The 140,722-nt window shown below is 47.6% G+C and overlaps 7 protein-coding genes across 10 annotated transcripts; 4 read left to right on the forward strand and 3 right to left on the reverse strand.

Annotated features, from left to right (window-relative positions):
- Nucleotides 1–5,596: 5,596 nt before the first annotated feature.
- On the forward strand, nucleotides 5,597–12,949 carry PANX3 (pannexin 3; the record flags this gene model as incomplete). The annotated part of the gene is made up of 4 exons (XM_079762341.1): nucleotides 5,597–5,777; nucleotides 8,072–8,214; nucleotides 10,054–10,268; nucleotides 12,310–12,949. The coding sequence occupies 4 exons, from the start codon at nucleotides 5,597–5,599 to the stop codon at nucleotides 12,947–12,949; spliced, it is 1,179 nt and encodes a 392-aa protein (XP_079618467.1).
- Nucleotides 12,950–14,958: 2,009 nt separating this feature from the next.
- TBRG1 (transforming growth factor beta regulator 1) lies at nucleotides 14,959–22,824 on the forward strand. Its single transcript, XM_079762369.1, has 9 exons — nucleotides 14,959–15,621; nucleotides 17,987–18,057; nucleotides 18,640–18,872; nucleotides 19,669–19,805; nucleotides 20,089–20,235; nucleotides 20,781–20,878; nucleotides 21,132–21,242; nucleotides 21,652–21,794; nucleotides 22,478–22,824. The coding sequence occupies exons 1-9, from the start codon at nucleotides 15,475–15,477 to the stop codon at nucleotides 22,618–22,620; spliced, it is 1,230 nt and encodes a 409-aa protein (XP_079618495.1). The 5' UTR covers nucleotides 14,959–15,474; the 3' UTR covers nucleotides 22,621–22,824.
- Nucleotides 22,825–26,599: 3,775 nt separating this feature from the next.
- On the reverse strand, nucleotides 26,600–69,176 carry SIAE (sialic acid acetylesterase). 2 transcript variants are annotated; one of them, XM_079762368.1, is made up of 10 exons: nucleotides 68,977–69,176; nucleotides 63,770–63,931; nucleotides 56,966–57,141; nucleotides 45,533–45,671; nucleotides 41,695–41,872; nucleotides 39,200–39,309; nucleotides 38,505–38,638; nucleotides 31,547–31,704; nucleotides 29,530–29,725; nucleotides 26,600–27,704 (listed from the first exon to the last, which is right to left on the reverse strand). In XM_079762368.1, the coding sequence occupies exons 2-10, from the start codon at nucleotides 63,891–63,893 to the stop codon at nucleotides 27,486–27,488; spliced, it is 1,434 nt and encodes a 477-aa protein (XP_079618494.1). In that variant the 5' UTR covers nucleotides 63,894–63,931; nucleotides 68,977–69,176; the 3' UTR covers nucleotides 26,600–27,485. The 2 variants fall into 2 exon arrangements, with proteins under 2 accessions (XP_079618494.1, XP_079618493.1); XM_079762367.1 differs by lacking the exon at nucleotides 68,977–69,176 and adding an exon at nucleotides 68,245–68,369.
- SPA17 (sperm autoantigenic protein 17) lies at nucleotides 68,480–81,065 on the forward strand. The gene is made up of 5 exons (XM_079762370.1): nucleotides 68,480–68,617; nucleotides 69,658–69,838; nucleotides 75,209–75,279; nucleotides 77,060–77,143; nucleotides 80,760–81,065. The coding sequence occupies exons 2-5, from the start codon at nucleotides 69,685–69,687 to the stop codon at nucleotides 80,898–80,900; spliced, it is 450 nt and encodes a 149-aa protein (XP_079618496.1). The 5' UTR covers nucleotides 68,480–68,617; nucleotides 69,658–69,684; the 3' UTR covers nucleotides 80,901–81,065.
- Nucleotides 81,066–117,362: 36,297 nt separating this feature from the next.
- NRGN (neurogranin) lies at nucleotides 117,363–122,916 on the forward strand. The gene is made up of 4 exons (XM_079763092.1): nucleotides 117,363–117,512; nucleotides 121,244–121,470; nucleotides 121,693–121,710; nucleotides 122,124–122,916. Exons 1-2 carry the CDS (start codon nucleotides 117,498–117,500, stop codon nucleotides 121,463–121,465), a joined length of 237 nt encoding a protein of 78 aa, XP_079619218.1. The 5' UTR covers nucleotides 117,363–117,497; the 3' UTR covers nucleotides 121,466–121,470; nucleotides 121,693–121,710; nucleotides 122,124–122,916.
- Nucleotides 122,917–122,990: 74 nt separating this feature from the next.
- VSIG2 (V-set and immunoglobulin domain containing 2) lies at nucleotides 122,991–128,439 on the reverse strand. 2 transcript variants are annotated; one of them, XM_079763087.1, is made up of 7 exons: nucleotides 128,327–128,439; nucleotides 127,760–127,923; nucleotides 126,999–127,206; nucleotides 125,902–126,060; nucleotides 124,395–124,514; nucleotides 124,138–124,282; nucleotides 122,991–123,398 (listed from the first exon to the last, which is right to left on the reverse strand). In XM_079763087.1, the coding sequence occupies exons 1-7, from the start codon at nucleotides 128,385–128,387 to the stop codon at nucleotides 123,266–123,268; spliced, it is 990 nt and encodes a 329-aa protein (XP_079619213.1). In that variant the 5' UTR covers nucleotides 128,388–128,439; the 3' UTR covers nucleotides 122,991–123,265. The 2 variants fall into 2 exon arrangements, with proteins under 2 accessions (XP_079619213.1, XP_079619214.1); XM_079763088.1 differs by lacking the exon at nucleotides 124,138–124,282.
- A 1,169-nt stretch (nucleotides 128,440–129,608) lies between these two features.
- Nucleotides 129,609–139,392, reverse strand: ESAM (endothelial cell adhesion molecule). 2 transcript variants are annotated; one of them, XM_079762471.1, is made up of 7 exons: nucleotides 139,267–139,392; nucleotides 134,959–135,146; nucleotides 133,586–133,787; nucleotides 133,220–133,375; nucleotides 131,040–131,162; nucleotides 130,631–130,757; nucleotides 129,609–130,413 (listed from the first exon to the last, which is right to left on the reverse strand). In XM_079762471.1, the coding sequence occupies exons 2-7, from the start codon at nucleotides 134,995–134,997 to the stop codon at nucleotides 130,173–130,175; spliced, it is 888 nt and encodes a 295-aa protein (XP_079618597.1). In that variant the 5' UTR covers nucleotides 134,998–135,146; nucleotides 139,267–139,392; the 3' UTR covers nucleotides 129,609–130,172. The 2 variants fall into 2 exon arrangements, with proteins under 2 accessions (XP_079618597.1, XP_079618596.1); XM_079762470.1 differs by lacking the exon at nucleotides 139,267–139,392 and adding an exon at nucleotides 138,250–139,232.
- Nucleotides 139,393–140,722: the final 1,330 nt, after the last annotated feature.

Consider the following 140,722-nt stretch of genomic DNA (forward strand, 5'->3'; position numbering starts at 1 on the left):
ATCGATCGGAACAAGTGGTAATCTGAAGAAGCAAGGTCTGGTGAATATGGCGGGTGGGTTAATAGTTCCCAGGCAAGATCTTTTAACGTGTCTTTAACTGGTTTTGAAGTGTGTGATGGTGTGTTATCATGAAGCAAAATTACTTTGCCGTGTCTTCTGGCCCATTCTGGTCGTTTTATGATCAAAGCGTGGTTCAAATTGACCTGGATGTTCTTTGTCTTTCACATCAAAATCATCACTTTTAAACGTTTAAACCAGTGTTCACACACATGTATCTTGAGATGGAGCATGTTCACCATAAGCTTCCTGAAGAATACGATAACTTTCAGCAGCACTTTTCTTCAAAATAAAGTAATGAATTAAAACTTCGCGCAAATGCTCTTTTTTTTTTTGGCACGAAATTCAACATGTTTAAGCATAAAAATATCTAAGATGTTAACACCTTCAGAAAATTTGACATATGAAGTTTTGAAGCTTGTTGTCAATACAACAAAATAGCATACATATCAAATCGCATAAACAACCCAATCAAAAAATGGGCAACGGACCTAAATAGATACTTGTCAAAAGAAGACATAAGGAAGGCCAAGTAACATATGAAAACATGCTCAAAGTCATTAATCATCTGAGAGATGCAAATCAAAACGACAATGTGGTACCATTTCACAGCTGTCAGAACGGCTATCATCAACAAATCAACAAACGACAAGTGCTGGTGAGGATGCGGAGAAAAAGGAACCCTCATGCACTGCTGGTAGGAATGCAGACTGGTGCAGCCACTGTGGAGAACAGTATGGAGTTCCCTCAAAAAAACTAAAAACGGAACTCCCATTTGACCCCGTGATCCCACTCCTAGGAATATGTCCCAAGAAACTAGAAACACCAATAAGAAAGGATATATGCACCCCTATGTTCATGGCAGCACAATTTACCATAGCTAAGATTTAGAAACAGCCTAAGTGACCATCAGCAGATTAGTGGATTAAAAAACTGTGGTACATCTACACAATGGAATTCGGTAAAAAAGAAGGAATTCTTACCATTTGCAACAGCATGGATGGAACTGGAGAGCATTATGCTAAGCGAAATAAGCCAGTCAGAGAAAGATATCATTCGTTTGTGGAATATAATGAACAACATAAACTGATGAACAGAAATAGATCCAGAGACAGAGAAGCATCGATCAGACTGTCAAACCTCAGAGGGAAGGTAGGGGAGGGTGGGGGTAAGGTGGAGAGGTCAACCAAAGGATTTGTATGCATGCATATAAGCCTAACCAATGGACACAGACAACAGGGTGTTGAGGGCATGAGTGGGGAGGTGGGGGGGGGGGGCAATGGGGCGATAAGGACACATATGTACATATGTAATACCTTAATCAATAAGGAAAAAAATTTTAAAAATTGCATATATATCAACATATGTGTAACTCCATCTATTGAAAAAATCCGCATTATTAACCAGTACACCTAGGAGAAATGCAAAATGTCAATAATAGCAGAACAATCTTGAGGAGCAATAAAACTGGGACATTTACACTATAGGGGAAAAGACCTTAATAGCATTTAAGATATATTGTTACAAAAATAGACAAATTGTCACTTGATTTATGAAAACATCAAACTGTATTGCAATGAGAAATGGATGCCCTTTTTAATAAATTGTATTGAGTTGACTGAATAGCCACATGAAAAATCATGTATCTTGACCCCTTATGACAGGTGTGTGTTACGTGCCATGGAGTCAGTTCCAATTTCTGGCAACCATGTGAATGAGTGGTGTCCACAATGCCCTGTCCTCAACAGTCCTGCTCAGCTCCTGTGGACTCAAGCCTATGGCTTCCTTTAAGGAGTCAGTCCATCTCATATTTGGTCTTCCTCTTTCCCCAGTGCCTTCTATTTTTTTCCAGCATTATTGTCTTTTCCAAAGAACCCTGCTTTCCTATGTTGTGCTTGAAGTAGGACAGTTTTAGTTTTATCATTTTTGCCTCCAATGATGTTCCAGGCTTAATTTGCTCTAGGATCCACTTGTTCATCTTTCCGGCAGTCCAGGGTATCCATACAGTTCTCCTCCAACATCATATTTCAAATGAATCAATGTTTTTCCTACCAGCCTTCTCCACTGTCCTATGCTCACATCCATACATAGTAATTGGGAATATGAGGGTGTGGATGATCTTAATCTGTCTCTAATCTGTCTAATCCCATCTAACCGCTATTTCTAGTCTCCTATATGTATCTCACACTATATGTTAAAAAACTAATTCCAAATGACTGAAGAACATGATAAAGATAAACAAAAAATAATTTAGAGAACAGCTAAAAATGTTTAGAGAACAGAAAAAAATTTTAGGACATTGGAATAAGCAAAAGTTTCTTAAATAGGGTACACAAAGCACTATCCTTAAGAGAAGATACTAGATACATTGACTACCTGAAAATTATGAATTTCTGGCCATTAAAAGACTCCATTAAGAGAATGAAAAGTCAAACAATGGAGTGAGAAAATATAAATTAAACATATCTGATAGCGGTCTCATATGCAAAATATAAAAAGAATTCCTGCAAATCAATAAAAAGAGATAGACAACTTAGCAGAAAAGCAGGGAAAAGACATGAACATACACTTCACAAAAGAAGATACTGAAATGGTCAAGGTGGCCAACTGCACTCATCATTAGAGAAATGCAAGTTAAAACCTCAACCCAATGCTACTACCCACCTTGCAAAATGGCTAAATTGATTTTTAATTGCAAAAACATAATAGTAAAGATGTGGAGCAAATAAGACTCTCACAGCTGTTGATGAAATGTAAATTAATACAACCTCTTTGAAAACTAATAAAGATGAACATATGCAAAGTAATCCTAATATACCAATTCTCCCTGGTATATAACCAAAAGAAATGCATATATATATTCTCCATAAGATACAAATTAGAATGTTCACAGTAGCCAGAAACTAGAAACCCAATTGTCCATCAATTGATGAAGATAAACAAATTGTTGTATTTCTACATAATAAAAGGAATCAAAATTTGATATGCACAACAACATGGATGAATCTCAAAAATATGTTGAGCAGCCTAGCTGACATGGCTCAGTGGTTGAATGTCCACCTATGAACCAGGAGGTCATGGTTTGATTCCCGGTCAGAGTATATGCCCGGGTTATGGGTTGGATCCCCAGGGTTGGGCATGCAGGAGGCAACTGATCAATTATTCTGTCTCATCATTTCTGTTTCTATCTCTCTCCCTCTCCCTTCCTCTCTGAAATCAATAAGAATATATTTTTAAAAAATATGTTGAGCAGACACAAAAAAAATGCATACATGTAATCCCATTTATATTAAGTACAAAACAGGCACAAATGGATGGTTCTCATAAATAGGATGTAGAGCAAAAGAAGCCCAAAGCAAAAGAGCACATACATATGATTCCATTTTTGTAAAGTATAAGGCAAAACTAAGCTATGCTATTAGAAGTTATGATAATGATTACCCTTTGGGAAATGGTGGTTATTACCAAAGAGCACAAAGGTGGCTTCTGGGGGGCTAGTAGCATTCAGTTTCCTGATCAGATGAAAGCTGACTGAACTGTACACTTAGAATATGTGCTTATGAATGTATGTTTTTTTATGTTTCAGTAAAGATGTAAAAACTATTTTTTTCGCCCTGGCTGGTATTCAGTTGGTTGGGCATAGTTCTATGCACCTGAGGGTTGCCAGTTCAATTCCTGGTCAGGGTACGTACCTGGGTTGTGGGCTCGATCCCTGGTGGGGAAATGTGCAGGAGGAAGTAATCAGTGTTCCACTCTCACACTGATGTTTCTCTCTTTCTCCCTCCCTCTAAAAATCAATAAAATATTTTTTAAAAGTAAACTATTTTTAAAAATCAAAAGAAAATACATGGATACAAACCAACAACACACATTTGGCAAAAACACGCATAATGAAAAGATTCAGAAATGAGAGTGTGGAGAGGCTAAAGGGACATGAAGTAAAGGATCTCTTTTCTTGCTCCCATGCCCGGGTCACTCCAGTTAGCACACGCTGGGCAGCTCTGAATCAGAGCTGGCCTCTAGCCTGGGGATGGGGAGAGAGACAGGTCCAACCCAAACATTTGTGGGCCCAGGAAAAACAGTTCAAATAGAGGCCCGCATCTCATATATCTAAAAAATTAAATGTTATAAATAAAGCTAGCAAACTGTTAAATAAAATACATTCTATCTGCCTGCCTTGACATATTTAGACACACACACACCCCTTCATAATGACCTGAATGTCAGATTCAAATTTAGAATCCTCCCAGGTCCCTTCTTCCCAACACGGCTAAGAAGCCCCACATTGCAAGAAGCCTCATAATTGCATGTGTGAGCATCCCGGGTTTCTAAATTCCATCCAGCTCCCTCAAGGAGCCTTTCCTTCATCCTAGGGGTGCACGCCAGCAGCAAGATGTGTCCACGAGAGGGTACACCCCAGGAAAAGGCCTGCACGGGCCCTGGGAACAGGCTGGGGCCAGCTGGGCACGGAATTACAGCGTCCCAGGTGCCAGAGAGTGGTCTGGAGTAGACTCTGAATGGGTGCATCCCCTTGGCCCCATGGACTCTTTGCCTTGTGAGAAGGCCACAGCCAAAGGGGACCAGTGTGAAGGCCAAAGTCGGGGCCTCTCAGGGCAGATGCCCTTTGCCCCACTGACCCAACCCCACCAGATGGAAATAGGAGTTGATATCTACCCTAAACTTTACAAAATACCTTCACCTGTAATACTCTCAGTCAATCCTCTCTATCTTGTAAGATTACAACATCATGCCATTTGATGGATGAGAGTCCTGGCCAAAGTCACACAATAAAAATGAGTACTGCTAGGTCTCCTGTGGAAACCTTCCCTGCCAAATTTCAAAGGTCACTTCTTTCCACTATTCAACACTGCCACCCACCCCTCAGTTTTCTAAAGAACTGATGAAGGCTAAAAAAATAAAAAATAAATAAATAAATAAAATTGTAAATATATGGAAGCAAATTTAACACCAAATGCAGAGTCCTTTCCGAGAAAGAGCCTGAGATCAAAGCAAATCTCATCACTGGGACAAAGAACACTAGGTAGTAGTAGTAGTAATCCCAGCTGAGTCTTGGGGTCCCTATCTCCACCCCAAACCACAAAATGAGCACCTTCAACACAATTAAGCAATCTCCACCCAAATTCCACACCAATTACATGGGAGGCCTGGCCTCACAGCCCGCCTTCTCGCCACCACCCCACTAAAAATACTTTATTAATAAGAGGGCAGCATAAAGCCACGGACCTCCATCGGCTCCAGGACAAGCCAGAGAGCAGCCTGACACCAGCCCCCGCTGACACCCGACCCTCCTCTAGTGAGGACCCACTACGCTAGGCCTCCCTCTAATTACCAGGTGTCTGGCTCGGGGGCCGGCCGGTTATTTAGAGAACCAGCGCCTGCTCCTGGCACAGATGTCCGAGGAGAGGCTGGGATTTCGGGCTCTATCTGCTCAAAGCCAGCCGCCTGCAGCTGCCATCTCCTCACTCTACTATCCTGGGACCCCTCCTGGCGTCTCTGCACCCCAAAGGTCAGCAGCATCATGTCGCTTGCACACACAGCTGCAGAGTACATGCTATCAGATGCCCTGCTGCCCGACCGCAGGGGCCCCCGCCTCCAAGGACTGCGCTTGGAACTCCCCCTGGATCGCATAGTCAAGTTCGTAGCCGTGGGCTTCCCCTTGTTGCTGATGTCCCTGGCCTTTGCCCAGGAGTTCTCCTCTGGTAAGTGGCTTCCCAGACCCAGTATATAGGAGACTCCACTTTCTCTCCTCCCTCCCTCTCTCTTTCTCTCTCTCAATATGTGTACCTACTATTGATTTCAGAGAGGGAGAGGGAGAGATTCAAACATCAACGAGAGAATCATTGATTGGCTGCCTCCTGCACGCCCCCTACTGGGGATCGAGCCGGAAACCTGGGCTTGTGCCCTGACCAGGAATCAAACCGTGACCTCCTGGTTCATAGGTCGATGCTCAACCACTGAGCAACACCGGCTGGGTATTTCACTCCTTACATGGGTTCTGATGCAAGGCAGCTCCCACATTGTCTGGGTGGTATGACTGGCCTGGGCATTACCCAGCAGGCTGGGTAGCATGCATTTGGAGCACCAGCAAAGCAGGGGCACCAACATTTTCTGAAAGTCATTTCCAAAATTTTGCAATAAAAAAGATTTTGTTTAGCCCTAGCTGGTTTGGCTCAGTGGATAGAGCGACTGAAGGGTCTCGGTTCAATTCCTAGTCAGGGCACATGCCCCGTTTGTGGGCTCAATCTCCAGTAGGGGATCTCTGAAATCAATAAAAGAATATTTTAAAAAAGATTTTTAAATTCCAGTATTCATGTATCTTATGGAATTGCAATAATTAAACTTTTATTTGGATTTTATATGGATGAGGGGGATTGGGGGCCTCATAATCTCTTCAGGGCCTAGGACTTCATATATATTTCTGAGAGGAAGGGAGAGGGAGAGAGATAGAAACATCAATGATGAGGGAGAATCATTGATCGGCTGCCTCCAGCATGACCCCGTGCTGGGGATCGAGCCCACATACTGGGCATGTGCCCTGATCAGGAATCAAACCGTGACCTGGCTCATAGGTCAATGCTCAATCACTGAGCCACACCCGCTGGGCCGGACCTAGGACTTCTAAAGGTCTTTGCCATCCATGCTTTCGATAAGTCTCTTACCTCCTTGGAGCCTTCTTCTTACTCCCTACCTCCAGGGTTACTGACTTAAGAACTTATGTTAGGTGCCTGACAGAGCTTGGGACATCATAGGTGAATAAATCCACTCATTCCTCTCCACACACACATTAACAAACACATGTATGCAGTGTCCTAGATGACGGATGAACTCAGCAAGTCTGCCACCTCTACTGAAGAGAGGGTGGACTTCCCATGAACTGGGGTTTCTGGCTTTCTTTTCTGGCTTTGTGATTACCTTACTACATTTCCCAAGGAACTGTGTCGACTCCCACTGCCTCTTCATTTACCCGCAGATGGGAAGAAGTACTGGGTCCCATTTCTGCCTCTGTCTAGAGCAGTGGTTCTTAACCTTTCTAATGCCGCGACCCTTTAATACAGTTCCTCATGTTGCGGTGACCCCCCAATCATAAAATTATTTTCGTTGCTACTTCATAACTGTAATTTTGCTACTGTTATGAATCGTAATGTAAATATCTGTGTTTTCCGATGGTCTTAGGTTCTACAGTCGCGACCCACCAGGTTGAGAACCGCTAGCAGGTTCTCAACCTGTGGGTCATGACTGTAGAACCTAAGACCATCGGAAAACACAGATATTTACATTACGATTCATAACAGTAGCAAAATTAGAGTTATGAAGTAGCAACGAAAATAATTTTATGGTTGGGGGGTCACCGCAACATGAGGAACTGTATTAAAGGGTAGCGGCATTAGGAAGGTTGAGAACCACTGGTCTAGAGAATGATGGGAAAACCAAAAACGAGACACTCTCCCTCCAAGTCCACTTTCCTTCCACCACCTCTCCTCCACCTTTTCTCTTGATTTGGGCTCAGAAGTCCCAGCAACTCATCCTCTAAATGTTAGAACCCCGGTGTCAGCTCTCTGAGAAAGGAGATGTCATCATGAAACTGCAACCTTCTGGTGCCAAGCTGCGAGAGTGCAGGGACCGCCCCCCCCCCCCCCACACACACACACACACACACTCACCGCACCTCCCACCCCTGACCCCCTGCTGCCTGCCTGCCTGCCCGGGAGTCCAGGGAGAGCCCAGAGAGCAAAAGACTGGCAGGCTTCAAAGGCAAGTCAGTCACGGGCAGGCCTGAGTCAAAGAGTAGAGTGCTGTCCGGCCTTGCCCGTCCGACAGTGGCACGGGCTTGGCAAACGCAGAAACTGGGGCACGGGAAGAAGGAAGTGCCTGCCGGGTACACAAATTGGCCGAGCTGTGGAGGTGACTCCCAGAAGGTTTTAGGTGCGTGTCCCCTGGGTTCCCGTTCCTCACTCCAACTCGGGGCGTCCTCAAAGCCGTGTTCCTATTCCAGGGTCTCCCATCAGCTGCTTCTCGCCCAGTAACTTCAGCGCTCGGCAGGCCGCCTATGTGGACAGTTCCTGTTGGGACTCGCTGGTTCACCACCAACTGGATGAGACTGGTCGGTACCAGCTGAAATCCCTCTGGCCTCACAAGGTAATGTGGGCCCGGCTCCATCAGGCCGGCCTCGCCACTGAGTGGGGTGGGGCTGGGGGGCATCACTATATTCTCTCTAGTCTCTTCGCCACCCCTCCACTTCCATATGCTGGTCACGGACTCGTGTTTCAGGCATTCATCAAATGACTGGCGATCTTGGGTTTCCCACTTTGATCTGATTGGGAGTTTTGTGCTGATGGATGACGCCTGTTGGCCAGCAGCCCTGAGTTTAAGGAGATCCCTTGGGCCATTTCATTGAGAAAACCTCAAATGTCAGCGTCTGTAATCCTTTCTCTTGGGCTGGTCAGTTTTCCCAAGAAGAATGATTCAGTCCCAATTTGTGTGGAGGGGGCAGGGTGGAGCTGATATCAAGCTCCGCTGCCAACCCTCTGGGAACCAGATGTGGGTCGCAGCATTCAGTATTCACTTAGCTTCCCCCGTTCTGTGTGGTCCCCTGCAGAATGGACCACAAGCGCAGAATCTCTCCGTTTCTGGGAAGTGAACCACAGCCTTCCGCAGGGGGAGGGACCGGGTCCTCACTGAGTGCATCATGTTGCAGAAAGGATCTGCGGGCTGGCTTCTCAATATCCCTGTCCCCAGCCCCACTGGCAGCCCCTTTCAGATGTACCCGGTATCCCTAACTCCAGGGCCTTTCTGGCTCTGTAGTGAAGATAGCTTGCTTGCTCGCTCCTGCCTCAGCTCCCATCAACCCACAGGCTTGTATCTCTCGTCACACAACTGCTTTTCAGTTCAACATTTTGTTGTTCTTGTCTCCTCTCCTTTTTTCTTTTTTTTTTTTTAAAAAGTATTTTTATTGATTTCAGAGAGGAAAGGAGAGGCAAGAGAGATAGAAACATCAATGATGAGAATCACTGATCAGCTGCCTCCGGCAGGCTCCCTACTGGGGATCGAGCCTGCATCCCCGGCACATGCTCTTGGCCAGAATCGAACCTGGGACCCTTTAGTCTGTAGGCTGACGCTCTATCCACTGAGCCACACCGGCTAGGGCTCCTCTCCTGTTCTCTTTGTTCTTACAGGATTATGTCTTTTTGATCCCTTCACTGCTGTTCCAGAGTGGTTTTATGAGGGAGCAGAAGTCACATAAATGTCCAATTCACAACGTTTAATCAGAAGTCACTCGTGACATTTTGTAGTTATGACAATCTACAAGGCCTTAAAATACCCTAGTTCCAGGCCCCAGACAAAACCAGACTTAATGCAGAGATTCACGAGGTCTCTGTCCCTGGAAATGTCAAAGCCGGATGTGGACGGCAACAAGTTCAGGAGAGTCCAGAGGGAATTCTATGTCAGAAAAGAGTAAAATCCCTAGGAGTGAAGACTGTTTTCAAGGAATGTTATTTTTTAAAACGGGTGTGAAAAGGTTCTAGTTTCCTCTCGTCGTCTAATATACCTTTCAGAAACTCACACGTTCTCTTTCTCTTTCACACACACTCCCCTGGGATGCCAGGTCCACTGTTGGCCACGATTTCTGGTTAGCTCATAACGTTATGTAGTTATGACACTTTACAAGGCTAACGTGCATGGGGAATGGGGAGTCCTCTCTACCCACCCCATCCCTGACCCCTCTCTTACCCCTTCCTTCCTCTCTCCCTCTTTCTGCTTCTTGCCGCTCTCCTTCCTGAGACCCTACACAGACTCCAGAGCAGAAAAGGGGAGCTGGGGAGCCTGGATACCCACTGTCCCTTCTTTCCCGGGCCTCACTGTATTCGGCCTTAGGTCCTGGGCCTGTGGTAGCTCCTTCCCCTTTGAGGCAGGGGCCCTTCACTCAGAACTCTCTCCACCCTGGGCCTCCCTGCTCAGCTCACTCTCGCCCCGCAGGCCCTCCCCTACTCCCTGCTGGCCCTGGCGGTGGCCATGTACCTGCCAGTTCTGCTGTGGCAGTACGCAGCCGCGCCGGCCCTCAGCTCAGACCTGCTGTTCATCATCAGCGAACTGGACAAATCCTATAACCGCTCCATCCGCCTGGTGCAGCACATGGTGAAGATCCGGCACAAGAGTTCGGACCCCCACGTGTTCTGGGATGAGCTGGAAAAGTGAGTTGTCTCTTCCACTCCTTTCGGAAGGGCTCCTCCCGGCATTTAAGTGATATCTGTGAGGTCATGTTTAAACTAGCCTCTAGAGCAGGGGTGGGGAACCTTTTTCCTGCCAAGGGCCATTTGGATATTTATAACATCATTCGCGGGCCATACAAAATTATCAGCTTAAAAATTAACCTGCCGTATTTGGTCAAACATTTAATTAACTCACCCCTAATGCCTTGGCAGGGCCAGATCAAATGATTTCCTGGGCCTTATATGGCCCAAGGATCAGACGTTCCCCACCCCTGCTCTATACCATCCTTCTCCAGAGTGGACAGTGGTGAACACCTCCTCTCATTAACTTCCTACCACCTGTGTACAGGGAGAGGAGAACGGACTTTGCCTCCAGTTTGCAGATGAACACAGTCAGAAAGGGATTAATCACTCTAAAAACCACTTCACATACCACTCCCTGCTCAGAAACCTCCAATAGCTCCCCTCATGCATATAGAAAAATATCCACATTCCCCCAAATATTCTTTCAAGGCCCTCTACATACACTGTCACCAACTACTTTTTCTTTCTTTTTTAAAATACATATTTATTGATTTCAGAGAGGAAGGGAGAGGGAGAGAGAGATAGAAACATCAATGATGAGAGAGAATCATGGATTGGCTGCCTCCTGCACGCCCCTACTGGGGATCGAGCCCGAAACCTGGGCATGTGCCCTGACCAGGAATCAAACCGTGACCTCCTGATTCATAGGTCAATGCTCAACCACTGAGCCATGCCGGCCGGGCTGTTATGGGCGCTTTAGATGTGTGTCCATGTGTGTGCTGGGGGGGCAGAGGTAGGGAGGAGACAAAGCTACACCTCCCCATGTGGGCTTATATTCTATCGAGGGAAGACAGACAGCGAATAATCATAACACATAATTATATGGTAGAAAATAAGTGGTGTGAAGAAAAACAGTAGAGCAGGGTAAGGGTGGGGGTGGTCAGGAAAGCTGGGAGGCTGTGGAGTGGTATGGTTTTAAATAGAATGGCCAGGGTGGGCCCCACAAGAGGATGGTTGAGCTAAGATTTGAAACCATATTCTGTCTCAGGATTATGTACACACTCTTTTCTGAAACCTACCTACCTCTTGAAGGCCAAGTCTAAGACAATATTCTCCATAAAATTTTCTGAACACTCCAGCCCCTACGGTTATCCTCTCTCCTAATTTACAACTAGCATGGTTTGTAGTCATCATTTTAACAACAAACCAAATGCTATTTTTATTTCATGTATGCGTAGCTTATCTGCCTCTTCCCCACAAGCCAGACTGTAAGCTCCTTCAGAACAGACTGGCTTACATATACCTGAATATCACAGCTCTCAACAAGTACTTGCTAGCACATTATTTTTAAGGAATTTAAAAATATATATTTTATCGATTTCAGAGAGGAAGGGAAAGGGAGAGATAGAAACACCAATGATGAGAGAGAATCATTGATTGGCTGCCTCCTGCACGCCCCCTACTGAGGATCGAGCCCGCAACCTCGGCATGTGCCCTTGACGGGAATCGAACCCGGGACCCTTCAGTCTGCAGGACGATGCTCTATCCACTGAGCCAAACTGGCGAGGGCGCACATTTATTTTAATAAACTAAATGAATTGGTATAAAATTCATAGAGTATTCAGACCAAGAACCAGAATAGGCTTATTTAGACTCCCAGCCCAGTGCTAATTTAATAAGCCTTCCTGCTTCCTAAGGATCCCACTTCTTCTGCTCAGAAGTTTATTCTGCCTTGCTGGGCAGAAATCCATTGTGGCAATTTATTACTCATTGATCGTTCACTGGGTTTACTGCATTGCACTCATTGCTTGGAGAATGAAGATGGGCTTACTTATTACCTCCTTTTGGGAGGAGGGTGGTTACACTCTGAGAAGGCAGGTTTTCATGGTTGAGAATGCCATGTTGGATACACAGAGTCTGTTACTTTCCCACATGGCTCCCTCAGGATACAGTTCTCAACGGGCCCTCCTAATCTTGCCTCCTCTCTTCCCCTGCCCAGGGCCCGCAGAGAACGATACTTTGAGTTCCCCTTGCTGGAGCGGTACCTGGCATGCAAGCAGCGCTCACACTCACTAGTGGCTACCTACCTCCTGAGGAACTCCCTCTTGCTCCTCTTCACCTCAGCCACCTACCTGTACCTGGGCCACTTCCACCTGGATGTCTTCTTCCAAAAGGAATTCAGTTGTTCTGTCAAGATAGAGCTGCTAAGCGATGAGACTTACATCCCCGATCTCATCACCTGCAGACTGACCTCCCTGTCTGTTTTCCAGATTGTTAGTCTCTCCACTCTAGCAATATACACCCTCCTGGTGCCACTGATCATCTACAACCTCACCCGGCTATGTCGGTGGGACAAACGGCTCCTGTCCATCTATGAGATGCTCCCAGCATTTGACCTCCTCAGCAGGAAGATGCTGGGGTGCCCCATCAATGACCTCAACGTGATCCTCCTTTTCCTCCGAGCCAACATCTCTGAGCTCATCTCTTTTAGCTGGTTGAGTGTCTTATGTGTGTTGAAGGACACGACCATCCAGAAGCACAACATTGACACTGTGGTCGATTTCATGACTTTATTAGCTGGCTTAGAACCCTCAAAACCGAAACACCTCACTCGCCAGGTCAGTGATGAAAATCCGTAGTTAAGAAACCATAAAACGCCCTAACTGGTTTGGCTCAGTGGATGGAGCATTGGCCTGCAGACTCAAGGGTCCCAGGTTTGATTCCGGTCAAGGGCATGTACCTTGGTTGCGGGCACATCCCCGGTAGGGAGTGTACAGGAGGCAGCTGATCGATGTTTCTCTCTCATCGATGTTTCTAGCTCTCTATCCCTCTTCCTTCCTCTCTGTAAAAAAAATCAATAAAATATATTTTAAAGAAAAAGAAACCATAGAGCAAGAAATTTTACAGGTAAAAGTCTTTCTCCTTCCTCACAAGCCTCACACACTATCATAAAAAATACATATATCTACTTTAGAATTGCTAAGCTTGGATTCAGCTGAATTATATATCCTGTAGTGTGTTATCCTAAAGGTGAGAAGCTATAATCAACACATGGTAACAAATCTGAAAATTAGAGCTGAAGAGTCAAAGAACTAAAAAATTAGATCTAGAGCATAATATAAGGGGAAAAAGCCAGAACTAAAATTAAAGTATAGACATCTATGCAGGCAGGTTCTTCTCTCTATATGTACTCCATGGCCCTTCAGGGATATGTACTCAGCAGTGGGGTAAGCTGGTAAGAGAATAAAGATATGAAATCCAAAGAAGAAAACAAAAAAAAACAAACAAAAAATATATGAAATCCATGGGAACACTTCGTTGCGGCCTGAAACCCTAGGAGTATGCCCAGCTTGCTTTGTGAAAGTTATCAAAGTTGGCCAGGCCCCCTGCGGCCTGCAAAGTGGGCAGGAGAAAATGATGGCAGGAACTTGCAACATGCTCTTGGTGCTGAAGGACAGTGTAGAACAAGGTCTGGGCCATGCACCAGCCATGGCTGGAGCCATGAGGTGTGCAGATACACCTTTCCATCAGTTAAATCGGGGACTCACTTAACCAAGGGCTGGAATGTTAGGCTGTGGACTCCTTCACAACTCTTAATGGGTACAGGTGTGCTTGTCATAGCCCAGGGAGACTATACATCCACTTGGAGCCAACCGCTGAAGAGCAACCACTTAAGTAAAATGCTGGTGATCCCCTTCTCTCTCTCCTCTGACACATCACCCCATCTTATCTGATCACTCCCATCCTGTGCCTGTATTTAATGGAACCTTATCTGACTCCAAAAGCCATACTCAGCCCACAATACCAACTATCTCTCATTTGATATTTATTTTTAAAGGTGCACATTATTATACCCTTTTTCATATGGGTATGTAGAAAAAATATGTTGTTCCTGACAAATTTGGGTAAGTTTACCTAAAACAAGCAAAGGGGCTGACACATAAACACTCATTAATGGCTTCCTATTGTCATTGGTAAAAGTCTAACTCTTCAGATTGGCACACAAGACCCTGTGCGATCCAAATACTGCCTACCCCTTCAGTCCTCGCACCCCTCTCCAAGTACATCTTTCATTCTAATCAACTACTTGCATTTTCTATGCTTCTCACGATGCTAAGCCTTAGAATATGCTGCCCCCAGGGCCCAAGATGCCCTCCTGTTCCTCTCTTCAGTCTGGGCACATTCAAGAAGCCTTCCCACTCAACTGGGGTGGCTCAGTGGTTGGACATTGACTTATGAACCAGGAGTTCACGGTTCAATTCCCAGTCAGGGCTTAAGCCGGGATCGTGGGCTGGATTCCCAGTGTGGGGTGTGCAGGAGGCAGCCGCTCGGTGATTCTCTCTCATCACTGATGTTTCTTTCTCTCTCTCTCTCTCCTTTCCTCTCTAAAATCAATAAAAATACTTTTTTTTTTTTTTAAAGAAGCCTTCCCTAACTGGGTGCTGCCATATCATCCACTACCTGCCTGAGATAAAACTGACTCCACTGTATTAATATTGTCCCTTTACCTGTTTGGCTCTCCCTCTTAAATACGTTTCCTAAACATTCTGTCCTAATAACTACATATTCTTCTGAATACATAAGTGACCGAATGAGTTGCTTGATAACATTACAATGTTTGGAGCACAGAGACCCAGCCTCTAAATCCTGTATGGAAAAAGCTTTGTGCACGAAGATGCTTTCTGCAGCAACTGATGACCAAAAAGTCAAACAACTGGAAATAAATATGTAAAACTACTACGCCATAACTGAAAGATTGCGGGTACCAAGTGCAAAAGCCGGTGTTGACAGCCGTGGGCTGTGGGAGCCTGAGGTTCGCGCTGGGAGGGTTCCCGCCGCTTCCCGCTTCAGCCCAAATTCCGTCCTCCGCTACGCACGCTGTCGCGAGTGCCTGAGGGTTACGTCAGCCGGCGCCGTGCTTTACGTTAGTCGGTGCCGTGACGTCACTTCCGGGCAGGGTTACTTCCGAGGCGGCTGCGGAGACGGGAGGCGCCTCCTCGAGTAGTGGGTTCTGGCCTAGCGCGCCCCCAGGAGCGTTCTGGAGAAATCGGTTCCTCTGGACCCGCTTCCACCTGCGCAGACCCGCCGAGGCGGGCGCCACGCCGCCCCTCGGCCGGACGCCGATGCCCGCCGAGCCCGGGAGGCCCCGCAGCGGGGCCGGGCCATGAGCCTGCTGGGCGGCCTCGCCCCCTCGCCGCGGGCCGCGCCGCCGTTCAAGGCCAGGATGAAAAAGCTCCCGAAGCGGAGCCAGAACGAGAAGTACCGGCTCAAGTACCTGCGGCTGCGTAAAGCCGCCAAAGCCACGGTGTTTGTGAGTCTCACGCCGCTCGGCCCTTTTGACACCCGAGTTCGCGAAATCTTGGCCCAAACCGTCCCCTTCCTAGAGAGGCAGTGTTAGCTTTTGCAGTATACGTGGCTTCTCGGTAGCCCTGTGTCCTTGGACAGATCGCGTTATTTCTGTAATCCTGTTTCTTGTCTGAGAGATTGAATAACTACCCTGTGAAGATTAAATGAGGAAGGGAAAGAGTTTGGTATCTCGATGTGCCTGTAAGTTTTAGCCAGTATCGTTATAACCGCAAAACTCCTGGAAATGCGTTTGGTTTGCAAGAGAATCCTGAGAATGTGGCACTTTTTAAAAAATAACATCGAAGCCCAGAGAGATGATGTGCTTACGGGCGCTGTGGGTACCCCTTCCCGAAACAGATAAATACATGAAGCTTTCAATAGCTTAACCCCTTGTAACCTCTTTTGAGCCTCCCAAGTGTTTCGGCCCTCCTTTTATTGTAGAGGCACCGGGTGTACTGAAGGAAGGAATGAACTGGTTTGCCAGCTACACGTGGTGTTACAGTGTTCTGGCTCGCTCAAGCTTGCCTCAGTGTTTGGAAATAGGAGTGGAGTCCTCAAAGGTCCTCCCACTTCTGAATCACCACCTTACCTCTTCTACCAAAAACTTGGAAAATCTCTCAGCTTTTTTTTGGAAGCATAAGGAAAGGTTTAGAAATTAGCACATTCATTCCCAAAACATTTATTTAGCACTTGCTGTGGTGCACTGGAGAGAAATAAAAGTCAGATTAAGAGGATCTGATACCTTTTTTTTTTTTTATCTCCCTTACTTGTCAAAGGCACATAAAACTTGGAGCTTATCTTATTAGAAGGACTTTGGTTCCATTAAGTATTACATAAAAGTTTTGTGAAGAAAAGGGCTATTGTTTTGAACATTCAGAATTCGAGGTCCCACCTTGTGGAATGTCCAGCTTGGAGCATTCCCTTCAGGATTGAACTAACGAATGAATGAATGATGCTTGGGAAACAGATTGAGTCATCAGTACAGACAGACAGTACTTGGATAAGGAAGTTTAAGCATTTTACATACTGGAGTTGATTTTGTTCCATCCCGTTTTTCCCTTTAGGATTCATATTGCGTGGGATGCTTTGGGTTAGGTTGGTTTTCAAAGCCCCTCAAAGTGAAAGTGGGAATGGATATTCATATTTTTATGGATTGAATTTAAGCATCTGTGGATTTAAGCAGTATTCCCTTTTCTCTGCTAAAGGCTACCCTACTTAGGATGACTGTACATCTTGTTTTGCCTAGAACACCCATCCTATCTAATAATAGAGTAACATGTAAATTACCATCACTCCGCTATGCCCACGATTGGGCGGCGGGAGGCTGGGGGGCGGGTCTCGGGGAGGCCTATCCAGCCATTGAGAGGCGCGGATCCGCTGCCACTGAGGGGGGTACCCTGCTGTTGAGAGGCGCAGGGGGCGGGATTCCTGCCCCCTGTGCCTCTCAACGGCCAGATCCGCGGCCGCTGAGGGGGCCTGCCGCGGACACCCAGCTGCGCCTCTCAACGGCAGGGTAGCCAGGTGTCCGCGGCAGCCCCCCTCAGTGGCCATTGAGAGGTGCAGGGTAGCCCCCCTCAGCGGCCGCGGACCATCAAAAGTGGGGGAGCTGGGTGCCTGTCTGCTCCGGCACCAGCAGACAGGCACCCAGCTCCACCGCGAAAAGCGAAAGAGTGTAGGGGACCCTACACGTGCATGATTCAATCATGCACTGGGCCTCTAGTTTATATAATAAAAGACTAATATGCAAATTGACAGAACAGCAGAATAACCAGCAGAAGACTGGTAGCTATGATGCGCACTGACAACCAGGGGGCAGACGCTCAACACAGGTGCTGCCCCCAGCCTGCAGGCCCTAGACAAGCCAAGGCAGGTGCCAGTGGGCGCCCCCGTATCACCCCACCAGTCGCCCCACAGAAGGAGGTGACTAGTGGCGGCGGTGGGGGGTGGGGCCGGTGAGCCGGCAGCACCCGGCCGGTCAAGGTGGGTGTCAGCAGGGGCCCCAAAGATCAGCCCTGATTGCCAGCCAGGCCTAGGGACCCTACCCATGCATGAATTTTGTGCACTGGGCCTCTAGTAGTTTCCCATACTGTTCTAGTATAATCATTAATAGTGCCCCCTTTTTACTCAAAGATACCCCAGTTTTGATAAATTCTATAATTACTCTGACTCTACCATTACATAGATTCTTTTATAGTTTGCAAGTAGAATAGTTCTTCCTTCTTATCTAGCAACAAAGACTACTTTGGTTTGAAATAGAACTCTTCTTCCCAGCATAATACTTTGATCTTTTATTCATTTTATGTGATTATATATATGTTTCTTTTTTTAAGGAAAATGCTGCTATTTGTGATGAAATCGCTCGTCTTGAGGAAAAATTTCTTAAAGCAAAAGAAGAAAGACGGTGAGCTGACTTCATTTTGTGTTCAGAGCCTCAGTTTTGGTGATTGATACGGTGTTATTACTCTGGGGATTTTTCTCCAGTGGGAGTTTTGTGCATTGCACAGCTCATTGGCCACTGATCAAGTATAGAGAAACCTACGACCTGTGGTATTGGTTCCTGTTTACTCAGGTCGTGTTAGATCAATAGTGATGAGACAGCTGCTCTATTTATCTCTCTGATAAAGCCCTCTTGCTCCAACTAATAAGTAATCTAATTATAACTCCACAATTATAAAAGAAACTCTTATTCTGTAAATATTTACTCTGTGCAAAGCACAATGAGTATATATACATATGCAATTCATGGTATATGCCCTTCAGAAGCCTAATACCTTCCAGATGCAAAGAGATACACTGCAATTCTTTATCCTTGGCTCCTTGAGTATTCCCCTCTGGAACTTTATTATTTTCAGGGTCCAATAAGAATGTTATCTTTATGAGTATATTAATCTTTATATATAGTTCTTGCTTCCCCAGAACTTAAAATACTGACCTGAAATGAAAGGGAAGTTCATACATCTGTTTCCTCTCCTTCCCACCTCAGGTACCTGCTGAAGAAGCTCCTGCAGCTGCAGGCTCTGACTGAAGGGGAGGTGCCGCCTGCCGCTCCTGCTCACAGCTCCAGTTTGCCCCTGGCTTATGGGGTGGCCAGCTCTGTGGGAACTCTGCAGGGAGCTGGGGCCAGTTCCGGGCCTAGCACTGGGGCTGAGGAACCATTTGGGAAGAAATCCAAGAAGGAGAAAAAAGAAAAAGGCAAAGAGAACAACAAATTGGAAGGTACCTCGGAGGACATACCAGTTGCTCCAGTGGCTCAGCAATTATTGACAACGACCTGATACTAACTGGTAGACACACACAGCCACAGATATCCTTAAACGGTCCTTAAGCAGCCCTAATAGCCTGTGAAAAACAAGTGGATCAGAGCCACTTTGAGTGGAAGAGTTCCAATTAGACCTGGTCAAATGCGAAGGGAGCAGCTAAGGCTTCCACCTTCTTCCCTATCCCCAGCTCTCTGATTGCCTTCAGTTGTCTTTCCTAGACGCAGGGAAATGACCGACGTGGCCTTTAGAGCACACTGCTGGCTTGGGAAATTTCTGATCTTTAAAAGTGAAGAGGCCTTAAAATGTACAAGGCTTGCCTGGCTGGTGTGGCTCAGAGGTTGAGTGTTGACCTATGAACCAGGAGGTCAATTTAGATTCCCAGTCAGGGCACATGCCGGGGTTGCAGGCTTGTTCCCCAGTAGGGGAACGTGCAGGAGGCAGCCGATCAACGATTCTTTCTCCTCATTGATGTTTCTATCTCTCTCTCCCTTCCTCTCTGAAATCAATAACAATATATGTATTTTTTAAAGTACAAGGTTTTTAGGTCCTAAGCAGTAATATTAAAAGTGGTTACTGCTAGGTGGGTGGGTTAGAAAGATACTCGGAGCTTTGGAGAAAAGTCCCATGTGCCCATTCAGTGAGTGTGTAGAACCAGGATTGGCTTATTGCTCTTAGCACTTACATGTAAAGTTTTCCCTTCCCCTTAGCATTGGGAGGGGCCTAAAGTGGGTGACCCCAGATTTGCGTTTCAGTTCTGAAGAAAACATCCAAGAAAAAGAAAATGGAGGGAGGTGCTCGCAAGCTGGTTCAGCCCATTGCCCTGGATCCCTCAGGACGGCCTGTGTTCCCCATCGGACTGGGGGGTCTAACAGTATATAGCCTGGGGGAGGTGAGTGAGACCAGCGATATCTAGAGAGGCAAATCAGAAATATGGGAATGGGGTTGAGCCTTCCCTCCCTCTTCCCACTAGTAGCAGCCCCTTGCTGTTCCAGATCAACCCCAGAAAATCTCCAGTCCCTAGGACCAGGTCGGTTTTGTCTGCAACATAGCCTACACTCTTTCAGTGTGACTTGTGTCACTCTTTACAGCCCCAAAGTGGTTCCAAAGGCTACCTGTGGACCTCTGAATTCTCCAGTGACCTCAACTGCAGGTTGGGGGCATCTTTTTTCTAGATCATCACCGACCGACCTGGCTTCCATGACGAGAGTGCCATCTACCCTGTGGGCTACTGCAGTACTCGAATATATGCCAGCATGAAGTGCCCAGGCCAAAAGTGTCTGTATACCTGTCAGATCAAGGATGGTGGTACGCAGCCTCAGGTATTTCTCTTCGCAAAAATTTATCGAACTTTGTAGAAAACTGGTCGAGGAATTAAGTTGGATAGCCCTTATCACAAAAATACTTTCTTGGCAAAAATTCATATTAGTATAATTTTGATTTAACAGTTTTTTAATAAATAGTCAAGGTATTTTGCAATTTAAAAAATACGAGAAATTGAAATGGGGGTTTGCAGTCAAAATGGTCTATACTCCTCTTAGATGTTGTAAGAGGATATGGAGAATGATTTCACTTGTTTTTAAGATACCAGTTGCATTTGTACTTACAGGTGTAAGTAGATAGAAAGGGGTCTGGAAAGGCATGTAACCAATTAAGTGTTGACCTCTGGAGAGCAGTCAGGCCAGGAGTATAGAATTGAGACAGTTGAAGGACTTTCTGTTTTGATTTGTGTGAATTTTAAATGGCACTGTAAGAAATTGTACCCACCTCTTGGTATGGTATACATCAGCTTCAAGTCCTAGAGTAAAGAACACTTACAGGAGTAGCGTGACTTCCTCTCTACTACTTTTTCCTTTATCTTTCTCAGTTTGAAATCGTTCCTGAAGATGACCCTCAGAATGCCATTGTCAGCTCTTCTGCAAACGCCTGTCATGCAGAACTGCTCAAGGCCATAAGTGCTACTACGTAAGTTGACCAGCAGCTTGAAGACAAAAAAAGATCACTTTGGGAGGGGGAGACTTTTTCTCTTGCTTCTAATGAGCAGAGATCCCTATTTTATCAAATGCTTCCTTTCATCCTTCAGATGCCTTAGCAGCTAGTCTCCAGAGTGTCCAAGTCAACAAAGCTTACTCTGGGTGTTCATGCCCATATTCCATCCCTAAACCCATTCTCATCTCCCTCTCAGCGCTCGGATTAAAGTTCTCCCTCTCCTATTTAGGGGGAAATTCATGTCTAACCTGCTTCCATCTGGAGCTGACTTTTTTGGGTTTTCTCATCCAACTATCCACAACCTGATCCAGAGTTGTCCAGGAGCTCGAAAATGTGTCAAGTAAGTGTGGTCAAATCCATTCCCTTGAGAGACGCTCCATGATCAGTGGCCCAGGGACCTAAACTGTTTGGTTCATTTGTACGTTTACTGAGCTGCTTCTGTGCACAGCATGCTTGTCCTTGACTGCCGTGCCTCAGTATTGTCTTAGCCTCTGGACAGGGAAGCAGAAGCCAGTACCCCATGTACTGTAATTGTCATTTTTTGTGTGTATCATGACAGCAAAGGAAATCTGCAGAATAATGTGTTACTAAAGAAGCCTTCCTATCTTTTGAAAGTTTCTTTTTTTTTTAGTTAATATGTTATTAGAAACATATTGGAGAGAGCTACAGAAAAAAATACCTGATCCCATTGGAGGAAAGAGTGGTCTGTGGCTAACAGCTCTTGCTAATGATCCCCTTTGATCCTGCAGTTACCAGTGGGTGAAATATGATGTGTGCAAACCTGGAGATGGGCAGCTGCCCCAAGGACCGCTGGAGAACGATGCAGCTATAAGCTTTGAAGCCTTTCAGAGAGAGACCTTTGATGAAGATCATAGTGATCCCATTCTACAAGGTATCTTTTAATATTACCTTTCTGGTTTGAAGGTTTTCCATATTTAGGCCCTCTTCATTCATAGCTGAGTTCCCCAAATGTCTGGGCAGTAAGTGACTCAGGCTTGCACTGGTCCAGTCCTGGAGAGTGCTGAGCCAGGAGGACCTGCTGCCTGTCCCCCCAGCAGTCCCCACAGAAGTCACAGGGCACAGCTGTGATCACAGTAAGGCAGGGCCCACCGAGAAACTAGGGTTTCTCATTTTCTACTGAGGTTAAGACCTGAGCAGAACGCTAGGGGAAAGTTTATGATGCAGGACTAAGATTCCAAGTGGGATAAAGGGGATCAGGTCAAGGCCTTGGTCCTGCCTCTGTTCCATGGATTCCCTACCATAAATGGGAGGAGTAATTGGAATTGGCACTGGGATCATAGGGAGAGTTCTGAACTGGAAATAAAAAAACAGAATCAAAATTCTCACTCTGCCTAATATACTACATAACCTTAGGCAAGTCACTTAAACCTACTTCAGCCACAGTAAAAGTAAATATCTTCATTGTAAAAGTAAATCTCTGTCCTATCTTACCCAACAAGGAAGAAATTGGGCTGACAGATGCAAGGATGTTAAGGATTTGAAGGAACATATATGTATCTGATCAGCCTCCTGAGATTTCTAGGCAACACTGAACTTAAGCAATTTTCCCCCCAGGATCCTTGGACCTCCCGGAGCTTCAGCCTACAGCCTTTGTGTCTTACCAGCCCATGTTCCTGACAGATGAGCCCTTGGTAGATGACCACCTACAGCACTTGAAGTCTCCATCGCAGTGCAGCCCAACGCAGTCTTCAGATTGAACGAGAAGGGATCAGACACCACATCATTTTCATCATGATGATTTTAACTTCAACTAAAACTTAAAATTTATGGAAAGAGGCAGCAACTTAAAAGTGAAGATTAAATTAACACATGTTGTCGTGGAGGTTCCCATGGTGACAGTTTTCCCTGAGAAAAACTTCACCTGCTTTATTTTTAGTAATAAATTTCTCTTGACAATTCTGCTTATTTTCATCTTGTCATCAGGATATGATCTGTTTTGCTTAGCTCTGCCTCAGGTAGAGTAAACTTGAGTCCTTTATTAACCAGAGTGAGAGATGGCTGCTGACTCATAAAGGAGTGAGACCCCGACAACCTTCTACCCTTGATTCTGATCCTAGTTCAAGGAATGTTAAGTCCCAGCCCCTGCACTGGAAATGGCTGTTCTATTTTTGTGTCGGTGTCATCAAAATCAAATCCTGCTCATCCCCAAGCTGGAGAGTCCAGCCTGAGGCACACTCCATCCATCTTTCACATGTACATACCCTTGAAGGGGATCAAAGGTTATCTGTAACACTTTCTACATCCTCTTTGTGACTTCTTGTTGGAGAATGTGCTTTTAACTAAGTACATTGAAACTGCATGACAACACAAATTTAGAAAGGATTGGGGATTGGCTCCCAGCCTCCGTAACAGACTCACCCTGTCATTTCATTAATCATGTAATAACTCTGCACTCAGTGCGACTGAATAGTCTGGACCTTGCTTATGGCATTAAGGTGGAGGCTTACCACATCACCTCATCCTGACCACAGCCGCTGGTTGGATGGGCAGCGAGGGCATCCCAGTGAGGATCCATCTTAGTACCAGGGCTGGCTGGAATGGGAGGAACAAAAGGACCCCAGAAGTAGAAGATTGGAGTGATGAGAACTGGATGGTTACTGCGCTATAATTCATTACTGCTAACCGGGGACAACGCAAATGGGATTCAAATTTTATAGGAATGAATCTGGCCAGCAGAGGGAGGGGCCCAGCAGCGTTGAGAGCACACCACACGTCACTATAAAGTATCAGAAGCAAGAAACATTAATTTTACAATTCTTAGTTATAGTCTTTTCATATTTTGTATAGCTTTTACAGTCCAAAAATTAAGTATTAGAATTTGGATTATGGAAAATCAAGGGTAGAGTTTTACTCAAAGCTGTTAATGTCTTAATATTTTTCTTTTGTCTGTAAGTTGCCTGGATGTATCTGTCTTACACAGAAATGACAGATATAATTTTTATCATATAGAAATTATCTTTCCATTACAGCTTGAGCAAAAATATTAAAAGAGAGGCTTATTTTAAGAAAGACATTTTTTTAATAGTGTACAGTTTATGCTTATTAAAGAGTTCACTTTGTAGCTTTCCAAGAACAGAAAGAACCCATTTGCTCTTAAACTTAGGGAGTCAAAATACACATCTTTTAAAACAAAATAATTAGAGTATATTTGAATGCACTGCATGTCAAAAGATTGAAACTTTGGTATTGATTATGATGTGTATATATGTATATAAATATCACACATGCATTCACATGTATGGGGATACATGGAATGTCAAATGTTTTTCCTATGGATCATTTTTAAAAACTTGAAAAACACTGCCTTGTTATACTTAAAATACCTTTTCATCTACTGAATTGTTCAAGAATTTTTGGATTTGACAACATGCAATATCAATGAGAATGAGATAAAAAATGGGACTGTACCTTGTTGGGAATGTAAACTTGATCCCTTGGGAGGATAAAGCTGTTGGTATCAAAATTTTAAATATTTTTATCCTAAACCTGTTATTCCACATTAAGGGCCCTAAGAAAATTAAGTGTGGTGTGATGTTTGCAAGTAACAATTATCACAGTATTAGAGATACTGTAAAAAATTGGAAAAAAACTAGATGTCCACTAATGGGAAATTAGTTAAAGAATGGGGTTCTCATCCCTGGCCACTTTGGCTCAGTTGGTTGAGAGTCATCCTATGCACCGAAAGTTCGCAGGTTCGATTCCCGGTCAGGGCACATAACCAGGTTGCGGGTTCGGTCCCCATTGGTGTGTGTGTGTGCAGGAGGCAACCGATAGATGTTTCTTTCTCTCTCAAAAAATCAATAAAAAAAAACATTTTTTTAAAATGGGGTTCCACCCTAGCCGGCTTGGCTCAGTGGATAAGAGCGTTGGCCTGAAGGCTGAGGGGTCCCGGGTTCGATTCCGGTCAAGGGCACATGCCCGGGTTGTAGACTCGATCCCCAGTGGGGGGCGTGCAGGAGGCAGCCAATCAATGATTCTCATCATTGATGTTTCGATTTCTATCTCTACCTCTCCCTTCCTCTATGAAATCAATAAAAATATTTTTTTAAAAAATAAAATGGGGCTTCCACAAAATGTCACATTAAATCTATATTCAATTTACATAGGAAAATTATTGTTAGAATAAGTGAAAAACAGATAAAAATAATACCCAATGTAGTATGTAAAATATGACCCAAACAAATCAAGTGACCACCAAAATATTAGTGTTTCTCTCCAAATGATGAATTTTGGGGTGATTTTTATTTGCTTACACTTTTTATTAGCATCCAAATCATCTACAGTGATTATAAATTTCATTTTTCAAACAGTAAAATGTTATTTCATTTGAGAAATAAGCAGAGTTCCCACGGAATGTTTTCAATTTTGAACCATTAAAAATTAACTTTATATGACTTCATTAATATATCCAGTCCCTAATCCTCATTTTTCACTGTGTGCTCTAGGTTTGGGGGGGATGAAAGGAACCTGAGCTGCTTAATTATCGAGTTTATAAAGTAAAAAAGTTACAGTAAGCGAAGGTTAGTTTATTATTGGAGAATGTTTTATGTTCATTTAGAGTAGCCTACGTGTGCAGTGTTTATACAGTTACAGTAGTGCACATAGTGTCCTGCCTTCACCTTCACGCACCACTTACTTCACTGACACCCGGAGCAACTCCAGTCCTGCAAGCTCCATCCATGGTAAACGCCCTGTACAGATGTGCCATTTTTTATCCTTTATACCATTTTGTTACCGTACCTCTCGTATGTTTAGATGCACAAATACCACTGTGTTAAAACTGCCTACGGCAGTACAGTAACATGCTGTATGGGCTTGTAGCCCAGGAGTGGTGGGTTATACCATCTAGGTTTGTATAAGTACACTCACGTTCACATGACAAAATTGCCTAATGAGGCATTTCTCACTCTATCCCTTCAAACGATGTGTGATTTACACTTTTATTTCTAACTTATAATAGACAACACATAAAAAGAGCCGTGAGCTGTTTTCAATCAACCAATAAACAGCGTTGATTCTTAACAGTACACACAAGAGCCCTCTCACGTTTGTCCCATAGATGATTTTCCTAAATACTTATCAAGTAGCTTCACTTTCAGCCTCACTTTTTTCTTCCATCTGGATTATCAGTTTTATAGTTAAAACTCTTTACCTTTAAAGAGCCTGACACTTTTTTTTTTTTTTTTTTTTTTTGTTAATCCTCACTGGAGGAGCTCTAACCGGTTTGGCTCAGTGGATAGAGCGTCGGCCTGCGGACTCAAGGGTCCCAGGTTTGATTCCAGTCAAGGCCATGTACCTTGGTTGTGGGCACATCCCCAGTAGGGGGTGTGCAGGAGGCAGCTGATCGATGTTTCTCTCTCATCAATGTTTCTAACTATCCCTCTCCCTTCCTCTCTGTAAAAAATCAATAAAATATTATATTTTTAAAAATCCTCACTGGAGGATATTTTATCCATTGATTTTAGAGCAAGTGGAAGGGAGGTGAGAGGGAGAGAGAGGAGAGAAACATCCATGTGCGAGAGCCACATCAATTGGCTGTGTCCTACAGAAGTCCCAATCGGGGTGGGGAACCTGTAACCCAGGTATGTGCCCTTGACCAGACTCGAACCCATGACCCTTGGGTTCATGGGCGGACGCTCTGATCATTGAGCAATGCTGGCCAGGGCCTGAGATTTATAATTACCATATTTTCCGGCGTATAAGACGACTGAGCGTATAAGATTTTCCTGGGTTAAAAATTCGTCTTATATGCTGGAAAATACGGTATCTCTAACGACCTGCCTGCTCTTCAGTGACCTCCAATGTGACACCTTCTAAGCTGGTGATCCCCAGGACCTGTTACTGGCAGCCTGAGCATCTTCTTTATTACACTTCACCTTTCTCTTCATTCCCAAGGCTGGCCTCGGCACCTCCCCAAATGCCTACACATGGTTCTGTTCTGTTATTTCACCATCCACATTATTATTGGAACTGAAAGAGCAGAACTGTATTTGGCTTAGAGGGAAACATCTAACACTTTGTCCTCTTACACCCAGAGCTGAGGAAACTAGGGTTGGAAGAAACTTCAAGGCCATGTGGGCCAGCTAGATGTTTCACTCCGTTACGAGGAAGTGAATGGCATTGAGGTCCAATTTGCTTGTAGTTTGGCATGAGTCCAATACAGGCACCAGCCCAACTGGAGGACAAAAGGCAGGCATTTCATTGTTTACCAGCCCTGGCTCCTCTCAGAATACAGAAACAGCCCCAGGCTAGCTGGGAACTCTCCAATGAAGTTTTTCTGTTAATTTCCTTTAAAAGTAACAGTTGTCATCATTTAAAACTCCTAAATGCCCAAATCTAATTTTTAAAACATGCAATACCTGACTGTTTAGTCATGGCAGTGACCTCTTTTCCCTTAGATTGCCAAATTTAAAAAAACACACCCAACAGCCAACACAATAATAGCTGTTGGTGTGAATGAATCAAAATTATATCTTGTTTTTGTTGTTGTCATTTACTTATGTCTAAAATCTGCTCCTACTGCACTAACTCACTTAGCAGCCTTGCTCTGATGTCCAGGCATCTAGTTTGCAATGAAAGCAATGAAGGGAGGGGCCGGCAGGGTACTGTTGGGGTGGTAGAGGGGACACCGTTTATATTCGCAAGGCCACGAGGCCCAGGCATAGCGGAGAGCAGCCACGGCGCCGGGACAAGAACTGATATTCAGGGCCAGGGTCTGGGTGGAGAAAGTGTTCATGGGAGCTGGAAGCCACTTGCACTGATGGTCACCACAACAGGAGATCTAATGAGAGAGTCATAAACAGGAAGGGTCAGGTCAGGCAGAAGGAGCGCCTAGAGGCTGGGAACTGCTCTCGGAGGCAGACTGTAGGGATAGAAAGCCGCTTTGGGCCAAAAACCCACTTTCTACAGTAACCAAAGCAAATCTGAGTCCGTCTGGTCACTGCAGCCACAGGTTGGCAATAAATGTTCACGTGCCGAAACCGGTTTGGCTCAGTGGATAGAGCATCGGCCTGTGGACTCAAGGGTCCTGGGTTCGATTCCGGTCAAGGGCATGTACCTTGGTTGCGGGCACATCCCAGTAGGGAGCGTGCAAGAGGCAGCTGATTGATGTTTCTAACTCTCTATCCCTCTCTCTTCCTCTCTGTAAAAAATCAATAAAATATATTTTTAAAAAATTAAATAAAAAAATGTTCACGTGACGAAATAAATAACTCCATCAACAAAGCATAAACTACCGGTTACTGAGGGAGACAGGGGAGCACAATCTCATCCAGCATTTGGGGACGGTTCCCCGAACATCCTTGCTGTCACCCTCCTGACAAATGGTAAAGCTGCTGCTCCCTGTGGGCCTGCCACGGAGCTGAGGGATGAAGAAAGGCCACAAAGAAACTTTGGGTAATGAGGCCTTAAGTCAGACCGCAATCCAGGGAAGGGAACATAAATGATCCAGTGCCCAAGCTTAAATTCTGACCTGACCGCAACTGTGATTCCGGGTCCAGATGATGGACGGACTTCCGCCAGATTCCGACTAAAGTGGAGAACGGGAGGCAGAAGCTCCCTGGGAGCTAGAACTCCCCTAAAACCCAGGGCCCAGAAGCTAAGTGGCATGAGCACTGAACAAGCTCCTGGGGCGAGTAGATAAGGTAGATTCTGTAGTCAGGGTTCCAGAGGAGGAGCTGCCCTAGGTAAACTCCTGTGTGATTTAAGTTGTTTTAAATACTCTTTCATCTCCTCCAGTGCCCTCTTTCCGGATGCCCCAACCCCAGCAATGGCCCCTTGGTTCCCAGGCACTCATGTCAATGTTCCATCTAGGAACACCTCCGCCTCCACCCCAGAAACAGAAGATCCTCTTCAGTCAACAGCCCCGGCGCCACAGTGGAATGATCCTTAGAAGGAAGTACTTTCATTATACAAATTCACACTAAGCTACAAAGCACCAAGTTTAAGCCTCTTAAAGGAGACACTCAACTCAAAAGGATATCAGCATTTAGGATGAAAGAGACATCTAAGGATGAAGGAAATATTCTGGAGCAAGGATCCTTTCAATAGGCAACCTGCAAATAAAGTTTCAGGCCCTGCCCCAGAACCAAGATGGCTGCTTTGGAGGGAAAATACAAAAGGAGTATCCTTTAAATATGGACTCATTTTCCCTTCCTTGATTGTCCTGTTTATCAAAACTGCCTCTAAGCCAGCGACTGTCTACCGGTGAGCCGCATGAATTTTTAAAGCATGCAATACCTGACTATTGAGTCAGGGGCACAGACCTCTTTTCGCTTAGACTGTCAAATGGAAAAACGACAACAGCCAACACAATAGCCATCGGGTGTGAATGAATCAAAATCATACCTTTTTTTTTTTTGTCAGATTGGGGAAAAAATAAGAATTTTAGTAATTAGTTGAGGTGTGCCATGAGATGAAAAGGGTTGAAAGTCGCCGCTCCAGGCAAATAATTAAGAGCTGTTCATTTGCCCCTTTAAGACAAACTCAGCCCCCCACCAACCAAGCCCTGCCTCTCGGTTACGTTAAATTGAAGAGGCGGGCCTCACTGTGGAGGAAATCCTGATCTCCCCATTCAGGAGGAACCCCATTGTTTCTGCTATTCTCACCTCAAATATCTTGTCATCCTGCCTCTGCACCTCAATTTGCTGGGAATACGTGAGGCTGAGCAGCCTCCTGTCGGCCAAGAGCTCGATCTTCTCAGGCAGTGGTCCCTGGAAGGTCAGCGTCTTCTCCCCATAAGCCACAGCTCGGGCGCCCAAGTGCAGCCGGTAGGCCACAGTCTGCTTATCTCGAGGGTGGATGCTGCAGGACAAACAAGTACAGAACTTTGGGTTTGAGCTCAATAATAACCAGATTTTTTTAAAAATGTATTTTTATTAATTTCAGAGAGAAAGGGAGAGGGAGAGAGAGATAGAAACATCAATGATGAGAGAGAATCATCAATTGCCTGCCTCCTGCACACCCCCTTACTGGGGATTGAGCCCACAACCCAGGCATGTGCCCTTGACCGGGATTGAACCCAGGACCATTCAGTCCGCAGGCCAATGCTCCATCCACTGAGCCAAACCAGCTAAGGCAATAACCAGATTTTTTAAAAAGGAAATAATATACAAAGCACCCCCAGAAGGTGAGAATAAAGTTGACTGAGTCTAATAGCCAGTGGCTGGTCAGCTTAAGAGAAATGGTGAGTGGTAGTCACAGCTGGGGCTCTGGGCCTTCTATGGGCTGGAAACCTTGAATAACAGATGACTTGGAAGGAAGAAATAACGAGAGAGACGGGTGGGAGGGAGGGAACGATGGAGGGAAGGAGGGATGGATGGATAGATGGAGGGGAGGCGGGAGAGTACTAGAACTAGCCAAGGAGAGCTAACTCATAAGAATATTCCAAACAACAGAGCCTGTGTTTCATCTGAACCAGCTATTCATTACTTGGTCCCCTCCAGGGTTTATTTGTTCATTCAATAAATATTCATTCATTCAAAAATACATAAATACTAGGTCAAGCTCTTACTAGAATCCAGACACTGTGCGTTGGGCTGTATTGAAACCCCCTTGTACCCTGCGGCTAGCATGTGGTGGTCACCGGAGCCACGCACAAACACTCCACTGCTCCCCCTGAGGCCATGGCAGAATCACGTTTCCATCTCCCTGAAGCTGGGCATGGCCGCGTGACTGCGGGTGGACAATGCAATGTGGGCAGAAGTGTCTAGTGTTGCTTCCAGGGAGAGCCCTTAATGGCCAGGGTGGGACGTTAAGGTGACTGTGGAAGCACAGATCGACTCGGGGCCTCTATTTCTCTGGATCTGCGAACGACCATGATAGCAAAGCCTCTCTGTTGACCTTTGGGCATGTAGCGTGAACAAGAAATAAATTTTTTATATATATATTTTATTGATTTTTTACAGAGAGGAAGAGAGAGGGATAGAGAGTTAGAAACATCGATGAGAGAGAAACATCGATCAGCTGCCTCTTGCACACCCCCTACTGGGGATGTGCCCGCAACCAAGGTACATGCCCTTGACCGGAATCGAACCTGGGACCCTTGAGTCCGCAGGCCGACGCTCTATCCACTGAGCCAAACCGGTTTCGGCAGAAATAAATTTTTGTTGCATCAAAGCACTGAGATGTTGAGGGTCCTTTTTTTATTTTATTTTATTACTACAGCACATCCCAGTGTAAATGACTTAGATAATGCTTCTAGGGTCCAATCCTTAGGCCATCTACTCCCTCCCCTCTCACAAGTGAACATCACAGTGAAGGTCACAGATAAGGAACATACACTGAGTGGCCAGATTATTATGATCTCTGAACGCATAATAATCTGGCCACTCAGTGTATATCCTATATAATAAAAGGCTAATATGCAAATTGTCCCCTCGACTAGGAGTTTGACCAGCAGACAGGCCGGCCAACCGCCCATGTCCCCTCCCCCTGGCCAGGCTGGCCGGACCCACCCATGCACGAATTCATGCCTCTAATATATATATATATATATATATATACATACATACACACACACACACATATACACACTGAGTGGCCACATTATTATGCGTTCAGAGATCATAATAATCTGGCCACTCAGTGTATATTATTCAAACAAAGCCCAAGAAGCACCCATACCTGCCGAAAGGCGAGTTCCTGTCACCGAGGTCCATAGCTACAGCCATGAAAGTGTTGGGCATCCTTAGGTTGGGGACATAGCCAAGGTCTGCTGTTTGATGCCAACGGATCTGGGAAAATCGATCATCTGAGTCTTCATCAGACAAAACTGCAGACAACTAGGAAATAGATTGCTGCGTCAGAGTTTTATTTGCATCAGAATCCTACACTGGAGTCTTTTAACAAGCAAACCGTGGTTCTGCTTCATTCATTTGTTCAAAAGTTCATTCAACAAGTATCTCCTGAGCTGCTCACTGTTGTGGCAGAATCCCTCTCATCGCACCTGCCTCAGTGTAACTCTGCCACCGCTCTCACCACGAGGCGGAGTCGATGGCTCCTCCCATGGAATGTAGGCTACGTGTGTGATGTTCTCTGACCAACGGAATGCTCAGAAATGATGTTGGGCAGCTTTCAAGTTTTTTTTAATATATGTTACTGATTTTTTTACAGAGAGGAAGGGAGAAGGATAGAGAGTTAGAAACATTGATGAGAGAGAAACATCGATCAACTGCCTCCTGCACACCCCTTACTGGGGATGTGCCCGCAACCAAGGTCCATGCCCTTGACGGGAATTGAACCTGGGACCCTTGAGTCCGCAGGCCGACGCTCTATCCACTGAGTCAAACCAGTTAGGGCAGCTTTCAAGTTTTTGCCTCAGGAGCCCGTGCCTTCTGATTTCATTCTCCTAGGACCCTGAGATGGCCGGTAAAAAAAAAGTCTAGCTACCCTGCTGGAGGAGTGATGTAGAGAGAGGGGCCTTGGGAACTGGAAGATCATGAAGGAGATGGGCATTTTGCCCCAGCAATCCCAGCAGAGGGGCCAGTGATGTGGATTATGTTCAAACTGCAGCCGCAGAGCAAGCCCACTGATGTCACATAGAGCAGAGGTGTGCCATCCCCCTTGAGACCGCCTGGCCAACCCATGGAATCATGAGCGAAACCAATGGCTGATGTTTTAAGACACTGTCTTGGGGTAGTTTGTTGCAAAGCAATAGGTGATGGACACATCTGTGTACAACATAGGGCTAGGCAGTGTATGTAGGAAAGCAAAGAGGAATCTGTCTTGGAGCATGTGGACAAATTGCATCAAAGGTCCCAATTCTTTTTTTTAAAAAATTTATTTTATTTTTTAGAGGGAGTGAAAGGGAGGAGGAGAGACAAAGAGAGAGAAACATCAATGTGAGAGAGATACATTGATTGGTTGCACAACCCTGGTCCTTGTTGGGATGTGCCTGCAACACAGGGACGTGCCCTTGACAGGAATCGAACCGCGGACCCTTCGATCTGCGGGCTGATACTCTATCCACTGAGCCAAACCAGCTAGGGCTAAGGTCCCAATTCTTTACACCTTCCTATATCCACACCCTCTTGTCATATGGCTTTATGGCTTCTCCTATTAAAAGGAAAAGTGTATTTCCCCACCACCTGACTCTGAGCTCAGCCACGTAGTTTGCTTTGGCCAACCGATGAAACAGAAGTTACGGTAAGTCAATTCCTAGCCTCGCCTCAGGAGCCCTGGCATGGTTGCACTTACTCTTTTGCATCTCTGCCATCGCCACGAGAATGGCATACCTGGGCTAGCCCACTACTCCCGAAAGGAGGCTGACAGCTGTGGGACAGAGCTGCCTCATCTCAGCCAATTCCACCAAGCCTGGCCTGCAGCAGAGCCCCCAGGGAACCAAAGAGACATGAAAGTGCCCAGTGGGACTCAGCCAAGGTCAAATCTCAGCCCAGCTACCCAAATACGTGAGCCATAATAATAAACGTTATTTTAAGTCATGGATTCTGCATGCATGCTGAGTGCACAGGATTTGCTTTCATCTAGATGAAAAGTGGGTAGATTCCCATTCCTGCAAAGGACAGACGCTCCAGAAAAGTTCTTTAATATTACTACAATGCACGTGGTCCCGCTATTTCCTCCTTCCTTCTCGGATGTTTGTATCACCCTGTCCTCTGCTTTAGATAGCGCCTTATTCTTAGCCTTAGTTCCAGCCAATGAGAGGCATCAACCTCTTATCTCTCTGTATAAGCCATGATCTAACAGTAGGCCACACTGGACATTGGGAAACAGCCCGGGTGAGCAACCACATGGCCATTGTAGAACGTCTGTCCCCATCAGAGGAGCTACATTAGGAACAGACTGTTTCTCCCAGGCTCGTTACTCACGTGGCCCAGGAAACACCTGAGATCCTCCCTACCAATGTGGCCACACTTTGAACAGAGGACATTTCCTGCTCCTTGAGTTGTTCCAGAAAGATTAGAAAGTCATCAGGAAAACACTGGAGAGGCTGCAATAGTAGCAGAAAGGATATGGAATGAAGGGCATGTGGACAAAAAAGGGGCCCCATACTAACCCGGACAAGCTCAGGGAGGCCTGCTTGGCGGCCCTACAAACTCAGAGGCTTAGGGTAACCACACAGATGGTCTGAACATAAAACTTCCTAACTAAAAGCGAGTCATGGCGGGTAGTCCAGTCCCAGGCCTGTAGCTCCCTTGACAAAGGTCAGTCTTTACCTGAAGTGAGCCTGTCCATTGTCTTTTTGCATCTAAGATAACATACCTTTGAAAGGTCAGCGTTATCTCCTTGTCCAGGCCTCTTACGGCACACCTACCGCTCCAGGCAGGACGCCACGGAACCCCTGTCGTCTTGTTCTCTGCATGCCATCTCTATGTACATGTTAGTTCACCATCCTGCACCCACCGATGTGAAAGAAGTATCTTTCCATTTTACTTTTTATCCAGTCCTAGAGCTTTCCCCGCTTTGCTTTCTCCCACCGCCTTATCCTGCCGCTGATGCATTTCATGTAACTCCCATACATCTCCTTTGATTCCAACATATAAAACAAGCTGCACAACTGCCATTCTCTGGAGCAAATCTCCATCCGTTGAGATGTTGCTTCCTAGCAATTGTCTTCAGTTTGGCTCAAATAAACTCATAAAGCCCTGGCCAGTGTGCTCAGTGGTTAGAGCATTGGCCCACACACCAAAGGGTCTCAGGTTTGATGACTGGTCAAGGGCACGCACCTGGGTTGCAGGTTTGATGTCCGTTCATGGCATGTGCGTGGCAGGCAACCAACTGATGTGTCTCTCACATCGATGTTTCTCTCTCTTTCTTTCCCCCTCCTTCCCTGTCTCCCTTCCACTCTCTCTAAAAGTCAATGGGAAAAATATCCTCTGGTGAGGATTAAAAAAAAACAAAAATAACAAAATAAACTCAAAATTCCCTACGGGTTTGGACATTTTCTTTTTGTTTTTCTTAATCCTCACCCTAGGGTATGTTTATTGATTTTACAGAGAGGAAGGGAGAGGGATAGAGAGTTAGAAACATCGATGAGGGAGAAACATCGATCAGCTGCCTCCTGCACACCCCCTACTGGGGATGTGCCCGCAACCAAGGTACATGCCCTTGACCGGAATCGAACCTGGGACCTTTCAGTCCACAGGCCGACGCTCTATCCACTGAGCCAAACCGGTTTTGGCATGTTTATTGATTTTATAGAGAGAGGAAGGGGGAGAGAGAAAATACACACCTAACACATCAGTGTGAGAGAGAAACATTGATTGGTTGCCTCCGGTAGGTACCCTGGCCAGGGATTGAACCTCCAACCTTTTGGCATCGGGGACGATGCTCCAATCAACCGAGCCACCCGGCCATGGCTGGACATTTCTTATATCGACAGTATGATGTGGGATGTAGATGATATTTCCAATTCTCTTACTAAGATCTCTTATGCGAATTGGCTTTAATCTATGAAATGATAAAAGGTGGTGAATCTTCATAATGGAATGTCATAAAAGTAGAAAATTGGATAAAAAGATCTGAGTCATCCCACTTCTCACAAGACTCCCAGAAGACTGAAGGTGGAACCATATTCATCCGTCAGTGCCGTGACGGGGATCATGGTCACAAAGCTAGCAGAAAGGTCTAGGGTAAGTACCAGCCTGACGCACAACAGGGAGCAAGCTAACAACAGTCACTCATGCCAAGAAGTTTCTCAAAATGGCAGTTTTGCTGAGAATTCCTGGAGCAATTCTCCACTCCCATTTCATTGATTGCACTAATACATACTGGCCACATGGGGGCACCAGCACACTCCACAACCAAACTTTTTCCTAAGAATACAGCGGGGTGCTGTTCAGTCTCCCATGGCGATTAGTAGAAATGCTGCTGCTTATGAGGCATATAATAGCCAAAGAATTGAAAGGTGGCCACATCCAGAGGGCTTTACAAATAACATACTGTAGTTTGCAGTCTGTTCCACTGGTCCTCCAAACCCCTTTTAAGAAAGCGTCGTAGGGACTCCTGCCCCCACCAAGCTTCAGGTCACCTCTCCATGAATCATCTCTGACCCATGCGTCTGGCCCTGGTCTATCTACTGAGCTTGAGTCCTGCATCACTAACTGTGCTCCAGTTCCTGCAACCATCACTTCAAACCCAACGTTCCTCTTTCCTTACAGACTACTGACCCTCCAGATTATCTGGCCTCTCTCATTAATAAAAACAAACACTGTCACCGAAACTGGTTTGGCTCAGTGGATAGAGCATCGGCCTGCGGACTGAAAGGTCCCAGGTTTGATTCCGGTCAAGGGCATGTACCTTGGTTACGGGCACATCCCCAGTAGGGGGTGTGCAAGAGGCAGCTGATCGATGTTTCTCTCTCATCGATGTTTCTAACTCTCTATCCCTCTCTCTTCCTCTCTGTAAAAAATCAATAAAATATATTTTTAAAAAAACAAAAAACACTGTCCAGCTGGCGTGGCTCAGTGGTTGAGGCGTTGACCTATGAACCAGGAGGTCACGGTTTGATTCCTGGTCAAGGTATATGCCCCGGTTGTGGTCTCAATCCTCAGTGTGGGGCGTGCAGGATGCAGCCAATTAATGATTCTCTCTCATCACTGATGTTTCTCTCTCTCTCCCTCTCCCTTCCTCTCTAAAATCAATAAAAATAATAAATAAAAATAAACAAAAACAAACACTAACGTTATCTGGCATATGCCAAGCTTTCCATCGATTAACTCACTAACTCTTAAAATAACAAAGGAGTTTGCTATCTTGTTCAGAATCACATAGCTGAAGAAGTGCTATGGGATAGGAATCCAGGCAGGCCGGCTTCAATCTGAAGGCAGCTTTGATCCGGCATCTCCTTTTGAAGGTGGATGTTTATAGCCTCGGTTGGAAAACATGTTTTTGTTGATGACATCAAGTTAAGCCCGGAGCCTAAGGGGATTCTACTAATCTGGAAGGCCTCGGTGCCAGGACTAGGTCTCTTTCCGGCTCCTCACACAGTTCAGGGCACATCACAAGCATTCAGCACATTCTTCTGGGTTGAGCTGGCCGAAGTCACGTTTAAATCAGCAAGTACACAGGTTAGGAGACAAAAAAGCACCTCAAAAATCCAAATGTAGTTCCACCAACAGTAACTCAGAACTGTGACAGGAGTTGCTATTTTGATAATAATGAGCAGAATAATCTTGTTTCAAAGTCAAAATAAATTTAAGAAAGAGAATGATTGTAAAGTAGTTATAAGTGCAAAGAGTGTCTATAAAAATCTTTATCCAAAAAAAAGTATGGTGAAGTAGGACGAGGTAGAGGGGATGGTTGGCTGGTGGGAAGGGAAATCGTGGACACCCAGAGGCAGCTGTCTGGGAGGATTATGTCCAACTCAGAGGTTAAAGCCCATTCCATCACTACGTCATGAGTTGGGTCTTGCTTTTATAACATTTTACTTGTTTACTTTCCCATGTTCCAGCAAAGTCAGAACTACCACCCTACTCAAACTTTGGTAAGTCACACAAGGCTTCCTAAGTGATCCAGGCTGAGACCTACAGGAGAAGTAAAAGTTAGCTGGGGAAGTGTGGGAGAGAAAGATTATTTCAGGCAAAGAGCATGTGCAATGGGCTGGGAGTGAGAGAACGAGGTCCCTTCTGAGGAGTGGCAGGGATAACACCACGTTAGGGAGGGTGTGGGGAAGTGAACATTCTCACACGTTGTTGCTAAGGGTACACATTTATACCCACTCATAAATTCCTACAGAGAAATTTGGGAACATGTTTAGAGCCTTAAAAAGTATTCAATTTAACCTAGCGATTTCGCTCCTGGGAATTTATCCTAAGGGAAAAGTTAAGCATGCATGTAATGATTTAGCTACAAGGTAAAGAAACATGCCACTGCTTATAAAAACAAAATGTTTAAAGCAACCTCGGGGCCCATTTACCAAGGCCTAGTTAAATAAATTATAATATAACCATATTTCAGAGTACTCCGTAATCATTATAAATTGTGCCCAAGATTAATATTTATTGGCTCAGTACTGAGCATCGACCTATGAACCAAGAGGTCATGGTTCGATTCCCAGTCGGGACATATGCCCGGGTTGCGGGCTTGATCCCCCGGGTGGGGCATGCAGGAGGCAGCCGATCGATGATTCTCTCTCATCGATGTTTCTCTCTCTCTCTCTCTCTCTCCCCCCCTCTTCCTTCCTCTCTGAAATCAATTAAAAAATATTTTTAAAATAAATAAGTGTAATAAATAAAATATATTTATTAGCATGAAAAATGTTCACAATATAAACGCAAGATGTGGCACGATATTGCAGTATGGATCCTATTTCACAAATAATGAGTAGAAAAGTCTGCTTATTTCTGGATTGTGGAATTATAAATGTTTTTAGCTTATCTTTTTAATATTTCTTTAACAAACATGCAGTACTTTTTTAAAATAGGAAGACATATTAGTTACGTATTAACTTTTTAAAAGACTCACTTGTCCCAGCAGTGAACAGAGATGAATTAAGTCCTACATTCAGTTCCTGACCAGTGAGCGGCTATGAGGGTGAAAAAAGAATACGGATTCCAGGAAGGAGATCTCAGCAGCACATCCCCACGGCAAGGTCCATAAGCCCTCCTCCCCCCACACACACCTGGACAAATCCAAATGGGAGGAAGCGCTCCGTCTGCCCCTGAGAGCCGAGGTGGAAGGTCTGGCGCCAGTCCTCAATGAGCGCGGGGAACGTGCAATTGTACAGGTCCCTGTTAAGATCGATATTGGCCTCCCCTGGAAACAGTCCAAGTGGTGAGAGGAGTTTGGGGTAGAAGCAAAAATGGCCACACAATCCTCCCCAACCTCTAGCCCAACCTCTGGGCCTTCCCGCCGTCTCTCTGGACTGGCCTTGCTCGGGCCGACAGGGACATCAGCAAACATGAGACAAGCAGACTTGAAAAGTGCTTCAGTTTGGGGGTCTGCTCTCTCTCGATTCACCTGGAGCCCTGAATCTGCTACGTAAACAATAAATACGTCTGAGCTCGCTCGCTGAAGGATGGGAGGCCACATGAGAGCCACGGGGCCCCAGCAGGTAGACAGCTCCCAGCCAACACACGTGGAAGAGAGGCCAAGCTAAGGCACCCGGCCACCAGACAACCTGCCAGGCGGCCAAAGACACGTGAAGATCCCAGCGGAGATTAGCCCAAGCAGCCCACACGGAGAAACGACCCTGCCAGACCACAGGATAGGGAGCTAAAGAAAACTGTTTTTGTTGTAAGTCACTACATTCTAGGATGGTTTGTTACGCAGCAAAGCTAACTGACACAATGGAGAAACAGCAAACGGGACACTCACCCTGGTACCATATCACGCCTTTCAGAGTCATATTAAGTAGTGGATGGATCATGGCATTCCAGAGAACCGAGTGCTCACTGGGACCACTTATAGACACCGGCAAAGTGAACCTGAAATCGATAAGGCGCACAAGTGTCAGGAGAGAGCTAGGGATCGATCACATTATGATCCCTCACCTGGGCATCTATCCAGCTTTTAGGTGGGGCAAATTTCTGATGAAAGCAACACAGAATTACACTGAACGACTCTGTCTCACATGGACACGTGTGCACAGTCTCTGAGTTTCACCTCCAGGTTCTTCCCAGGATAAGGGTGTATCAGTCAGTTTTCTGCGAGTTCAGCGTGGGCCACCCCCGTTTCCAGATAAGGTCATTAAAGCCATGAAGAGGAGAAGTGTTTTATTACGCGTCTCACACACAAGGCAATAGATTGGTTTGACTAGACACCTCAGTGAATAGACACTTAGATTGTTTCAAGCTTTTTCCTTGTGTAAGCAATGCCACGATTCTCATTCCTATAGCTTAATCATTGCATACAGACTTAAGTATTTCCTTAAGATAAATTCCCAGATTGGAAACGGCTGGGTCAAAGGACACATTTATTTATTTGTTTATTTATTTATTTACTTATTTATTTATTTTTAATATATTTTATTGATTTTTTACAGAGAGGAAGGGAAAGGGATAGAGAGTGAGAAACATCAATGAGAGAGAAACATTGATCAGCTGCCTCCTGCACACCCCCTACTGGGGATGTGCCCACAACCAAGGTACATGCCCTTGACCGGAATAGAACCTGGGACCCTTCAGTCCGCAGGCCAACGCTCTATTCACCGAGCCAAACCGGTTAGGGCAGGACACATTTTTTAAAAAGGCTTTCAACGTGCCCTAGATGGTTTGGCTCAGTGGATAGAGTGTCGGCCTGCGGACTGAAAGGTCCCAGGTTCGATTACAGTCAAGGGCACATGCCCAGGTTGCGGGCTCAATCCCCAGTGAGGGGCGTGCAGGAGGCAGCCAATCAATGATTCTCTCATCATTGATGTTTCTATCTCTCTCTCTCCCTCTCCTTTCCTCTCTGAAATCAATAAAAGAATATATTTTTTAAAAATAAAACAAAATAAAAGGCTTTCAACGTGTTCCTAACTTTCTCTGTAGACTCTGTAGAATGCTTGTCGGAATTTACACCCACTTCCCCACGCCCTTGGAATTGTCCCTTCCATGCCCTCAGAGATCCGGGAGGCCTGGCTTCAGAGGCCTCCTGCTCTACCACAGGCAATTCTTTCTGCTCCAAAACGGAATGTCTTCACACAGGCACACCTTGACCCAAGCGAAACCAAGAGCTCAAGTCCACCCTCTCCCCAGAGGCCTTCCCACAACTGACGAGACAATGTCTGTGAAGGCAGTCCACATATTGTTCATCTCTACGTTAGTATGACCATCAAGATTTCATTAAGTCGCCCGTCCTCCAACCCAAACCCCGCACCACGTATTCTTCCTGATCTAGCTTTCCCTAAGTGTGCTTTCATCATCACTACATATATATTTCTTTGATTCCATGGCTATTTGTTCTTCCTGTTACATTGTTTATTCTGCTAAGCCAGTGGTCTGCAAACTGCGGCTCACGAGCCACATGAGGCTCTTTGTCCCCTTGAGTGTGGCTCTTCCACAAAATACCACGTGCGGGTGCGTACGTACAGTGCGATTGAAACTTCGTGGCCCATGCGCAGAAGTCGGTTTTCGGCTCTCAAAAGAAATTTCAATCGTTGTACTGTTGATATTTGGCTCTGTTGTTGACTAATGAGTTTGCCAACCTCTGTGCTAAGCAATTTAGCACAGTGGTTAAGAGCACAGACATTGAGGCCAGACTTTGCCACTTACTCGTGTGTCCATGAGCAAGTTACTAAAGTTCTCTCCGACTTAGTATCTTTTAAAAATATATATATATATTTTTTTATTGATTTCAGAGAGGAAAGGAGAGGGAGAGGAGACAGAAACATCAATGATGAAAATCATTGATCGGCTGCCTCCTGCACACCCCACACTGGGGACGGAGCCTGCAACCCAGGCATGTGCCCTGACCGGGAATCAGATGGTGACCTCCTGGTTCATAGCTCGACGCTCAACCACGGAGCCACGCCGGTTGGGCTCAGACGTGGTACCTTTATCCACGATATGTTAACAGTATCTACAATTTCAAGACATTGTTGTATTAAATGAGTTACTATATATAAACTACTTACAACATTTTTCAGCATAAAGCTTTCAGTAAGCATTAGCTATAATTATTATTAAGAAAAAGACTCATAATTGCTTCTTGTACTGTTCTCAGGCTGGGGTGGTGGTGACAGTGAAAATAATACCTTGCCTGTGCACGGAGTAAGTTAATACATATTTGGACATGCAGCACGTACTTAACTCCCCAAAGGAGACCGCAATGCTCCTCTTTTATCTAATTTCCTGGCAGGCTTTCTCCGGGGCCGCAGGGTGCGTTCTTACCCTTCCTTAGAGACCCCACAGGCTTTCAGCGACCTTCCAGATGACCAGGCTTCAATGGGGGTCCCACCCCATGAAGAGGAGACCAGCCCGACGGGATACTGCAGAGTGTCGTACAGGTGGCGCCCGAAGAGCCAGCACACTGCCGACATGTACTCGAAACTCCCGTGGCCTAAGTTTTCTGTTCAGAAAAAGAGAGTCAGGTAAAGGGTAGAGGGATACAGACGGGCCTAGGTGAGAAGAAGGGGTGTGGGCCATCCCATGTGTTCCTTGCTAAGGATTTCCCGAAGCAGGATAAGATGGAGAGGCAATTATCTCATGTGCAGAGCACCAAAGCCCCCTGGCCAGGCGAGTGGACCTCCCCCCACAGGCTCCCCTCTCACCGACAGGTTCCTGAGAACCTAGGAATGCGATGAGTCCTCCTCAACAGGTGAGGGCAGAAAGGCCATCGGGCCCCTCTACCACCCTCACCTCACCTCTACCTGTACCTCGCCATTCGTCCCCACTTAGCTCCGTGGAAAGAGATGAGCAAGCAGGGGGGCATGTCGAGAAGAAATGTGTCTTTTTTTCTACCCAATTGTATAGCTATGCTCATGAAAACATGGGCAGCAGGTAAGGGATGCAAAGTTTGGCTAAAAGAGAAAGCAACAAAAACCAAAACTGGTTTTAAATTTTCGGCATAGAAAGCTCATATGTCCATACAGCCCAGTAACTAACACACACCGGGGTGGGCAATTCCACATGGGAAGAAAGCTGATGGAGAGGGGAACAGGCACACACACACACACTCAACTGACGGGGCCACTCAACCCAATATTTATTAAGGAACTGCTCCGTCTAAGGCACGGGCTTGGCACTACTCAAGATCCAAATTCAATACCGTGCTGGAGCTCATAAAGTTGATAGTGTCATAGTGGAGATTCAAGTCCATTAAAATTGAGTCCCTACTAGGTGCCAGGCACGTCTAGGTGGTGGGAGTACAGTAAATAACAAGAAAAGGAGAACCATGGAATCTCTCCTCCTAGGTTTTATATTCTACAAAATAAGACATCTACTCAGCTGAGTAAAATATAGGGTTAAAATATGGTTAAGTACCTTCAAAGGTACTAACATGTATTAAGGGGTTTTAACAGCGAAGGAACGAGTATAAAATGAAAGGCAGATCATAAAAATCCCAAGAAAGACTGACCTCCTCCAGTGCTTCCACAATACTCGGTGCATAGTGTCCCCCTGACCCCACTGAGCTATTCGCTTCGCTCACCCTATTCGGTGGCTGGACCTAACAGAGAGTCAGTAGATGTTTGTTGGCTGGTGTTGGGTGGCTGTGGGTGGCTGGTATAAAGCTGGTTTCATGGATGAGCAGGTAGAGAGAAAAGGTAATGAGGAGGAGCAGGGAGAGCCCTGGCCAGGGTGGTTCAGTCGGTTGAGTGGTATCCCATGTGCCAAAAGGTCACTGGTTTGATTCCCAGTCAGGGCACATGCCCGGATTGCAGGCTTCATCTCTGATGAGGGTGTGTATGGAGGCAATCAATCGATGTTTCTATCTCACATAGATTATTCTCTCTCGCCCTCTCCCTTCCTCTCTGTCTAAAATCAATAAAAACGTATTTTTTAAAATAAAGAGGCAGAGAGGTGGGAAGTCTTGAAGGATAGATAGAAGTTGAATAAGCAGAGCTGGTATTCTAGGCAAGAAAAACAACAGATTAAAAGGCACAGAAAAATGTTGAAAGTGTTTGACTGGAGCACAGGTTACAAAAGGAAGCTAAGACTGGGGGGAGGGGAGTAAAGAAGTTGGAAAGCCCTATGAGAATGAGATTGTGTGTAGGCAGAGCAGCCCCCCCAAAATGTCCACACCCTGTGGCTATACCTTTCGTGGCTAAAGGGCCTTTGAAAATGGGATTGGGGTTAAGGACCTGGAGATGGAAGAGGGTCCTGGATTATCCAGGTGGGTCCAAGCTAATCACGTGAGTCCTTAGAGTCAGGAAGCCTTCCCAGTGGCAAGCAGAGAGCGGTGACAACAGCAGAGGCAGGAGAGGCACGGAGCGTGAGAAGGACCTGGCCTGCTGTGCTCCTCCCCAGGTATCTCCCTGCCTCCCCTCCTTCAGGGTATCACCGAAATGCTGCCTCTCTCACTAGGAATTCCACGGCCGCTCTGAACAGGAAACCACTACCTATCCCAGACCCCAAGTCTCTACTGACTGCCTTCCCTGGTGGATTTATTCAGTATCATTAGCCCGCATCACCATCTAACCTATCCCTTGATGTCCCAAACGTACCTGGTGCCTGAGTTCAGAGAGTGAAAGGGAGGTGATAGCAAGGTATGCACCCCTTATCCCAATCTAAGCGATTCCCGAGTTTTGGATAACATATGTAGTGGGAGTTCACAGACCCAAAACATTCCTCCAAAACTGACCAAAGTAAATGTAGTTCCTAAGTTCTTATAGGGAGAGCTCAGATAGTGTGAGACGGAATAACATCAGGTACTTCCTAGAAAGTTTCCTGATTTTATTATTCATTTTCTATATCCCCCTGCTCTAGAATACCAGCTCCATGAGATCAGCTGTTTTTGCCTGTTTTGTTCACTGCTATACCCCCAGCACCGAGACCAGTGCCTAGCACATAGTGGGCACTCAAGGATTTGGTGAGTTCATTAACACTTGAAAATGTAGGAGCAAGCGAGGTTTCCGAGGTAAAGCATGTACAGACCAAGAAGAACAGGGACTAGAGAGATCATAAGGGGCCACACTGGAGGAAGGAACCGGAGAAAGCAGAGACCTAGGCAGAGAAGACGCGGGAAAGGAAGTACCACGCAAGCTAACAGGAACGTGCGGCTCCCCAAAGGGGCGGTGGGCAGGGTCGAATGCTTAGAGGTATCCAGAGGTATCACGAGAAGGACAGGAGTCACTTTGAGGTGAATACGTTGTTGAGATGGAAGCACAAGACAGATAATAAAGGGTTGAAGAGTGACTGCATGGAAAGGCAGTGGAAAGAACGAGAAAAAGAAGATGTTCTAGAAAGTTTTAACAAAGCAAAGGGGAGAGCGGAGGCACTGTGTGAAGGGTGTCTGTTATGTTCCGTTTTGCCCTGTTTCGTTACAAAGGAAAGCTAAACTCTGAGAGCAGGGACTGTGTCTGCCTTGCTCACTGCTCTTCCCTGAGGCTGCACACAGAGCCACTTGGAGTGGGCACAGAACAGAGCCTGATGGGCGAGAAAAGGCCCCAGAGGAAGTAAGAGCCCGCTTCAGAGGCAGCCACGAGAGGACCCCGGTCAGCTGTGTTCAGACACGGAAACACAGGAAGAAAGAGGAGGACAGAGCATTGAAGCATGGAGGAGGGGTACCCGAGGGGTCATGCTGAGCGGCCTCAGGGTGCTCAGTGAGGCTGAAGGTAGAGTCACTGCTCACAGCAAGGAAGAAGACTCGGCAGTGGGGTCTTGGGAATAAACGTATAGAATGGCTACCATCAGGAATAGGGTACAGAGTCAATAAGAAATGAAAAAAGGCCTGGCTGGAGTGGCTCAGCGGTTGATTGTTGACCCATGAACCAGGAGGTCACGGTTCAATTCCTGGTCAGGGCACATGCCTGGGTTGTGGGCTCGATCCCCAGCAGGGGGGCATGCAAGAGGCGACCAATCAATGATTCTTTCTCATCATTGATGTTTCTCTCTCTCTCTCTCCCTCTCCTTTCCTCTCCGAAATCAATAAAAATGTATTTTTTTTTTAAAATGAAAAAAGGATGGCTGCATCCTAATAAACAGATAAGAACCAAATCCAGGGTCTCAGATCCCACCTGGGGCGCTGACACTCCGTGTAGAGATGGCACCTGCTCCAGCAACCACTCACCTGCGGTGGGCTTGGACCACTGCAAGTCAACCTCGGCGAGGTCCTCGAGCTCCTGCTCTGCCTGATTGAGAGACACGGAGAGGATGCGGACAGACTGGTAGGCCGCGGTGTTGGCCAGCTCGCGTGTAGCATTAAATATCTAGGAAAGAAACAGGAATGTCATTTCTTGCACCAACCTATGTGGTGGGTGGTCAACTATCCAACTGCCTCTTAAACACCATCAACTGTGGACACAAAAAGGGGCCCATCCTAAACCTGACAAGCTCAGGGGAGGCCAACCTGGTGGACCCTACCAACTCAAGAGACTGAAAGTAACCACAGAGGATGGTCTGAACATAAAAATTCCTAAGTAAAAGCGAGTCATGGCGGGTAGTCCAGTCCCAGGCCTGTAGCTCCCTTGACAAAGGTCAGTCTTTACCTGAAGTGAGCCTGTCCATTGCCTTTTTGCATCTAAGATAACATGCCTTTGAAAGGTCAGCGTTATCTCCGTGTCCAGACCTCTTACGGCACACCTACCGCTCCAGGCAGGACGCCACGGAACCCCTGTCGTCTTGTTCTCCGCATGCCATCTCTATGTACATGTTAGTTCACCATCCTGCACCCACCGACGTAAAAGAAGTATGTGTCTGTTCATTTTACTCTTGATCTGATTCCAGGTGTTTCCTCGCTTTGCTTTCTCCCGCCCCCTTAATCGACCACCAATGGATTTCATAGAACCCGCCTTGCATCTCCTCCTTCGCCATTCTCCAGAGCATTTTCTCAATCCATTGAGATTTTGCTGCCTGACAACTGTTGTGGGTTTGGCTCAGATAAACTCATAAGAATTTTCTACAGGTTTGGATGTTTCTTATGTCAACAAGGTCCTCTGAACTCCTTCTGAGCCTTCAATACACAATATGAAATGAGTAACCGAAACCAATGATGGGGTGGTGTGAGTCACCTTAATCTACCTTGTCCAAAAGAGATCATGAAGAATCATGTCCCCAGAGAAGGTCGGAATGCAATAAAACCTGAGATCGCAAGGATCGAGTCTGTATTGGATGGGAGGAAGAATGGCGTGGTTTAGGCCCGTGGTCGGCAAACTCATTAGTCAACAGAGCCAAATATCAACAGTACAACGATTGAAATTTCTTTGGAGAGCCAAATTTTTTAAACTTAAACTTCTTCTCACGCCACTTCTTCAAAATAGACTCGCCCAGGCCGTGGTATTTTGTGGAAGAGCCACACTCAAGGGGCCAAAGAGCCGCATGTGGCTCGCAAGCCGCAGTTTGCCAACCACTGGTTTAGGCGAAAGAAGAGCAACTGCCCATGAGACCACTGCGATATCTTGAAATGAAAATACTTCTATTGAGAAAAAGTATCTGATAACATAAAACTCCTTAAAAAATGGAGCCCAAAAGGCCTTGGGGAGGCAGAGTTGTGTCATCCATACCACATAAGAGAAGCATATTAAAACACACACACAGCCGAAACCGGTTTGGCTCAGTGGATAGAGCGTCGGCCTGCAGACTGAAAGGTCCCAGGTTCGATTCCGGTCAGGGGCATGTACATTGGTTGCGGGCACATCCCCAGTAGGGGGTGTGCAGGAGGCAGCTGGTCGATGTTTCTCTCTCATCGATGTTTCTAGCTCTCTATCCCTCTCCCTTCCTCTCTGTAAAAAATCAATAAAATATATTTAAAAAAAAAAACACACACACACACACACGCCTGAGAAATGATTGTTGAACTCCTGAAACATACTGAAATCAGCCTCAGCATGCTTATGTTCTCATCTGGGTCTCAGCAACTCACCAAAGAAAAACTTGGGAGAAAAATGGCAATTTGAAAAGCAGTGTTCAGGGTGACTGCTGAGAACAGTCCCCAGAAACGAAACAAAGAAAAAATGTCCATCCCAAATCGCTGTATGAACCCACTGCTGAGAGTATGACAGGAAGGACGTGGAGTTTTTCTGGACAAGAACGCGTGTGGTCGGAACTGTGTATACGCACTGTTGGTCCTACTGGGCATCACTCCTCTAGGAGCTTATGCCTAAGTGCCATTTCCTTTCATCCTGATTTCTTTTCTAAAGAAGATACTGTAAATACACTCTTTTGCTTTGGTTTTTTGCTTTGTTCTTCCTTGTCTCCTCTCTATCCCCCTGGACTGGTCTGGTTTTCCCAAACAAAGGGCTAAGGGGAGCGTCAGGAAGCCCCGTTATCACTGGCCTCAGGGAACCAGCGCTCCAGCTGAGGCAGGCCTGCCCGGCGAGATGCACAGGAGGCTGGACGCCTCCCATTGGCCGCGAGCCGCAGAGAGCGCAGCTGGCTCGCCTTCCCTCCCGCCCACCACAGAGAATACAGCTGGCCGTCCAGCCCACATTGTGAGATACACGAGCGCGCTGCCAGATTGCCCCCACAGAGCATTCCGCTGAAATAGGCTGCCCCCCTGCCCCCACCCCCGCCTCGCCTCTTGACTTGCCGCTGAGCCTGCTGTGGCCACTAAGACGGCCAGACACAAATGGCTCTTTTGGTCACCGTGGAAGCCACAGCCTGAAACGCTCCCTCTGGGAGCAGCAACTCTCGCCCGTCAGGGTTATGGGTCTTCCCACTGTCAGGACACACGTTGCCTAGAGTCTCGGGAAAATTCCATAGGAAATCCAGATCTGTGTGCTCAGGATCCTGCCTGGCGAGTTTAATGTAAAATAAACATCAGTGCGTGAGGACAGGCCAGCGCACTCAGTATACATTCTGGCAGGGGCATTATTTTTCAGCAGCAAGTACCTGTAAAGAATCCTCTCCCCTGAAATTCAGTTCCTCACCAAGTGCGAAGGCTTGTCTGCTGCTTCCATGGAAACAGTGGATGGAGCTGCTTCCATTCTCCCCACCCACACCCGCTTCCGCAGCGACAACGACGAGGAACGCAAGTGCCTCATCGCATGAGCTGCCAGCGCCCAGCTCGGGGAGGCAGCACGGCGAACATGCTACTGGTCTGTTACACCCGCCGCTAACACGTAAGAGGACTGCAAGGCCAACCAAGTCGGGGTGGTTGGCATTCTCCGGTGCTGTTACCAGCACACAGAACTGGATCTGAAACACTGGCTGAAAAACCTCTATTTTCAAACTCACGTTTGTGTGTTATTTCAAGTCAAAACGTGAAAGCCACATGAGGTGGTAACAAAGTTGGGGGCGGGAGCCGTAGCCGCCGGTGTTGCTCAGTGGGTAGAGCGTTGGCCTGCAGACTGAAAGGTCTCGTTCAGCTCTGGTTAAGGTCAAGGGCACGTACCTGCGTTGCAGGCTCCATCCCTGGCCCTGGTCAGGGCGTGGTGCAGGAGGCAACCAATTGATGTATGTCTCTCACATCGCTATTTCTTTATATATTTTTTTAATTGATTTTTTTACAGAGAGGAAGGGAGAGGGATAGAGAGTTAGAAACACCGATGAGAGAGAAACATCGATCAGTTGCCTCCTGCACACTCCCTACTGGGGATGTGCCCACAACCAAGGTACATGCCCTTGACCGGAATCAAACCTGGGACCCTTGAGTCCACAGGCCGACGCTCTATCCACTGAGCCAAACTGGTTAGGGCTCACATCGCTATTTCTCTCTGTCTCTCCCCCTCCCTTCCATTCTCTCTAAAAATCAATGGAGAAATATCCTCGGGTGAGGATTAGCCAAAAAAAAAAAAAATGGGGGTGGGAGAAAATTCTTGCTGTACCTGATGACAATTACTTCTGAAACTGGCATCCTTTCCCTACATCAGCAAGCCTTTTTGATGGATGCATCTCCTTGGGGATATTGGCAACAAACTTAGGAATAAAGAGATTTCAGGAAGATTTTCATTTAAATGACACTTGGTTTCCCTGCTGATGAAAGGGGAAGCCTTACTCCATCTGCTGAGATCAGATTTCATCTCATCAAACACCTCAGTGTAATTATTTTCCTACCAAGTATTTAAATGAGGATGGAAATGAATACCGAGGTATTTGAAGTCATTAGGGCTGCTGGGCTGAGAGGGAGCAACACTGCCTCTCTAGGGACCGGCCGTTCAGCATCAAAGCAGCTGCTCACCAGTGTTCAATTTGTAACCTTTACACCACGTTCTTGAATTAATGAAGAAACGTCAAGATTCTATTTCCTCGGAGAATCTTGGCATGGGGTCTGCACGAGGAGCAAGGCCTGTGGTGTGTGTGTGTGTGTGTGTGTGTGTGTGTGTGTGTGTGTGTGTGTGAGAGAGAGAGAGAGAGAGAGAGAGAGAGAGGACGTGTGTGTGTTCTGTATTTCACCTTCTCCAGTTATCGGGGAAATCGGGGTCTCCTCTTCCCCACTGGGTGGTGGGGGTGGGGTCCTTACAATATCTCCAGAAAAAGAATTTTCTGAGACTCACGCGGGAGGATGTGGTTTTTATTTGCGTGGAATTACATCCCTGGTTTTCCAAAGTCCCAATTCGGGTCATGGAAGAAGTGTAGCTGGAGTTTCAGTAAAGCTAGGAGCAAAGCCAGTGTCCAGTGGTTTTTTGTTGGGTTTTTGGGGTGTTTTTTTTCCATGTTGGAACCAGCTCCAGTTGAGCATCAGGCTAGCAGCAGTCCATTAGTCCATTGTGTTGGAGTCCACCTGGCTGTGGGCCATGTGGGTGAAGACAGGAGAGCCACGCCTGAGCCAGGAGCCACGTGGGCCAAGAGAGGACATCTCTTTGTTCAGGGATTCAATATCCCAAATTTCTCATCCTTGCAGTGGCCACGCCCATTCTGGTCAATGGCCTGTTCCCAAGTGTGACTGACAGACAAGTACCTTACAGACCTCACCCCAACTTTACTGGGCACGCATCTGCTCTCCTCCCTGGGGTGTGTGCAAAGCTTTTGCTTCCTGGTGAAGTTACCTAAATGACATGCCTGTAATATTTGGCCTTCCCTTTGCTCCTATTATTAATAACTAGTTAATGGCAATGGTATCACTACTACAGTATAATACAGCAGTCTTAAAGTTGAGGAAACAACTATAAGTAAGCCATCCATCATTACTCCTGTGAATCTTTTGTTGTAATGTGCTAATACCCCTTCTCTTCTGGATTGTAATTTCTCTGCTTGGAAAGTAGGGATATGGGGATTGCCAAGATATTGAGAAACGGGCTTCCTGTCTGACATTGGCCATCTTCTTCTGAGCTTGACTAGAAATATCCAAGTCTTAAGACCTACCCTGTCTTAGGAGGCGACAGATGAACATTTAAGGCTTTTCTCCATTTATAAACATCTCACTCGGTGTTATAAATAACACTCAATTTAAAAATTCCACTTTACCCTAACAACAAGATAGGCCTACAATCTGCCATTTCCTTCATTTGAATGTGAAGAGTGGTATGTTATAGTGGAAACCTTACCTCCTCAGAAAAGTCACATGGAGGGAGAAAAGGGTGAGGGGGGAAAAAAGAGACAGACACCCTATGTGCTGCAGTAGAGGGGGGGGGGATCTTTGTGAGAAAAGGAATATGGAGGAGTCACATACGGTATCCTTTTGATAAAAAATTAAGTTCTACAGAATGTTAGGAGACTAGAAACCCTGGCTTTTGGTACTGTCAGCACCTAAAAGGCTGTCATACATACTAAGTGCATGATTTAAAACCAATAAAATAAAGAATGAACACTTGGCTGTGTCAGGTGGAATCTTTCTACCCCCCACCCGCATCCCCTTATATATCTCAGAGCTTGTAGCCTTCCTTTAATACAGAAGATGATAAAGAGTAAATTCTAGGCAGAAAGAATGTGTTCACTCTTACCAAAATCCTGTTACCAGGGCGGGATGAGAACTGGGTGGAGGAGGGCAATGGGGAAAAATAGGGGGGACATCTGCACTATTCTCAACGATAAAGATAAAACTTTTTAAAATGTAGTTTCATTGATTTCAGAGAGGAAGGGAGAGGGTGAGAGAGACAGAAACATCAATGATGAGAGGGAATCATTGATCAGCTGCCTCCTGCACAGCCCCACACTGGGGACCGAGCCCACAACTCAGGCATGTGCCCTGACCTCGGGAATCGAACCGGGATCTCCTGGTTCATGGGTCAACACTCAACCACTGAGCCACACTGGCTGGGCAAGATAAAATGTTTAAAAATCTTGTTACCATAGGCAACTAGATATTAAGGAAGGAAGCAAAGGGAATGGGGCATGAGCCTATTTGCTTCACCAGGAAGGTACAGCATTACACACACCCCAGGGGATCTCAGCATTGCCCTGCCAAGGATTAACATCCCTCCCTTTCCCCTCTGGTACCAGATTTGGGGGCGGCGGGGGGGGGGGGGGGGGGGGGGGGAGCGGGCAGTAAGCACATGAGCAAAAGAAGTCAAAATGGTGCAAGGGTACATGCTTGACCATGGAGGCCTGTCAGTCTAATCAGGAGGTGGACCCATCAGAAGCCAAGAAAGCTTGGTAAGTTGATTGGTTATTTTGAAAAAGCTCCTGATTATAAGTCCTGGAACAAAAAGGAGCTCTCTTGCTCGGTGACCTATGCTAGTTCCATTCGTTTGTGTTCTCTCTCTCTCTCCTCTCTCTCTTTCTCTCTCTCCTGCCCCCCCGCCACACACACACACACACACACACACACACACACACACACATACACACATACACACACAAACATGACCATGCAGGTCTAACAACCAGGCCATGGCAGACTGTTTGGGCTCCAAAGGACTAAGCTTTCATATGAAACAGAAACTCTCGACACTGGCCTTTGTTTTGGACTTTTTCCATGGCCGGATGGAGGGAGATGGGATACTGGAAACCCAGGGGCAGCTTTCTGGAATACATTTTGTCACACCACAATCCCCCGTGCATGGGTCCCTGGAATGCTTTCCTCATGATCCCGTGGAAAAGGACCCGATTTCCACCAGCAACGATCTGATTTAGCTCAACAAAAAGTGAGACGAGATCCCCTGGCATAGACTGCTATTGAGAACCTGACTGTATAAATAAAAATAGATCTGGCCCATGCCTTTCTTTGCAAACAGAGAACTGCAATTAAAGCATTAGGGAAGTACTGTTTTCCTTAACGAGTTAACAGCAATTCTACTTCTATACAAAGCCATGCTTTCCTTCAAGAGCTAAAATTTCACTTTTGCTGCCATTCACTTAAGTTACAAAGGAATCCAGTTAAAGTTCATTTTAAATATATTTTTGTTGATTTCAGAGAGGAAGGGAGAGGGAGAGAGAGAAGCATCAATGATGAGAGAGAATCACTGATCGGCTGCCCCGTGGACGCCCCCACTGGGGATCGAGCCCGCAACCCAGGCATGTGCCCTGACTGGAAATTGAACCTGGGACCTTCAGTCCACAGGCCGGTGTTCTATCCACTGAGCCAAACCAGCTAGGGCTAAAGTTCATTTTAGTAAACATTTACATTCAAAAGGTTTTCATATATTTAAGTAGGGCAGGAAGCAAGAGCAAATAAAATATTGATTAGGAAAACATAAATGCAAGAATTTGGATTTTGAATTAGAAAACTAATAATGAAATGAAGTATAGAGGTCCAGAGTAGAATCTTTTTAGTAACATTATTTAGTAATTCGTTTGAAAGAAAAAAGGAAACTATAAGTGGTAGAAGCAAAATAAGAAATAAGCAAAATAAGAAATCATAACGTATGTTAAAGGATTCAATTTTATAATAAAAAAAGAAATTCATTGAGATCATGGTCTAGTTGTAGATTTTAAAATCTCAAATTTAAATGTTCTCAAAGAAAGAGAAATAGATAACAAAAGAAAGGCAGGAAAATAAAAGTCAACTTGTGAAGAAACTGAGTTTTAGAGAAAGAGCTAGGGAAAACAATAATATTTCCAAGTTCTTAATCTATTATAGTGATACCATTGTAATTAGCTAATTATTAATAATAAATCTAGTCAAGAAGGTAGAAGATACCAAAAACTATAAAACATTGCTGGGAAAAAAAGTAAAGACATTAATGGAAAGACATCCCATGTTCACAATAGAAGTTAAAATGCCAACACTACACAAAGAAATCTACAGATTCAAACACAATACCTATCAAAAATCCCAGTAGCCTTTTTTCCCCCCAGAAATGGAAAAGCATATTCTCACATTCATATGGAATTGCAAGAACCCTGACTAACCAAAATAATTTTGAAAATGAAGGACACAGTTGGAGGACTCACAATTCCCAACTTTGAAACTTACTACAAAGCTACAGTAATTAAAACAGTGTGGTCCTGATATAAAGAGAGACCTGTAGATCAATGGAATTGAATAGAAAGCCAAGAAATAAAGCTTTATATATTAATTAATGGTTAATTAATTATTGACAAGAGTACCAAGACCACTCAGTGGGGAAAGGACAGTCTTTTCAACAAATAGTGCAGGAAGAACTGGATATCCAACTTCAAAAAAATGAAGTTAGACCCTTGTTTTACACCATGTACCAAAACTGACTCAAAAAGAATCAGAGACCTAAACTTAAGAGCTAAAACTATAAAACTCTTAGAAGACAACATTGGGGAAAACGTCCATGACATTGGATTTGGCAACATTTCATGAATATGATACCAAAAGGACAACAAAAGAAATAAAGACATAAATTGAACTTTATCAAAAGAAAAAAACTTTTGTGTATCAAAGAACACCCTCAGGGAAATGAAATAACAATATAAAGAATGACATAGCCCTAGCCGGTTTGGCTCAGTGGACAGAGCGTCGGAACTGGGGACTGAAGGGTCCTAGGTTCGATTCCGGTCTAGGGCATGTACCTTGGTTGCAGGCACATCCCCAGTAGGGGGTGTGCAGGAGGCAGCTGATTGATGCTTCTCTCTCATCTATGTTTCTAACTCTCTCTCCCTCTCCCTTCCTCTCTGTAAAAAATCAATAAAATATTTTTTTTAAAAAAGAATGACATAAAACATTTTCAAATCATATACCTGACAAGTGATTATTATTTAGAATATTTAAAGAATTCCTAGAATTCAACAACAAATAACCCAATTCAAAAATGGGCAAAGGACTTGAAAAGACATCTATCCAAAGAAGTCTTACAAATGGTACTCAATATCATTAGTCATTAGGGAAATGCAAATCAAAACCACAATGAGATACCTCTTCACACCTACTAACATGCTATAATAAAAAAATTAAAAAAGGGAAAGTAACACGTGTTACTGAGGACATAGAGAAACTGGAACATCTGCATATTGCTGGTAGGTATGCAAAATTGTACAGCCAGTGTGGAAAATGGTTTGGTGGTTTCTCAAAAGTTAAACACAGAACTAACAGGTGACCCAGCAATTCCTTTCACAAGTATTTTTCTAAAAGAATGGAAAGCAGGGAATGGACCAGATATCTGCACACCAATGTTCATAGCAGCATTATTCACAATAGCAGCCCAGGTGTCCATCAACGGGTAAATGGATAAACAAAATGTGTCATATAAAATAGAATACAATTCAGCCATAAAAAGGGATAAAATTTTGACGTATGCTACAAGACAGGTGGACCTTGAAAATGTTATGCTTGATAATCCAGACACAAAGTCAAATATGATTCCACTTATATGAAGTAACTAGAATAGGCAAATTCATAGGAGGAAAGCAGACTAGAGGTTACTAGGGGCTGGAGGAAGAAGGGGAATTATTGCTTAACAGGTACAGAGTTTATGTTGAGGATGAGGAAATAGTTTTAAGTAGAGATAAGGTATGGGTACACACAGTAGGGTGAATAAAAGGTGGGGCAAAAGTAGGTTTACAGTTAGAGTGTGTGAAACACAATATTTTGTTTTTCTTGTATTATTATTTATTACTAGAGGCCCAATGCACGAAGATTCATGCAAGAATGGGCCTTCTTTCCCCTGGCTGCCAGCACCGCCTTCGTTCTGGCCCGGAGCTGCCGTTCCACCTTCCCACACTGCCCAGAGGCCCAGAGCAGCTGGGGTGATGTGGAATGCCTGCATCATGCAAATTAACCCACCATCTTTGTTGGGTTAATTTGCATACTCGCTCCTGATTGGCTGGTGGGCGTCACAAAGGTATGGTCAATTTACATCTTACTCTTTTATTAGTGTAGATTGTATTATTTTCCATATGAACAACTGTAGACCTACTTTTGCCCCACTCTGTATATTTAATGGTTAAAAGGATAAGTGTAATTTTAAGCACATTTTTATAAAGTATGTTTTAAAAACAAAGTCTCCAAAATACCAAGTGAGAACACAGCTGCACCAGCGGGGGACGGGGAAGAGCTGAGTAGGCAGAAGCACCTGGGGATGAAGGTTGGCTGTTTCAGTTAATAGCAATGGAAAATGAGGATTCCAAAAGAGCAAGCGTGAACATGGGCTGCATTAGTAGAAATATAGTTCTCAAAACAAGGGAGGTGACCATCGTATTGGCCAGACCGGTGCTGGAGACCCGAGCTCTGCTTGGGGCCTCACCCCGGAGAGGACAGTGGTATCCTGGGTTGTATTTGGGGAAGACTGACGAGCATGGTGAAGGATACGGAAACCCAGGACATCTAGGGATCAGCAGAGAGAATAGAATCAAGAATGTCTTTTTCCATTTAGCAGGACCTCATAGTCACCCAAAGAACCAACCCTGACAAAAAGGAAAAACAAAAACAAAAACAACTTGAGGAAAGCAGGCTTTTTGCTCAGCTTAAGGAAGAACTTTCATTTCTCCTTTTTCTTTTCTCTTGTTTTTTCAAACTGCCCCCTCCCAGCATCTAACATGCTTCCTCACAGCAGCTACAGACATTTTTAGTTAGAATATAATACACTTACATAGTTCAAAACTGAACCAACCAAGTAAGTAAATAAGCAAACAACCAACCAACTAACAACAACAAAAAAGAGAAAGAAAAAAAACCAAGTGATTTTCTCTAAGCCATACCCTAGTAAAAGGCTAAGCCAACATTCAATCTTATTTTTTCAATCTCCATGACAACAGAAGACAAGTAGTGTATTAGTTGCTCAGCATTAAAACAAAATCTAATTGTTTTGGTTCCCTAGGCTCTCTCCAGAAGCTCATCTACTAAGATCAATCAAAAAGAAGAGTAATCTCCTTTGTCTTCAATTTGTTATGAAACCTCTGTTACCATCAGATACACTCTAGCTTCTGCCTTTAGCTCAGGAAGGTGAGGCAAGAATGCCTGGCACACTGACCGTACACTCACCGTGACTGAGAAAGCAGCTCTGGAGTCGCATCACCAGGTCCTGTCCTGGCTCCACTATTAACTGTGACCTTACGCAGGTAATTTAATCTCAGTGATCCAGTTTCCTAGTCTGTGAGTCATGAATAAAGTACTTACCTCATAAAGTTGTCAACTCAAACAGGCAAAGCACTTAGAACAGATCTTGGCACATGGTACAAAGATTTCTATCTCTTTCTCCTCCTTGCTGCTTCCTCCTCTTTCTTTTCCTTTTTCCACAACATCAACATTATGTATTATCACTGAGACTCTGAAAATTACCTGTGAAACCGTCATCTGCATGTTGCTTTGCCCACTGCAAAGCCAGACATCTCCGAATAAGACATCATGAACTCCCACGGTTAAGTTCATTTTTCCAAAAGTCTGCTGTGCCATCACTGCATAAGGTCCACCAGGCTTCATAGGATCCAGTACCACCATCCATTTATTAGAGTGTGCTGAAATAATAACAAAAGGCTCCAAGGAATTAATCAATTAATTAAAATTAAATTAAAGCCCAATCCTGTCACGCATCATACTCATTTGTGGCCCTTCCCAGCTTCGGTGATCAACTGAATTCAAAGCTATGAAAATTGGCCACATTTCAGACAAGCAAATAGAAATAACAGCAGCGGCATTTCTATCCTTAATCTGTGCCAATCCCTTCTGACTTTTAACTGAAGCGTTTGCAAGAGAAAAAAATTAGCCAGTTGTAATCCTACATGAGGAAAGACAAAAATACAAAAGAAATTAAAATTCAAGGGGGGTTAATAAAAACAAAATAGAAATTCTTATTGAACTATACAGCTGTCAATATTAACATAACCATAATCTAATACATTTTCACAGTGCCCCAATTAGAGAAAATCATTTGTAATGTGAAACTTCCCCTTGCCTGATGGTATCATCTTTGTTCTCAATACCGCCACCTCCACCCCACATTGCTACCAAGGATTAATACTAGCAGTAGTTCTGGGCTCTCCTGTCAACAGTTAAACAGGTGAGTGGAGAAAGTGTCACAGGAAGAAGTATTGAAAGGCATATAAATTAGTCTCTCTGGCCCAGCCAGGGTGGCTCAATGATTGAGCATCAACCCATGAACCAAGAGGTCACTGGTTTGATTCCTGGTCACAGCACATGCTCAGGTTGTGAGCTGGATCCCCAGTGGGGGCCGTGCAGGAGTCAGCCAATCCATGTTTCTCTCTCATCAATGTTTCTAGCTCTCTATCGCTCTCCCTTCCCCTTTCTCTAAAATCAATAAAAACATATATTTTTTTTCAAAATTAGACTCTCTATGAAGAAGACATTTAGACTTGCCCAATTAATTATTTTCAGAGTTATTTACCAGACTTAAGGTTTTCAGGCTCAATTAAAGCGATGAAAAGTTACCCAAGACCCTATTTCAGAAATTCCTAGCATATTCCTTAGGAACCACCTCCCTGCCACCTTCCTCCCTCTCACCCACTCACGCCACCACCTCTGCAAACATCATACTCAGAAACTTAAAAAAAAATATCTTCAAAGTGGCAAAATTATGCCTAGGAGAACCAAACCACATGAACAAAGTTGAAAAAATGAGAGTGAGAAAATAGAGAAGTAATCTTTTAAAAATAAATCTTCTTGGCATAATGCAGAAGAATAGGGACTGATTTATAATTTAATGTAATTTCAATGGGAAGGAATGGTTGAGAACTGGAAATGAAGCATCCCGAAGTTATTCTACCAGTCTGTAAAAAAAATAATAATTATAAAAATACTACCCAAGTGACTACTAGGAGCCAGACAGGGTGCTGAGTTCTTTCTGATCAGCAAGAGCTAAGCAGAAGCAGGAGAAGTCCAGATGCAGGACAGGAGATCAGTACAAGCTCAGCCTATAAAGGACCGCTCATTATTGGGGGGAATGTCCAAGACCCCCAAGGCACCAGGGAAAGGGTGCACGTTGGCTCCTCCAGTAAGCACAACTGACTCATATTTGCGACCAAATGCCCGCTACTGTTTTTATACCACTGAGAGCCAGACATCAACACATCATACGTTTAACTCACCCAAAGCAGGAAAAGCACTGCCTTGGGAGCAGTGGGCAGCGGGCACAGGCTGTGTCACACACAGGTGCACGCGCTCCGTATGGCTCACACTTCCGAGCAGGCAGACACGCCAATCTGTCCCAACGGCAGTCCTGCCAAGGTCCTTCCAGGCTCCCTGCACTGACATGGCTCACCGGAGCTCTGTCCTGCTGCCGCCAGCTGTACTCGTTTATGATGATAAAGTCAACCCCCAGAAAACGGAGGGCAGGACTATCGTTTAGCCTTCTACGACTAGACAACCCATTCCTCGCCACTGCTGTCAGCTTGATCTTCCCTCCACCTCAATGCAGGCAATATGGCTGGTGAAGAGGACAGCCTTCACCAGAGTTTCTGCAAGTTTTGCTGCCCAGCATTCATAAGGGAAGGGGGCAAAACATCCTGACAATACCACTCCACTCCAGCCCGAGGGAGAGCTCCCCCTGCAGGAGGGAAGAGAACTACCACTAAGGCCTGAGCCTTATTCCGAAGCACTGGTCTGAGGAAACCTCTCAGCTGACTTGGAGACCTCGGAGAACTTCCTTCTGTTCTAGCCCTCAAGTTCTTTTAGTTTCTAGCTTTTACCCTCTCCCACTCGACCGAAAAATAAACGCTGATACAGAAATGAGTGTTAAGTTAACTGCCAGGCATGGCACGGGAAATCGGATCTACTACAGAGAGGTTACTAATGGTCGAAGTAACTCAGAAACAATCCATTTAAAACAATGAGGACTGCCCAGCTGGCTCAGTGGTTGAGCAGTGACCTATGAACCAGGAGGTCATGGTTCAATTCTCGGTCAGGGCACATGCTCGGGTTGCAGGCTCGATCCCTAGTGTGGGGTGTGCAGGAGGCAGCTGATCAATGATTCATCATTGATGTTTCTATCTCTCTCTCTCTCCCCCTTCCTCTCTGAAATCAATAAACATGTATTTAAAAAATAAAACAATGAGGATTTACTCCCAGGTAAGTATATACACAGGAGAGCAGCCACTGTGTAGACTGTTTCTCAGATCAAAGGCAAGGGTGGGATTATCAAGGCAGAAGCCACCTTGTTTCACAGGAGAAGTGATTAGTCCTTGGCCTGTTAGGCTAGGACTAGTTCAAGTGAAGCTCATCACAGGATGATGAAGTCCAGTTGTAGCTTTTAGAAACTGTGCGATCCAAATAGGTTGAGTCCAAATAATAAAACTGAGTCACCGCCCACAAAGACTTAACGTTCACTGTCCAGCTGACTTCCTGCAAATCCCGGGAGGCCTTCTGAGCAACAGTGGCTCTGGCTCCTTCTTCTGGGACCTAATTACTTGCCATCTTGTCACCTCTTTTCCCCATCCATTTGCAGGTTTCTGTAGATTTTCATCACATTCAAATCTCTGCTTCCTCAGATCTTTCTTCTCCCATCTAGGAAGTTTCATCTCCTTCCTTCGTAACACAGCTACTTAGAGTGTGCCAGGCACTCCATCCTGTAAATGACAACCTTCTCCACCCACCCCCCCCTGCTGTGACACCAACAAGAAAGCCTTGCAAACTGACTGGGCCTTTGTGTTTCCATGTCTGACAGCATATCTGCTGGCCTATTTGCTGTTCTATTTTCTCTCCACATTCCAGCAAAAGACACAGGTAAGGAACACCCTCTCTCCATTTCCTCTACATCTCCCCGACCAACCCCCATCTAAACATGGGAAGAATAAACAATCAAAGGGACAAAAAAAACAAAAAAAAAACAACTAAAACAATTTGTCTGGAGACATGATTAGTCATGACGTGCTTTCTTTTTTTCTTCTTGCTATTCACATCAGATGTTAATTATTTTTCAGGTTGTTGTGCCAAATCTCAGAAGTCAAGGACAGAAAAAGGAAAATGATCCACAACCTTTCCCTTCCCACAAGGAAACACCTAGAGCTGGAAGAAACCACCCTGTTCACTTCCCACACCGAATCCTGGCATTTCACCAGCTGCCAAATCACTTTCAAGATTTGTGGAAGTGACTTGGAGGTAAAGGAAGCTTTACAGGCCCCTTTACTACCTGCATTTATTCGGTATAAAGTCCTCCACCACCACCAAATATAAATGTTAAAAAACAAAACAACACAAAAAAAACCGTAAGTACTTGTTTGTCAATAAAACTGTTTATGCAAGTTATTTAAGCTGTAGCATGCTATGGCAGACACCCCCTGAGATGACCCCCAATAAGGCACACCCTTGTATAATCCTCTCCCCCTAAGTGCAGGCAGAATGTGTGATTTGCTTCCAACCAACAGAAAATGGCAAAGGGGATGAGATGTCATTCTCATGATTAGGTTACATTACATGGAAAGCATAAAGGGTTTTTATAGATGTGATTAAAGTCCCTAATCAGTTGACTTTAATAAAAAGGGTGATTATCCTGGGTAGGCCTGACCTAGTAAGGTGAGCCCTTTAAGAGTATCTAGAGCCCTGTATAGTATGGTTCAATGGTTAGAGCATTGCCCCATGAGCCAAAGGGTCACAGGTTCTAATCCCAGTCAAGGGCATGTACCTGGGTTGCAGGTTCAAGCTTTGGCCCTCATTGGGGCCCAGTAGGAGGCAACCAATTGATGTGTCTCTCTCACATCGATGTTTCTCTCTCTCTCTCTCTTCCTCTCTCCTTCCCTTCCACTATCTCTAAAGAAAAAAAAATCAATGGGAAAATTATCCGTGGGTGAGGATTAACAACAACAAAAAAGAGTTATCTAGAGGTCAGAGGTGAAAGGAACCAAGATGCAGCCATGAATCCTACAGGCACAAGGAAATGAATCTGCCAGCAGCCTGGAGAGCTTGGAAGAGGCTCATTCCCCAGTTGAGCCCCTGGATGAGAACACAGCCCATTGATGCCTGGATTTCAGCTTGTGAGACCCTGAGAAGAGCACCCAGCTAAACAACAGCCAGGCCTCAGATCTACAGAAATTGTGAGACAGCAAAGGTATGTTGTTTTAAGCATCTAAGTCTGTGATAATTTGTTATGTAGCATAGAAAACTAGTATGCATGCTAACACTGCAACCAGGAACTTTTTCTTTTCTCAGTTAGAGACAATATATCTGTTTGCAGACACACCCTCATTTTATCATCCACATGGGCATCCCCATGTGTGTCGGAGTGAGAGGATATATGCTAATGTCCCCTATTTTATTCCTGTGTCTGAATTACTATGCATCATTTGACAATTTGAATAGGCCCAGTACCTGACTATATTCCCAACCGTCCACCAGGTTTTAATTTTCCCCATGCTGTAGTGTCAGTCTGCCAGACAAAAACCTTTATGTTATTAAATTCCACTTTGCTGTGGGCACCTAGGGAATACAGGTAATAAGTTGTATATTAACAGAGATAGACAGTGGCAAACTGAGGCTGTCTGGCTGAAAAACCCCAGAGTCCTCATTGGTATTTAAATAGACGTCAACCCTTAAACCCTGCAGTGTCTCCTTTGAGAAACATCTTCTTTCTGCCCCGTGGAATTTCCTACATATCTACCTTCTTTATTCCAAATAACATCTTATTCATTTTACCTCATAGGGCAGGACAAAGCAAGATGCTACTGAAATAGGCTTGTGGATCTACACAAACTAAAACACTACCTTCGCTCTCTACCAAGCAGATGTGGAAAGTCCAACAAACAGATCTCCGCCCACCACCACCATCTTTCTCTCTTTTAGACAGAGGCTCCTTTGTAAGGCTGCTAATTCTCAACGTCTTGACCATCCTCACAGCAACTACCTTGGGTCAAACCTTCCCTGCCTAGTCCCTGAACATCACAATAGCCGGCTAACAGGTCCCACCACTTCTAGTCTGCTCGACCTCCAATCAATCTTCCACAGTGCTGCCAGAGTAATCTTTCTAATATACGAATCTGATTGTGTTATTTTGGGCTTTAAATCCATCCATCCAATACTTCTTCAACAATGACAAACAAGCTTCTTTATACATCCAAACTTGTCTCCTGTCAACCAACACCAGTCACGTACCCCAGTGTTCCAGGCAAACCTCAATTAGCCATTTCTCCAATGACCCAAGCTCACGAGCGCCTCCATGCCTTTGCCAGGAGAGTCCCCCTGCCTGGTTTGCCCGACTTATCTTTCAAGATAAACCTTAGACTAAGTTAAGTATCCCTACTCAGCACGCCCACAGCACCCGGTACTTCCCCACGGTGGCACTTCCCACACTTCCCAGTAACTGCTGTTATTTTTCTGGCTCCTTGCCTAACCTATTAGCTTCATTAGGGGAGAGACCACATGTTTCGCTCATACTGTATCACCAGTACCTAACACCGTATCTGCCACATCGTAGTCACTCGGTAAATACTGGAGTGATTGACTTAAATAACAATACTAACTATAACAACAGCACACATGTATTCAGCGCTTATTGTGTGCCAGGCACTGTTCTAAGTACTTCGTATGTGCTAATTCATTTAGAACCCACATGATCTCAAATACTATTATCTCACTTTACAAATAAATGAATTGTGACACAGAGATATTAAATAACATGTCCAAGGTGATACAGCCATGAAGAGACAGAGCCAGGACCCGAGTCCAGAGAGTGAATTTCAGAGCCTGGGTTCTAACCACTCCTCCAATACTGCCTCTCCTTTATATGTGATTCTGTTCAAACGCCACCTTCTATGTAAACCTTCCCTTACGGTCCAATCTGAGGTAGATGTTTCTCTTCCGTGTCCCATGACACCCCATATACGCCTTCAGCACAGCAGTTATCGCACTGCACCATGTAACTCAGTGTCTGTTCCCATTATTCCATGAGCTCCCTGAGGACAGGCACTTTGACTTAGTCTTAATTTGTATGCTCAGTGCCTAGCACACGGTAAATAGCCTTTATGGATGGATGGATGGATGGATGGATGGATGGATGGATGGATGGGTGGATGGATGGGTGGATGGGTGGATGGATAGACGGGTGAATAACGGGAGATGGAGAGTAAGCTTTCATTTTCAGATAATCCAGCAGGTGGCAGAAGAAGACAAAAGCTACACAGAGAATGGGGGCTGCCGTACCTGTCACATGAGTCACTTTCTTCATGATGGTTTCCTGCTCTCGACAAAGAGTCACTGTCACTGTGGCTTCAGATATGCCATAGCCCCAAATCACTGCCCCTGCAGGCTCCTTCTGTAGCACCATGTAGTCACTGATGTATGACGCAAATCGAAAACCAGCATCTAGAAAATTCAGCAAACGGAAGAGCATCACCGGGAAGACTCATCGCTGCTTGAGTCTGGTTAAAGAGCAAGGAACATACGGTCTCTATACAAGGGAATTTGAATATACCCAGTACTTTTAATCTTCCAAAACTAGATCTTATTCCTCCTAATGAGGTAAGCAGCATAACAAGAACAGTTTCCAACAAGAGACATCACAGTACAAGACCAATAAGGGAAACTCCCAAGAGCCTAGGGCCGTGGTCGGCAAACTGCGGCTCGCGAGCCACATGCGGCTCTTTGGCCCCTGGAGTGTGGCTCTTCCACAAAATACCACGGCCTGGGCGAGTCTATTTTGAAGAAGTGACGTGAGAAGAAGTTTAAGTTTAAAAAATTTGGCCCTCAAAAGAAATTTCAGTCGTTGTACTGTTGATATTTGGCTCTGTTGACTCATGAGTTTGCCGACCACTGGCCTAGGGCAACCAGTGTCCTACAGGCATCGTCCCCTTCCGAGCTTTGGCCTGCCTTTGCTCTCAGGCCTGACCCTACTGCTTGACTCTCTCCTCCCAAATCATTAAGATGCTCGTTTCATGCACCCCACAGATGGTGTTTATGAGAAGAAACCTCTTCCTTCCTCTACTTTCCATTCCCACTCCCACTCCCGAGGAGCAGGGAATTAAGAAGCCTGCCTCTCTCCAACGCAGCCCTCTCTAATCTTTCCCCCCTTTCCACCCTACCAGTGTGAATTTCCCTCAAATCATTCCCCTTATTGTGGCTTTCTGACAACCCACTGCGAATGCTAAAGAAGCATTTATGAATATCTGCGACAAATCTGCGTCCTTCGAAGGTAAACTCAGATAAATGAAGATGCCAAAAAATAAAGTCAGTGAGAGTTAGAAGGTCACAGTGTCCTCACAAAGGTCTTTTGTCACCATTTCACCCATCTCACAAGCTAAATTATGCACAAGGAACAAGAGAAGGAGCACTCGAAACTGTGGATTCTATTCTAGAGTCACTAACAAGACCGAACAAGAACTCACTCTAACAAGATCATTCCTATTTTTAACACCCAGCCTATATAGAAGTATTTCATTAGTAACAAGCATCTATCCACATTATCTCAGCGAGCTCCTCATCAAAACTTAAAAGGGGGGGGGGGGGGGAAACTTACGTTACATCTTTGTCTCAATAAAACAGACCCCCCCAAAAAAATCCCTAGAAGAAAATAATTAACACTATTTAAAAAAATTTTTTAAAGGTTTTCAACAAAAATGATAGGCAGGAAAGAGAATCAGACCTAACAAGGCTGACATTTTCCTCCCTGGAAGCTACATAGGATGATGGCCCCTCAGGCATCCTTTAAGGAGCAGCACAGCTAATGGGGCCTCCTCCACAGACTCGGTGGCCTATTTGTCCCGCACTTCGAGTAAGAACCCGTCCCTAAACACCCTCAGCTCTCTCTGATGAGTTCGTTCCATCATGAAGCCTACATGACAATCAAAGCTCCTGCAGAAGGCCCACTGGGCTGGAGCTGCGTGGCTTCCCGCAGCAAAGAGCTCTGAGAGGCTCTGCACCAAAGGGGAATTGCATAAGCACAGCGGCAGCCTGCGGGAGGGAAGGCGAGAGGCACGTGTGTGGGAGGGCCTTGTCTTGGGTAGGTGCTTCTTAAGGAACAAAACTGAAAACTAAAGGTCTAAAAGCTAAGCCGAGGGAGTGGAGGTGAAGGGATGGAGTGAGGCAATCTGGCTGCCACTGGCATATGAGCCGGTGCAAAGGGAGGGCCCTAGACGTGTGCAGCCGCCACCTGAGGCTGAAGGAAACACCTTTGCAAATCGGTCTGTCTTCTCCAACACGCACGCAATGAACCTCGTTGTGCATGACGCTAGTCTGAGTTAAAGAATGTTAGAGGTAGCCCAGCTGGCGTGGCTCAGTGGCTGAGCATCGACCTATGAACCAGGAGGTCACAGTTGGATTCCCAGTCAGGGCACATGCCCGGATAGCGATTTCGATCTCCAGTGGGAGGCGAGGGGGAGGGGGAGCGTGCAGATGACAGCCGATCAATGATTCTCTCTCATTATTGATGTTTCTCTCTCTCTCTCCCTCTCCCTTCCTCTCTGAAATCAATAAAAATAAAAAGAATTTTTTATTTTTATTTTTATCTTTCACACCCAGAGTTTATAATCATGGCATTTACTGACCAACAGACGGAGACCCAAGTAGATTAGGTAATTTAAAAAGATAGCTGGCATATTAATTCTTGAACTCAACAAGTATTTATTGATGCCTACTATGTGCTAGGCACCATTTAAGTATGGAGAATATAACAGTGGGGGGGGGGGGGAGAGACAAAAATCCTTGCCAGCAGGAAGCTTACATTCTATGAATTCAGTTACTTGTGGCAGGCACTGTGCTAAACACTCTGCAGACATTAAGTTTCTTTGGCCCCAAATCACATAGGTAGTTTATGACAGGACTAGAAACCAAGCCACTTGATTCCAATGTTACCACAACTTCCACTCGGCCACAGTTCGAAGCTGGTGGTAAATCAAAGGTCATATTCCCTGTCCTTCTAAAGCTTACATTCCAAACTGAGTGACCAGTGGAACACTTCAAAGGGATGGAGCAATGAACAGAACAGGAGGCTAAGGAAGGAGGCAGGACTGGTCAGTGTTGGTCAGACAAGAAACGTAGGCCTAAGATTTTAAATTTTTTTTTTTTTAGGTTTTCAATTTTTCCTTCATTTGGATATTAGATTTTAAAAAAACAAAACAGGAATCAGTGTTCTGGGGAAGAGACCATCATTAAAAGTAGACTGAGCCCTGGCCATTTTCCTCAGTAGTTAGAGCATCGGCCCACGGATTGAAGGGTCTCGGGTTCGATTCCCAGAGCCACTCCATTTGACTTTCTCACATAGATTTTTCTCTTTCTCTCTCTCCACCCCTCCTCCCTCCCTTCCACTCTGTCTGAAAATCAATGGAAAAAATATCCTCGGGTGAGGATTATAAAAAAAAGTAGACTGAGGAAATTAGGACAGCGAGGAACTGGTGGGTGCACTTGGGAGGAACACCCAGGGAATCTCAATAAAGCTGGCAGCATTATAGCTCTTAAGTTGGGCTGAGCACCCATGGGTGCTCATTTTATTGTTTCATGGCTACATATATTTTTGTACATCTCAAATATTACGTGATAAATATGAACACAGGGAAATGATTTGAAGGAAAGAGTTCAGGATGTGCAACCAAATGAAGAAGGAAAAGTTAAGAGTATCAATCAACGAAAAAGAGTCAGTGGTAATGAAGATGATGTAATGACATGACCTAAAGGCAGAGATAAAACACAGATATCCAAGTTAACAGCCTTTAACAGAGAAAACGGATAGAATAATGGCCCCACTCTCCTCTTTACCTTCTTTCCACATCATATGCTAGATGCAGAGGCCACTGTGTGAGGCTGAGAGAGATAAAGGTTAGCTTACACGTTGGTTAAACCCAGGAAAAAGCACCTATGGGATGCAGCTTGTCTGAATCGGGTCCTTATTGGGTTCTTAGGTAGAGCAGCGGTCATTTTTCTGCACTCCAACCATTCTCCCACCTCAGCTTTCATTTCTTGACAGGGGTCTCTGTGGCCCACTAGTTGAGTGTTTGAAGGGAGAAAAATAGGTCCAGCATTATCGCTTTCACTTCGCACTAGCAGACAGACCTGGTTTTTCCACAGTTGTGGCCCAGTGTCCAGCCTTGTGTGTTCAAATGACAGGGTCTGACTTGGACAATAGTCAGGGAGTCGCCCTCCTCCCCAATGCCGCGCATATTATCCCCCACCAGTATCTGTAAGCTGCACCAGAAACCAAAGCTGGGCCTTAAATATTCTGAGCCAGTGAGGGAGTTGTACTTCACAGCCCCATCACCACTTCAACTAGTAAAATTCAATTCCTGGCCTAAAGCAAACCCTCCCTCGAGGTTCCACTGAGAGGGCTGCACTGAAATGGTTTGCATGACTCTGGGCACCTGTTTCCAACTATAATAACTTGCTTCCTCTCCCCGCCCCACCTTCCCCCCACGCCCCAATTCGAGCTCCCCAGCAGGTATTCAAAGACCCCGAGGGCCACCCCACTCAGATAAACCCAACTCTCCATCTGCCCTACGCGCTGGACGGGATGGAGGAAGCGGAAGGGCAGGAGCTATAGCCCAGCGGAACTAGCAGTCCAGGCCTGGCTTGGAGACCCCCTTCCCGGCCCTTAAGAGGGGTTGCGGGTGGGGGTCCTGCCTGCGAGCACGCGGGAGGTCGGAGCCCGCGTCCGCTGACGGGCGGGGTCGGGCCCAGCCAGGCCACCTCACCTGCACGCATGTGGGCCCGCAGGACTAATGGCAGCAACAGCCCCACTGCAACCCCCAGCGCCACCATGCTTGCTAAGTTCCGTCTCCCCGCGCGGGCCACGCAACCCCGAGCCAGGCGGGGGCGGGGGCGGGGTCTGTGACGGGCGGGGCCTGGAGTGGGCGGGGCCGTGGGCGGGGGCCGTGGGCGGGGCCATCTGACCCCACCCTTCCAGGCCGTGCCGTCCGCGAAGCCGTCTGCGGCCGCCCGAGAGGACGCCCCTCGTCCCTTCTCGGCCGCCGTAGTGGAGTAAAAAAAAAAACAAAACACAACGGTTCCTCAGCAACGAGAACAAACAACTGGAACCATCGGCACCAGCTCTGGGAGAACCAAGAGGTGAGGCGGTTTACCCCAGTTCCTCTCGAAAACCGAGACCTCGCCCTCTCCCTTCGCCTCTCGTATTCTCTCCGGATCCCCGACACATTCCGGGACCCCGGGCAGATGGGAGGCCGGCAGCCGTGGTGAAGTCCCGGGTCCTCGACGTGCGGCCCCCGCCCACCGCCCTCCGCTCCTCCGATCGGCTTAGGGCCACTCAGATCGGGTCAGGGCCTCACCAGTCCGTTTCACAGCCTCAGAGGATTCCATGCCTCATCTCCGGGTCCTCCGGAAAAGGGGGTGAAAGAAACCTCCACCGATCGGGCCTCGTGAAACCGTCTAGTCCCCCACGGAGACCCCGGCCCCAGCTCCGGCCTTACCCGGCGTTAACCGTCACAACAGGCCGGGCCTGAGTGGCTTTTGCAGACTCCGTCGCCCAGGCCGCGGGGTGGACAGCTGTCCTTAACCCAAGCCCTTGGGTTCCTAGACGGGAAGACAGGACCTGGTCAAGAGAGAAAAACCAGAAAATATAAGAATCCCAGACCTTGGGAGGCTGGGATTGCAAAATCCTTGACCGCCCGCCCCATTCCAGGGAAAGACTTTAAGTGTGAAACGTACTCATTTAACAAATTAGAATAATTTCTAGAACCAGGACCTGGTCTGACTTTTTAAACAATTTTTTTTTAGACCCTAAACAGGGTCTTTTCGGCAATTTATGGTGAAGTTTTAGCAACCATTCTCTCTAAGTTCCTGTGAGATGGCAAAACTTACTCTCACCTCTTAAAGAGAAAGAAAAAGTACTTAGGATCATAGTGAAAATCTGTGATTTTTGTAATGAAAAGAATGACCTATTAAATCTGTGTTTGTAATATTCTAATTAATAATGATGCATTGTTAATGACGAATTCAAAACTCTTCAGAGCAAATGGATGGACTTGGTTTGTGTTGGGGGGAAATACTGAAGGCCAGGAAGTTTGGTAATCAGAAATAATTTGTTGCCATAGTTGTGATTATATAAGCATAATCAGATTTAAAGACAGTACTCTTTGATGAATCTCCAGGTACAATAGGCAGTTCCTTCCAAGAAGATGTCGATTCCATTCTCCAACACCCACTACCGAATTCCACAAGGATTTGGGAATCTTCTTGAAGGGCTGACACGTGAGATTCTGAGGCAGCAACCGGACAATATACCATCTTTTGCAGCAGCATATTTTGAGAGTCTTCTAGAGAAGAGAGAGAGTAAGCTTTAAAAAAAAAATAGGCATTTAAAAAAAAAGAGAGAGAGACTTAAGTACTTGTTTATGGTGAAACTTGCTTAAGACCATCCCTATTCCTCAGGAAGCCTTGTAGCTTCGTCACAGTTCTTGGTGTTTGAAACAACATACGCCTTTTTGGCAGGTTCTCTCAAATCACATTATTTCACGTTATTGAAGATGACCAGTTATTACCCAGACCTTCTTGGTTACACACTGGGTGGAAGGTGACCCCACGAGGTCATTTAGGATAGCTCACCATTTCCCAGCAGGCTGTTCCCGTACCCCCAAGGCAGTGGACTATCTGTTCTCACCGGGAGGAGAGTTCGTGCTTTTCTTTACATTTTTGCTCTTTTTACTTGAAGGTATTATAAGTATGGGGAAAAAAATAATCCTACACGCCTTAGATTATATAAACTGGGATTTGCTGAGGGATCTGAAACTGTCCTTACAATAAAGGCACGGAGAAAAAGTGCTTTGAAAAGGGAACTTCCATTCTCCCAAGGTTCCATCCTGCTCAGAGACTAAGATTAAGGCTAACCTGACTCTCTAGTTGAGAGCCAAAGCAACTTCTTCACTTTCATAAATAAAATTTCCAGATTCTCCGCCTTGAAGGTTCATGACTATCAAGACCCTACCTAATGGTCAAAATGGGGATTATTACAGCTATAACTGTCTACGTAAAACGTGTAACTAGAGCCACGGTTTTAATATAAGCTATTATCATTACTTTTGATTACAGTATTCCAACAGGGTGGTAAAGGTGCCCAGAGAAACCACAAATAAATAAACATTCAATTTTAAATCTTTTTAGAAGGAGGAAACACAAGGCTTGAATTGAAACAACTCCCATACACACTGCATAGCTCTCCACCCCCTGCCTTCTTTGCTGTACCCTGGCAGAGCTCAAAATCTCTGCCAGTTTCCTGAATGTTGCTGACCTTTTCCATATCCAGTCACTGAATATTTGTTGCACAATCTGATACTTAAGTGCCACTAAAAAAGCTAGGAAGAGAAATCCTTTAGGGTAGCAAACATTAATTTTGTTGTTATAACTTTATTTTATAAATTAATGAGTAAAATGTCTTTAGTCATTTATTTAAATTTAGACCTTGAAAACATCCTATTACAAAACATTTGAGTCATTGTTACTGGATCATGATAATTAAAGCAATTGGTGATTCAGAGTAATGGTCTCAGAATACTAACTCAAATAAAAATGGGTAAGACTATTTGAAAAATTTGAAAAAGTTTTAAGCATCATACCCATTCTCACTCATGTAACCAAAGCTGAGTTTTCTAACTGATACAAGTATTAGGATTTAGTCTCTCCAAGTGGGAAGAATAAAGTCCTCTAAGCCAGTCTCTCACACAGTGCAAGAATTTCCTTATCAGCATTCCTCATAGGTAATTACTAGTCTTAATTTTTATTTTTGTGACAGGAAGTATGTTAGTAAATTAAATAAGTGGCATCTTAAAAATCACTAGACTAAAGGTGGGCTTTTATTAAATGATATAATAAAGATGGAAAAGTTAAAATTTGATCTATTCCTTACATGATACACCAGGATAAAGTTCCAGATTGATCAAATATTTAAATATTTTTTAAATGAAACCTACAAATACTATAAGAAAATGTGGATAAATTTTCTCTATAACATAAAGGGGGGAGGGAGAGGACTGCTAACCAAGTTGCTATAATTACTTAAAAATCCAAGAGCAATTAGGGAAAAGATGGAGATAAAATTGACAATATTACATGACAAAAATTGCCATAAGGAAAATAAAACTACAATGACAAACTGAGAAAAAAATGTTTGCAATTTATGTCTCAACTGGTTAATCAACCTAATAAATAAACAGCTTGTAAAAACAGTGAGAAAAAAAGCCCAACAATGCTATATAAAAAAAAATGGGCAAGTGATATGAGTTTATACAAAAATAAATGCAAATGGCCCTGGCCAGTTTGGCTCTGTTGGGTACCATCCCATGCACCAAGAGGCCACTGGTTCGATTCCCATTCCAGTCACATGCCAGTAGGGGGCATGCAGGAGACAGCCAATGGATGTTACTCCTGCATCTCAGTCTCTTAAATCTATTAAAAAATGTTTTTAAAAATAAATGCAAATGGCCCTTAACATATAAAGACCTACTTAAATTAACCCATAATAATAGAGGCCCATATCAAAACTACACTGCGGTACCACCACCCTACCACCAGTACCTACTCATCAGATTGGCAAAAAGCTAAAAGTTTGCCAATTCCAGTTTGATACAATCCCAAGGAGGGGAAATTCCACTTCTTTACTTTTCATTGCATTGTTATTTGAGGAAGCAACCCAAATACCCATAATCGGTATTAATTGAATAAACTAGAGTACATCTACACAATAGGATAATATACAGCTTAAAAAAAACGAGGAAGATCTCTATATGTTGCTATGGAATGATCTTCAAGATATATTAAGTGAAAAAAGTAAGCTGCAAAAAGTATGTGTAGTATGCCATTATCTAATAAAGGAGTGTTGATATGAATACATAACTGTTCATTTATATTTTAAATCTTTTAAAATGACATTTACCTCTAAAGACAGAAGGAACAGAGTGGTGGGAACAAGATAGAAACTAGAGTTCTCTGTATATATTTTGAGTTCGAAATCATAAATGTTAACATAATTACAAAATAGAATAAAATTTAAAAATTGTTGCCGAAACCGGTTTGGCTCAGTGGATGGAGCGTCGGCCTGTGGACTCAAGGGTCCCAGATTCGATTCCGGTCAGGGGCATGTGCCTTGGTTGCGGGCGCATCCCCAGTGGGGTGTGTGCAAGAGGCAGCTGATAGATGTTTCTCTCTCATCGATGTTTCTAACTATCCCTCTCTCTTCCTCTCTGTAAAAAATCAATAAAATATAAAAAAAATTTAAAAATAGTTAATTTCTAAAATTTAGAAGCAAAGTGCAACAGACAAACCTAACTAGTATTGAATGGATAGCATAACCACACAGATACAAATTATTTTCAGTTACTTTATGACACAACTAGGGCCCAGCGCGTGAAATCGTGCAAGACCCAGACCCAGTGTGCTGTGGGACCCAGCATCAAGTCCCGCCGGCACCGCGGAATGCAGCATCACTTCACCTCCTGGTGACTGGTCTTTGGTCGTTACAGCGTTACGACCACTGGGTTTTTATTATGTAGATAATTTGTACATCCCTGATGGCTATAGCCTTAAAACAAAATGAATTTTAACATATCTTAAATTATTTTTAGTAATTCTTATCTATAATAATAAAAGAATAATATGCTAATTAGATTGGACATCCTTCCAGATGAAGCTGGGGCTGCGAGGGCTGAGGCAGCTGCCGCCATTGCCTCGGGCTGAGCCCCTTGCATGAATTTTGTGCATTGGGCCTCTAGTATAAATATAAAAATAAATGTATTATGTATATAAAAAAGTAAATAAAATCCTGTAATCCTAAATTTGAATTTAAAAGTATCAGTGTGACCTCATGAGATATATATATATTATTTTATTTTATTTTTAAATAAAAGAAGTGTTCTGGCTAGTTTGGTTCAGTAGCGTGTTGACCTATGAACCAGGAGGTCAGGGTTCAATACCCAGTTAGGGCACATGCCCGGGTTGTGGGCTCAATCCCCTGTGGGGAGCATGCGGGAGGCAGCTGATAGATGATTCTCTCTCATTATTGATGTTACTATTTCTCTCTCCCTCTCCCTTCCTCTCTCTAAAATCAATAAAAACATAAAATATAAAATGTGTTTTTTAGTTCCATACATTTTCCTAAAAGGCCTCAAAACAAAGACCAACCCAGTACCAGTGAATACCTGGCCCCGACACTATAGGCTCTACCTACCATTTTCCCAGGAAACGGGCTTCTTGGAGAATGAGGTAATTTCTTGAACTGGGCAGGAAATACGAAGAAGAGCCTGAACATCTTGCCATCCCAGAAAATAAGGAAACTGTCAAGGATTACTAGAGTTGTTTCCAAAGGACCCAAGAGCATCTAAGAACCCAAATAAGCCCCTACTGGACAGTTTTGGATAACTGGAGCATCAATAAGAATAATAAATGTGCTCTAGCCGGTTTGGCTCAGTGGATAGAGCGTTGGCCTGCAGAAGGAAGGGTCCCGGGTTCAATTCCAGTCTAGGACACGAACCTTGGTTGTAGGCTCCTCCCCAGCCTGGGTCTGGTTGGGGCTTGTGCAGGAGGCAACCAATCAATGTGAGAGAAACATATTTCTCTCTGTCTTTCCCTCTCCCACTCTGCAAAAATCAATGGAAAAATATCCTTGGGTGATGATTAAAAAGAATAATAAATGTAATGAATTGAAATTCATCCAATTTGTTAAATATTCATGAGTTCATAATGGTAAAAAAATAAAAAGAAGCTCCTTAAGAGAATCCTAAGGAACCCACTGATTATTGTGAAAATTAGTAAACAAAGTAAAAGAAACCTTTAACTTACCTTTTCTGTAAGAACTGTATTTCAGGGTAACCAAATAATTGATGAGGAAAAGTGGTTTTTTTGTTGTTGTTGTTTTTTATTGAGTACTTCAGAAATGAAGTAATAATAAAATTAGAACCCTGCCATTATGCAACACCTGAAGAAATTATCTAAGGAGTCATCATCAATGGGTCCATAAAAATTATAAAGACAATCAGATACTATGTATCTCCTGACAGTATTACACTGCACTACCTATATTCTTGCCCAAAACAATCAGACCTGAATCAGATCGAACTGTAGATCTAACTAGCAGTCTATAGAAAGTTCAAAGGCAGAGGAACTTGTTAAAAAGCATCATGGGAATGGAATAAAAACTATCTAAACTATGGAAAACTCCAAAGGAAAATGACCCAATTTCATCAACAAATAAATTGCAAGGAAAAAATATGGGGTGGGAGGTAGAGAGCTTTCAATGAGCAGAGATGTAAAAGACAAAATGTTCTCATCCTTCACTTTTCCAAACCTCCTTACTATTTAGCATTTGTATACATTTTTCTGTGTTTACTAATTCATGCTTATAAGTTTCTATACTTATATTTAAGTATTGCATTTGTTTTCTCTCTCTCTCTTTCCCATTTTGTTATAAATTTTGTGAAGGCAGTTTTTTACTGCCTTTCTAAATATACCCAATGGCTCATCTAATGTTTAATTCATCAGCATATATTTAATGATCACTGGTTATATCTGCAGTGCTAAGCTATGTATAACAGCGATAAGACTTTCAACTGGCATCAATGAACCTGTGGTTTGAAAAAGCTTATTTTGTGTTACTTTAGATTTACTTTAATGAACTCAAAATAAATTTAAAATTATTATATTTTTATTATTTAGAAACCAACTTCGATCCAGCAGAATGGGGAAGTAAGGTGGATGACCGCTTCTATAACAACCATGCATTCAAGGTATGGTCCTGTGAAACTAATGGATTTGGTTATTTCTTTTCCCTGTCTCCAAAACAGAGATTATTGGGATCCCCCCAGACTCATATAAATTGTGAGGGGCATCCAAAATATCTTATTAAAGCTTCTTAATTGTAATGTTCTTTCTGATGAGACATTCTTTTCTAAAGTATCTGAATCATACCAGATACATAGTTTAAACTTAAAGATGATCAACAGGAAGAATGTAATCGAAGTTATAGAATAATTAGTCTCATTTATTCAAATTTTATTGGGCATCAGTGCTTAGCAGTCGCAGATGATAAGTATTGTTGAATTAATGAATGATATTTCATAAAATAAAACACTGCTCGTCCAATTATTTCATTGTCATTGCACTTTACAAAAGACTGAATAGAATTAAAGATGGTAATGGTAGATAGAATTTTCTGTATAAAGCTAACCTGTTCAGAGACTGAACCTATCTTCTCTTTACTAGCATTCTTAGAACCAGTCTTTCTCAACCTAGGTTCCTTAAAATAATTAAGTCCTAACTAGAAGGCACACATTTCATGTAAGGAATCAATGTCTTTCCTTTGTATCAAGAATGTTTCATCATTTCACCATAATTAATGCATCATTTTGGAGAGAATTGAGACAATAATTACTTAAAATAGTCTGTGTTCTGTGGGCCAGATAAGAAATACTGGTTGAGAAAAGCTGTGTGGAACACAGCATCATTGGCATCAACTAAGAACTTGGTAGAAATTCATTCAGTCTAGGACCCTACCACAGGTCTACAAATCAGAAGTTGAATTTTAACAAGATCCCCAAAGGTAAAATGTAGGTACAGTAAAGTCTGAGAAAGCACTACTCTAGACAGCTGTGATAAACCATTAGCCACAAAGCACCCACACATACTTGAATGAAAAGGAATTAACACAGTTCAAGTTTTGATGGTGTTCCACGGTAGATTTGGGGAATTTCCTGGGGAAATATCTGTCACCTATTCCATGAGTTCAGAAGTGAGTTTCCATCCATTTGTGCCTGCCAGATAAGATAAATGTTCTGTTTATTTCCATTTAACTAGATTCTCTGTGTTCATGCTTTATTGGAATCAAAGGAAAATTTTAAAATATTGGTGCTATATCAGCTGTTTCTTCTATTTTGAATTCTAAAGACTTTATTTGATTAGCCTATTTGTCCTTTCTATTTTATGGATTAAGGAAGCTATTCCCATAAGTTGGGAATTAGCGATGTCTCTATTTTGGAAAAAGATTCCATAACCATGTAAAAGCAGGCAGAGCTGGCTTCCCTTTTTCTATTTAAATCATCCCCCACAACAAAACTTACTCTTTTGACTTAGATTTAAATCAACAACAAACTTCATTAAAAAGTCAACTGGATTCCACACTATGCAACACAATGACATTTATTTTGTTTCTCTTTTAGAAACTATTGGCACCTCTTTATACTGTTCAGGATTCATTACAGCATCTTATCAACTTTTAGTATAAGACAATAGCTTGTTTTGAATATAAAACAATGTCAAATACTTTCCAGAAGCCAAAAAAGCAAACATTTTTTTACCAATTCCTTCATCTTTAATACTTATGCATAGTCCCTTGAGAGTTTTCATTTATTTGTTCTTTTTCCACCCATTTTCCTTGTTAAAAATCAGTATGTATTTAATTACCACTTCTTCTCAATAATTTTAAGTAATATTTCATTATCTTTAAGCTGCTTGATCCAAGACTACTATTTTTTGAAATATTGCCTATTTGGTCCTCTCCCCTCTTCCCAGGAGCAAGAACCAGCTGAGAAAGAAAAGTCTCAGGCAGCTGAGAAAGAAATGTCTCAGAAAGTGGAGACACCAGACACACCCTTAGTAAGTTACATTTTCCATGCACTATTGGAAAGAATATGACTCAATTTATAATCATGCTCTAAATATGAATCTAGTCTATTATCCATGTTAAAATTGTGATTTTGCTTTCTAGATAACTAGCATCAGTAATAAACTAACTGGTGGATCATTTTTAGTCATGCCTCTTATAAAGAAAAATTCATTCTTCCCTTTAAAAATAAAATCTTATTTCCCAAGATTATCAACAGATGGAAAAATCTCCTCAAGGGGAAGAACAGGCAGAACTCACCAGCCTCATGCTTGACCCTTCAGATTCCCTTTCCAATTTGGGAGCTTTTTGCTCAGTGATGATGTTACACCACACAGTGGCAAAGGTTCCGAGATGACAAAGGAAACTCAGAGGGAATTATGCAACCAAATGAAATGGCTTTACGCAATGTGTCTTGCCTTCCATGCATTTGCCCTCTACAAAAACGACTTCCTGCCTGACAGCCCACATCTAAGTAGGGGACCTGGGTAGATGCCTATATGAGTCCTGTATTCCCCAGTGCGCTAGAGCCAGCTTTCACCTTTCGGGAGAGGATAGTGTACATCTCTCCACAGCCCTGTGCTTGGTAATGTCACTTCGGTAGCTTGAAATCAGCCATAGGAGGAATATTAAGACCATGACAAATGGAATGAATCAGGACTTTTGTTTTTTCTTTCTGGAGAGCCAGTTTTTAAGCATTTACCAGCATATCACTGTCTATAATTTTCATAGTCCAGACTCAAGAGGACCATGCCTAGTGAGAAAGAAGAGCTCACTCTCCCCAATACTGAAGGCCAAACTTTTGAGTTCCTTTTCATGTCCCAGTTGGTTACCCAATAATTGACACCTAAAATAGATATCCCCTCAAGGAATACCTTACTTCCTGCCCAGTAGGGCATAACTTTTCCCTATAACCTTTATAAATTATTCCAGAATTATATCAGTGCAACTTAGCCTAACATTGGCACAAGACGCAGAGGGAGATCGGGAAAGAAGGGAGTTTTGTTTCCTTACCTCTTCACTAGGTGCCCTTTCACAGCTTTTCATGAGTCTGAGCTGGGATCCCATTGATTTCCAACCTCAGGATAATTTACTTGCCCATATTGAGCCATCATCTCAGAGGACTTTATACCATTTTGTTTGCATTTAAAAGTTTAAGAGCCCTAGCTGGTGTGTTTCAGTGGTTGAAGCGTCCACCTATGCACTGAAGGTCACAGGTTCAATTCCTGGTCAGGGGCACATACCTGGGTTGCAGGTTCAATCCCCAGCCCCTGGTGGGGGCATGTGTGGGAAGCAACCAATCAATGTGTGTCTCTTACATCAATATCTCTCCCCCTCCCTCCCTCCCTCCCTCTCTCCTCCTCCCTCCCTCTCACAATCATTAAAAGTCAATGGAAAAAAATATCCTGAAGTGAGGATTAACAACAACAACAGAAATAAGAGCTAGCTTTGCCTCATTATTGTAATAGAGGGAGAGGAGAGGTAAACAACCCAGAGGTCTGTCAATAGGAGGCTGAGTAAATAAATCAGTGCCCACCAATACAATGTAATACAATGGCGTCATGCGGAAAAAAAGAATGAGCAGAGTTATATCCTGAATAATAACATAGATGAAGAGAACCAAGATATGTTGTTAGATGGAAAAAGTAGTAACAGAACATTGAGAATAGCATAAGCTCATTTTTAAAACAAAAGGCATACATGTGCCCATATGAATACTTTGTCTATTGATAAATTTTGAAAGAATATATACACTCAACCCATAATAATAGTCACCTGTTAGGGGTAGGATTTGGGAAAGGGGAGAAAACTTTCACTACCAGTGATAAGTTTTTAAATGTATCACTTTTATAATTTAAAATATTAAAACCTATTGAATTATACACTTTAGATCTATGCATTTCACTGTCTGTAAGTTGCACCTAAATTTAATAAACAAACCAAAAGCTAGATACAAAAGTTAAACCAGCCCTAGCCAGTTTGGCTCAGTGGATAGAGCCTGTGGACCAAAGGATCCTGGGCTTGATTCCCGTCAAGGACATGTACCTTGGTTGCAGGCTCTTTCCCTGGTCGGGGTGCATGCAGGAGGCAACCAATCAACGTGTTTCTCTCACACTGATGTTTCTCTCTGTCTTTCCCTCTCTCTTCCACTCTCCCTAAAAATCAATGGAAAAATATCCTCAGTTGAGGATTAACAAAAAACAAAAAACACCCACAAAAGTTAAATCAATCATACTAAAGCTGACATTATTGGACTAAGTAGGTTTCTCTCTGGCACTCTAAATGTGTGCTTTTGGTTAGCTAGTTATTGAGAAATTAAGAAATTAACACTTTAATTCATCTTATGTAATCATGATTATTTTGAAACAGCACATTTGCTATTCTTCTTGACATTTTTACCATGCTTCAAGGATTCTTACTTATCCCTCCTCCCCCCAAAAATGTTATTGCTCAGGAAACTGTTAAATAGGAGCTATTTTGGAGGGAAAATGTTGGCAACGATGATTTAATATACAGACGTATTAAAGAATGACAAAACACAATGCCTGCTATTTGGGCATTTACCATTTGGTACATAGACAACATGACTATATATATATATATATATATATATATATATATATATATATACACACACACACACATATATATCCTACATAATAATCCTACATAATAAAATGGTAATATGTAAATTACCATCACTCCGCTACGCCCACGATTGGGCCAGCAGGAGGCGCAGGGGGCGGGACTCAGGGTGGCTGGGGTAGCTGATTGGGCCAGCAGGACGCTGAGCTCGCGGTGGCGCCACGAGCTCAGCGTCTGTGTCATGGCTGCCCCGGAGGCTTTCGGAAGGCCTGGGGCACCAGCGGACAGACAGCCAGCCGGCTCCCCCGGGATCAAAAGCCAAAGCGGGGGAGCTGTCTGTCTGTCTGCGCCGGTGCAAGGCCTTTCGAAAGCCTCCGCGGAGCTGGAGGCTTTCGGAAGGCCTGGGGCACCGGCGGACAGACAGCCAGCCGGCTCCCCCGCGATCAAAAGCCAAAGCGGGGGAGCTGTCTGTCTGTCTGCGCCGGCGCAAGGCCTTTTGAAAGCCTCCGCGGAGCTGGAGGCTTTCGGAAGGCCTGGGGCACCGGCGGACAGACAGCCAGCTGGTGCACCAGGTGCATGATTAAATCATGCACTGGGCCTCTAGTATTTATATAAAATTCCCTCAGGAAGCAACATATCTCGATTGTTACATCCCTAAATTGATTAAACATATGCACTATTTTTTTGTATGCATTCTTTTTTATGGCATCAAAATACTGTATGGGGCCCTAGATGGTGTTGCTCAGTTGCTTGGGAGTTGTCCTGTGCACCAAAAGTTTGCCGGTTTGATTCCCAGTCAGGGCATGTGCCTGGGTAGAAAGTTCGATCCCCCGTAGGGGACATGCAGGAGGCAGCCAATCCATGTACCACTCTCACATCACTGTTTCTCTCTCTCTCTCCCCTCCCCCCTCTCTGAAAATCAAAAAAAATATTTTTAAAAATAAAATTTAAAAATTAAAAATCTTAAAAAAAAAAAAATACTGTGTGGGATGTTTACAGTCTCTTTTTCTCCTTTCCATGCAGGAATCTCCTGATGAAGATAAGGAAAAAGAGGAGCTGGCTGCCGTCAAAATTCAAGCAGTGTTCCGGGGACACTTAGCCAGAGAGGAGGTGAAGAAAATGAAACAAGATGAGCCTGAAGAGAAAACACAGGAAGACAACTGAGGAGACTGGTTTTGCCCCCCCAGAAAACATGAAAAAATAATTCAAATCCATCAACCATGTTGTGATTGTCGTTTTTTTTCTTCGTAAGGGAGATTGGATGTAGTGGAATAACATTGGCTGCTGTTGTGAAAATCTGTCATCAGCATTTGTTTAATAAACATGCCATTGAACACATGCTCTTGAAGATTTCTCTGAGATCATAAGTCTTATTTATACTTCTCCGAGTCTATGTATAGAGACCCTTGGAATTAGACCTGGAATGTATGAGTTTTCAGAGATCTCAGAGGTTATGTGATCTAACAATTACCTAATGAACAAGTCCTCTCTATCACATCCCTAACAACAGTCTTTTAGCTCCTGTTTCATGCATAGTGATAGAGAATCTCACTGTCTTTCGAGGGTAGTCCAGTTAATTTTAGAATAACTTGAATTATTAGAAGATAAAGCTGAGTCAAAAATCTGCCTCCTTATAAGTTTTCATCTGGCATGCCTGCATTCAATCATTCATTAAAAACTGTATTGAGCAGAATTCATGTGCTGAGGTTTGGTAGTGAATATCTGTTCTTACATTTATGCAGCTGACAGTCTTTTATTATCTTGCTCTCCAGAATGACACAGAATAAGACTAATGCATCATATTTGAAAAAAACGAAAGCTATCATAACATCATAAATACTCTCTTCTTCAGCTAAAACTTCCGACATTTCTTTTTTTAAAAATATTTTTTAATTGATTTCATAGAGGAAGGGAGAGGGGAGAGAGAAACATCAAAGATGAGAGAGAATTATTGATCAGCTGCTTCCTGCATGCCCCCTACTAGGGATCGAGCCCACAACCTGGGCATGTGCCCTGACTGCGAATCAAACTGTGACCTCCTGATGCATAGGTTGACACTCAACCACTAAGCTGCACCAGCTGGGCCTCCCACATTTCTTTAATGTAGAAATGGTAATACCTTCATCACAAAATCACAAACTTCGGCAAACCAAGCCTGGTGCCTTATGTTTAGAAAGTTCAGTCTCTCCTTTTTGAGGCCTCCCCACTCCTGAATATTCAAGAAACTGCAAGGCTCGTGTCTTACACCAAAAGATACAGTTCCTTTCCCAAAAGAAAACGGAGAGAAAGCAGACTCTCACCATATAATGCTGTTGCCTTCTACCACAAAGATGCAGCCTCGTCAGGCAGACTGACGCGCTGTCCTGGCTGGTTCAGGTTCCTGTCTGCACTACATTGGATGTCCCAGGCGTGAGTTCTAGCATTATACCTCTCTTAGTGCACAGTCACACGGCCATTGGCCCCCAAAGCTCAATAACATGCCTGTGGCTCGTCCTTGAGTTTCTAAAACAGCAATAGGTTATGCATAACGAGTGGTCTCTTGCAATCTCCTAGATCTCTGTCTTAAGCTCAGACTTTCTCTTTCTGCAAAGCAATGTTTTTTCAGGTCCCTGTAGGCCTTCCCTGTCACACAGTTCCACAACAGACGTTTACCCAAGCGATCTCCACTGAAATACAGATGGCTTATACCAATGCTTTCAAGATTGTGGCATTCATTCTCCAATCTTCACTCACCTCTGGACAGCCTTCCCCCTTCCAGGGTCTTACTAGCACTTACATGCTGGCTAAACACAAGTCACTAATATGCACTGGACCCCTTCCTTCCCTCCTTAATGCCCCTCTCCCAGACTTGGAGGGAAAAAATCCAGCTGCTCATTCCTTACTGCATTCAAAGAACCAGCCTCCAACCCTGTTTCTTCTCTAAGCCATCCTGCTTGGGGGATTATCAACGGGACCCAGAATTTCTGTAATGCAAAGACTTACCTTCCTAGTCCTGAGAAGTAGACCAGAAGAAAAAGGACTTTTTCCCCTAGTGAGTATATACTCGGGGGGGAGGGGAGGAAAATACCAGTTAACTTATGCAATAATTCTGTTATGCCTGTAAAATGATTAACACTGTGCTTTCCAGCACACACACACACACACACACACACACACACACACTTCTAGTGATCTAATGGCAGTGATGTTTTTGGTGAAGGAGGAATAGGAAGAGAAGAAAGTAGGGAGGCATGAATGTCTTTTTATAGCAACACATAGGAAAAACACTCTTGGGGGGGGTTAAATATGTTTTTTATTTATTTTAGGGAGAAGGAGAGAGAGAAACATCGATGAGAGAGAAACATCAACATTGATCCAGCACACACACACACACACACACACACACACACACACACTGGAACTCCAGCCTACAATCCAGAACATGGCCATTCTATTCTTCTATTTGCTCAAGCCAAAAAGGTAGAATTCATCCTCGCCTCCTCTCTTTCTCTCACACCTCATTTACAATTTATCGGCAAGACCTGCAGGCTCCATTTATATAACACACCCAGAATCTGACCTCTTCTACTGTTACTACCCTGGTGGTGGTTCCCATCATCTCCTTCAAGAATTATTGCAATTACCTCTGTTTTGGTCGTTCCGTCATTGCCACATTAATGCTGCACAGTGATGTATTTTTCTCAGGGGTTTGTGGATCAGAAGCACTTTTAGCTGGAGCTAGGCCAGACTCCAGACCTAAGATGAGGTTCAGGTTTAAGGTGCTCTAAGCTGAGGACCTGTGGGTTGGCTGGGGAAGGTCTGCCTCAGGCTGCGAGCCCAAGGGTAAATTGTAGTATCTCTATGGCATGTGTCCTATTTGAGGCCAGGCTTAAGGGCTACCCCAGGCCTGCTCTGCTCGTGGTGGTCACAGAAGCACTAGCAGGAAAAGCCAAAATGGAAGAATATTTCAAGCTTTTACTCATAATACTTCCATTGACAGTTCATTCACCAAAGAAAGTCATTTGACCAAGCCCAAAGTCAAGAGGTGAGGAAATACACTGCTCACCATGCAATCATAGCAATGACCTCATGTGCCCAGAATGCTACCAGAGGGTAGTGAAAATTTGTGAAGAACCAGTAATTCAATTGAGTGCAGTTTGCTCTTCCTTTTCTTTCTTTCTTTTTTTTTTTTTAATATATCTTCATTGATTTCAGAGAGGAAGGGTGAGGGAGAGAGAGATAGAAGCATCAATGATGAGAGCTAATCATTGACCAGCTGCCTCCTGCACGCCCCCAACTGGGGATCGAGCCTGCAACCCAGGCATGTGCCCTTGACAGGAATCGAACCTGGGACCTTTCAGTCCGCAGGCAGATGCTCTATCCATTGAGCCAAACCAGCTAGGGCTGCTCTTCCTTTTCACATGCAAAATACATTCACTCCTATCCCAAGGCCCCTGAAAGATCCGCCAAATCCTTGAAATGCAGGATATACATTAGGTCCAGATATGGCTGTTCTTGATGTTCTGCTGTCCTTCTGCCTTTAAACACGACATCATTCCCTTCTGCTGTCGTTCTCAAACCAACTAAACAGTGACTTTCCTAATTTCTCCATAAAATGAGCCCAGTAGTTTCTCTGGATTCCTCATATCAACCTGAGTTTTCTAACATTTGAAAGCTTTTCACCAGGTACCACATTTTCTTAAAACTGTGGGTTTTCTTCCTGTAAGATCATTCCCACGTGCTTGCTTACTGGGAAGCAGAGGAGGCCATACAGGAGCCAGGTACTAATTTCCTACATGCAGCTCTCTTGGCCTGGGGATATGTTTAAAGAGCACATTACACACATAGGACTAGGACTTTGGCTTTTCATTTTTAGCCCTATTTTCCTCTCCCTGATAAAATATTAAAACGAGAGAGATCATGGTCACTTAGCTACCACTTTGGGCCCAGTATCAGATTTTTCTGGGGTGGCCATATGTATCTGTAATAAACATATAACGATGACCCATTTTGTACCACTTTGTGATGTGGATAAACTCATTTGCAAGCTGAAGTGCTTTTGACAAATACAACCACTGGGAGTGACATTTACGCCTGGGAGGCTCTCGGAAGTGACCAAACATGCAAAATACAATACTTCAGAATGTGACCTTATTTTTGTGAATGAAATGTTCTTGGGAATAAGCAGTGCTTTTGTGTAGAGCCAAAAATAAAAGCCTGCAGGGAGGTGACGTTATTGTAGCTAACATCTTAAGCGTCATCACACTCATTACTAGTCAGCCTAGCCAAGAATTATCAACATTCCAAGACCAAGAGGTCACCATAGGACGTGTATAAACATACTATCCCCAAAGGTCAGATATAATATGAAGTCTGCCATTACTCTATCCCCAAAGACACCTGTCTCAGAGGTTTCTGACCAAGAATTAAATATTTTATTACTAAAAAGTAGGGCTCAGTTTGATAAACCAGATATTAAACCACTTTTGAAAGGTATCAGGAAAACTTGTTTTTTGAAATCCTGAAACAATAGAAAATATGCTTGCAGTGCTATCCAAATAATGAGTTTAGAATCCCTTGCTTTTATTTATTTATTTTTATAAAAATATTTTTTTTTTTAGTGATTTTAGAGAGGAAGAGGTAGAAACATCAATGATGAGAGAGAATCATTGATTGGCTGCCTCCTGCACGGCCCTTACTGGGGATGGAGCCCGCAACCTGGGCATGTGTCCTGACCAGGAATCAAACCATGACCTCCTGGTTCATAGGTCGACGCTCAACCACTGAGCCATGCCTGCCGCAAACTAGAGTCCTTTGCTTTTAGATTGCTTGGGTAGTGTCGTGAAGGCTGTGATGTGCTGCCCAGACCTGCCCTCTTTTTCAGGACTAAAGGCTACACCCTTTCTAGGAATTGCCTTCAGCATTAGGGAGCAGGTCATCCTGGGTTTTACCCTCCCTGGGGGCAGCTTGTATCTAAGGACAAGTCACAGCTGTGGTAAAAGGGCTTGGCCCCTTGACTCAAATTGAGACAGCTCTACTCTTAGCCATAGGATTTGTTACAGTTCAACTTCACCCTCTATCCAGCCCTGCTTCCCTACTGTCCTTACAGGTATTGTTCCTGAATGCACTCTCCAATAAACCACCTCTACTCAAACTCTTAAAACCATTGGTCTCAAAAACCATTCCCAGCAACCTGACCTATGACAGGTAAATTGAAAATCTCTGACATACCTGCACATTAAAAAACTCCCTGCTTCCTCTAGTATCATCTATCCAAAAACTCAGGATGGGCATACCTGCTGGTCAGGGGCTAATTTATAATAGAACTATATATATATATTTCTACTTCTTCTCTAATTGAATTATAATTACCAAAAATCCAAATAGTAAAACTATGTACTGAACTGTGTCTCCAAAATTCATATATTGAAGCCCTAACAGTTAATGTGATGACATTTGGATATGAGATCTTTGGGAGATGATTAGGTTTTGATGAGGTAATGAGGGTGGGGTCTTCATGATAGAATTAGTGCCCTTTTCAAAAGAAACACCAGAAATTCTCTCCCCATCTCTCCTTTCCCCCACTCCACTAGAATGAAGAGCTAATGGTAAGGGCTAAGGGTTAATTGATGATCAAATATTAAAATGAGAGAAGTAATGATCACTTAGCTGCCACTTTGGGCCTAATATCAGATTTTTCTGGGGGTAGCCATTTCCTGACTATTCAGTATCACTCCCACCTTCTCCCTTTCTACTGGTTTCTACCCTTTGTAAACTTAGACCAAAAGTTGACACAGCTCTAGGGGTAAGTACAAATTGGATTAACCCAATCAGCACTTTCCAACCCTCAGCAGGCCCTCATTGTTTCGGAACCAGATAAATGATGAAGACTCATCTAATTAAGATAAAAACTCTCAACCAGTGGTGATTTCACACCCGTCCCCCGGAAGACATTTGGAAATGGCTGGAGGCACTTTTGGTTGTCACAACTCAGGGTGGAGAGGAGCGGTGTTATTGATATCTAATGGATAGAGGCCAGGGATGCTTCTTAACATCCTGCAATGCTCAGGACAGACCCTCTCCCTCAAGAAAGAATTATTCAGCCCAAATGTCACTATAGTGTCAGGTTGAGAAACCCCGAATTAGGCATCAAAAAGTCATGTGGCTGCAAGGGAGAACAAGCTTTACAATAAAGCTGACCCAGCAGGAAGTAAGGCAAAAAGACGGATACCGTATCTATTCCTGTAGTGATTTTGTCAGTGATCTGCTGAATCAAAACTGAAGCCCAAGGATTTTCCAGTTGTGTGAGCAAATTAATCACCTTAATTTTTTTTAAAATCCTCACCTGAGGATAGGTTTATTGCTGTGTATTTTTTAGAAAGAGAGAGAGAGAGAGAGAGAAGCACTGATCGATTGCCTCCCAATCACACCCCAAGGATCAAACTCGAAACCTTTGGTGTACTGACAATGCTCCAACCAAGCCACCTAGGACTCCCTTTAATCTTATCTAATAAAGAGGGAATATGCTAATTGACTGCCACACCCTCAAAGATGGTAGCACCCACAGCCACAAGATGGTGGCACCCAGTCCCCGGCCCAAGGCGCAAGCAAGCCTCAGATGGCAGCTGCCCAGCCACCCAGGGCTGCCCGAGGCTCAGGTAACCAGGGCCGGCTGAGGCTTGCGCTGCCAGCAGTGGCAGCAGCAGAGGTGTGATGGGGCGTTGCCTTCCCTTGATCGCTGGGTCAATTCCTACCACTGAGGGTTCCCAGACTGTGAGAGAGGGGGCAGGCTGGGCTGAGGGACCCCCCTCCAGTGCATGAATTTTCATGCACCAGGCCTCTAGTTTTTAATAACTCTCAGCTGTAACTGATATTCTTCTAAACTCGTGAGTCCTGCGTTCAAGAATGGTAAGGGGGACTACAGATATGAAGAACAAGGAGAAGAGAGGAGAGGACACAGATAGTGACTAGAGGGAGCAGCAGTTAGAGCTGGAGATACAGAGAAAGAAAAGGAGTTGGGAGTTACTGGAACTAACACTGTAGAAAATGAAAGAAGTATATAAATCATGGCCCTTTCCTCAAGGGAACGTAGACTTTCATCAAGAAGATAAGACATACATTTGCCAAAAGAGTGCAGGGAAGATGAAAAAAGGATTTTAAAAATATATCACACACAAAAAAAAAAAACACAAACCATAAAAGAAACATCTGATACGTATGATCACATTAAAATTTAAAACTTTCATATATCAAAAACACCATAAGCAAAGTGAAAAACACAGCACAGAATGAGAGAAGGTATTTGCAATTCAACATGCATAAAATTAACAAAGGATTAGTATTCAGAATATAACTCCTACTCAGTACAAAAACTTTGCATGGAAATGATAAACACTAAATTTATGATAGTGATTATTGTGGGAGGAATGGAGAAGAAGTAGAATTGGAGAAGGGGGCCAAAAGGGTATCAAGTATATGTATGCGTTTTATTTCTTTTTTAAAATCTGAAACAAGGTGATGAATGAAGACAAGACAATTTTATGGGGCTGGGTGGTAGGAACATGAAGATTTTTTTATATTGTCCTCTGTTCTTATCTTGATGGTTCATAAAACTTTTTAATGAATTCCAGCAAATTATTAAGAAGAAAAAAATTAAAAAATATGAGCAGAAGAGGAAACCTGAGTTCAATAAACATATATAAAAAAGTTTAGCCTCTCCCATAAGAAAAATGTAAATTAAACAATAGTGAGACACAATTTCTCATTTAAAGGTTTGACAATGCTAAGTGGATGATATGCAACAACTGGAACTCACTTATACTGCTTTTAGGAGTAGATGTAAATTGGCACAAGAGCTAATAAACTTGCTGACGATAAGCATACCTGTTAGTGTTTAAGAAGGTCATTACATAATACCCCTCTCTTCCCAACTCAAATTTTGAACCAATTGAGGGAAACTAAGGAGAAAAATTAGAATCAAAAGATAGTATTTAGAAACCAGATATTCAGGCTACAACTGAATTTGAGCAGTAATTAATATAGCTCAGAAAGAGTGAGACGCTCTGACCGGTTTGGCTCAGTGGATAGAGCGTCGGCCTGCGGACTGAAGGGTCCCGGGTTCGATTCCGGTCAAGGGCATGTACCTTGGTTGCGGGCACATCCCCAGTAGGGGGTGTGCAGGAGGCAGCTGATCGATGTTTCTCTCTCATCGATGTTTCTAACTCTCTATCCCTCTCCCTTCCTCTCTGTAAAAAATCAATAAAATATATTAAAAAAAAAAAAAAGAGTGAGACTATCTCCCACATATAAATACAATTGCTGTTGGACTTTGTATCTTCTCAATGGAGAATGAAAATGATTTTGTAAGAAGATAGAAACATAGAGTTGATTTTTGTTGTTGTATGGAAGTTCAACTATGTCTGGTAGGGGGCACATGAATTTGAGTAGCCGAAAGGGTAGACTATACCTTTAAGCTATTGTCCCTCAGCCTCTAGTTGGCTTTGTGATGCTGGGATTGGGCTCTGAACACCACATTTCTCCTTGGCCAGCTGGATCTCTTTGGGGCTCTGACAATGGGGGGCAGAGGGAGAGACCTAAAGCCTGGAGCAGGAGGATGGCACATGCTCCTTTCTGTTCAACTTCCTCTTGGTTTCCTCTGCCTGTTGATTCCACTTAACATTGCTTCTTCCTCACTCCAGAGCCGTTGAGTCCACAAGCAGCTTTCCAGTCCAGCTTTTCCACACTCCCAGCCAGCCTAGCCTCCCCACATTCCCTCAGAGACACCAGCTGGAGTCTCAGCTTTTGGGGGCCCTTTCACTACATTTCTAAGTTTTAGTAACTCCAACTCCTCTTTGTTCCTCCAGGCACAGGAGTGGTAGCTGCTTCCTGCGGTGTCTATGTCTGAGATAGCTGAGTTTTCTTTTAGCTTTTTCAGTCACCATGTTAACAATTCTTTTTTGTGTTATTAATTCTCACTTTATTTTTAAAGAGGGGGAAGAGACAGAGAGAGAGAGAGAGAGAAACATCGATGTGAGAGAGACACATTGATCAGTTGCCTCCTGCAACCAGACCCCGACCAGGGCTGGGGATGGAGCCTACAACCAAGGTGCCCTTGACTGGAATCAAGCCTGAGACCCTTCTGTCTGGGGCTGAGGGTCTATCCATTGAGCCAAACCGGCTAGGGCCGTGGTCGGCAAACTGCGGCTCGCGAGCCACATGCGGCTCTTTGGCCCCTTGAGTGTGGTTCTTCCACAAAATACCATGGCCTGGGCGAGTCTATTTTGAAGAAGTGGCATTAGAAGAAGTTTAAGTTTAAAAAGTTTGGCTCTCAAAAGAAATTTCAATCGTTGTGCTGTTGATATTTGGCTCTGTTGACTAATGAGTTTGCCAACCATTGGGCTAGGGCAACAATTCTTTATATTAAATTCTACCTATTAAAATAAACTTTCTGTCCCTTGATTAGATGGTGACAAACTCAGATGGGAATCAAAATAGATTTCTTTCTGTTCTCTTTTTCTGTCTTTTTTTTTTTTTTACTTAGAAGGGTGGATTGGAGACTTCTGGATTAAGATGAAAGACTGAACATATGCTTCTAATTCTGTATCTTCCAGAAACTCCATTAACACAACAAAAAAATGATTTTTTAAAAATTAAGTGCATCGGAAATCGAGACAAACATCAACACGCCTGGAAAGCTGTTAACCAGATTCAGCAGAACTCAGAGAACCAAGTCCCAAAGCCAAAGGGAGGAAGGCTGAGAACCAACGCAGTTTGCACCACAGAAGTCGCACAGGCACAGGGACAGGCAGTATCAATATCCTCAGCACTGGAACTAGAGGCATTAAGCGGGGAGGCTAAATCAAAGAAAACTGGGTGAAAGCTGAGAAGCACTGAGATCCTTAGATCCATTTTCCATCTCTTGCCATTGGGAACCTGCCCCACATCCCCATCTTAGCAGAATCCTGGAGCTTTAAGTCTAGAACAAACAGAATAGCCTGTAGGCTTAGAAGTTAGTAGGTCCATTTGAGGCACCATCCCCCAAAAAAAGAGTAAGAGTGACCATGGTGCCTACTGAACCATGAGTCAGAGACTTCCAGGCCCCTTTACCTATCATCCCCTGAGTTTGGGCAGAAAGATCCTGAAATTCCAAATGAGGGATCACAAAGTTCTTCTCTGAAGAATCTGACCTACGTCACTGACATCGGGGGTTCTCAACAAACAGCCCATCAAGTTGTTGGCAGCAGGTGTGAGACTGGTGGGGTTAGACTGGACCTGGGTTCAGCAACCTCAGTACTTGAGTTCTGGCTAGAAAATAGTTCAGAGCCCAGATTCAAACTATAAGGGAACATATTTATAAAAATCACAGAGGTGAGAGAAGTAATTCATAGAAGAAAGGGGCTTAGGAAACAAGTTATAGATGTAAAGGAAGAGCCCTTGGAGCTTAGAAGTGAGGAAGGTCAAGGTGACAGGCTTAGGGGGATGGGAAAGGGAAGGAGGAGGGGAAAGGCTCCTGAACGGAGAAGGCACTGGGTCCTCCCTCCTAAGGGTTTTATGGGTGAGATTTTAGGGGAGGTCCCAGGGGAAGATCTCAATAGAATATTCAGCAGCTTTCCAGGTGTGTCCGTTCAGGGTCAGAGTCTCCATTGATTGGTTAGTTGGGGCATATGCCTTGGCGGGGAAACTGAACCATGACCTCCTGGTTCATAGGTGGATGCTCAACCACGGAGCCACTCCAGCTGGCCATGCTAGGGGAATATTTTTTTAAAATATATTTTTATTGATTTCAGAGAGGAAGGGAGAGGGAGACAGAGATAGAAACATCAAGGATGAGAGAATCACTTATCGGCTGCCTCCTGCACGCCCACCACTGGGGACTCAGCCTGAAACGCGGGCATGTGCCCTTGACCGGAATCGAACCTGGAACCTTTCAGTCCGCAGGCCGATGCTCTATCCACTGAGCCAATCCAGCTAGGGCTAGGGGAACTTTTTTAACAGCCTGCCTCAAGGTTCTCCCTTGCCTTCTAGATTTGCTAATAAGAGAGCAAGGGGAGTTGTTTATCCCCTTGCTTCCCTCCTTGGATTCTATGGGGTGTCTATCCCTCTACCAAAGGCCACAGCTTTTGTCACACATCCTCTCTTATAAGCCACTCTCCTAATTCTAGTAACTTCTTCCTCCCCTTGATCCTGTAAGCTTACCATCAACATCTTCAAGGTTCTGCCCCATCTCTCACTGGCTTGTATTTATGCTAGTGTATAGCTAGCTATTGATACACTAATACTGCATATCCACCACTCCAAGGTCTAATATCATAAAGCAACCACTTATTGTTCTAGATCTGCAGGTCAGCTAGAACGTGGCTGATTTAGGCTGGACTCCGTTGGGCATCTTTCCTTCATGCTTTGGTAGCTAGAACAGCTATGCTCCTCACTGTACGTCTATGGAGTAGTTGGAGCAACTTTGTTCTCCGTGTCTCTCATCCTCCTTGGACCAGTAGGCATGCTTCTCTCATGGTGGTGGCAGAGGCTACCAAGAGCAAACAAAAACGTGTGATTCTTCTTTAGGCCTAAGCTTGGGAACTGGCATACTCTCACTGCCACCCACGTGACATTGGCCAAAAGTCATATGACCAAGCCCAAAGATGAGAGGCAAGGAAGTACACTTCATCCATAATGAGGATGAGAAAGGGTATATGGATAAAGATAGGTATGAAGAATTGAACTCCATTATTCAATCTACCAGCCCTGCCTTCGTCTTTATAAATAGTTTCTTTATGAAATCCACCTCAATTACATTATTTGAGTGTGCCAGGTGTTGCCTTCCAGGCTCTAGACTGATGTAATAATAGATACCAGAAAGAGCTCCAGTAAACAGCCGCCCAAAATAGGATTCTGATATTCTATTGCTCTCATATTTAAGAAGCACACAACTAGCCTCCTTACCAGGAGGAAATGGGATACTGGTCATCCGTGGCATTCACAGGCATCACAGTGACTCAGCTTATTATTGGTGGTGACAAGGAATAAAGTGACTGTTGTACTTAGTCATCATGGTGACAATAGTGATTATTGTGGAATTACCTGGCTGCTTCTGATGGCTCCAAAGAGGGTAAACAGAGAAAAGAACACATGAATAACCAACTCAGAACCAGGTGGAAAATCAGAAAGTCTTTACGGCAACCCTAAAGGACTCCTTCTCCTGTAATCTCTGGACTGATATGGATGTAGACCAAGTATAGAAAATGATTTTAATGGTTACCGAGTTGAAAACCTAATTAAATACTCAAATTCTTCAACTTCAGTCTCTTACAATAAGCTGAGGGTACTGATGGGGGAAAATGGGACACCAAGATATGGGATGGAAACATTTGTGCAGACACAAATGAGACCATGAGCTTGAATGCTCAAATTCTCTTCAATTGCCCTGAATATCCAGCAACCCCATTTCCACACAATGAAACCCTTTCAATGACTGCACCAAGGAAATGCTACTCTCCTCTGGACCCACCTCCACTACCCTCATTGCTTCCAGATCTTCAAGGAGGGTTAAATGGCAGCATAGTTCAGATTGTAAAATGCAAGACCTGGGCCTAGAGGAGATCGGCAATATGTCAAAAGAGTTGTAGTAACTTGTATCAACAGGAGTCTGGGGAGTATTTAAGTGGATTCTAAGATTGTTAAACCAAGAAGAACATAACTTAAGACTTGATTAGCTAATTTTTTATATGGGTGTACAACTGGGAATTGGGTTTTAATGTCATGGTTTGAACACTTGGGAAGTGGTATTAATAGTCAATTATGCTGGCAATCTCAAGAGTAAGCTACAGCCAGTAGGAGCAAAATGCCAGAACTTCCCTGGCATACTACAGACAGAGAAGTTTAAATGTTACAGAATGGGAGTGCCAAAATGTTACACAAAATCTGCTCAACCGCTGCCCAGGAGGTCCCAGAAGATGCTGTATTCTTTAGGGCATTAAGAAATAAATTGAGATTCTGGATGCAGAAAGGTAACAAACAAGCAGCAGAAAGGGAATAACCCCCAAAATAAAGTTTACTTTGGGGGGGAAAAATGAATTGAACTTTAATCCTAAAACCTGAAATGCCACATTGGTTCACTATTCAGAGTTGAAAGTCAAGTAAAAAGATGTAGTTTTCATCCCAGTCCAGTGGGACCATGGGTCTACTTCACATATTTGGAATAGATAGATTAGTCACTGGAAGAGTCTTCATGTTAGTTCCCTTACCCACAGAGTGAGGTCTGTTATGGCCAAGAACTGCTTTATCCCAATACGCTCCCTGCTGCCAAGCTAGTAATCCAATAGCCAACCCACTATCCTGGAGGAATTGCAGAGTTAGTACCCCCATTAAAGACTTGAAAGAGCTGAAACCGGTTTGGCTCAGTGGATAGAATGTAGGCCTACCGCTTGGTTGCGGGCACATCCCCGGTGGGGGGTGTGCAGGAGGCAGCTGATCAGTGTTTCTAACTCTCTATTCCTCTCTGTAAAAAATCAATAAAATACATTTAAAAAAAAAAAGACTTGAAAGAGGCAGAGGTGTAAGTCCAATTACATCCCCATTTAACTTCCTGGCTCTTGCAAAAGCCATATGGCCTTGGAGAATGGCTGTAGATTATCACACACTTGATCAGCGGGGCTATTTGCAGCTGATTATGCATGTGGTAACTTTGCTGGAGCAAAACAACAGGAGCCCTTGGGAGCTGGTATACAGATATTTGCCTAACAAATTCTCTCCTACTCCCCATACCTATTACCAAAGGTAACCAGAAGCTATTTGTCTTCCCGTGGCAGGAACAATAGTATCCTTTCACTGGTAATGCTCCTACTCTTTGTCATAAACTTGGAGAAAACTTGATTGTCTTGATAGCCTATAGAACATCATAGTAGTCCATGACATTGGTACAGGGATAGAAAGCTCAAGGGCATGCCACATCAGTGACGTCCCTAAGGCTCTAATGTCTAGTTCATGTCAGGATAAACTCTCTATAGTAAAAGGAAGTTGGTTGCATCTACCCACAAAAACGAGGCACAGTGCTTGGCAGGACTCTGGGTTTAAAGGCAACATGCCACATACAAGGGTGTGGCTTCTACCCATGTATCAGGAAACTCAATAAGGCTGTCGGTTTGGAGTGAGGGCTGAACAAGAAGAGGCTTTGCAGTAGGCTGCCAAGGGAGCCATCCTGCCACTTTAAAAAAAAATGTTTTATTGATTTTTTACAGAGAGGAAGGGAGAGGGATAGAGAGTCAGAAACATCGATGGGAGAGAAACATCGATCAGCTGCCTCCTGCACACCTCCCACTGGGGATGTGCCCCAAACCAAGGTACATGCCCTTGACGGGAATCAAACCCGGACCTTTCAGTCCACAGGCCCACGCTCTACCCACTGAGCCAAACCGGTTAGGGCCATCCTGCCACTTTTAATTGCATAGCACAACACTCATCGGTGGTAAGTGGATGAGACAGGTGGGACATTCTCCACGAGGAGTATTTTGCACAGCTATGGTCCTGGAAAGCTCCTTGGAGGGGTGGGGGGTGAGGGGTGAGGGGGAGAGGTACGGGGTCATATGTTGGAAAGGAAGAGTGAGTTCATTCTAGTCCGGGAAACAGCTCACGCGTTTGCATTTAGCTTTGTTTCAAAAACCCCAGTCTCAGGAAGAAGTATCATTCTTAAATGAGAGAGGTCACCTGAAGCTCAGGGTTTCCTCTTCTCTGGTGGCACAGCGAGGATTAGGAACCATCATGGGCTTCTGCTCCCCCAAGTTCTTCCAACCCCCAAGGCAATCATCTCTGTTTGAAGGTAAATCTTTGCCAGCAGCGCCCCCTCCGACCAAAATGGGCATCAGGCGGTGAGACCAAATGGGGAAAGGCCGTGAGGTCCCGGGTGAATAAACCTGCACCAGCGCAGCGGCTCTGGCCACTCCTGCCTGATGTAGCCCAGGATGATTACGAATTGTGTTTTATTCGATACCAACAGGCTCCCTCCCAGGAGCAGGGCACGGCTATCTCAGAGGTGGATTCTCCCCGGACTCGTCCCTCACGGCGCCCCGTCTAGCCTCGCCTTCCCTCTGCCCGCGGGGCGGCACGCGCCCCCATCGCCTCGACAGCCGGGAGCAGTCAGTGCGTCCCCGGTCTCGTTCTGGGGACCAGCAGAGGGGAATCGGGACACAAGCTGCAGCCACCCCCACGCCGCCCCGGCTCTCGCCGGGATCTCTCCGGAGAGAAATGGATCAGAACCCCGTCTGCCAGTCGGCGCGGCGGGAGGCGGGAGCGCAGTGAATCCCGCAAGAGCCCCGCTTCCTGGCGGAGGTGGGGGTGGGGGTGCGGGGGCTGGAGAGCAGCCGGGGCTGGGCAGGCTGAGCACCGTTCCAGCTCCAGCTCCTGGAAAAAGAGCAGGTTTTCCCCGCGCCGCCTGCGGGTCAGGGCCGCAGCCCCTCCCCCGAGGGCTCCCAGCCCCCGCCCCGCCCCCGCCGCGGGGCCGCCCTGGAGGGAGAGCCGGCGTGGGGACAGCGGGGGTTACGGAGGGGGTCAGTGGCGCCGTTTTTCTCGTCTTGGTTAGCACGTGGCCGCCCTCCCAAGACTTGGCCCGCGGAGACCTGGGTCCCCGGCAAGCTTTCCCGCTGTCCCCACCCCCCCCCCCCCCCCCCTGCGCATCCCAGCGACCGCGTTGCTGGGGAAGGCGGGCGCGGCGAAGGTACTAATTGTGTTAATGAAAATGACAAACACATCCTTTCCATCTGGCAGCGCGAAAGGAGAGGCTGTTGGGGGTGCAATTACCCACTGCGGGAGAGAGTGAGAGATGTGTCAGGTTTAGCAGTAACACTAATATCCCCGATTACTAGGACGCCGCGAAGGAGATGAATACAAAGTGTCTCTCCTGGTTGCAAGAAGGAAGAAGCTGTCACACAAAATCCACCGTGCCATGTTTCCCCAGGAAGAGGATGCCATGTCTGAGGGTTTAGGGTGGCAAAGCTGATGCCGCTGGTCCATGGGGTGGGCGCGGGCACCCTGACCCTACCACGCCGGTTTGTGTGTGTGTGTGTGTGGGGGGGGGGGATGTCCATCTAGGGCCTGTACTCCCAGGACCCCAGAGGGCTCTGGACAGGCCCCAGACCTTCGTGACCCGATGTCCACGGATCCCACACACCTGTGGCCACCGCGTCCCTTTCCCCACGCCATCGGCGCAGCCTCCCAGGTCTCCTGGAGCAAGTGGCTGCAGCCCACTGACGCCCAGATATTTCTGTAGTTTCCGACATTATTTTCCTCCGTGAAATTTGTATATAGCAAAGCCGGTTGGCTTTAGGCGGAGCATATGCTCCATATTTATTGGAATAAGTTATTTAGTTCCTTAGCATTCTGTTCACTGATATTCCTTATGTTAAAAATATCTCAGCTTCCCCCCCCTCCCCCCAATACTCAGTAGTAGGCAGCTGCAGTTCTCCTCTGCAGGTTTTTTTGTGTTTTTTTTTTTGGGGGGGAGGGGTAGAAACCAGAACATGCTCCACACCCAGCCCAGGGGAGTCGTCCATGGCGGTGAGGAGGATGATCTGACTCCATTTTTCTTACTGGCCACCAGTTTCATGGAGATTGATATCAGGCAGCCCAACCCCAGGGAGGGAGGACTCTTGCTTTAGAAATGAAAAAGCCAAAGCCAAACACTTTATCTCTCACTTAGGGATTCTGAAGACTTGATTGATTTCAGAGAGGAAGGGAGAGGGAGGGAGAGAGAGAAACATCAATGATGAGAGAGAGTCATTGATCGGCTGCCTCCTGCATGTCCCACATGGGGGATCCAGCCGCAATGGGGGCATGTGTCCTGACCGGGAATCGAACTGTGACCTCCTGCTTCATAGGTCGACGCTCAACCACTGAGCCAGGCTGCTGGGGCGGGATTCTGAATCCTGATTCCTCTTGCAGGTCTACAGTGTGCTCCGTGTAGGAAGCAAAAGAGGACCTGAAGGCTGCAATGAGCCTGGGACTCAGGGAGATTGCACATCAGCTCAGTGGGTGCCCTCTTCCCAGGAGGAGTGGGCGGGGATCCCCTGAGGAGCTCACAGACCAAGCCCACAGCGCTAACAGCCTCAGTGATTTCCCAGAGGGCCAATGGGGAGGCCATCCTCCCCGCCAAGCCCCCAAGAGACGCCGGGAGCTTCTGTCTCAGCCATGGGGAATTGACTTTTATGACAACTCCAGCAGCAAGAGAACAAGAAATAAGCCAGAACTATCCACATTTTAAAAACAGAATTTGGATTTAAGATGGTAGAATTAATATCCAAACTCATATGTACATGTGTGCTTATCTATGTGTGTGTGTGTGTTTGTGTATGTGGAGAGAGAGGGAGAGAGAGAGAAAGAGAGAGAGGCTGTGATCATGGGTTGGGTGATGTACACAACTACGAGGGGAGAACAAACCACTCCTTGGAGGAGACCTCAGTTGAATATGCCCTCATCTGCTGGAAGAGTGGGATAAGGATGAAGTTGCCAAGTCAAAGCTGACTCTCTATTTCACTGGCCCCCATAGTCCTCAGAGATCTCTTTGGAAGACCTTCCCCCTCAAACCCACTTCTGTGAATGACCACAGCTTGTTGTTTGTCTTCTCTGAGCCAGGACGCTGTCCAGACCTGGGCTACAGGTCATGTGGTTGGGTAGACCCTCTAGCAGATCGGGTACCCATCCTGGATCCTGACCTGTCTTCTCCAGGCCTGGCCTCAAACAGATTCTGCAAGAAGGCCAAACAGGAACTCCTTATGTTTCAAATATTCTTTTGTAAGCTGGTTATCTTTCATTTGAAATGCCGTTTCTCACATAAACAACCTGAGTTCGTTCATTCACTCAGCCATTGTTTATCGAGTGCCTACCCTACCAGGTGCTGGGGACATAATGGCAAAAATAACACACCTAGAGGTTACATTCCCAAATCAGTTCATTAAAAAAAAACACCAAAAATTATTTAACCAATATCGAAGGCAAGCTGATTTGTGTGTGGGAGAATTACATTCTGAGCTCCATCTTGGGCTACCTGGAAAATAGCATCCCCTGTCTTGGCAACAGCAGTTGAAATCCCCACCTGGTCCCCGAGCAACAGCAAGCACAAGTCAGAAGCACAGAAAGCACTATGCGTTCAATGCCTGCTGTGTGTCTGGCTGTGCTCGCACCTTACATACAGCTAAGATATGGCTGCACGAGACAGACGCAATTGCTCTCGGTTTGCAGATAAAAACATCCAATGCTCGGGACCTACGTTGCTGAAGATGCCCAGGCTGCTGACACCAAAGCCCATGGTCCTTCTTCTAGCCATCAGCTGACTGCCTTAGTTGAGGCTTTGGCCCAAAAGGGCGGAACAGCTTGGGAAGTGGGGAAACTGAGGGCACCTTTCCAGGGCTTTGGCCATGGGGTGCCCCGGGGCCACGGAGAAGGGAAGCACGCAGACGTAGAGGTCCTTTGTAGCCAATGCAGCTAAAAGGAAGCTCTAGCCCTAACCGGTTTGGCTCAGTGGATAGAGCATTGGCCTGCGGACTGAAGGGTCCCAGGTTCGATTCCAGTCAAGGGCATGTACCTTGGTTGCAGGCACATCCCCAGTAGGAGGTGTGCAGGAGGCAGCTGATCAATGTTTCTCTTCCATCAATGTTTCTAACTCTTTATCCCTCTCCCTTCCTCTCTGTAAAAAATCAATAAAATATATATATTTTTAAATAAAAATAAAAAAATAAAAGGAAGCTCTGAGGACAGCAATTTCCCTGCCACGGCTTGCAGCTGTAATCCACCCTGCTCCCTGTCCTGGAATCCTTGCGATTGACCATGTACCCAAGTTGCCAAGACTCGGCTGGAACTGAGAACCCTCTTCTTCCACTGTGTTTGCCAAGAGAGATGCTGGAGACGTGCAGGAGGAAGCGGAGTGTGAGCAATGAAAGAATGGCTTCTGTGACAGGAGATCACACCTTCCGGGGCATGACTGCTCTGGGAGCCAGCGAGCCGGGATTCCAGGGTGCCGTACCAAGTTCTACACTTGGATCTGCCCCCCTCGAGCAAGTCACCAACCCTCGTCCGGTCTCCTCCCAGGGAACCTGGACAGGTGGTGCTCTTCCTTCCCTTTCCCACGGAGAGATTCCGCGGAATGACTGCACAGTGGCCACCGGGAGCTGTGTGCATCCTGAGTGACAGACATCCTTCTGTTCCTCCCCGCTGCGGAACCTCTCACACCTTCAGATGCTCATTTTCCCTGAGGCACTCCACGGGGGAGGGAGGGGCTACCTGGAAAATAGCATTTAATGTCTCTCACGTGTCTTTAGACTCAGGTGATGTGCCGAAGATGAGTGGTCTTCTCCCAGGCGCCCAGCAAGGTGATCATGGCCTCTAATCGTCGGGCAGAACAGGGCCAACAGCAGCTTCACCGTGAGATGGGATGAGTCTTGGCCTGATACCTGTCCTCTGGCTCCACCGCTGCCACTAATCCATCTGTGTCCTGGGAAGTCCCTTGCCGCCCTGGGCCTGTTTCTTCATTTGCAACTGAAGGGATTCAACCCGGTGTATCTAAGAGTCCTTGCAGTGTCCCTACGTGGATCCCCTTACCTAGGAACCTGAGCAGTTTTTAAACTTCCTTTTAATTTCATAACCTCCAGAGTGACAAGGCTCCGTGGGGTGCGTCAAATGGACACACAGAAACACGCGTACAGACCCAGGCCCTTCCCCATCGTGCAGTTGGTTAGGCCAGTGGTCGGCAAACTGCGGCTCGCGAGCCACATGCGGCTCTTTGGCCCCTGGAGTGTGGCTCTTCCACAAAATACCACGGCCCGGGCGAGTCTATTTTGAAGAAGTGGCGTTAGAAGAAGTTTAAGTTTAAAAAAATTGGCTCTCAAAAGAAATTTCAATCGTGGTCCTGTTGATATTTTGGCTCTGTGGACTCATGAGTTTGCCGACCACTGGGTTAGACCCCCCTCGCGTCAGGTTCTGGAGGCACCATTCCGACCACGGCTGTCGGGGGGTGTCTTAAACCAGGGCGGCAGCTGTCTCCCCTGGCCTTCACCTCCTCCCGGGGCACAATCCCTTGCCTCCGTCCAGTTCGTGGAGGCTTTCTTCGGCACAGCAGGTGGCTGCCCACCAGACAGTCCCTCTCGGAAGTTAGAGGGACGAAGCTGTGGCAGGAGACTTCCTCGCCCAAGCCACCAGCATCTCAGCCCCAGGACAGCTTTGCTGTGCTCCACACGCCCTGCGTGGGCTGGCTCCTGTTGCTAGGAGAACCTGACCATTTGCATTTCCGCTGCTTTTATTTAGAGCAGCAGCCACTGCTGCAGGAACACAGGGTATTTTAAGAAAGACGGGAAAGGGAAGGGTGAGGGGAGCCTAGCCTGGGTCCTCCTTCCCAACGGCCTCCAAAACACTCACCTAAAGTAGCACCCCCCCCCAGGCCCCCACCCCTCTCAGACCTCTTGCCTCCTCTTCCCTGAACAGCTCCGTCTCCCAGTCCCGACACCCTCACAAGCACCTTCAAGTACAGGAACAAACAACACAATCACCTTCTAGACCAGGGGTCCTCAAACTTTTTAAACAGGGGGCCAGTTCACTGTCCCTCAGACCGTTGGAGGGCCGGACTATAGTTTAAAAAAATAAACTATGAACAAATTCCTATGCACACTGCTAAGTCGGCTGCTAAGCAGGACAGGCGGCAAAAACACCCGGCGGGCCGGATAAACGTCCTCGGCGGGCCGCATGTGGCCCGCGGGCCGTAGTTTGAGGACCCCTGTTCTAGACAATGACCAGGCCTTATGCTCAACCTAACAAACACAGAGCATCCGTTTCCCCATGTGAAAACAGATAGAAAAACTTGTAGATTCCATTGCAATTCTCCAACCATGCAAAACACAGACAGCCCATGTTTTCTCCTTTCTTCTTGCCCCTTCTCTCTCAGTCACTGCCCCGCGGATGGGGTTTGACTTTTCCTTCAAGGCCTCGCACAAATCAGGTACCTTCCCAGATCCCCCTCCTCCGTTAATCTCTCTCTCTCCCTGTTCTAAAACTACCACTAGGCTCTGAACTCCCAGAAGCCAGTGTCTACATAATTTTTACTTTTTAACTCCCTTCTTAGTCCTAGAATATTTTGCTGACAGTAGCTGCTCATTAACACTTTTTAAAATTTGTTCATTCACGTCAAACTTGTATGGGGCCTACCAAGAGCTGTCTGAGGTAGGTAATCACGGAACGGTCTCTATCATTAAGGAGCTCTTAGCCCAGTGGAGGAAGACAAGTAAAAAGTTTTAAACAATGTGATGAATGTCGTAATGAAAATAGATTCAGAACTGCAGGAGGTTTCTTGTGGCAGAGGTGGGGGTGGGATGGAGTGCGAGCAAGAGAAATCAGGAATGGTTTCATGGAGCTAACTCATGAAGGGGATTAAGAGTCTATCATGGGCCATAACCGGTTTGGCTCAGTGGATAGAACGTCGGCCTGCGGACTGAAGGGTCCCAGGTTCGATTCCGGTCGGGGGCGTGTGCCTTGGTTGCGGGCTCATCCCCAGTGGGAGGTGTATAGGACGCAGCTGATCGATGTTTCTCTCTCATCGATGTTTCTATCTCTCTATCCCTCTCCCTTCCTCTCTGTGAAAAAAATAAATTAATATATATATATATATATATATATATATGAGTCTATCATGGGTTGACCACTCCAATGAGTTGACCATTCTTGCTTTGTACCTAGAAGATAGATGTTCAGCTAAGATTCTAGCCACTGTCTTGAACCATGAGGTGACCTCAAAGATGGGCACCTCATGCTGAGGATGACACTGTTGGCATCATACCAGCGCTGATGGAAATTCACAACTCTCTGCATGCGCAGTTTTGTAAACAATTTCCAGGGTGTCATGAGCACTAAAACCAATGCGTGCACCTTAGGCTAAGAATCTTGCCTTAGCCCAGCCAGTGTGGCTCAGTGGTTGAGCATCAGCCCATGAACCAGGGAGGTCACAGTTCGATTCCTGGTCAGGGCACATGCCTGGGTTGTGTGCTCGATCCCCATTAAGTGGGGGCAGGGGAGCAGCCAATCGATGTTTCTCTCTCATCGATGTTTCAGTCTCTCTCTCTCTCTCTCTCCCTCTCCCTTCCTCTCTCTAAAGTCAATAAAAAATATATTTTTAATAAAAGAATCCTGCCTTAGTGATGTGGGGCAAGTCAGCTCTACCCCAACTTCTGAGATCATGCTTGTTAAAGTGGGAGAGACTAGGATTGCCCTGTGAGCACCCTCTGTTACCTCACAAGCCCTTTTCTGCCCTCTTGATTTCCAGCATCAATACCTCCCCTGCCTCATTCCTCAGACTGGCTCTGAAGCAGGTCTGCCCATCTCCCCTCCGCTCTTCTCCCACCCCCTCCCCAGCTATTCTTCCTGGGCTGCCAAGCCCACGCCAAAGTCACTCTATACAGGAAGGGAATTAGCATTTGTGTTGGGACAGAAAGTGACACTGTTCAGCTCTCGCTGTCATTCTGCTCTTAATTAATATTTAACCTCAGATAGATTGCGTAGTAGACGAACCGGCTGATGGGAGAACAAAGCCTGGGCTGGCTTTCCTTTTAACGCTGTCTCCCTCACTTCCGGCTCTTCTCCCAGTACCTTTGGGCTCCGAAGGACCCAGCCAGCCCTCTGGGACGTGAGGAGGAGTGGCAGGGGGCAGCCCTGAGGACCCTCGATTTGATTGCACTTGATGAACTTGCTCCCTTGGACCTATTGTCTTTTGTTGTTGTTGTTGTTGTTGTTGTTGTTAATCCTCACCTGAGGATATTTTTTTTCCATTGATTTTTTTAGGGAGAGAGAAAGAGAGAGAGAGAGAATCATCAATTGGTTGCCTCCCGCACATGCCCTGACCCTGCAAACTCCAGGGATCAAGCCTGCAACCCGGGTATGTTCCCTTGACCCGGAACCCTTCAGTCTGCGGGCCGATGCTCCAACCATTGAGTCAAAAGGGCGAGAGCTGAGAAAATGAGAGCAGCAGAGCCCAGGCCTGGCTTCCGGTGTCCAGAGCTAGACCCAGGCCTGGCCTGCGGGGAAGGATGAAGAGACCAACGAGGCGAGGTGGGGGAAAGCAATGCAAATGTGCCCCTCAACAGATTATGTATAAGGCGCTATTTTTAGTTGCCTTCAATCCCTTGGGGCTGTCAGGGCGGTTGCAGCCCCACTCCCCCGGGAGAGGAAATGACAGGCATTATTACCCAGCCCAGAACTCCGGAGCAGTGCGTGGTGGGTGGGGGAGGTGCTGTCTTGCCAGCTCCAAAATTTGGGAACTGAACTTCCACGGGGAAATTGAGGACACCAAGGAAGATCAGGTTGCATGCACAGGGGCCCCCAGGACGCCCTCCTCCACGCCCAGCTGGCCTGCCAGACCATCCCCAAGTACACATGCACTGGGCCCAGACCAGGAGTGTGGGAGTCGCCTCAGTCCCCAAGCGACTCGAAAAGTAGGTTATACAACACCCCTCGCTGCCAAGTCCTTCCTTCTCTCTAATCTTAGTTCTGCCTTCGGTCTAAGCCCATTTCCCCTCGCAGGCAGAGGCACAGGAGGACAGCTGGTCGCCAGCCCCCAGCAAGAGAGCCCTTCCTCTCCTCTTCTCCAACCTGAGTCATCCCAGCTCCTTTAACCTTTCCACACATGTCATGCTTCTAGCTCATCTCCTTGTCACTCCTCTAACCCGGCTCTAAATATATCCCCAAGTTCCTCCCTGGAAGCTGAACAGACACTGGTCCTTCTCCAGGGAACACCTGAGCATCATTTTGAACGGAAGAGCTGATCGCCTCCTGTCTTTGCTAGGCTTTCTAGTTGTCTTAGTTATCCTGCCTCGCCACGGGACCAAGCTCTCCTGTGATCATGTCCTCCACTCCTGTGACCTTCTCTACACTCGGCTAAGTGCAAGGCTTAGAAGAAGCGGTGCATACATTGTCATGGTGTTTAGGTCTAAAGGAGACGCATTTATAAAAACAATGTCAGCAAAGTAGTCATCATTTACTTTGTAAATTATACAGGGGCATCTAAGTGGTGACTTTTATTGTTGCCAGACCTCTGGGCAATGCTTTTTTCCCCCCTAAACCATGGCATTCTATTCATTCATTTGATAAATAGACCTGTGAGTTCCTTCTGTGTCAGGCACTATGCTAGATGCTGAGATGTCAAAATGAAAGACCAGATCCTGGTACTCCAGGTGTTCGTAGCCTAGTGAGAAGGATGAGATGCAAACAATTACTGGACGGTGTGGTAGCTGCTAGGCAAGTGCACACAGCATGCCCAGAGATATGAACAAGAAAGGGACCGATCACAGCTCTTTACAATCATGATCCCACTCATTAGACATGGATGCGGGCATTTTTATGGCTGCCGGCATCTCGTCTTACCGTTGGCCAGCCTGTTGTCCTGGAGTGCTTGTCAGTGATGTGGGCACATGCCCAGGAAGGCAGTGCAGATCCCTTCTTCACAAGGTTTGCTATATGGACACATAGAGGTCGATAGTCTCTTTTCCTTTAGTTGTTTTTGTCCTGTCTGCAAGCTTCCCACCAATATGAGGGTCAACATGACGCAGAGAGAGACTAGGGGAAGCACTTCTGAAAGATGGGAAGGGAAGCAGAGATCTGGCAGCACCGGTCTAAGCCTCTGGGTCCAGCTGTGCCGACCCCAAGTGGCCCAAGAAATCCTTGTTTTTGCTTAAGGTAGTAACTCCGGAAGAAAACAGAAGCCGAAATAGTCCTCTATACCAAGATGGCCTTTCCTGGAGGGGAGAAGTAGGGGAGAAGATGGTTGCTTAATGGTTTCTTGACTCTTTTATGCGTAGAGTGAGAGAAATTCTTCTAGGCAGGAGAAGTAGCCAGATAATGGAGTAGCTATGGAGTTAAACAGACTCAAATGGAATCCCAGCATTGCTGCCGACCAGCTGTATGACCTTGTTCCAATTCCTTAACCTCTCTGTTTCCCCATACGCTCCCTGCCTGTAAAACGTGGAGGATAGAATTTGCTTCATTGGACTCCTGTGAGCATGGCGTGACATGAAGTACTGAGGGGGGACACATTGCTCAGTCATCCTGGTCTGAAACAACCCCCTTTCTTCTGTGGAATTGCTCTCCCCTCTAACCAAATGGTTCTGGGGAGCTCTGCCAATTATATAATCCAGCTGGCCACACGGTTGTGCCACCGGCTGGGATAGTTATAATACCTCGTCCTCATGGCCACAGGGATGGCTGCAGAGATGGGCATGCCACCCATGTCGGGGTCATCAGCGATCTCACCTGCGAATGGTGAAATGATTACGAATGAGGTTGGGGTTGAAGAATAACATTTCCTCCTTGGTTTATGGTGCTTTAAGTTCAGAGCTGCCTGCAGTCGTAGTTCCTGTATTATGGGTTTGGCAACCTTAAGCAGAAGGAAGCAGAGAGGAGCGAAAAAGGAGAGGAGAGCGTCCTGGTAAGAGTTTGTGTTGCTGGATCTGGTTGTTCCTGCAGCTCCACCTCTGCCCCTGGAGGGAACTGTGCCTACGCTAATGCACGCTGGGTTTCTGTCCCTTACAACCGAGTCTCGATCAATACGGCATATCGTGTGAAGCACATGGCACAAAATAATGCGAACAGTAAATACTCAGCACAGAAAGTGCTCCCAGGAAAATGGGTTTGGGCTTTCCAGACTTGTGAAATCTCTAATTTAAGGTAAATTCAGAAATCCTTGTATATAGGTACTGGTTTACAATAATGACAATGTTTAATATTAAGTGGCCTCCCAGTGTCTCAGAGGTTTCTGCTTAAAGGTACAAGCCATTCCCAAGTAGTGGTTAGAAGTAATGCCCATGTGAAAGGAGACAAGCCTACTTTAGCCAAAGCACTGGCAGGAAATCTCTGTCCTCCGGATTTCTAATTAACCCTTCAGAGTTTCAGCACAACTAGATGGGCAAGTGCATGTGGACTAATGTGCTGAGGAGTAATGGAGAGGAGCCATACACGGAAACAATGCTAAAGGCTGTATAAAGGAGAGAGTTTGGATGAAAATCAGCTCTGCCTTGAATACAACTTCGGAGGGTTTTATTTCTATTAAGAGAGGTGGGAAGTTTCTGCATTGGGTAGTCTAATATGTTAAATCCCAGTTGCCTTGAATAAGTTTATGTGTTAATGACTTCTGCCTCCGGAGCTAACCCAATAGCATGTTGGGTAGACAAAGACCAGCCTGTCACTGTCCTTTATAAGGAATCGGAGGTCAACCACCTCTCACTTTTTAAAAACCAACAAGATCAGCCATCTGGCCAGAGACAAAATGCCCAAACCTCCCTAGTCCTCATCATCTCTGTCTTAAAGGAATTTTCCTTAATCGTCAGTAAGTCTAATTATAGCAAGCCCTCATACTATGGGACAAGTGGGAGAGGCTGATGTGATAGAAATGCTGAGAGAGACCAGGGGACAAAGGCTTTGAGCATGGCTACTGGAACTGTAAATGGTCACTGAGAACCCTACAATGGTTCCTTCAATTAAGCAGAGCCAACCTAGGACAACCAATTAGGAAGGCAAGCTGTACGAGGTCACATAAACTAATCTGAGTTATCAGCTGTTCCACCTTAGAATTCTCAGGGTCTGTCATCAAACAACCCAGGAAAGTAACTTGCAGTCCCCATCTTGTCAAAATGATAGGTACATTGATCCGGTGCACTCGAACATCTCTTGTATCATTATGGCATATTAGGACTTCATTTGTGTAATTCTTGTAGGAAGTCTGGATGATAATGGCTTAAATATGTAAAAGTGTTTTCCCGCATGGTTTTAGCATTTGACTTGTTGCTTCATGCATCTCTAGACTCTGGTCTATGTTCAAGGCAGAAAGAAAAGGACTGGTGGTGCCAGCCATGTCTGCCCCCTTCTGTCTGGAAAGCAAAAGCTTTCCCAGAATTCTCAGCAGGAATCTGCTTATATCTCATTGGCCACATCTGGGTCTTGTGACCAGCCCTTGCCGTCATACAGCTGAGAAAGTGGAAACAGGTACGGACACAGGACTGCCCAACAAAACGACAGTTCTGTTAGCAAGCAAGAAGGGGAATGCATGGATATTGGCTAGGTAACCAACAGTTGTCTGTCTTGATAGTTTTAAGGTCTTCACATCTTTTTAAAAATATTTTCTTATTGATTTCAGAGAGAAAGGGAGAGGGAGAGCTAGAACCATCAATGATGACAGAGAATCATCGATCAGCTGCCTCCTGCACGCCCCACACTGGGGATCGAGCCTGCAATCCAGGCATGTGCCCTGACCAGGAATCGAACCGTGACCTCCTGGTTCATAGGTCAACACTCAACCACTGAGCCACGCCGGTTAGGCAAGATCTACATATCTTCACATAGTATCCCAGATATCTACACCTCTTCACATAGTAGCCCAAATATGGAATTTTCCTGTTATTGAACTGACATGTGTTTAGCAAATCATAAAGCAGCAAAGCTCAACCCTCCTGTTCCCGATAGAACAGAAAGCGCTCTCTTCTTAAAAGACCAAGTCTTATGTTCTTTCACTGTGAACAGCATCTACCACATTGGACTGTGTCTACTGTATAGATCTTTGACTGTCTCCTAGGTGTATGGGAACACTGACCACCTGTAGAGAGACTATTTAAATACCTTAAGGCTTCGGGGTCAAAAGGACAAAGCGGTTTTACCCAATGTGACTTCTCTTTAAGCAGCAGGAACATTTTTACTAACAATCCCATCCAAAAACAGCTCATGTTCCTGCACTCCCACCCTCACCCCACTCCAACACACAATCCCACGGCAGGCAAAGCAAAAATAACAAAAGTGTGTCAACCTAAATAACTATCAGCACTTACCTCCTTAAACCGCTCCACCCAAATGACAGAGGAACAAAAGTTAGTAGTTATTAATCCTTGGCTTGCCAGTGCTCAGTCTGACCAAAATGGAAAAAAAAAAATAGTCCAACAAAACAAACATCGCTTCCCAAGATTAAGAGCCAGGGTTAATCTGGTAGAACGACTCAAAGACCTTTAACCAAATTATCAAATTCCTGTGTCATAATCTAGTCCTGAGGGTGCGTGATGTGTTTTTCATGTTGAATGGTGCCATTACAGGAGCTTTCTCTTACAGGTGGCCAGCCACCAGGCCCTACAATGGCTGAGTTCTAATATCTGCTCACCTATATCTTTTTTTTTTAATATTTTATTGATTTTTTACAGAGAGGAAGGGAGAGAGATAGAGAGCTAGAAACATCGATCAGCTGCCTCCTGCACGCCCCGCACCGGGGACGTGCCCGCAACCCATGTACGTGCCCTTGACCGGAATCGAACCCGGGACCCTTCAGTCCACAGGCCGACGCTCTATCCACTGAGCCAAACCGGTTTCGGCAACTCACCTATATCTTGGCCATACAGGAGGATAGACTGCTAAGACAATTTGCCAATGTCTCCTTCCTTTTGAAGTCCAAAAGTAAAAGACCTTTTCACATCAACACTTACTGTCCAATTCAGTAGAAGACAATGGTTGGTAACACCATCCCCAGCCAGGTGGCTGATCTGTATTGGTTTAAACAAAGTAATAGGGATTAGGCTCTTGATTCCTTGTAAATGGCAGTGTCAGGCTGGTCTTCATCCACCCAACAGGCAGAAGTCATTAACACAAACTCATTCAAGGGAATTGAGACCAACTATGATCTCAGGCCACCCCAATGAAAGGAACTTCCCACTTTTTAAAAATAAAAATAAAACCGCCCTAATTGGTTTGGCTCAGTGGATAGCGCGTCGGCCTGTGGACTGTGGACTGAAGGGTTCCAGGTTCAATTCCAGTCAAGGGCATGTACCTTGGTTGCGGGCACATCCCCAGTAGGGGGTGTGCAGGAAACAGCTGATTGATGTTTCTCTCTTATCGATGTTTCTAACTCTCTATCCCTCTCCCTTTTTCTCTGTAAAAAATCAATAAAATATATGTTTTTTAAAATAAAATAAAATAAAATAAAATAAAACCCTCCAAGACTATCAGTGGAAAGAGATACTCCAAATGGGACGGAGCAGCATGACCACAACCTGACTCTGAATCCCTGACAGCCAGCTTCCTCTTGAGATGCTTCACCAATGACGGTTGCCACCAAGTTGCTTGTTTCGTCTTGGGCTCTCTGGTCCATGACTAAGTATTACTCTGTCTTCAATGTAAAACTCTTCCTGAAACGTCCCCTTGAATAGCTAAGTCAAAGTTGAAATGCTTACCCAAGACAAAGGAAGGAAATAACAAAACAGAAATAGGTGGAAACATTAAACTAGAGAAACTGGTTTGTAGGCATGGCTCCTTCCCAGGCTCTCAGGCCCTGGGATGTTCTATCTCTCATGCAGTTCCCATGAAGCGGGGCCACCTCGTGCGTCTATAAACGTAAACATGTATCTATATGTCTCAGCTCCTCAGAATGGAAGCCCTGAGACTGCATCTCAGACGGGTCAGAAGTTGCCTCCCTATTTAAGGCCCACCTACTGAGTTCTTACTGAAGACATCCTCTAACAGAATCATGGCCCATTGCATATTAGATCATGCCCGACCACAGAAATATGCACTTTTCTTTACCCCTTGCTCCCTCTTGACAATATTATTTATTCAGCCCCTTATTCATACGATCATTTGAAAAATACTTATTGAGTATCCACTATGTCCCAGACAATGCACTAAGACTACAGTGGGGAAAAAACAAACTCTAATCTCTTTCCTTTTGAAGCTATTAGTCTAATAAATATATGCTTTAAAAATAGGTTTTAAAGAGTCCTTATATTTCAGAGACACATACTTAAATATTTATGAACTAGAGGCCAGGTGCACGAATTCGTGCACAGGTAGGGTCCAGCCTGCCCACCCCCATCAGGGCTGATCGGCCTGGCTGGCCAGGGAGAGGGGCTGCGGCAGTTGGCGGCTGGCCCTGCCCCTGATTGGAGTAGGGAGGGAGCAATCGGGGGTGGGGCCAGCTGGAGGGAGAGGCCACAGGCGGTTGGCCAGCCCCACCCCCTGGTTGAACTCCCGGTGGAACTCCTGGTTGAGGGGACAATTTGCATATTAGCCTTTTATTATATAGGATAAGCTGATCATTAGGAGTATATATTAAATAAGTTTGATGATGAGCTGGGAATTATTGAACGTGGTGGTGGGTACAGTGGAGCTTATTATAGACTATTTACTTTTGCATGTGTTTAAATTTTTCTAAAATAAAGCAAAAAGGTCTAAAAAAGCATTCATATGGCAGTAATTGTCAGATGCCAATGAATATCAGTCAGTGTATTCCACGCTCTCAGATTAGAGCGTCAGCCTGGAGGAGTGTGGGGCTGGGATACTGACCACATACAATCACTCCAAGAGATGCTCATTCTGGGTGGCTTTAAGAGCGTCTCCATGTTCTGGATAAGAGTTTCCCCCTTCTGCCCGGAGATAGACAGTGAGGGAGAAAATGGCCTGAATGCTACTGGACACGCATTGCTGGTAGAACCAGGGATTTCTTTTATCTAAGCATCCTGCTAAACCACAAAAGGAGAAAGGGTTTTTTAATGGACTAAGGAATAAGAATTATACCTTGTGTAAATCCTTTTATAAAAATGAACTTGTCCTAGTTGGTTTGGCTCAGCCTGCAGACTAAAGGATCCCGGGTTCGATTCCAGTCAAGGGCACATGCCTGGGTTGCAGGCTCGATCCCCAGTGGGGGGCCTGCAGGAGGCAGCCAATCAATGGTTCTCTCTCATCATTGATGTTTCTATCCTCCTTCTCCTTTCCTCTCTGAAATCAATAAAAATGTATTTTTTTAAATGAATTAAAACAAGCATTATTCAAGGCAACTGAGATCAACTATGATCTCAGGTTACCCCAATGAAAAGAACTTCTCACTTTTTAAAATAAAAATAAAACCCTCCAAGATTATCAATGGAAAGATTTTTCTGAAAGCTAGGAAAATTGAGGTGGTTATTAGGTTTGTGCTAGACATTTATTAAACTATTAACAAAATCATTGTTACCTTATTATAAAAACAATTGTGTTGGCCCAATTTTCACAGGCAGGATGTATAGGCCCAGGATTGCTTGACCATTATTAGCTTCCTCTTTTTTAATATATATTTTTAATTGATTTCAGAGAGGAAGGGAGAGAGAGAGAGAGAGACATCAACGATGAGAGAGAATCCTTGATGGCTGCCTCCTGCACGCCCCCCAATGGGGATCGAGCTCGCAACCAGGCCATGTGCCCTGACTGGGAATCAAACCGTGACCTCCAGGTTCATAGGTCGACATGCTGGCTGGGCCATCACTAACTTCTTAGGCACACAGAAAATTGAGGAAAGGGAAGTGGAGTGGACTAAAACGAGTAGATGTTTGGGGCAATATACAAACAAGTTGCAAATCAGATCCAGGACTTTGAACTCCACTGGGACACAGAGAAAAAGGGAGTGGAGGGGAAGGAAGCAGACACCGGCACCACCGGGAGGAGAAAGGGGTAGGTGTGTGTTAGAGCTCCCAGGGACAGCAGGAGCACATTTCTGGTGAGCTCCTGGCAGGCTCCAATACGTCACCATGAAGTCAGGGCACTGAACTTTTGACATAAAACCATGTGTGAGGGGGAAGGAGACTAGGATCGCTGTCCTCGGGGCCTTTCTGGACGAGGGTAGCATAAGCTAACAGTGGCACTAAATGAGGGGCCTCGCTCACAACTCTGCTGCTGCCTGAAAGGTCCTCCCGCCCGTTCCCAGCTCCCCCCCCCCCCCCCCCCCGCTTCTCTGAGTCCTCTTCTGCCTCCAAACCATCCTTCTCCAGGAACCCTTCCTTGATCATCCAAATTCTCAATTACGTCTCCCACACCACAGCTCCCATAACATTTACTGTCGGCACCATTCGTTTGGCCTGATCATTACTTTAGAAAATAGAAATATATCTCATACATAGATACATATTTATACAGCTATATGTGCGCACATCCATACATATTTTTATCATCACACTGTAAGATCCAAGAGGGAAGAGACTACATCTGATTTGTAATCACGGTGACCCATTCCATCCAGCCCCGTGCAAGTGGTACACAGCAGTTTCGTGGTGAACTTACACGGAACTTAAAGCCAGAATTCCTGTGTTTTTTAGCCCTAGTTCTGCAATTCACTAGAGGTCTGACATTGGACAAGTCACAAGGTACTTCACAGAGGTTTCCTCGGCCTGCTTTCCTCCTCGGGAAAGGGGTTAAAAATTAGGAATGCTCCCTCAAAATTAAATGATGGAGGTGGGAGCACTTTGTGAAGCACTGTTGAGATTTAGAATAATGTTATTATTCTGCTCCGAGTTTTCCTCTGACTGTGTAGCCTTGGGCAAGTTATTAACCCCTGGAAGCCTTCGCTTCATCATCAGTAACAGAGGGGACATACTGCCAGCTCACAGGGGTGTTTTAGGAATTAAAGGAAATGGCACAGACAGTGTGCCCAGCACAGCATGTGGCGCCCAGTGCTCGCTCAGAAGCCGGCTGCCTCCAGTCCTACCAGGCACATTACATTAAGCCTTCGTATTGTGTCCCTAGCAGCGCCCTGCACACAGAGTTCAGAAGTATTTCCTCTCCTGGATAACGCTGCTAAGGATGATGCTGATGAGGATTCGTAAGAACTGTTGGCGAAGATGAGTTATTAGTCACCGAATGTCCAGCAAACCTACTCTACGTTTGCATACACACAAGGAGCCCTGCGCTGCTCCCCCTCTCCTTTATGATATGTGGGTGAGGGTGGGAGGAGGCCTCCAGTCTGGCAGCGGCCCCTTTAAAAATGTGCCTGGGCTCCTCCTCTGCCAACCAAGTTGCTAAAAATACGACCACAGCAAAGCTGAAATATTTGCACAGAAAACTGAATTTCTTGCTACCTCCACGCCTTCCCCTCAAATGGGTAAAACCCTGACCTAAGAAGCCCCCGGATCGGCTCCACCAACAGCACAGGCCTCTCCTGGTCGTGGAGTCCCTCTGTGGGCTTGAGCCACGGTGTTCTGTTCAGATCGTGCCTACTCCAAGGAGGGGGGAGCCACGCGTATTGGCAAATAGCTCGCCATGTGCTTTGGCGTTTCTCGCTGCTTCCAAGGACCAAACTCTCTCCAAATCCCCTCCATCTGTCCCAAGAAGGATCTGTGTTGTACCCCAGAAGCTTCCCACTAATCCATCTTTTATCCTCTCTTTCGTCCAAACCACCTCCTCCTCCGCTGGCCTGGGCTTCTAGGCAGTGCCCCTCCCCCTCCACGCTCCTGGCCGGGTCCAGCCCACCAACCCACAGGCCCAGCTCCCCCTCTCATCTGGCCCTTCTGGAGCTCATCTGCCTGAAGTCCCTCCTTTTCCTTCCGTGGCTGCGGGGGGCCGAGAGGTTTTGAAATGGAAGAGTCAAGGAGGACCAGGCCGGGACCAGGCCCAGCTGGTTAATAACAGGTAATTCTCCAAAAGCTGAACTTGACACCAAGGCGTTCCCGGAGCAGTCCTGAGTGGGGGAGCGTCACCTGGCACAGCTCTGAAAGGTCCAGAGTCTTGCCCTGACTGGTTTGGCTCAGTGGATGGAGCGTCGGCCTGCGGACTGAAGGGTCCCAGGTTTGATTCCGGTCAAGGGCATGTACCTTGGTTGCGGGCACATCCCCAGTAGGAGGTGTGCAGGAGGCAGCTGATCTGTGTTTCTCTCCCATGTTTCTAACTCTCTATCCCTCTCCCTTCCTCTCTGTAAAAAAATAAAAATAGCCCTGACCGGTTTGGCTCAGTGGATAGAGCATCGGCCTGCGGACTGAAAGGTCCCGGGTTCGATTCATTCCGGTCAAGGGCATGTACCTTGGTTGCGGGCACATCCCCAGTGGGGGGTGTGCAGGAGGCAGCTGATCGGTGTTTCTCTCCCATGTTTCTTTTTTTTTAAAAACATTTTTTATTGATATCAGAGAGGAAGGGAGAGGGAGAGAGCGAGAAACACCAAGGATGAGAGAGAATCATGGATCGGCTGCCTCCTGCACGCCCCCCACTGGGGATGGAGCCCACAACCCAGGCATGTGCCCTTGACTGGAATCGAACCCGGGACCCTTCAGTCTGCAGGCCGATGCTCTATCCACCGAGCCAAACCAGCCAGGGCTCTCTCCCATGTTTCTAACTCTCTATCCCTCTCCCTTCCTCTCTGTAAAATAAATAAATAAATAAATAAAAATCAATAAAATACATATTTTTAAAAAAGGTCCAGAGTCTCCTAGAGCGAGGCAGCCAGCCAGACCCGCGCTCCTGCAGAGTGGCCTTTTCCTAGCGCATCCACTTGAGGCTCAGAGGCTCAGGGTTCGACCCCGCCCGCCCGTCTTGCTGACAAACCCTGGCCTCCGGGTCCAGAAGAGGAACCCCTTTACCAGGGGAAGCATGTCCCTGGCTTGGCGGTGGAGGAGGGGTCCCTGGCTTCTGTGCATGGGCTAGGATGGGTGTCTGCGGGGACGTGTTATGGACACGAAGCCGTACGCGTTGCTGCTCCTGCCTCGGGATATGTGAGTTTGCGAGCGTCTGCCTTCTCGTCGCGGCCTCTGTCTTTCTCGCTACCTTTCCCCCTCGCCCCGGAGCCTGCCCATCCCCCAGGGCAAGCTCCTGGCCAGTTCCGCGTAGGCGCCTCCAGTGGGCTGCTGCTGCTGGAAGGGCTGTTTGGCGGATGAAACTTGACAGTTGCCGTACCTGGTCCCCCATGGGCCCCGCCGGTGTTGAGAGACACCCCCTCGCCCCACGCCAAAGTGCCTTTTAGGAAGAGGGAAGGGCTGTGCCGCCTGCGTGGGAGTTTGGGGGGGAGGGGAGGCGCGATGTTAGGGTACCCTCTCCCCTTCAACTCTGACCAGCCGGAAGGGCGCCCAGAGGCGGCGCAGGCTGCCGAGGGACCGTTGCCTAGCAACTTGGGAGACTTGACTGCAAACTCACTACATCCCGAATTCTAATTTGGGAAGAGAGGAAAAGCACAGGGTCCAGGCCTGGTATCCACTCTGCCCCCCCCCCCCCCCCGTTTCCTCCTTTTTTCCTCCCTGTATTCTGGAGTTGAAGTCCAAGCCGGAAGTGGCACAACGCAAGGGCCCAGATGTGCACACCAGGGAGGCAAGGGCCTGAGTCCCCCCCGGGGGGACATCCTGCCATGTGGTGGAGGTGGGGGGTGGAGGATGTGCCAGGGACAGATTGGAAAACAGATTTTCCGTTACAAGGTGGGTGGGTCCCAGCCATGCTGGGAGAGGCACCCCGACACCCCTAGCCCTGGAATCCCAGCCAGCATCCAACTCAGCTTGGGGGCCCAAGCTGGCCCACCCTGTCGGCACCAGGAGTGGCCACCGGAACTTCCCTCCCGCTCGTGTTCCCTTTGGCAAGCAAAGCCCATGGCGCAAACGTGCAGGTAGGAAGGAAGCCTGGAACAGCCGCGCTCTGACTGGCCAGCGGCTGTGGACTCACTGCAGTGCAGTTTCAGAATCCCCGGTCCCAGCCATATCCCCAGAGCATGCTCCTTCCTGGTTCTGTCTCAGTCAACAGGCCTGAGTAGCAGCCATCCTTCCTTCCTTCCCTCCTGTGGGATGTTCCTTGCAAAAGACTGGATAGGTTTTTCAACCATGGCCCACCCCATCCATATGACAAGCCACACTGCTGCTCTCGAACCCGGACAGGGTGGGGGAGGCTGGCGACCACAAGTCTGGTGGCTGCTCCTCCTGGATGTTTCAGCCATATCTCCCCCTCCAAGCCTCTTAGGAAGCCCACATCCTTCCTTCGTGGACCCAAAGAGCCATGGCTTCAATGCCTGTGCTGGGGTTTAGGGTATTTGTCTTCCCAGGGGTGAAGACAGTGAAGTGGCCAGTTTTCTTCTTACTCTGAAACAGTGGATCAAGAGATTAGGGAGCCTATGGTACGGAAAGTGGGAGGAAAGGGTCTTTTTCCCAAGTCAGTATCCATATATGAATACATACAAAATGAGTGCTGTGCACAGAAGACTTTGGAGAAACGCATACAGAGAGATAGGAGGATGGATCACAGAGATGCAATGCAGACATCTGGGTTAGGGAGACTGCCTGTGTAGAGGTCTGTGTAGTTATTTTTGCAGGTTGTGCCTGTGCAGGGTCTGCATGTTGAGGTGCACATTTAGTGAACCTGGGGGAACCATATATAGACACGTGGGCTTGTGAACATTTGTGTTTGTGTGTCCACGAGCCGGTTGTATACCGACAGCGTTCTCCGTTCCGCAGCTGTGTTGGTGGGGCTTTTTAACCACACGTATTTGGGGCTTTTCTTTGAGGACTGAGGGGGAGGGAAGCTAGAGGGAGCCCTTTGCGGGACTCTGGCTAGGTTGTGGAAGTGTGAGGAGGTGGGGAGGGGTGCGCGGTTTTCCATATATGGGTGGGAGGGGGTTGTGCCCAGATGTGTGTTTGCGGCTGGTTGTAGGGGGCCTCCATCTGCCTGGCAGTCTGCCGCCTCAGCAGCCAGGGGTTGGCTAGCGGAGGATGAGTGTGTAGGAGGAGTGGATGGAAATGTGTGGGAGGAGGGGCTGGGGCAGGAGCGGGAGCACGGCGGAGGGGCGTGGCCATTCCTCCAGCTTTCCCCGCCCACCCTGTCCGAGGCGACTCGTGATTGGCTTCTAGACCGCAGGGCTCAGGTTACATTCGCGAGCGGAGCCGAGCGCGGGAGAGCGGACCGAGAGCGCAGCTGAGGGTTCGGCGCGGGTCAGCCCGTGCTGCTCGGCCCCCCGAGGCTCCACCAGGCACCACTCGGACCCACCCCCCACCCTGCGCCAGCTCCGCCCAGGCGAGGACCCCCCCCAACACCAGTATGGACTGCTGCACCGTAAGTTAGAGGGCCCGGGGGACGGGCACCCTGATTGGTCTGGGGCAGGGACTCCTGGGAACCCCCTGGAGGGTAAGGGCCGGGAGAGAGGGGAGTGGGTGCAAAGACCTAGGAGCAATAGGGGTGCCTGCTGAGACCTGGCGGAGGGTGGGGGGAAGGCACCCGCCTGACTTGGCAGCCCTAGGAAAATGCTCCCCATTTGCGGGGGCGGCTGGGCGTCTGGGCGCCCATCCTCCAGGCGGTCTGGGTTGGACTGGGAAGCTCGGCATGGCTCTGCAGCAGGGAAGCTGCAGGTTAGAGGAAAAGAGAAACTTCCCCCTAGAGAGCGGGTAGAAACCATCGCCTAGTGATGCTGCGTCGACTCCCTTCCGACTCTTCTCACCTGGCTTTCGGCCCCCCACCCCGTTCCCCATCCCACTGCCGCCGCGGTGGGTGGGCGCACAGTGTGATCCTCCGGAACCTCGAGCCCCGTTTGGCGCAGGGTCGGATAGTCCGTTCATGCTGGTTAGCTTCGTAATGATGCTGGACAGCAAAGAGCCTAGTCTGTGTGGTTCTGGGGAGGGGTTGGCCCGGCTCCCAACGCCTTCTAAGCCCTGAGGGGACTGGGTGACCGCGAGAGAGCCCTGCTGGCGAGAGAAGGAAGTGTCTGCAGTTTGTCAGCGCCCACGGAGACCTAGATGCGCAAGTGCCTAACATCGAAGTAGATTGCTGTTCAGGGGACTCTGGTATGAAAGTGCCTGGCTCACTAGAGGAGTACAATGAGCATACATATATAACATTTATTTTCCTTTTTTAATGATTGATTTTTAGCCCCTACATGTGGAGAAAGACTACTGCAAAGTCCTCGCATTCTTAGCCATTCAGGCAACCCAACTAATGATACAAGAGCTTATGACTTTGCTTGCTCCCACCCTCCACCCTTAAAAAAAAAAAAAAAAAAGGAGTGAGGTTTGGAAGGAAAGGATAGCCCAGATTATAAAAGGTGAAAATTCCTTATAACTGGGTAGCAAGAGGCAGAGAGAACTAGGATCAAGTCGCTGTGGTTGTTACTATGATTTCAACTCATATTAATATTAATAATAGTTGTAAATTTGTGAATGCTTACCATGTACCTAACACTTTACAATTAATCATCACAATGGCCACGTGAGGTAGATATTATTTCCCCCATTTTACAGATGTGCAAACCGAGGTTTAGAAAGATTGAATGATTTGTCCATGGAGGCACAGCTTCTAAGTGTGAAGGCAGGATTCAAACATAGCCTTGTCTGGTCCAAATACATTACCTCCCCTCTAAATATTTACTATTTTCCTCATTATGAAGGTGATTTACTCACAAAAGAAAATGTAAAAACTAAAGATAAGCATAAAAAAGAAACATGTCGATCATCTACAACCCCACCCCCTGGAAATGCCCTGATAACATTTTTCATTCCAGTCTTTCCCTTTTATTCTCCAGGAAGCAATTTTTGGTTGTGGAAGGAAGACTGGGCTCTTAATGGAGGCTCTTGGGTTCCACCGAGGAAGAGCTCCTTACCCCTAACCGTATTTTATAAAGTAGAGACAATAAGTGGATGGAGGGTTCTGCATACGTGTGAGTCGGGGGAGGGGGGCAATATTGCCGAGATGGTAAGAATGATGGGGAAAGGAAAGCAGGCAGCATGGTGCGTGAAAAGAGGTGAGAGAGAACAGAATCCAAGAGGCTGGGGAAGGCATGAAACTCATCTCAGATGGCGCCTGCAGGAGTAATTAGGGTAGAATGTTGGGTCTCTGCCTGGAGGCCCTGGTTTGCCCTGACCATGCTCTTGAGTGCCCAGAAAGCCAAACTGAGTGGTTGGTAGGCATGTCTGGAAGGAGAGCCCCCCCAAAAAAGGAGAAGCTGCCCTCCAAACTCTGCAGAAGAGGCGAATACACAATTATCCCAGTTGTTCTAGCTGGGAGGGGTGGTGGCCATAGGTTAGTCTGAGTGTTGTTGGGGAGAGAAACTCCTTCCTCAGTTCAACCTCCGCAGCCGCCAGCTGAGGACAGGTGGGCCTCCAGCTGAGGACAGGTGGGCCGCCAGCTGAGGACAGGTGGGCTGGGGCTAGTTTCTTTGGTCATTCTCCTCTTTTGAGGCGAAACTTCCCAGTTCCCTGAGAATATCCCAAGAAAGGCTTAAGCAGTGTCACTTTGGTTTCTAGGTGGGGAATAAGATGTCAGGGGGAGAGCACAAGACCAGGGGGGACAAAAAGTGTGCCAGGCCCTCCACGATCACACTGGCCTCTTGTTAATTCCCTTTCACTGCATTTAACTAACGATGGGCACACACTGAAGAACTTGGAGATCTATGAAACCGAGGCAGCCTTCGGAAGCATGGCGAGGAAAGGCATTTGTACATCTGTGCTTAGACCTCTGGGGTTCAAATCTGGGGCAGGACCTGGTTGGGCTGGTGATCACTGAAGCCCCACTGATGCCCACCCCACCCCTGTGAACTGGATGGGGACATGCACAGGACGGAATGACTACGTGAGATCTGGTCATCGCACGCCCAGGGAGCAAACCACAGCGAAGGCAGTGGAAATCCTCGGGCTAAACCAATGAGGGCAAATTCCTAGAAGCCAGGGGGTCAGGTCAAAGGAGAAACGCTCTTCTGACTTCAGAGTAGCCATCTGGATCCCAACCTACATCAACACTGAGCACACGGGGGTCAGGGGCTGAGGCCCTCTCCCAGCCGGAGCCTTGCCTCTGAAATCAGGGTGGCCAGTCGGTTCCCTGCCCCTTACTACTCTCAGCTGGGGCAGGCTGGGGGAGAAACAGAAAGCTGGGGCGTGGGGTGAGTCTGATTATTATTAGGTTGAACCATATGAAATTTTTAATTTTTAAAAAAAATATTTTCATTGATTTTAGAGAGGCAGGAAGGAGGAGAGAGAGTGAGAGATCGAAATAGAAATGATGAGAGAGAATCACTGATCAGCTGCCTCCTGCACGCCCCCCACTGGGGATGGGGCCCACAACCTGGGCATGTGCCCTGACCTCCTGGTCCCTAGGTCGATGCTCAACCACTGAGCCATGCTGGCTGGGCCGAAATTATTTTCATCTGACCAATCGCACCTACAAAAACAACTAGTTCGCATCAACTCGTTATTCGAACGAATGCTAGTAATATCTGCCACTTATTGCACAACTGGATGGTGTCAGAAACTTTATGCAGATTGTGTTGTTTAGTTCTTCCCCACAACCCACAGAGGTAGATAGGATCCTGACTTCAGAAGGGGCCCCTTTTGAGCTGGAGGCACCTCTGAGGACAGGGAGAGGCAGCCACGTCCAGGAGTGCCTGCTGCTCACGTGGCTCCTCCAACCCCGCCCCCTCCAGTCCGCTCCACAGCTCCCCACCTCCACTGGCGGCGACGGGCCCCTTGGCCACCCAGGGGTCTCTGGCTGCCTTGCATCCCATCCCACCATGCGCTTCGCTTTCCCGAGTGGGGAATACAACTGTGTCCACCTGAGCCTGAACCGTCCTTAATTCCTGCCACTCCCCAGGAGGGACACACACACACACACACACACACACACACACACACACACACGCACACGCACTCCAGAGCCACCCTGCCTTAGCCCTTCAGCACACGTTCCCCGCACTTCCTACTCCCGCCTGGCCCTGGTCAACCCCCTAAGGCTCCACTCCTACCTCCCACCTCCCACCGAGTCCCGGCCGGGTCACCGCACAAATACCCCCGCCCCGCCCCCAGGAGAGCGCCTGCTCCAAGCCGGACGAGGACATCCTAGACATCCCCCTGGACGATCCTGGCGCCAACGCCGCCGCCGCCAAAATCCAGGCGAGTTTCCGGGGCCACATGGCACGAAAGAAGATCAAGAGCCGGGAGAGCGGCCGGAAGGGCCCGGGCCCCGGAGGGCCTGGCGGAGCTGGGGGCGCGCGGGGAGGCTCGGGCAGCGGCCCCAGCGGAGACTAGGCCAGGTGAGCGGGTCCTCCCCCAGCCCTGGGGCCCGTCGGGAGCACCCGCTTCTCCTCCGAAGGAGCAAGGAAGACCGAGGGTGGGGGGGACTGGAAATCTGGGACGGGAGGTGGGGGGGGGGAGAGCTTAGGGCGCTGCGGACCCGAGAGCTCACCTATTTCTCTCTCCACTCTCCTTTCTGCCCCTCCTCCCCACCCACCCCCCACCCCACCCCCGGACCGAAGAACTGAGCATTTTCGAAGGTAACAGTACGACCGGGAAGCGATGGGGTGGGAACCCGAGTGGGAGGGAGAAAAGGATCCAGTCCCCATCCCTTCCCTCTGCCCGCCCTCACCCCTCCCAGCGCCGGAAAATGCACCGTGCGACTGCGTGGGGGGGGGGGGGGGGTTCTGATCCATCCAGACGCCCGAGGCTGCGATGGGGACACACCTGAACCAACACAGACGTGCAGTCACTCCGTTTGGCCGCGGGGCTCTGGCGCACCGTGGTGCGCGCACAGACCGGCCGCGCCGGGGTTCAGCTCCATGACTCGGTGGGAGGTGGGGTCCCGGGTGCCGGGGGGCCCCCCCTGGCGCTCCCGCGGCGTTGTCCGGGTCCAGGAAGGGGGAGAGGAAGTCCCGGACAGGGCAGGTGCTCAGTCCTTCTCTGTCCTCAGTTCCCCAGGAGAGATGGATGCCGCGACCCCTCCGCAGCGACGCGACTTCCCTGCCGTGTTTGTGACCCTCCCTCTCCTTCCCGCCACCCTGCCAGCTTCGCGAGCCGCCCTGCGTCCTCAGAGACCCTGGCCCAGGCGGGCTCCGTCGAGTCCGTGCCCTTTCATTTGGTTCTCCGTTCCAGGGAGGTCCCGTTCGCCCTCCTTCCCCGACCCAGCCCCGCACCTCGCACTCCCCGAGCGTCGTTCCCGGCTTCTCGCCCCGCCTCCCCGCACCTGCATGCAGTTCTGCCTCCGCAGCCTCCTGGGCGATCCCCTGAGTGCACCGCAGAGGGCGCCCTACCCTCTACGTTGCCGAGGACAAGCAACTTGAAAAAAAAGCCCTTTAGTTCCCCGCACAGCTAAAGGGGGCGTCTTTCTTCTCTGTGCCGTTCTCCCCCTCGCCCAGCCCCAGAACTTTGGATCTGGAGCGAGCAGAGAGGGGAAGAGGGTTTTTATGGTGTCTGATACCCCTTGCTCCGATGAGAAGGGAAGTCCCTATTTCACACCCCACCCCCATGCCTGCCTGTACTCGGCCCTCCGCTCCCCCTTGCGCCCGGAGAGCCACCCCTCCACCAGCTCTCCTCGTTTTGCCGACGCTGAGCGCGGGGTGGCTCGGTGGGAGGAGCCTGTTGTGGCCCGGCCCCTGCCCTGCTGGCTCCGCCCCCGACGGGCTCCTGGGGCTGTGGCCGGAAGGTTTTTGTGTGTTTTGTGTTTCGTTTTTTTTTTTTTCTTTTTTTAATCTATGAGTGTGCATGTGACTGTGCTGGGTTGGAATGTGAACAATAAACAGGAATGTCCAAGTGTCCCAAGGGTGTCAGAGGGGAGGGTGCCTGGGTGCACACAGCCACTGCTCACAGCTTGAACAAGTCTCCTTTGACCGAACCAAAAAGTGGAGGGGTCGGGGGAAGGGCTAGGGACCTGGGATAAAACCTCCCCTTCCCTCAGGCAGCATCACATCCGGGACTGTGAGCCCACTCCTTCCCTGACTGGTCACACTCAGGGGATGCCTAGGGGATTTGCTGCACCGCAGAAGGAAGAGGGAGACAAGATGGTACGCAGAGGCTTTCATTGTGGACATTCCCCCTCGGTGACGGGCAGGGAAATCAGACAACCACAGGGACCTTGGACTTGCTGGTCTTCACAGAGGTGGCAGAGGGGGGCTTCTCCAGGAGCCCATTGCTAGGATCGGCCATCCCAGAGGTTTGCTCCGAAGTCCCAGGAGCGGTGGCGTCCTCTCTGGCGGTTGTAAACACATTCTTAGTGAAGGCTGGGGGCATCCCTCCCTCCAAGGACACTCCTCCCCCGACCCAGGGACCTGAACACTTCACTGCGCCTGGGAGTGAATCAGCGGCGGAACTTGGGTTGAAATGAAGATTCCAGGCCCCATCACCCCCAACACACACACACACACACATGCTACTTCCGGGAGGGGTTAGGGGGGTGGCCTGAATCTGAATGGTAACAAGCTCCCGGTCATTTCTGTCCAAAGGAGATGGAGCCCGCAACCCGGGCATGTGCCCCTGACCAGGAATCGAACCATGGCCTCCTGGTTCATAGGTCAACCGGAGGACCACACTTGGAGGAATACTGCTCTGGTCCCTCGTTTGGACCCTACAATTGACAGTAGATGACAGAGGCAGCTCTTATCTCTTCTCTCCTTGCTGCGCCCCCCCCCCCCCATCCAACATACACAGAATTAACACTCAGCTGGACGCTCAGGGCAAATCTAACTCCTGGAATCCACGTCCTGTTGATGTTTATGAAAGGCCTTGAGAACTGAAAATTCTTATAAGTATGAGGAGGGTAAGGGCAGCTTATACACTTGCTCACACACAAATACACCCCCTATACACACCAAATCCCAGGGCTGAGCGGCACTCCATACCCCCCAAAGATGTCACAGTTTCAGGGCTGGCATCACCTACCCTTAACCCAAGCCCTGTCCGCCCTCTGCACTACCCGCCCCTCTGCTCACCGAAGGTCACTACCCCCGTAAGTCTCCTTAGGCCGCTTCCTCCTCTCTTTCTGGAACCTCATGAGGCAGAATACAGTGACAGACAGGATCAGCACGCCCAGGAGCACGCCAATCACCGCCCCGGCCATCCGGCCTGTGGAAGGGTCTAAGGACACACAGGACCCTCAGAGCTGCGGCCCCTCCTTGGCCCCTCAGACCATCTCCTGCAGCCTCTGCAGCCCAGGCCTGCCCGCCTGGCCTCTGCCCAGCATCCCTACCAGTCACAGACAAGGTCAGTTCGCAGGATGCACTGCCCATCTGGTTGGTGGCCACACAGCGGTAGGTGCCCGAGGAGGCCCGGGAGAGATTGGTGAGAATGAGCTGACCGGACACCTCATCTAGAGAGTAAAGAGGAAGTAAGTGTTCCATTACTGGACTCACAGTGAGCACCCTCTCTGACGAAAGCACTTTTCATTTCATCCTGTCAGGAAGGGACTAACCTCAGTTTATTAGTCAGTCCCTTCCTAACGAATAAATGCCAAAGCCAGTGCAACTTCTGTGCCCTTTCCACCCGACACAGCTGCCTTCTCAGGGAGGGGGAGCCTGCACCCGCATGAAGGGCTCAGAAATTGGCGATGGAATTGGGGTGGGTGCTCACGGGCTGATGTCAGGTTCCTGGTTGCAGGAGAGGGCGGGGAAGTCTTCATCACTAGAAACTGAATCCTCTGGGATGGCTCTAAGCTGGACCAAGTGCTTTTCTAAGCTGCTTACCTTCCCCACTTTTTTAGAAAATATATTTTTTTATTGATTTCAGAGAGGAAGGGAGAGGGAGAGAGAGCTAGGAACATCAATGATAAGACAGAATCATTAATTGGCTGCCTCCTGCACGTCCCCTACTGGGGATTGAGCCTGCAACCCAGGCATGTGCCCTCGACCAGAATCAAACCCAGGACCTTTCAGTCCACAGACCGATGCTCTATCCATTGAGCCAAACCGGCTAGAGCTAACCTTCCTTTAGATTCTAAAGTTTAGAAGGCAGCGCACACACCAGCAAGTGATCTGGGCTCTCTGGCTTGAGAGGGGTGAACTAGGGCTGAGAAGAGAGAGGGCACAGGAGCGAGCATGCGGAGGCCGAGAAGCCAAGGCTCTTAGCCCAGTGGTCGGCAAACCGCGGCTCGCGAGCCACATGCGGCTCTTTGGCCCCTTGAGTGTGGCTCTTCCACAAAATACCACGGCCTGGGCGAGTCTATTTTGAAGAAGTGGCGTTAGAAGGAGTTTAAGTTTAAAAAATTTGGCTCTCAAAAGAAAGTTCAATCGTTGTACTGTTGATATTTGGCTCTGTTGAGTAATGAGTTTGCCGACCACTGTCTTAGCCAGTTACATGGTTCTCCAGAGAAACCAGCTAAGTGATCAAGACAGTCCATGCTACTCTGCCTCAGTTTCCCTTCTAGGAAGTTTGAAAATGATTCATGACCCTGAAGAAATCTCAAAGAAACCGCTCCCAAACAGACAAGTGGGAATCACAGAATGCCCCTGCCTTCCGCTCTCTTCCATAATATCAGGAGTCTATTGGGCTTGAGAAATGCTTCCAGGATCGCGCAGTCGCAGACTGTGCAGGGAGACAGACAGGAGGGACCAAGACAGGAACCAAGAAAGATGCAGGGAGAAGGTATAGCCTTTGTCTCATACACACAGGCCTGGAGCTGGTACGGTGGGGGTGTGGGGTTTAGAGACCGGGTTTGCCCAGGTCCTGTGTCCCCTCTTCCTTGACGCCCGGGCCCTTACCTTGCACCATGCTGCCAGGAGGAGGTGTAGGAAGAGATCCAAGGCGGACCCAGTTGTACACGGGCCTGGGAGCTCCTTCGGAGGAACTGCACCTCAGGGCCGCAGAGCCTCCCACAGATGTGTCACCAGTCTGGCTGCACCGGGGGCCACTGGGGGGCGCTGCAAACGTCACAGAAAGATCCTTAGTGGGCTTCCGATCCCCCGGATAGGGTCCCGCGTCTGCATCCCCAGGAAATGACTTGCGTTATTGGAAATTCCGATGGTTAGAAAAATCCTCGTGTTGCGCCCAAATCTATGTTAATATCTCCCCATTGGTCCCCATTCCTGCCCTCTGGGCCCACAAAGAGAAACGAAAGATCTCTCCTTCACAGGACAGCCCTTCAGATTTCTGAGTGCAGCTGCCATTCGCCACCTCCTAAGTCGGTGGTTCTCAACCTTCCTAATGCCGCGGCCCTTTAATACAGTCCCTCAGGTTGTGGTGACCCCCAACCATAAAATTATTTTCGTTGCTACTTCATCACTGTAATTTTGCTACTGTTACGAATCATAATGTAAATATCTGTGTTTCCCCATGGTCTTAGGCGACCCCTGTGAAAGGGTCGTTCGACCCCCAAAGGGGTCGCGACCCCCAGGTTGAGAACTGCTGTGGTCTCCTTTCCATCTAAACATCCCCAGCGCCTTTAGTAGATTCTTCTGTTGGCTCCAGTCTGGGGTGAGATGGAAGTTCTGAACACAAAATTGGTGCTTAGTGGGTAGATGTCCTTGTTCCTTTAAGGGTCATCCCCCGCCTCTGCCACTGACCTGGGGAGGGACAGAATCTGAGGTACAAATGGGAGGTTCCCCGAAAGGCGGAGCGGTTGGGGGCATGACTCAAACCGTGTATGCGGGACCTTTGTGACTAGGGCCTGAGGGAGGAGCATCCTGTGGAGGGTGGAGCAGGAGCAGGACTGGCTGGCTCAGAAGGCCCCAGGAAGGAGGTCATTTCCCTCGGGGTCCCCAGTGCAGCCGTGTGCTTGGGCTGGAAATCAGGATATGGGGGGGAATCTATCAGGGCCCGCAGAGTCCTTCAGGGCCTGTGGGTCCCCAGCCTGCCTTACCCAGCACAGTAAGGTTGACTAGCCCCAAGCCATTGGTGTAGAAATCTGGTGGGTTGTTAACTTGGCAGAGGTAGGTTCCCGTGTCTGAGGGGTGCACGTCCGCCAGTTTCAGGGTGGCCACGCCTCCCGTGGGGGGGTTCTGAAGCAGGCTGGCCCGCTTCGCCTTGGAACCAGTGGGATACAGCTGTCCGTTGGTGAAGTACAGGATCTGGGGAGAAGCAGAGGACACACACGTGTGCGCGCTCCTTTCCCTGGCTGGCATCAACTCTGCGGCTCCTTCTCACAAGCCCCATCCCTCACACCAGCCAGGGAAGCTGACACTTGGTAGCCGGAACCAGGAAGGTCTGTCTCCCCAAATACCAGCCCCTCCCAAGTGGGAAACGAACTATATTCATTGCTTTTGACTAAGGACGGCTCCCAATTTGGGGGAACACAATACACATATTCGTGGAAAGGGCAGCATTTTATCCCACTTTCAATCACAGCAGCTGAGCGTCCATCACTGGCGTGTATTACCTGCAGCTGGGCCCCTGCACGGACGCGGGGGGAATTGCATAGGGGGCTGCGGGGTAGGCAGGCGGCTACAGAAGCCGTGTGTGGGACCCGGGGTTACCCAGATTGAGGTCCTCAGAAGATCTAGGAGGAGTCCACTTCTTTTCTCATGCAAGCATACGGATCTCTCCACGCACCCTCCCTGCCCTCAGCCTGGGTGGGTTCAGGCCAGAGCCTCCCCTGCCCCCCCTCCCCCACCCCCAGCTCACGGGCGTGGACGCAGAGATGGGCTTCCCGAGCTGCACAAAGCTCCACTCCAGGGCGAAGCTGTCCGTCACGGACGTGCTGTAGGTGCAGGTCAGCTCGGCCGTCTTGCCCACCGGCGCGCTCAGGGGCTCCGCGGGCACACGCACCTCCACCGCGCGGCCGGGAGCTGGGGGCGCACAGGGAGGGCCGCTCAGACGGCCGGCCGGAGGCCGAGGGGGTGGGGTCGGGGGCCGGACTCCCAATCTCGGGGCGGTCTGGAGCCATGCCCACCGGTGGGTCTTCCAAGAGGAAGCTGGGGGCTCCCCCACCCCTCCCTTCTCGAAACCCCAAGTTTCAGGAGGGAGGAGCGCACTTCGCGGCTGAGTTTTGTGGGTAAAAGGACGAGCCTGGCCAGGTAGGAGGGTGTGTTTGTCCGGGAGAGGAAAACAATGGTTCTGCCGCGGCTCAGCCCTCCCGGGGAGGCCCGGCTCGCTGGCCGACTCGCGCGCGCGCCCCCCCCAGTCCTGGCCCCACCGGCCCTGGACGCCCCCTCCCCGGCCGCGCGCACCCCCAGCCCGGCCCCTCCTCACCAGTCATGCAGACCAAGCCCAGCAGCGCCCCGCACAGCAAAGGCCCGGGGAGCCGGGCCATGGCCGCGTCCTGCCTGCCGTCTCGGGTCCGGTGTCCCCGCGCAGGGAGGGAAGGCGGTGCCCGCAGGGCAACCTCCCGCGCGGGCCGGGCCCAGACTGGCTATCTCAGAGCAAACAAGGGGCGAGGCCGGCGCCCTCGCTAAGGAGACGCCTCGCCCTCCTCCAGGCCCAGGCCTGGGAGCGTTTGGACTCGACTCCCTTCTTCTGACCTCCCCCCCAATGTCTGAAGCTGTGGGGCCCTGGGGAACGGACTGGACAGGGGGTGTGGAGGGGCCGCCTGGAGGGAAGGGGTCGGCCCTGCAGCTCTGCGGGGAAACGCTGCCCTGGAGACAGAGGCAGGTGGTCTGACAGCCGGTGAGCGGGCAGCAGACACCAGCGCGTTGGGGCTTCACCCCAGAGACCCCTTCCGATGCCTGGAGAGATTCGGGTTCCTTCCAAGCCCCTCCTCTTCTCCGAGATCCCTTCTCGGGCCCTTGTATCACTGGCTGAGGGGAGTCTCCATGGAAACAACAGCTGCCTCCCGCTTCCGTAGTCGCTCCTTTTTATGGGCAGGGAGGCTGAGACTTGCAGGGGGGTGTGTGTTCAAGGGTTTGGTGGTCTGGCATCGGGGAACCCCTTCTCTGCCCTTGAAGAGGAAGCAAGAGGTTAAATGCATACACCCCCCCACCCCCCACCCCCAAGCTCTGGGCACTCAGGCTCCTGCAAAAAGTGCACCCCTTTCAGTCCCTTGCTACTCACAGCGGGTTAGGGTCTTCCCAGCCTCAAGCTCTTTGTGCCCCTCCCATGCCACCCGACAGCAAATGACCTTTTAAAGAGTCTGGAAGAGACCTAGCCGGTTTGGCTGAGTGGACAGAGCGTTGGCCTGGGGACCGAAAGGCCCCGGGTTAGATTCCGGACAAGGGCATGCATGGTACTTTGGCGGCTAGATCCCTGGTCAGGGCTTGTGCACGGGAGGAGGCAACCAGTTGATGCCTCTCTCACACACATCGATGTTTCGCTCTCATTTCCCTCCTCTCCACTCTCTAAAAAAAATAAATGGAAAAATATCCTCGGGTGAGGAGTAACAAAAAATAAAGGCTTTAGACGAGCTTTCCCCAGCCAGTAAGGCGGAGGCTGTGTGGAGAAGCCGGCCTAAGGACACGGCCTGGGGTAGGGGTCCTCTTTGCATCATCCCCAACTTCTCCCGGGAATTCCAAGTTTGAAGAGGGGATTCGACTCTCACTTTCCATACAAACACAATATATCTTTATTGAAGTTTGTAAAATAAAAATACAAAAACACACACACATCTTAAAACACACATTTCAAGTTAGTTTAACAAATATCTTCCCTGTCCCCTGCCCCCAACAAAACCCAACCAAGCCAGCAGGACAGGGTATATTAATGCAGGGAGCTGGAGTGGGAGTGAAGGGTGGTGTTAGATGGGGTGGGATTGAGGTCAAGGGGGCCGGGAGGACTCATTGATTGGCAGTCTCCACCAGGCCTGGGGGTAGGCGGTAGCCAATCTCAGCAGCATTCCTCTGCTGTATTAGGGTGGCCCCAGGAGGGGGTTTAGGCTCTTCCCAACCCCAAGTCCATTTCCTCTTCTTCTTCTACCTCCTGGAAGTTGGAGTCTTAACTAAGACCCAGTTTTCCCATAGTAAAGAAAGGTGGTTGCAGAGGGCTGGAGATCTAAAAGGGGGGCACCCCCCCCCCAGACTCAGGCCTTTATGCTGGGGTAACCCCCATAGTAATTACTATAGGAAGGAGAGAAACCAGATGGCTCTGCCCGCAAATGGCTGGGCCGTCACACCAGAGACCCAGCCTGATTCTGGGCGGGCACCATCACGGGGACAGCGCCCTTGCGACTCAGAGCAGAGGGTGAGACCCAACCGAGGCTGCGCGTGGGGGTCGAGGCACCAAGCCTGGAAGGGCCGTGGGGTGGTCTGAGGGCTGGTGACGAGGTGACCGAGGAAAGGGTCCCATTCTTGGATATTGTGTCTGAGCCCTTAGGCCAGGGCAGCGTCCGAGGAGCAGTGGCATCTTCCCTAGTCATCAAAGAAGTGATGAGGTCAGAAACTGGAAGTGAGGGAGTTTCCCCATGCCTTGTCTTCCTCTCCCCTTCCCCCACTTCAGCTCTCCTCGCCCTTAAAATCTACCCATAGGAGTAAAGCTTCAGCCACGGCCCACGCTTCCATCAGATGAGAGCTGTCTGAATTCCCAGCCTCCCTCAGGCAGCTAGGAGAGCCCTGTCTGGGCACTTACTTGATATCATTGGCCACCTCATCTGGGACCTTGCCCTGGCGTTGGTACAAGAGGACCAGTCCAGCTAGCAGCCCCAATCCAACCAGGGTGCCCACAACAGCTCCCGCAACCACTGCAGCCCCAGGCCCTGGAAAAACCTTGGTGTCAGAGGGCGACATCCAGCTGTCCCCCATCCCTCTCCAATGCAACTACCCCACTGCCACCAGACACATCGGTCTTTTTCTCTGTCAAGCAGCAAATGGTCACTGACCCAATATTTGGACAAACATTTGATCAGAACAAATTTGTTGCCCTGTTACAATGAGAGGCCTCAGTAGACAAGTCTCCCCCCCCCCCCCCCCCCGCTCTATTGCAACCCCACCCGACCACTGAGCAGTCTTCTCCTTAACCCCACTTACCCCTCACTGACCTGTGCTCACTTCCAGGGTCACGTTGCAGCTGGCGCTGCCCACCTTGTTGGAGGCCTTGCAGATGTAGACTCCGGACATAGAACTGGAAAGGTTTCTGAGGCTTAGAAAGCCAGATATGGCATCTATGGACACAATGTAGCCATTAGGCAGGGACCCTATTTCCCATCAAAAAAAAGAAAATCCTACCCCTCCTCTGGAATGTCCTTTTTGTCGGGGGGGGGGGGGGGCGAGTGGTGGGAGGGGGGGCGGGAAGGTGTGACAGTGCGCACACTGGGTTCTGCTTTCAGATGCAGAACTGCTGGCTCAATATCCCTCTCCGTTCCCAAGGCTCAGTGTCCCCAACTGATTCTGAAAGGAGGCTAAAGAAACGATAAACAGCCCGGCCCAACTGGTGTGCTCAGTGGCTGAGGGTGGAACTATGAACCAGGAGGTCAGGGCACATGCCTGGGCTGTGGGCTCTATCCCCAGCGTGGGGCGTGCAGGAGGCAGCCGATCAATGATTCTCTCTCATCGTTGATGTTTCTATCTCTCTTTCTCCCTCTCCCTTCCTCTCTGAAATCAACAAAAATATATTTAAAATAATAATAATAATAAAGAAACGATACCCAGAAAAATCAAAACAGGATTTTAATTTCTAAATGGCAGAGGGGTAAGAGAAAAAAACATTGGCTAGGAATGAGAAAACCTGGGTTCCAGAATAGGCCGTGTGACTTTAAGCAAATTACTTGCTATCCCTGGGTCCCAATTACTTCATCTCTAAAATGGGATAATATAACCTTCTGCAGAGTGTTGAAAAATTATATGAAATAATAATTATAACAGTTAAAGTTTATTGGATGCTTATGTACACCAAAGACTGAGTTCTTTACATCCACTAATTTGCAAAAGTTTCAAAACAAACCTATGAGGTAAGGGCTACATAAAAAAAAAAAAATTATTATAAAATGGTCAAATGAAAAGTAGAGGGACAAATGAAAATCCTACCACTTAGATTCAACAGTTGCCAACATTTTGGTACACTTATTTAATTTCCTTTCTCTTTTTTTCCAAGACATTTATTTTAAAATAACGACTTCAGCATAAATCTCCAAAAATTAACCACATAACCACAATACCATTGCCATACTCTAAAACAGGGGTCCTCAAACTTTTTAAACCGGGGGCCAGTTCACTGTCCCTCAGACCGTTGGAGGGCCGGATTATAGTTTTAAAAAAAACTATGAACAAATTCCTATGCACACTGCACATAGGAATTCTTATTTTGAAGTAAAAAAACAAAACGGCAAAAACACCCGCATGTGGCCCGCGGGCCGTAGTTTGAGGACGCCTGCTCTAAAAGCATCTAATACTCCATACTAAAAATGTTCCATCAATTGTATCTCATAAACATTGTTTTAAAGTTCCAATTTCTGCCGAAACCGGTTTGGCTCAGTGGATAGAGCGTCAGCCTGTGGACTCGAGGGTCCCAGGTTCGATTCCGGTCAAGGGCATGTGCCTTGGTTGCGGGCACATCCCCAGTAGGGGTGTGCAGGAGGCAGCTGATCGATGTTTCTCTCTCATTGGTGTTTCTAACTATCTATCCCTCTCTCTTCCTCTCTGTAAAAAATCAATAAAATATATTTTTAAAAATAAAAAATAAAAAAATAAAGTTCCAATTTCCCCAAAATGACTGTTAGAGCTGGTGTCCCATTTTAAAAATGGGGAAATGGCCTGGCCGGTGTGGTGCAGTGGTTGAGCATCAACCTAGGAACCAAGAGGCCCCGGTTGGATTTCCGGAGTCAGGGCACATGCCAGGGTTGGGGGCTCGATCCCCAGCAGGGAGAGTGCAGGAGGCAGCCGATCAATGATTCTCTCTCATCATTGATGTTTTTCTCTCTCTCTTTTTCCCTTCCACCCTGAAATCAATTTAAAAAATATTTTTAAAAAATGAGGAAATGGAGGCAGCTAGGGACACAGCTGGTGAGCAGCAGAGCTCTAGAGCCTCTTTAGTAACATAGTTATACGTGAAAGCACCCAACACAAGCTTGCACCTGGTAGCCCTCTTTCTCCACCACTGCCCGCACCCTCCTCCTCCCCAGTACTTGTCAGCACTGCCTTCCCTTTTCACCCCAGTCCCTCTGGTACCTCATCATTCCCCAGCCCCAGCCCCCAGCCTCTATTGTCTCCAGAAGTCTCTCACCTAAAACTGGTGCAAAGAAAACCTCAACAGATGGGTGTAACCGCTCCCACTGGTACAGGGCAGCGGGCTTACTCCGTGGGGACTTGCAGCTCAAGGTCACATTGGTCCCCACCCGGGGCGTACCCAGGAGATGGCAGGATGGAGGAGCTGGAGGAACTGGGGAAGGGGAGACAGGTTAAAAACTCACACCCAAGAGACCGACGGACACCCACCTACACACACACCAACTTCTACACACGGACCCTTTAGTCACTCCATTTAACCCTCCTCCAACCCGCGCACGCAGCCATTTGGGAGAGAGACCTGCCTGGCCTCCCGTGGGGGCGGGGAGACACAAGCACTGGAAAGTGTGTGCTGCTTACTCACCCCACACGTCAAGTTTCAAAGTTTTGCTGCTGTGGCCCCTGCTTGTGCCTTGCTTGTCTTGCACGTTCACAGAGCAGCGGTAGGACCCGGAGTCCTTCTCCCGGAGGCCCTGCAGCCGCAGGGACACATTCCGGGAGGGCATGGGGTAGACCAGGGACGCTCCATCTTGGCTGGTTGTGGCCCCATTGATGTGCGCCAACACCTGGTGTGGGCATGACCCCAGCCCATTATCGCAGGCCTGCACTGTGCCCTCAGGCTCAGCCAGTCTCCCTCCCCCAACCTGCCAAACCTCAGATGCCCCTCACCTGCACCCTCTAACCTGTGCCAGCTCCCCTTTCACCCCTTCTCCCTGGCCACCCTCTCACCACCCCAGGTCCTCTTCACCAGAACGGTTCTTGATCCCCTGTCTATTGTCTCCATCTCCCACTGGGGGTGCTTGGAAAGGGGGTAAAATGGGTGAGAGATCATGTAAAACAGGGGTTATGTCTGAAAGGAACCAAATGCACACGTTCAAGCCCCGTGAAACCAGGACCGAGCCCTGCAACCTCAGTGTCTTTCACACACGCCCCTGTTTATCCAACGGCGGCCTCTGGAAGACACGTCCTAGGGCTTCTGAAGGAGCCGTGCAAGTGAGGGGCTCTGACCGGTAAGTGTCCTTGGCCTCTGGGTGCATCTGCCTCTGCCCTACCTGTGATGCCAGGGAGGCCAGGAGGGAGGTAGCGGGAGACTGCCCCTTGCCTCTCAAGGTGGGTAGAAGAGGCAGCAGCCTGTGACTGTGAAAACAGGTTGAGAGGCAACTTTTTTTAAAAAGTTGTGTGAGGCCCGGCCGGGCGTGGCTCGGTGGTTGATGGTTGACCTATAAACCAGGAGGTCACGGTTGGATTCTGGTCAGGGCACGTGCCCACGTGGTGGGCTCGATCCCCAGCGTGGAGCGTGCAGGAGGCAGCCCATCAGCGATTCTCTCTCCTCACTGATGTTCCTATCGCTCTCGCTCTCTCCCTCTCCCATCTCCTCTAAAATCAATAATATATATATATTTTTAAAAAGTTGTGTGATACTCGCCCTAACTCTTCCCACCTCCACCCCCAATCCTCACTTCCCCACCCCCCATAGCAAAGTAAGATGCCTCTTCACCTTGCCGGGTTTGTGGCCAGATTTCTAGGGGAAGTTGGGGGAAAGAGAATCCTTTTGGGACGCCTCCAAGGTGGGAACAAAATTAAACGGGTGAGGAAGACCTTGCTTTCCCCTCCTCCCCCCCGAAACTCCCCCCCCCGTCCCCTTTTCCCTGGCTCCCCCCCCCTCCCTCCTCCCCCAGGTCGCCATCAGCGCCCTCCGCCCCGCACTGGGCTAAGCTGGGGGGCTTTCCGCCTCACCTGCTGCAGATCCTCCCCTTCCTGCTCCAAGAACCACATCAGGGTGAGCGTCTCCCAGGGCCGGGCCGAGGCCGCCTCCCCCTGGAAGGTGTACCACGCCGGGAGCACCACCTCGTCGCCCTCCACGGCCAGCACGCGGTCCAGGCCCGCGGGCACGTGCAGCTGGAACTGGGCGCAGGAGGCGGGCGCTGGGGAGGACAGCGAGGAAGCGTGAGCTCAGACCTGCCCATCCCGGCCGGGGCGGGGGGTGGGGGGGGGTACAGGAAGCCCCGCCAATGGGAAGGACCACAAGAGTCCTGTCCCGGGAGGGGCTCGGGGACTCCCTGCTCCCGGGAGGCGGGAACCTGGGGCCTGCATTTCAGCATCAGCCGCGTCCCGAGCGCCAACGCTCTGAGAGCTCAGCCTCCGGGTGTGCAGCGCGGAGGAGGACACAATTATGTGCCATTTATTTGTGTCCAGAGGCGCAGATTTCCAGCGAGGAGGGGAAAACGTCCAAGAGGAAGGACAGGTTTCATAGTCTTGGTGTCTATTCTGCGTATCCCACTTGCTCCCGCAGTTTTCCCGGGCGGGAGGGAGGGTGGAGGGAGCGACAGGGCAGGTCTGGATCGGAGCGTTCCTGCCCCGAGGGGTGCAGGGGCTGGGAGGCCACTGGGAACCGCGGCTCCGGATGAACAGCCTCGGGCAGAGATCGGAGCCGCCCAGCGACTGGGCGCTCCCTCCCCGCTCCCTCCCGCCCTCTTAGCCCCGACAGGTGCGCTCCCTCTGAGAGAGGAGAGCTGGGACCCAGAAGGCTCCCACGGGCCCTTTTGGGGTTCAGGCGATCAGGGCGGGTCCTCTGAGGCCACAGGGCATGTCGGTGGAGCTGGGGGCACGAATGAAGGTCCCCAACAATCAAGTACACGAAGTTGTGGCTGCGTGGGTCCGGGTCCAGGAGGTGGACTGGGGTGTGGGTTTCAGGGAGGGGACTAAGCGGATCCATGTTGCACCTAGAAACGCTCGCTGTTTGCCCTTTGGAGAGGTGACGGGCAGAGGCCTAAGCCACTGGGGGGAATACCCTCGGGCTCCCACCCCGCAGGCCTGAGGATCCTGGCGGCTGGAGGCCTGGCCACGCTGCACCACCACCTCTGCGTGGTGACCAGGCAGCCCAGGCACGGACAGAGGCCGCCGCCTGGCCGGGCTCTCCGCCCTCCAGGAGTCGGTTGAAGCCTCTCAGGCCAGGAGCACACCCGGCCAGGATGCGCACCACCCCCACCGCTTCCCGCTGCCGGCCCATAGGAGCCCCCACACCTAGTCCTTAGCCTCCTCAGCCGCCTCCTTCCCATTTCCTGGCGAGGTCCCGGCAGGCCCGGGCAGGAAACTTGTGCCCGGTGATAAGCTAGAAGACAATGAGGGAGGTGGGGGGCGGGGGGAGCTAGGCCAGAGGTTCTACAGCTGGAAACAACCACTGCCTCAAGGAGCCCGAGGCCCCCAGGGGACACCCCCTCCTGGGGCGGGGCGGCCTCTCCCGGCCTGTCTGCAGTGCTCCCAGAGGCCGGGCAGTTCCTACAAACGGCATGCTGTGCCCTCAGACCCCAAGTGTATTTCATTTTGCAAGAGGTAGAGGGGGTTAGGATGACGGCAATGGATACACTTCTGGGCAAATGCGCCCTTTCTTATCGGCCCATCAGAAGCCACGAGCTGCTGAGGCCCAGGCTTTTGCCTGGCTCCCTGGGTGTCCGCTGGGGCAGAAGTCCCCGACTCTCGGTCCCTTCTCACTCTGGGGTCCACAGTGTCGTCCAAAGACAAGGGGGTGGTTGGGTTTGGGCAAAGGAGACCTGAACAGCCCAAGAAAGGCCCACTCCCCAGAGCAAAAGCCGAGAAAGACTGAGACTGGGCCTGCTCTCCAGGGCTACTATTTTTAGTCTCCCTCTTTCTCTGAGAAACTCCCCCCTCGGGCTTCTCACGCCCCAGGGGCAGCAGCGCTGGGCCACGGAGGAGCGCAGGCAGCAAGGACCTTGCGGAAAGGGAGAGCCCAAGTGCGCAGAGCCGGTGCCGGCCCTGAGCCTGGGTCCCCGGCGCCATTTAACCCTTGCCTAGCCGGGGAACTCTGCAATCCCCCTGCCAACAGGTAGGGACTTTGAGCGTGGGCTGGCTAAAGGGGCAGGGAGCTGCCCAGATTTGGTGGCTGGGGAGCTAGCTGCTCCTGAGCCCCACTTGGTCTGGGGCTCTACGTCTTCCTGCCCCAACATCCTGGCAGCACAGACCAGGCGAAAGGGAACACACGGGAAGGTGTGGTGGGCCCAGCTCAGGCCCCATCACGGCTGAATTTCACTCTATGCCCTTCCTAGCCTTGCTTGCCCTGGACTTTCCACCCGGGAGAAAGGAGTTCAAGATGGCCTCGCCTAACCCACGCTTCACCCCCCTGGGGTCCTTGAGGAGGGATGGCAAGAAGGTCTGGGAGGTGGGGTGGAACAGGCTTAGTTCCTGCCGGGTCCTTCTCTCCCCAGTTGGGCCACCTTGAGCTCCTGGGCAACCCTGGAAGCTTCTAACGCCCCTCAAAGCACTTGCTCCGGGGAGGCGGCCTCCCTCTCTGGCTCTTTGAGGCCCCCTCTCTATTTCCTATGTCCCCTGGACCCTGGGAGCCAAGGACGGTGGTGGACCTCTGGGGGTGGGGGTGGGGGGGTCACCATTCTGCTCCTCTAGGCACCCAGGCCCCTCCCCCACTTCCTGTATCCCAAATGACCTCACGGTTGTGCTTTGGGAGCACCTCCCTGGATTCCTAGGGCAGGAAACAGGAGGAGGGGGCAGAGGGAGGCCTGGGCTGAGGGACTGAAGTGAAGCGGGGTGTCAAGCCCAGTACCAGGGAATTTCCCAGGGGGCTGTGTGGGGAGGGGGCAGGAGCGGAGCTGGAGTTAAGTCCTTAAGCTCTTTAGCCAGTATCTCATCTAGCAGCTCTGCTCATCCGGCTCTGCTGGGGGGGGGGGGCGGGTGGTAGGGAATGGGGGTGAGGAATGGTTCCGCTAACTCACCCCAGACGTCTACCCTGGTGATGCCCTGACCCTCTCCCCCACCACACACACACCTGGGATGGGAAGCGGAAGCTGTCCCCACCCGGCAGGGATGGGGCCAGTAGCAGCCATGGTGATGCCCTGGGTGGGGAGAGGCCGGAGTGTGGATGTGGAGAGGGTAAGAGTCAGAGGCGGGAGTCTGGTCCCACCCGGTTCCTCACCGGGCCCCAAACCAGCTCCCTCTGGGTCGGGAGTCTCCCCATCTCCCACCCAAGTCCCCCTCCTGGTTCTGGGTTTAACTCACCGAAGGTGCTCAGCCCCAGGAACAAAACCTGCAGCAGGCTGCTCGCAGGGAGCCCAGGCGGCGACCCCATGGCCTTCCCTGGGCCCGACGGTCAGGGGCGCTGGCTCTGGGACGCAGGGACCGCCAGGTACCGAGGCCACGGGACAGCCGCCGGGACCGACAGGTGCTGAGGCCACGGGACAGCCGGAGCCGGGACGCTGACACCGAGGGCAGCGCTGGCCAGAGTGTGCGCGCGCGGCCGGTGGCCGGGTGGGGACCGACAGGGACAGGGGGCGGGGCATTGGAAGGGGCGGAGAGGTCGCTGTCCTCCCGGGCGGGGCACGCGGGTGACCCTCCCGGGGCTCGGGGACCTGGTGGCTTTGACCTGGTCAGCGCGCAGGGCGGGGTCCGGGAGGCCGGCGCCCTCCCCGCGGCCTGGGGCCGGGGAGACCAGGGTCCCGGCGGCCACAGCGCAGCCACCATCTCTCCTCTCCGCGGGGCGGGTGGCAGGAGGATGGGAGGGAGGGAGGGAGGTTTGGGGGTCCCTCGGTGTCCAGGGACCACGCACACCCCCACACCGTAAACCGCAGAGCACTGGTCCCCAACTAACTGGCTCCGAACCTAACCCAAGCGGCCTGCCTGGTGGAGGAGGAAGAGGGGAACGGTTTTCCCGGGGCCATTGGGGCTCCGCAGTGTTGGGGGGGGGGGGGGGGCCGGCGGGGAAGGCGCCGAACCCGGAATGACCGCTTTCCCAGGGCGGGGGCGGGGAGGCACGGGGTGCGGGGCCGGAGCCGCGAGGAGGAGGAGCGGGTCAGCGGGCGGGGTATGGCCACCTGAGCCGGGAAACCCGAGGCCGCTCGGCAGGAAGTCAGGCCCGCAAGGGACTCGCCTGCGTGGGGACGCGGGGACCCTGTCCTCCTTGGGGCGGCGAGGGGAGGGCTCGCAGGTCGCCGGGTCTAGTGCCTGGTCCCACGAGCTGGGCGGGGAAAGACCGGCGGGAGGACGCCCAGGGGGTAGCGTGGGAAACGGAAGACTCACCTTTGCAAACATCCTCCCCTGGACCGCACGCTGCCTGGGGAGGAGGGGGCTCCCTGGGGAGGAGGGGGCTGCGGGGAGGCCGCACGGAGCCCCTGTGGCTTTATTCCCCGGGACTAGATCTCTTTCCTGCGAGTTTAATGTAACCGCCCCTCCCCCCCTGCGCGCGCCCCCTAGCGGCCGCGGCCCCTCCAGGAAGCGCACGCACCTGTTCCAGCTTCTCCCGTCCCAACACCCAAAACAAAGATGCTTCAAACATCCCCGCACAGCTCAACCTCCGCGCAAAGGCCCCCCGAGGGCACAAAGCATAACCACGAACTCCTGGCGCTGCCTGCGCGGGTGGCTGGTGGCAGGGGAGAAGAGCAGCCGGGCCTCCTGGACTCCATGGGCTCCCGAGTTCTGCTCTAACATTGAGTCTGTGCCCGGTGCCTGCGCTGCACACAGACCCTCCCGGCTGCTGCGTCCTAGCGCGACTTGCCTGGCGGCTCTTTAAATACCGGCGGGGCAGTGGCTCTGAGACATGCCTGTGCAAACACTACACTGCCAGGGTCAGCTCTGGAGCCTAACACTGGGCAACTCAGTGGCAGCCAAGGCAACAGAAATAGATTAACTGCCCATTTCATATCCTTATGCAGCGACCTACACACTTGAAATTGTCACATAGATTGTGTGTGCGTGTGTGTGTGTGTGTGGGGGGGGAGTCTTGGCTTGCTCTTTCTATTCTATCACACTCAAATTTTTCTTGACGTTAGTTAACATTGCAAACCCCTCTCCTTTGTTTCCAGATGAGGGTTGTCTCCCAACATAAGGAACTTCGGAAACGCAGCACAAAGTCTCTTGGTTGTATGTCCCAGGAATACCCAAGCATCCAATTGCATAGGCTGAGCGCATCCAAGGTATAGTCTCGACGCTCATTCTCGGTAGCTCGTTGTTTCTTTGTAATTCGGGTCCCAAATAAAGTGCGACGTAGAAAGTAAAGCTGCAGCCCAAGACTTGTGGGCAGTCACTGTTTCCATGTGACACAGCACCAGGCCTTCAGGCCTCCTCCATTGCCCTCGCCCCCATCAACGGATTTCCACACTGCCTCCTGTCCCAGCCCCTTCTGTTTCTGAGCCTGAGGCCGTCCAAGTGGTAGAAGTTAGCACAGCAGCTCCATGACTTTAAGTTTTTGCCAAGATGCATTTTAGGGTGAACATTGCTCTCTTGTGTAAAATGAGAACATTGGCTCAGATGACCTGGGAGTGACCTGGGAGCTGCCTGGGAACCATGTTGTGTGCAGGGGCCAAGTTCACAGTTCCATGTAAGAGACTTGCAGGGGACTAGCGTTTCTCCAGTCATACCTCATCCTACATCTCTATTTTCTAATGCAGATTCTTAGGTTTGAATATAGTGCTTCCATCCCCCCCCCCCCCCCCCAAATGTTACAAAGCTTCATTAAGGTCTAAATAGTCCACTTTTT

Source organism: Cnephaeus nilssonii (genome assembly GCF_951640355.1).
Source record: "Cnephaeus nilssonii genome assembly, chromosome: 22".
NCBI lineage: Eukaryota > Metazoa > Chordata > Mammalia > Chiroptera > Vespertilionidae > Cnephaeus > Cnephaeus nilssonii.

What these genes read in the sequence shown, in the direction of transcription:
- SIAE (XM_079762367.1), bottom strand. Translation starts at nt 68,311, where the DNA reads ATGGTGGCGCTGGGGGTTGCAGTGGGGCTGTTGCTGCCATTAGTCCTG. An exon ending in GAAAGTGACTCATGTGACAG is followed by an intron (nt 57,142 to 63,769) that starts GTACGGCAGCCC and finishes TTATTATTTCAG; the next exon opens with CACACTCTAATAAATGGATG. An exon ending in AGGATGACAAGATATTTGAG is followed by an intron (nt 27,705 to 29,529) that starts GTGAGAATAGCA and finishes CTCTCTCATTAG; the next exon opens with ATCTCCTGTTGTGGTGACCA.
- TBRG1 (XM_079762369.1), top strand. Translation starts at nt 15,475, where the DNA reads ATGAGCCTGCTGGGCGGCCTCGCCCCCTCGCCGCGGGCCGCGCCGCCG. An exon ending in AAAGCAAAAGAAGAAAGACG is followed by an intron (nt 18,058 to 18,639) that starts GTGAGCTGACTT and finishes TTCCCACCTCAG; the next exon opens with GTACCTGCTGAAGAAGCTCC. An exon ending in CAGTATATAGCCTGGGGGAG is followed by an intron (nt 19,806 to 20,088) that starts GTGAGTGAGACC and finishes TCTTTTTTCTAG; the next exon opens with ATCATCACCGACCGACCTGG.
- SPA17 (XM_079762370.1), top strand. Translation starts at nt 69,685, where the DNA reads ATGTCGATTCCATTCTCCAACACCCACTACCGAATTCCACAAGGATTT. An exon ending in ATAACAACCATGCATTCAAG is followed by an intron (nt 75,280 to 77,059) that starts GTATGGTCCTGT and finishes CCCTCTTCCCAG; the next exon opens with GAGCAAGAACCAGCTGAGAA. An exon ending in AGACACCAGACACACCCTTA is followed by an intron (nt 77,144 to 80,759) that starts GTAAGTTACATT and finishes CTTTCCATGCAG; the next exon opens with GAATCTCCTGATGAAGATAA.
- VSIG2 (XM_079763087.1), bottom strand. Translation starts at nt 128,387, where the DNA reads ATGGCCCGGCTCCCCGGGCCTTTGCTGTGCGGGGCGCTGCTGGGCTTG. An exon ending in CCATCTCTGCGTCCACGCCC is followed by an intron (nt 127,207 to 127,759) that starts GTGAGCTGGGGG and finishes GCTTCTCCCCAG; the next exon opens with ATCCTGTACTTCACCAACGG. An exon ending in ACTGACCTTGTCTGTGACTG is followed by an intron (nt 124,283 to 124,394) that starts GTAGGGATGCTG and finishes GTGTGTCCTTAG; the next exon opens with ACCCTTCCACAGGCCGGATG.
- ESAM (XM_079762470.1), bottom strand. Translation starts at nt 138,319, where the DNA reads ATGGGGTCGCCGCCTGGGCTCCCTGCGAGCAGCCTGCTGCAGGTTTTG. An exon ending in AAGGGGAGGATCTGCAGCAG is followed by an intron (nt 133,788 to 134,958) that starts GTGAGGCGGAAA and finishes TGCCCACACCAG; the next exon opens with GTGTTGGCGCACATCAATGG. An exon ending in GACCCTGGAAGTGAGCACAG is followed by an intron (nt 130,758 to 131,039) that starts GTCAGTGAGGGG and finishes AGGTTTTTCCAG; the next exon opens with GGCCTGGGGCTGCAGTGGTT.